This window comes from Papio anubis, chromosome 7, assembly GCF_008728515.1.
Source record: "Papio anubis isolate 15944 chromosome 7, Panubis1.0, whole genome shotgun sequence".
In the NCBI taxonomy this organism is placed as follows: domain Eukaryota; kingdom Metazoa; phylum Chordata; class Mammalia; order Primates; family Cercopithecidae; genus Papio; species Papio anubis.
Genome location: NC_044982.1, coordinates 54,680,814 through 54,824,992, shown reverse-complemented (window position 1 = coordinate 54,824,992; position 144,179 = coordinate 54,680,814). Strand labels below are relative to the sequence as shown.

Genomic DNA, 144,179 nt, shown 5'->3' with positions numbered 1-144,179 from the left:
ATCATGTTTTATGGAAATCATTGGATATAATTGGGCCAGAAAGAAAAAGAATCACTAAAAAAATCTAATGATAAGATGGGGGAATAAATGCTAAGACCTTAAGAGAATGGGAAGAGATGAAGAGTAAGTTCTATGGCCCATTGTATTTCTTCCACCAGACGCCAAGGAGCATCCCTTGGGTAGGACAACGTCAACTGGAAACTATGAAGTGTGCCATATTCTTTTCATCCTCCTTGTCTATCTTCTTGTCCTGGGAATACTAACTACTCCAAGAGTTCATTTTCCACCTTTATACTCTTCCAGGCCCTCTCCACATCTCTGTACTCCCAACCTCCTCAGGGGCCATGCTAATCTCTGTATCATTTCAATTTTAGTATATGTGCTACCAAAGAGAGCACTGCTTACTCTTAATATTGGCAAGTGAATATATTCCAGTCCTGAGATCATATCCTTGAAGTGTAATGGCCTATATGAGCTGTGATCTCAAGATACATGAGGGGTAAAACAAAACAGAAACCAACCAAAACCACACCTTTACTTCATGAAGTTCCGTGTATCTCCACCCCTGCCTGACCACCCATCTAATTTGTTACATAGTCATTATTTTTTTATGCTATTTACTGCTTTGCAGGTTTCTTTACATATATTTGCATTATATTATTCCAATTTTAGGATGGGTTTGAATAGGCAGGCTTTTGTCACATCAAGTAAGGGAAAGAAATCATTCTTTCTCAATGTCTCTATACCTGAAGTATTTGGAGTCTCTATAATTATGTTGCTTATGTCTTACCCCAAAAGATGTATGTTCTACTTGAATGTCCCTCATGAAAATGCTGAGAGAGAATATATACCTTAAAAGGCACTTCAGGGAGGTGTCATGCCCCCATCTGCAGAAATGGCACCCAGCAGATCAAGACTATACAGGATTAACTTTCTATTGGATCTGGAATATGACTCTTTCTATCATCGGAAATGGTATGTGCAAAGGTTGGTAACAGGATGTGGGCTATACATTTTGAGACCTGTTGAAAGAGAAGGCAACTAGAGTCACAAAATACCACTTTATTCATCTGTAAAGGGAATTCAAGTAGTCAGACCAGGCAGAGCTGTACCCCTGAGTCCCAGAACTTGTGTCCTTCCTACTGCTGAGGCTGGATACACTGAACCCACTCCACTTTATTACCCAGGCTCCATGCTGTTGTCTTCAGAGGGTCAGAGAAATTGATATCTTAATTGAAAATTGATAATGCAGCCAGAAGTACGATGGGTTAGTTTCCAGAGGCTAGAGAAAATGTGTTCTCCCAGGGTAAGGTAAGGATTATCCTTTGCCATGCCTGTGCATCACAGTGAGATGCCAGGAGTTCTAGGGGGGTGGGGGTAGTCAAGAATGTGACATCAAGTCTTTAAGCACTTGGTAGCATCTCCTTGGCCTTCTGGCTGGGGGAAAGAATGATCCATTCCACACAAATATAGTCACACTCACCAACTCACACACAGCCAGTAACACACATGGACAAACATTCAGAAATACACAGGCACAGCCATACGTACAATAAGCACGTATATAAATGTATATACAGAGTCACACATACAAATATGCACATGCACACACATATGTGAGACACATGCACATCCTCACATACACATGCATATATGTACACATCTGCTGGGCACTCTGCAGGCCCTTTCCAAGGAACAATCTCTAGTCCCCAGCCCTCTCCCATCACCTCTGTCCTAATGATGCTCTGACCCTGGGATAATACCTAGGTGACCCTGGCTCTCCTAGGCTCAGTCCATTAATTATTTCTATCCCAATAGCTCTAGGATTGAGTATCTGAAATGAATGCTGAAAAGCAGGGAGGCCGCATGTATTAGTTGGGGTCCTCCAGAGAGACAGAGTCAGTAGGATAAATATAGGGAGAGATATGAGAGGGGATTTATTAGGGGAATTGGCTCATGCAATTATGGAGGCGAGGAAGTCCATGACACACCATATGCGAGTTGGAGACTCTGGGATGCTCAGGAATGCTGACCTAGCATGGCTCAGCCCAAGTCCTAAGGCCTCAGAACCAGGGAAGCCAAAGGTGTAATGCTCAGTCTGAGGCCAAAAGACTGAGAACCTGAGGTGAGGATGGGACTGGGGTAAGTTCTCCAGACCAAAGGCTGGCAAGCCTGGAATTGTTGTCCAAGAACAGGAGAGGAAGGGTGTATCCCAGCTCCAGCAGACAGGTCTGCACATTCTTTTCTGTGTTTGTTCTGTCCGGGCCCCCCAGTAGATTGAATGGCGCCTGCCCACACTGAGGGTGGGTCTTCCCCCACTACTCCACTCAGGCCCACATGCTAATCTCCTCTGGAAACACCCTCACAGACACATCCAAAACGGTGCTTTACCAGGTTTCTACGTATTCCTTAAGCCAGCCAAGTTGACCCTTATCACTGGCCATCATGCTGCTGTGGGGGACAGTGGGAGAATGGAAGCAGGGGGTGACTACTCTTTCTTCATCCATGCACATGCAGGATCAGACAACTTCTTCCGTCTCTTCTGACTCACACTATGAAACTATCAATATTTGGTACCTTACGGTGGAAAGTGTATTATTGTGTATCCAGTTTAAAACTGAGGGGGCAAATGGGTATGGTCATGAAGACCAAAAAAAGAATTGGCCCTGTCACTGAGGTGCTAATTCTAATGTTGACTGACAAAGAAATGACCAGGTTCAAGTTTCATATTGTTTTCTTTCTCAAATTTATTTGACCATTTTTCATCATCCAATAATACATGATTGCCATGTGAGTAGTATTTCCGAAATACAGGTAAAGCCAAGGTCTCCCTCCCTCCCCCATATCACTCGCTCCTCAGGGATGATGGCTGGCAGCAGGAAGTGGATGGTCTTCCCGTCTGCACGCTTTGTTGGGCTTTTTGTCCTAACACAGATGGTACTGCACTACATGAATCATCTTAAAACTTGCCATTTCCTCTGCTTAATTATATGTCTAAATGGGCTTTTTATTAAGTGACTTTAAAATGAAACAAGTCGCTGGCCTTCCGGGTGGGGCCCCTTTCCCGGTTTCTGCCGAGTGCCACGCTGTGCTTGCGGTTGCGGTTCCGTCAGAAATCCCTGATTCTGGGTTCCTGCCTTTTCCCATCTCATAGTCACAGCACTCGCTTTGCAGTGTGTCTGGGCTCCTGCCTGTCTGCTGTGGCCACGTGAAGGAAGCGGAGTCGTCTTACTGTAATTATTTGAGGCTCTGGGCAGTTTTCTGTACATCAGATCCAGTAACACAAAACAGAAGAAAACCATTATTCCCCAAACCAGCTATTTACTCTCTCCCACACAGCTTTTTCTGGGAAAAGGAGACTGCGGTGATCTGGGAGAGAGAGCTGTGCAATCCCCAGCTAGGAGCCTATGAGCTGTGATCTGCAGAGAGTGCTCTGGGCACCCAGGACTGCCGACCTAGGCAAAGTGGAATAAAATATGAGAGGCTCGGCTTGGGCTCCTTTGCCAGAGAGAGTACCCTGGTGATAAAAACAACACAGACATAATCAGACTTTTCCTTTAAATCCTGGTTCCATGACCACCAGCTCTAGAATCTGAGGTCAGATACTTATTCGTTTGTACACCTATCCTTATCACCTAGAAAATGCTGTAGTAGTAATTACAACTTTATGGGGTTTTGTGGCGCTTAAGATAATACTTGGAAAGTCCTTAACACAGTGCCTGGCATGAAGTCATTCCCAAGGAAAGATGAAATCCTGAGTGACCTTCCACCTCCCCTTCCTTCTCTCAGGATTTTTCTTGGTGGTTCAACCCCTCGCATCTGCCCAGTCACCCTTTCCCTGTTCAGCTATGCTTGCGGTAGCTGTGAACCTGTCTACTCCCCCTAGCCTGGATCTTCCCTAATGTTCCCCAGGGATTTACCGTCATTCACCTTTTCCTTGTGTTCTCCAGGGATTTACCCTCATTCACCTTTTCCTCCAACCTCAGCAAAGCTTCCTCTCAACCCCCAGCCCAACTGAAGTTTGCCTTCACTCCTTCATACACATTTGTCATTCATTCTTTCAATACACATGTACGTTAGTACACGGGATAGGTGATGGGGAGGAAGAGACAGTCCCTGCTCCAAGGAAGCCTAGCCTATGTATTGGGAATTAGGGATCCATAAAATGGCTACTACAATGCAGGGTGACAAATAAATGCACTGGTGAGAAGGAATGTCCTACATGTTACAAGGAAGGCATGCGCACCAGCCTTGGAGGGCGGCTTCTCTACTTTCTGGGAGATTTTTTCCAACTCTATCTTCCAAACCTCCTATTAAATTTTTTATGTCATCAATTACATTTTTAATTGCAAGTATCCTTTCTTGTTCTCTGATTATTCTTTTTTCACAGTGGTTCTTAAAAGATGTATAGGAATCCGAACTGTACATTTAAACCAGGACAGATTCTAACAACCTGAACAGGAAACCTAGTTATGAATATCCCAGTCTCCCAGGGTCAGGTTCTCTGTAAGATCCAAGAGACAATTGGCCAAACTAATAAATGGAGTAATTCATTCCTCACTGGTTGCATCAATATTATTATTGTCTGTTATGTTCCAAGTTATGGTTTGGAGTGGTGAGGGGCATGGTCTGTGCTTTCAGGAATTCACAGACAAGTGGAAGAGAGCAGTACATGAGCAAACGATGTCTATACCAAAGGGTGAATTCCACAGACATTGGTGTATGGATTGCTCAGGAAATGGTTGAGGAGAACCATCGGGAAGGAGGGAGGGGGCCACAGAGGTGATGTTATTGCTGAGTCTTAAAGGATAAAAGCAAATTCACCAGGCAGAGAAGGGGCAGAGGAAGTGGCAAAGGAGGAGCAACATTCCTGGCAGAGAGAAAGGCATGTGTTCAATCAGAGAGAGATTAAAGAGCTTATAGCATGTTTGAGATGGGATGAGAAGTTCTGTGGCTGGAATTTAATGTTCACTGAGTAGGGGAAGATGGGGGAGAGCCGACTGGCAGGAGATGCGGCTCAAGAGAGGTTGCTTAGTCTGGATTGTGTAGGGCCTCACCTGTCATGTTAAGGATTAGGGTTTTGTGTTTGTGGTTCTTAAACACTTAACATGTACCCTTTTGAAAATGTGATGAACATTATGGATCTTCTCATCCAAAATATGCACATACACACAAAGTTTCAGGGCCTGAAGAGTCTGAAGCCCATTCCTCTACCCTGCTCAGTCAGCAGAGAAAGCACTGAAAGTTTTTAAGCCGGAATGTCATGTTCAGATAGAGGATTGAGCTCTTCTGCATCTGGCTGTATGTGGCTATAGAGTCATCTCTGGTGTGAGCATCACGTGCCTGCAGTCCGCCTCTAGTTTCATCTGCAGTTGTGGTGGACAGTTCTGTACAAGCGCTGACTCGTCCTTCAACTGGCAATCCTACCTCTCTTGACCTAGGCACAGGCTCAGTCCCAGGGCAGCCCTCGACCTATAGACCCATGGGGGAAGGAGGTCAGTAAATAAACACCACAGCCTCCTTTCTCCAGGTCATCATTCCTCCAACCACTCCTATCTTCTAGAAAATTCTCAAATCTCTCATAAGCCGATAACTCCCATCCTACTTTTTTATCCCTTTTTTTAAAAAAACTGTAATCTTTGGTGACTGTCAAACAGAAAAAGAGATAAATGCTTGTATTTGGTTGGTCATTATTAGCTAAACATCTGTTTAATTTTTTTTATTCTACTTAGAATAAAATGTTTAAAATATATTTTAAATAAAAACGATTATTAGAAACCAAAGGAAAAATTGAAGGGGTTAAAAATGGGAGGAGATTAGAACTAGGACTCCTAACATTTCTACAACTGAGTTTAAAGGTCAAAGAATTTTAAAAACCACTTTTAATTGATCAAGTCTAATGCCAGATTCTTAGGGTTCCGTCATAAAATTCTCTACATAAGTCAAAATATTCAGATTATGTGGTATGGTCCTATTTTGTGTAGAAAAGGGAAATAATACTATAACTCTCCGTTTTAAAAAAGTATATCTTCCCCAGGTCCCAGGATTAGAAATTGTTAAACATTCTGCAGGACTTGGAGAACAAAGCATTCCAAGTTGACTCGGGTGTTTGTTTTTTCAGTCGTCAACTGATGGAAAAGAAAATTAGAAAAACAACTGATGGCTATGACTTTGACTTTTCTTTCAACCTATGGTTGTGCCATTGTGTAGACAGAAGCAAAGTTTCCAAATCCCCTGACTTGCTTAAATACAGGCATAAGAGAAATTGGATGTGGGTCTTGCAAGCAGGAGAATGTGCCAGAACAAATACAATTATTGAGAAGAAATCGAGTAATCTTTCTATTGCTTCTTGGCTCTGCGATACAGGAAAACCAGGCTTTGTGGTTTCCAAGCAGGATCTCCAGAGAGTGTCAAGCCAGAAATCTCTTTGGAGAGAGGAAAAATGGAGAGGAGGAGCAGAAAGGAAAACACAAATGGGAAATATAAAGAAATTTCTTAACTTAAATTTCCTTAGAGTATTGTAGGGTCTTATCTTACCAGAACTTCCCATAGAAATTCAGAGTTCTTCCTAGTAGAAAGGATTCTGGCACTAAGGAGAGTGGCTGTATAAACATCATCTAATCAGTTTGAGGTAGGGATTCTGTTTCTTCTTCTATGGCTCTTGAACACATTGAAATAACCAGGGCTGCTTTAAAAAAGAGTGATGCATGGATCCCACCTCTAGAGATTCTGATTTATTTAGTCTGGGGTGTAACCTGAACATTAAAATTTTGAAGATCTTCCTAAAGTACAGTCAAGATTGAGAATCACTGTTTTTTCTCATTTCCTCTTAGACTTTACTGTGTCCACAAATCACCCAAGGATCTTACTAAGACACAGATTTGAATTCAGTAGGACTAGGGTAGTGCACAAGAGTCTGCATTTCTAACAAGCTTCCAGGTGATACACATGCTATTAGTCTGGGGCTCACACTTGGATAAGCACAGGACTAGAGATCTCTAAGGTCCTTTTGAGCTGTTAATACTGTCATACTACCAACTTGCTGGATTTTGTGCCTTTATATGTCACTTTATCAAACAACTCCAAGCATTATGCCGTGAGTAGCTGATGGGCTATTATGTAGCCATGAAACGTTGTGCTAATGAAGATTATATAGTGATAATGGGGGAATGCTTATGTCATGATATAAAATGAAAAAACAGTGACAGAAAAATGTCATATGATCACAAATATGTCAAACAAAAACTGCATAGAGAAAACCAGGAAGAATTATATCACATGTTAATAGTAATCTTGAGGTGATCTTTTTCTTCTATTTATTTTTATAGTTTTCTATTATTCCATAATGAACACCAATTATTTTCATAACAAAATATTTTCAGAAGAAATGCCTAAACATCTGCAAATTGAAATAATATAGTGCACTTAATCCTTTCATATATCTAATTTTATGTTTATATCCATCCTTATTTTATATTAACAATAAATACAGGTAATTTAAATCTCTCCATTTAGTCAACTCTAGATGAGACTAGAGTAACTAGTAATTCACAGAGCAAAGGATAAAACCAGGCTCATTATCATAATATGGTTCTTTCTATGGAAACACTTCATCTATTTGTATACAATACATCATCGTTGCTTCTGCTGAATAACTCAGGGAATGCTGCAAATTGTAAACAGCAATGTGAGACAAGGGAAAGATGCCTAGGCCAACTATAAGAAGACCTGAATTCTAATTTTATCTTGCCATGTAACCAGCTACATGACCTTGGGCCTAAATTGCTTACATTCACTGAGGCCTCATTTTTCACTTCTGTAAAATGGGTATTAGTAGAAATGCCTACTTCAAAGATCATTATGAAGATGAAATGAGATAGCAGGCACTCACTAAGTGATGACTCAACCTCTGTAGGTCTCAATTTGCTCATCATGGAATGAGAGGGCAGACTAGAAGACCTCTAAGGAGCCTTTAGTCTCTAACTTATAAAGTTGGAGAACTGTACTTTTGAAAGATCTGCACAAACAAGACTACTTGGAATTTCTCTGGATATTAAATAAACTCCTACCAGTTCTCAGCACTAGGCAGCAAGGACAAAAAGTCACAGTCAAATAAATTCAATATAACATGATAGATATGTGCCATAATGGGGATAGAGTGCTGTGAGAGTCCAAAAGTAGTTATAGTTGAGCTAGTGATAATGTGGGGTTTGAAAGCAAAGGAGAGGAAAAGGAATTCAGGCAAAGGGACACACAGGTGCAATGGCTTGGAGGCATGAAAGAAAACCATGGTGTGGCCGGAATGTATATGGGAAGGAGAGTGGAGACGAAACCAGAATTGAGACAGTTTATGGAGGACTTTTTGGCCAAAATGAGGAGTTTCTAATTTAATCTTTGAACCAGAGAGTAATATGATCAGATTCACGATTTTAAACTGAACTGTAACAGCTGTGAGAAAGACAATGTGGAGAAAGAGAGGCAAGTTAGGAGGTTATGACAATAATCTAGGCAATGGTGACAAAGAAACACAAACAGGTATATTCAAGAGACTGATGGGTCTTAATGATTGTTTGCATGTGTGGGTGTGGTGAGGGAATAAGGAGAGGAGGAATTCAAAGATGCCTGTGACCCAGATAGAAAATGCAAGAGATGGAGCAGTATTGGGGTAAGAGGTGCTAATATGTTCAATTTGTAGGCGAAGAATCCAAGAAGACAGATTGAGCAGATTTGGGGATATGTGTACTTCTAAATCAGGGGGGAGAGATGTTATGGAGTCTGTGTGAGTGGTAAAGTAATGAATGGGTCAATGTGTATCTGAAAACACCAGCAATGTTAGAGGTTTCCCAGGCAGCACAACTCCAAATGTAATCCAAGGACAGTTTTGCCAGCATCACAGCTCCCCGGCACTGGGCTTGATTCAAGGCCCACTGAGACAACATATGCAGCCTGAAAGATGAGCATTCACATCTTAACAAGTCCCTCTTTGCTCTAAGAAAAAGGGCCCTTTGAAAAACTGATGGAAGCCGTAGACCCAGTACCATCCAAGAGAAATATAATGTGAGCTACATACGTAATTTTAGTTTTTTTAGTAGCCATATTTTTTAAAGTAAAAATATATAGATGAAATTAATATTAACAATATATTTTATTTTAGCCAAATACAAATATTATTTCAATATTAATCAATACAATAATTATTAATGAGATATTTTATATACTTTTTATCACTATAGCTCAAAATCCAGTGTGAATATCACATGTACCGCACACCTCAATTGAAGCTACCACATATCAAACACTCAATAGCCACATGCAGTAGTGATCATTACATAGGACAGTGCAGCTACAGGCACTTCCCACTCTTCTGCCCTGAAAAAATACACATGCACACAAAATGTTCAAGAATTCTGGGGATTCTCATACCTCATGAAGCACATCTGCGCTTGGTTAAGAACTCTTTTTTTCTAGGAACTTTGGGTTGGTTGTTTTTTTGTTTTTTTGGTTTGTTTTGTTTTGTTGCCTGATTCTGGAAATAGGTGACTTTTCTTCAATGTTGCAAGGCTTAAATATTCTAGTCACATAGAATACAGGGTAACATACACTGTAGAATGAGAATTCAATCTTACAAAAAAAAAAAAAGATTATCTTTTTGTTTCATAATTCTACAGTGGACTGTCTACTCTAAAAGATAGATTCTTACATTTTCACCGGTCACACTATTGGTTGCAGATTTGGTTTATTAACTCTGTGGTTATTGTTTCTAGGCTAAACAGAAACAGAGAGTTATATGCAATATTTTCTGGGTGGATAATTTTAAACAGGATTTTCAATTCAGTGAATTTTTAATTGGTTTTTGTGGTCTCTTTTCCTCATGTATTGGTTATATACACATTTCAGATAAATGTCCTGAGGCACTACCACCTTCAAACTCCCATGTATGATTCCTTTAAAGCAGCACCCTCTTAAAGAATGCTTTTTTCTGGATCTCAGGCAGAATTATTTTTAGAAGCAGCATCATGTTGTAGTTGAAAGAATGACCCTTCCTGTAATTGGACTGCTGGGATGATTTGGTTGTGGTCTCACGTAATTATAGACCTGTGACAACAATCTAAAACCATCAGCATATTTCCAATGCCTCTAAATCAAGGGTCTGTGGTTAATTGCTCACAGGTGTTTTCTTGTGCTTATGAATACATGCAGTCTATGAGTTTTACAAAACTTGGCAGAAAGAGAGGCCATAAGGTTGAGGAGTTTCTTAGATTTACTCAGTTAATTAATCAGGCAGAGTAGGGATTTGACTACTCTACAGAAGGGGCTAAGCATTTAGAATATGACTGAGGAGTAACCTGTACTGTACTTTTAAAGGAGAGTTTAAGAGGAAAATAAAGGGAAACAAAAACTTTTAGCAGCTGCTGCCACTAAAAGCTCAGTGTAGTGGCCCAGCCTGTTCTAGCTGCTCTGCAGAGGTAGGTCAGCACTGCCCAGCTGCAAAGAAATGGTATTGGATTCTAAAATAAAGCAGACTGTGTTAGGATATGAATTTTAATTTCTAAAACTGTATGTAAGAGACAAGCCACATTGTTGATTCTTATTTCTTCTGACTATTACTAATCATTATTGTCAGAGCAATGGCCTTAGACATATAGAGATGCTAATGAGAAGATTCATATATTAGACTTGTTTATAAATTCATCCTAAGCAAGTAAACATGACATTATTCTGTGGCATAATATAAAATCCCAAATAATGTCCCAAGAATTGCCCCAGGTAACTTCTATAGCAGTTATCCATGGAAATAAAAGCACAGGGGCCTGCAGAAATGAAAATCACTTACAGCCAGTTAGACCACATCATCCTGCCCAAGAAGCTAGGTGGAAATTGTTTTATATTCACTTCGACAAGCATATGGTGAGCCAGGTACTGCTGTAACAAAGGTGAAAATGACATGGTTCCTGCCCTCAAGGAGCTGATGTTTGAAAGGAGAGGAGGGGAAAATCAAAGGAAGAACCTCACTTGAAAATAATGTACACGAGGGTCATGATCCACCCAGTGAATTCTAGAAACATTTCATGGAGGATGTAGCAACTGAGTCAAGTTATAAAAGATTAGTTCAGCTAAGAAGGCGTAGTATTCCAGGGAGAATATAACCAGAGTGCAAGGAATTAAGTGGGAAGTAGTTACATGTGGAACTAGAGACACAGGTAGAGGTGATGAGTTCCAAAAATACCTTTCTAAAGATTCAGGAGACTTAAGCTTGCTTATAATCTGAAAGGAAAGATCCAGTTGAAAGGAAGAGATTAGAGATAAAAGCAAGTCCTGGAAGATCTTGGAAGATATGGGTATAAAGGCCATAGTTTGAAGTGTTATCCTGAAATAGAAAGAGGGACATAGCAACCGCTAAGACTGAGGGAAGGACAGCAGGTTGAGGGTGGATGTAGAAAGGCGGATGAGAGGATAGGAAGTTGAGATGTCTGTACTTTACAGCCTTCCATTTTCTGATGAAGTGGAAGGTGATGTCATTAGCTTAAAGTAATGGCTGTAATCCTCGGCTGTACACTTACCGGGGTTATCTAGGGAGCTTTTAAAAAGTACTGATGCTTGGATCCAGTGCCAGTGAATACCATTTAAGTGTTCTAAAATGCAGCCTAGGCACTGGGATTTTTAACAGATCCTGGAGTGACTGTAATGGGTTGCCCAGATTGAGAACTACTGGCTTAGACTAGATTAAAGGGTTTGGGACAGTTGTGGAGGGGAATGGTAAAGGGAGCTGAGGATAAGCCACATAGCTGTGAGGCTGTCTTCAAGATCAGGTGAGTCTGAAGATCATAAACGTCTGAGAGTCCCAATCTGCAAGGGCTGCTCCTGTTTTCCTCCTCAGCAGCACTGTTATGCTGGTGAAGGAAGTTGGTTGTGGGGCTGATCCTAAGGTGGGGTTTACTGGGCTGGGGTGGTGAAGAACACAGGCTCAAGGGAACTGATGCATGAGAGGAGGTTCCAGTCACTTTTAGGCATTCTAGGCTGAGCCTGGAAGAAAACAAGACAGGAAGAAGCCCATCCAGTTCCACCATAGTCCTGTATTTCTGCTAATGGAAGTTCTAATGAACAGGAATATGAGCCAAAAAACAAACAAGTAAACAAGCCACTTGGAGAAGCAAAGGAGCCAGATATTCTACCACCTATGTAATTAGCTGAGTAACCTAGAGGTGACTTTGTGTGCATGCTTACTATGAATATGTGTGACATTACATGTCAAGAACTGCATTTTATACACTTCCCTTTTTGAAACTCACCTCATATGCTCATGAAACAAAAAGCCAGTATATGGTTTATGATGGGTATGGCTTTCCCAATTGTCATACGAAGCTTCTATAAAGCATCAGGAGTGCCATGTGGTAGTCCCCTTGTTTTCCATAGGGACAGGCAGTGTTGCTCTTGCTAAGGCAGTGACCTATTATTGAACCGTTTTGCATGTAACACAGTGAGTCATTGTTCTGGCAGAATTCCCTGCTCTCTACACACATTTTTACCTACCTTTGGAATGTGGGAACACTGACCTTGTATATGATAGCCTGGCAAAAAAAGTAGCTCTGTCAGAGATTTTACTACTAAACAGCAGGGAGTAGGGGGAAGAGAAGAAAAGGTGAGAGAGAAGGCAGAGAGAGCAAAAGGGCTGGAGAAGTAGAGGGAAGACAGGGAATGATGACCAAGAGGAACCAGAAATCATTCTTCCAGATGCAGTGTTGCTCATAATGGAAAACCTGGTTGAGAAAAGCTCAGTATGTTAGAATTGCTTGTCAGTGAGATAATGAACATGAATGTGGGTCTATTATGCAACATATATTTAATATGATATATTGCTGTGCATATATGTTTGAGACCTTGGGCAAGTTACCTAACTGGTTTGTACCTCCATTTCCTTATCTGTAAGAAAAGGATGATTATAATGCTACCTACCTCGTAGGGTTGTTGAAGGGATTAAATGAGTTAATGTTATTGGAACACTCTTGGCATATAATAAGAGAACAATAAATTTTAATCATTATAATAATTATTATTTTCTATGAATTAGGCAGCTCTGAACTCAAGGACCTTAAACCACCTTTCCTAACTTATTTTTCTTCTTTAAACCTGTTTCACTGTCTGTAGAAGGGGGATAAAATCATCTGGTCAATATGTGCATGAATTTAGGGGTATTAGAACACTAATGCACTTTAAAATAAAACATGCAATATACAAATGCATGGCAATAATGATCCATTTACTCACAAGTATTTAAAGAAAATTTATTATATGCCTGCACTGAGCCAGCACATATGTGATATCTGCCCTCAGGGAGCTTACAGTCTATGAGTGAAGTTAGGCATTATATATATGGAATTATATATCATATATACTAATGCAGATTGCAGTGAGGGTTTTGAAAGAGAAGAACCAGGTGTTATCTGTGAGAATAACAATTACATTCTCCGGGTACACTGCATTACTTGCATTGGTCTGAGTGTAAAACTTTTCTGAGGATTGACATTTTGTTAAGACCCAAGGATGAAAAGAAACTAGTCAGTGTCTAGGGCAGGGTTCAGAGGAGGGAGAGGAAGGAAATGTTTCAGATCATTTTCAATACCAAAAGAAGTCTAAGGCAACTAGAGTATAGGGAGCCAACAGAAAAGCTGCAAGAGACCTAGAATTATGTGAAGGAAGTTGGAGACAAGAGCACAGCTTGCTCATATTATTTAAAAGGTCATTCTGGTTGCTTTGAGCAGAACAGACTGGAGAGAAACAAGTATGGCAGAAGCGAGACCTGTTGCGAGACTACTGATGAGTGGTTCAGCAAAGAAATGATGGTGGCTTGGGAAGCCTGGAGTAAACGGAGATAGGAGGGAAATAGGCAGAGTCAAAATATATTTTTGAAGTGAAATAACAGGATTTGGTGATAGGTTGAATGTGAAGGCTGAGGGCTGAGAGGTATCAACAGTGACTCCCAGTTTTCTAGGCTCAGTTGTTGGGTAGATGGAGTAGCCCCTGGCTAAAATGAGGAATCTATAGGAGAAACAGGTTTGGGTACGAAAATGATTACTTGTGATTTGCTTTCAGAATCATTCAATTGAAATAGAAATTATTTTAATCCCTTGCATTCAGTAAATTATTATAATACAATTATAAATGTATTTCTATGAAGAATTGACAGTTTCATCTGATGGTGAATATATATTATTATATATATCTCATATATAATATATAATTACATATATTATAGATGTAATAATAAAGAAGTTCAGATGATTCTTGGTTTCCATATGTTTAAAGAATTTCAAATAATTTGTTGTAAGACAAAAAGTATAATCAATCATTGGGTGATTTAGAATTCCCTCAACTGTGTTTTTGGCAGTATTTCAAAATTACTGCTCTGCACATAACAGAAGTTTTATACAAAAATGTCCTGGTCTTGATTCAGTAAAGCGCAAGTCTTCTTGTATTTACATGAAAACATGAATATACATAGTATCTATACAGAAGCTGAACAATATGAAGAAACACTTATTTTTAATACATGTGCAGGAGGCCAGAGTTCAACAAGTGCCCAGTGGGTACAGTATCACACAAAGACTTCTGTGGATGTCTGTTTATTAAGTTAAATAGCATAGCTGGGCTTTAAGGTATGAAAGAGGAGGAGGATAAAGGGAAAAAAAAGAGGAAAGGAAAAGAAGAAAGGTCTTGGCTTTCACCTCTAACAGATCCGAGGTCAGCACGTAAACAAATAGTTACCCTTTGGAAGAATTGTCATAAATATGACCAAAAAGATTTCTTCCCAAATACCTAAAACAAACCTTCCTACACCACCACCTCACAGAACCTTCCCCGATGACTCTGAAAGTACCAGAGACAGATGAGAAACCGTAGACTACTCCACACTAAGAACATAAAGGCTTTTTGCTAGTGGACAGTGTATGACTGGAACCTAGGACCAGCTCAATCCAGATGTTTAGGGAGTTTTGTGCCTTCTAGCAGCTGGTCCATGGTACCTATCAAAATGAGGTCAGCTACTTTGTATGCCCTTTGGAATATCGGAAATATCTCAACAGCTGGATTCCATGTGTTTTCTTTAGGGGTATAATATTACTCCATGAGAAAAAAAAAAGTGAGAAGTTGAAAAGAAAAATGAACTTGAGAATAACAGACAAGGCCCTTCCTTATGACAGCTGTGTTCAAGGTGTCGCAGAAGGCAACTGGGTAATTCCCCTGTAGTCTACAGAGCCACCCATACCTTTTTACTTTCAGAGGTGACCAGCAAATAGCTGTGAGATAGGACAAGTTAATTCACCTTTATAAACCCCAAGTGCCTTGTTTGTAAAATGAGGTGACTAAACTAAAGGTCTACGTGAGATTTCTTCCAGGTCTGTCCTTCTACTACTTTGACTTACCACCCTGGGAAATGCTGTGCTTAAGTGCCATGGGAATTGGCTTGACTTGCTCTGTGGAGGTCATCCAAACCTGATTTCCACTTAGCTTGGTCTGTGAATTCTACTTTTAAATTGGCCTGGGAATGTCTCCTCTAGAATTTACAACTGGATGAAATAAATCCATCAAGGGCAGCTAATTAGCACAAATACAGCGGCCAGCAGTAACTCATGAAGGAAGTTCTGTGGGGATGAAGGGAAAAGATTCCCCAGAACCACAAGGAAAATTCCACCGATTTGGTGCATGGCTGGGGATTGGGCACCAGAATGAAGGAGAGAGGGGTGATGACTGAGTCCTCACCGAGAAAGGTATGATTCCAAAGTGGAAAAGGATAAATGGACCCCTGTGTCCTTTTATGTAGAACAAAGTTAGACTACACCAGTCAGACATTTGCTTGGGCCCATTACCACAGTGCTTCTAGAGCTAGCAGCCAAAAACTACCATCTCTTGACCCCTAGGAACATCACCTTTCCCAAGAAGTCTTGCCCACTCCACCAGCCTTTCTCTGGAGGGATGTCTTTGGCTTGGTGAGCAGTGGCAGTCCAGCCCTGGCAGGACCTGGTAAGACATGGCGATGCACAGACCCAAACCACTGACACTCCTATGGGCCTCGGCTGTTTCCAAGGGCTCTCTCCCTGCAAGCTGCTATGGGCCAAGGTCCCCAAGCCATGCTGCAGACATATCATTGGTTGCAAGCTGGCACCAGCCTTAGAGTGCCAGGCAGTGCACCACAGCTGTCTTCAAGTTCTGATGTTCCCAGAGACCGTTCTCAAGTAGGAAGTAGTGAATTCAGGGAGAAGCATCCAGGCCAGCTGATTTGCCAGAGTTTGCTGATAGAATCAACTTTGTTTGCTGCAATGGGGCTTTCACATCACCACATTCCAGGACTGATGTATAATTACCTTAAACACAGAGTGGCATTTAACCACGCCACTGTTTATGTGCCCAAAGCAGCACTCAGAGGAAGCTGCCTTTTAAACTTTAATTTTTTTATGATGAACTCGACATTGCATGTGACTTTGGCAGGGAAAATAAGCCTGGTTGTTTGTGCTTGATGTTATAACTCAAAGGCTCAGAAGTGGTGGAGTTGGATCCAGCAGCCAACCCACAATAGAGCTGTCTTGACATCCTCACCGGTCTAGCCATGCAAACCAGCTTCTCATGGGGTGGAGCTTTTCTGCTTAGCTTTTCTGCCTTTCTCTTATAGTGATGAACTGACACAGTGTGACCACCAAGGGCAAGTTATTGCCCAGATACACTTCCTTAGCTCCACCATCACATTCAGATGCAATCAGCAACCCAAGGACAGGTAGCCAGAAGATCTTTTTAACTAGGCCTGAATGTCCTGCTGTTCCACTCTGCAGGTTGTTTGAGAAGATGGGTGGATCTTCATGAAAGCATAACAGAGAGGACTACATTTACTGGATTAGATGGTATTACTTACAGATTCTTGCCTCTCTAAATGACAGGCGCTGTACACACCAATGACTGGTTTTTTAAAAAGTCTAATTTATATGATACCAACACAATACCTTTAAAGAAGACAGAAAAGCACAGCAGAACAGAACATTCTTGCAACCCACTGTAAGTAGGTCAATATGATTATCCCTACTTTAAGATTGAGAAATAGATTCTACCAGACCCAGCTGGGGCAGAAAGCCAGTGAGGGTACTAAAATTATAACTGAAACTCCTCGTCTGGCCCCAGCTTGTGTGGTCACAGAGGGGACCAACATAAATAGGTGACCACATCATTTATCGTGCAAACAGACTGTTTTTAGAAAGGGAATTATTAAAATGTAGACAAGAGCAACAGGCATAACCCAAGACTGTTCTGGCAAACCAGGACTTTTATCCAAGCCATCTTCCTGCAGCCTTAATCAGTGATACCACCTCTGGTTGAACGAGGAAGCTGATGGAGTCTAAGCTTCAGGTTCCTCACTTGCACAGATCCCTGTGAGTGCTAGGAGTGGCTAGGACTTGTAGAATGTTGTCTGTGCAAAACAAAAGCCAGATTACAATAAGGAAGTGTTTCTATGTAAGCATGTCTTGTAAAGATATTTTAGAAGTCCCAAATTTCCAAGCCTTCAGCAACCTGTTGTGATTTCTTTCCTTGCTCTAAATAATTATTCAATTTATATGTAATTTTGCATATATAATTTTTTATTCTTTTTCTTAAAGAGCATCCCCCTCCCCACTCCCTCAACTCCGCCCAAATTGTGTAAGTTTCAGGCTTCACACCTTGTGAAGTAGTCTGGAGAGAGAAGTAGGAATTTACACCAACAGGATGCAAATCAGGCTATTTCTCACCCTCACTACATTTATACCAATGAGATTAGGATAAAATGGTCACTAAAGGTAGCTCCAGAGAAGGAGCTGAGGGTCACAGATAAAAGAAATGGGGCAGAAGCAATCCTGACTCCTAGTCCTTGGTTATAGGAGGAACTAAAGAAGAAAAAGGTTCATTGTATGTTTGTGAGCTTCAAGTTCATTCATAGTACCAACTGGTAGAGTTATTTCCTGCCCTAGAGCTTCACTTGGAGTCAATCCCTAACCAACCCCCAACTCACATACAGAGTGCCTGCTCAAGTCAAATTGCAGAGCATTTACTCTTATTCATAGTATCCTCAACATTCATCCCAAACCAAGCTTTTGGCAGTCCTTCAATCTAATAATTTCTCTGCACTGACTCATTGTGTGGCTTTGTTTTGGTTTTTTAAGACAGGGTCTCACTCTGTCACCCAGGCTAGAGTGCAGTGGCACAGTCTCAGCTCACTGCAGCTTCGATCTTCAGGGCTCAAGTGATCGTCCCACCTCAGATGGGACTCCTAAGTCACTGGGACTACAGGCACGCATCATCATGCTCGGCTAACTTTTTGAAAATTTTTTGTAGAGATGGGGTCTTGCCATGTTTCCCAGACTAGTCTCAAACTCCTAGGCTCAAGGGAGTACAGGCTTGTGCCACCACGCAGTCGTGGCTTTGTTATTTGTCATAAGATCCTCCGTTTTCTTGGATGTACAATAAAAACAAATAATACTTGCTCCTCAAGAAAATAAGAGATCGAATTTTAAAATCAACTGGCTTCTGCACACACTTTAGAGCAACACCTTAGGTATATGGAATGTGAGAAAGGAATAGGTGGTTGTTAAGACAAAATAAAATAAAAATAATCTTGGAATTCTTGATCATATGTGAAGAAATGAAATGAGATTATCACATTGGAGAATCTCCGCCTCAATGAATTATGCATTTTGAACCAGCCTGTCATTATTTTTCCTGACTACTAATCAAAGAAGTGGTCTTTAAAATGGAATCCTGAATGCCACAGATCCAAATGATTAGATTATGAAATCTAGACCTCTGGTTGGTCACTCTGAAAGCTGTAATTCTGCAAATTACTCAACTGTCTTCCAACTCTGTTACCTTTCATATTTTTAAAAAGACACAGATTTTTCTCATGCTTCTATGTGTTTGGACATGCTGTTTCTCCAAGTAGAAAGCCACTTTACATCTCAACCTGGATGGCTCCTCATCATCCTTCAAAGTTTTGCCAGATATCACAGTTTCCTGGAAGATCTTTCTAACCATTGTTGCCCTCCGTCACCATTCACACCTTGTTCCATTAGCATTATTGGTATCACAGCACTCTACCATGTGTTAGTGAGTTTTATTGGCCTGTCTCCCCACACTAAGTTATGAACAATCTGAGTGTAAAGCTTGTGTTTACTATAATTGTAGTAGACATTCAATACATGTTGAATAAATTGAACAAATGAATGAAAGCAAGATGCTGTATGTCAATTATAAGGCAAGAACTGTGGTTTAGTGGTCCTGGAAATAGATTCAAAGAATTTTCTGTGAATGTGGTACATATACATGGAATACTATGCAGCCATAAAAAGGAACAAGATTATGTCCTTTTCAGGGACATGGATGGATCTGGAGGCCATCATCCTTAGCAAACTAATGCAGGAACAGAAAACCAAATACCACATATTCTCACTTATAAGTGGGAGATAAATAATGAGAACACATGGACACACAAAGGGGAACAGCACACTGGGGCCTACCAGAGGGCAGGGGATGGGAGGAGGGAGAGGATCAGTAAAAATAACTAATGGATACTAGGCTTAATACCTGGTTGGTGGAAAAATCTGCAAAATGAACCCCCTTGACAAATGTTTACCTATGTAACAAATCTTCACATCCTGCACATGTACCCCTGAACTTAAAAGTTAAAAGTCAATAAAATTGCAAAGAATTTTATCTGAAACTTACTCTGGTGTTTCCTAGCTTAGACACTGTAGCCCATACTGGGAACATCATGTGAAAAATACTATTCAAAAATTAGATAAAGGAAGATTCCAAGGGTCTGGACGATCCTGAGTGAAATATTAAAAGGGTAAATTGCACTCTCCAATTTCTGAACTTTCCCCTTCTTTTTTTCCTGGCTTTTAATATTGCTGACTTCCTAAAAACAAGATGAATTTGTAGGGCGCATGGTATGAGCGTGTGATCTCATTGTGGAATTTCTGTATCTAGCCCATTGCTATCTTTTATAAAATGGCCTCTGAACGGCTCTGCTTAGCGAGCAGACAGGAGTATGATCTGGAGCGGCTTCGTTCTAGCCCCTGAAGCTCAGAGGGATGTTTTTTCACTTGCCCTTCTAAACTGCAGAGCTGAGATAGCTAAACACCAGCACCAAATTGTTTATGCTCAGCAAGTTAGTAAAATGAGTTTTCTTAAGTCCAAACCGGAGCTGAGAGAGGTTGGAAAAATGTGTCGGGAAGGCTAACTTGACTGCTTAAAACTCACTAAAATAACTGTTCACCCCAATCTTGTACAAATTAAAAACTATGTAATTAAACATCTTGGGAAAATGTCAAGTTGTCCAGGTGGAAGAAAAATTGTCATGATAATGAAAGTTATATTGTATCTAGAAACCATACTTGAAGACTGCACAGTTAACACTCTGTTCCCTGTTATGCTAAAAGGTGGCAAAATTATCATAATTTTAAAACAACATAATTTACTGCCCACTCTGTCTTCAGCATAGTATAAGCCAGAAGGGAGTAAAACAGGGCAGTTTGGGGGCACCTTCATGACCTAAATCTCCATTTTGAATACTTGGCATATTACCTCCAGCAATCTGCATACTTAAAATGGGATGAATGTGTGTGTGTGTTGGAGGTGGTAGTGGTGTTGGAGGGGGTGGTTATATATTTTTCTTACTTAGCAGAAACTAATTCAGAAGAGGTCCAATAATTTCTACTGTTGCATTTTCAGAAAATAGATGAGTGAAACTAAAACAGAACCCAGGAATAAATTCAGATTTCTAAGCCTATGTGTGTCCCATGGCCCTTCTGGGATTCCCCTTATCGTTTTGTTGTTGTTAATGATGGTGAAAAAAACAGACATATTTCTACTCACAGCAGGAAGCAGTACATGGATAACTTTTCCCTGGACCCTGACTGGAACTGATTTTCGTTAGTATCGCAGTGAGCTGCTGGAAGATAAATTGATACAGCCTTCAAATCTTTCTGCTCCCGAGCACAAACCCCATCACTCTATCCAGGTCCTCGTTGTTCCCTGATCCAACACGCTCATTCCAAACTCGAGGTCTTTGTAGAATGTTCTTCCCTCACTTCTCTGCTTATCCAAACCTTGGTCTACCTAGATCTCACATCATTTGAGGAAGCTTTCCCTATTCTCCTCAGCTCATGTTAACTGTGCCCCTCTCTAGATTTCCCTAGCATTTACTGTCTGAATAATTCTTTTTAGAACTTAGTACTCCACCATGTGTTAGGGAGTTTTACTGACCTGTCTGTCTCCCCCGACTAGACTATGAACAATCTAAGTGTAAAGGCTTGTGTTTACTATAGTTGTAGTAGACGTTCAATAAATGTTGAATAAATTGAACAAATAAATGAAAGCAAGAAGATTGTGTATGTCAATTGTAAGGCAAGAACTGTGGTTTAGTGGGCCTGGAAATAGAGTCAAAGAATTTTCTATGAAGGTGTTACATATACACCATAGAATACTATGCAGCCATAAAAAGGAACAAGATCATGTCCTTTGCAGGGACATGGATGGAGCTGGAGGCCATGATCCGTAGCAAACTATTCTATTCTCCTTTTCTCTTACTGAATTTTGAGGTCCAGAAGAACAAGGTCCATGTCTTATTTTGGAGGGGTTGTCATTTCCTAGGTTCCAGCTAGGTATTAAATAGGCAAGATAAATATTTGTTCAAGAAGCTGAAAAGTCATCAAATTCTTGGTGGTACTCCAAGGTTTGATGAAGAGCATGACAACATGAGGGAAAGCACATGGATTTTGAGTCAGACAGAATCTTCTAATTCCCCTTGGTCCCAGATATGTTTGTTTGTTTTCTGCTCTTTTTTCCTGTAAATAGGAATATGAATACCTACTTTGTCAAGTTATCATGGTTAACAATAATAAACATGAAATGCCAAATACAGTGCCTACTATATAGCAGGCTCTCAATAAACAGAAGTTGCTATTTAACTAAGGGTGACTATTTCTGAAGAATATTTATTATCCTGATGTCTAGTTAGACCCATGGAGTAGGGATTGAGGACACTGGGTTTGGAGTCTGAAAGACCTGGGCTTGAATCCTGGTTGTGCTACTTATCAACTGCCACTTTGAACAGAGACCTCTTTACGTCTTTTCTCATCTACAAAATAGATAACTATTATACCTACTTCAGAGTCATTGTGAAGATTAAATAAGGTGTCTGGAACATCACAAGTACTCAATAATTATTAGTTATAATTTGTAAAGTACGATAAGCTTCAGGAAAAAAAGAAACCTATATAATTCTAATGCCAATTATTCAACTGGCAGATAGGCCTGAGAGGGCATTTTCAGTTTTAAGGAGGTTTTAAAACTACTTTCACTTTTAAAATGTACCATATGTCTAATGATCCGATATTTAGTTGATTCACACAATTTCTGATTATTTTTTATATGCCTTTAGAACTGCAACCACCAGTATTACAAATGTATTATATTTATCTGCATGAGATAGTGCGTTCTCCCTCTTTACAATCTTACTCTGAAGTACTGTGACTGGATGAAGTTGAAAGGAAGCATGATTAAAATGTCAAGCACTGTGCTAGCCAAACCTCCCTATTCTTTGAGATCCTAAACCACACTTACTTTCTTCAATAACAAATTGCAAATTGATAATCTCAACTTCTTATGTATGTTTGTGGATGAGACTAGAAGGGCATTTTATAAGTGACTGAAAAGCAATAATTGAAAGATAAGGTTTTCATTGGCTTGAAATGTTGCATATAGGGATTATGCCATGTCAGAAGAAGGACACCCTAGCCAGAGAGGACACCCTGGTATACAGGTGACTGAGGGACCAAGAGATGAAGCAGCACAGCCCAGAGGAGACCAGAAATCAACACAAAACAGGAGTGGGAGAGCACTAGGCAGAGACAGGCTGCTGGGCCAAGAGAGGAAATGGCAGGATGGACATATTGGGTGCTCGTTGTCAAAAGATCAAGCAAAGCAAGCACACTCCATTTCCATTCCTGATGCTTGAGAACAGAAGCAGCTTCTGGCCTGTGATCATCTGCCTGTGCTCTCTCTTTGGTTCTGCTGTTACCCGACCTGCCTCTCCCCTTCACTCACTGCTCCATGCCTTACCCAATTAGAAAGTTGGAGCACTGGGGCTGTTTACCATCAGAGTCACAGGACAGTGAATAATCATCCCTCTGTATCCTCCGGGGATTGGTTCCAGGCTCTCCCCTCCCTCCCGCAACTGCAGATACCAAACTCCACAGGTGCTCAAGTTCCTGATATAAAATGATATAGCATTTACATGTAACCTACACACATCTTCCTCATATACTTTCAATCATCACTAGATTACTTATAATACTTAATAAAACATAAATGTTATGTAAGTAGTTCTTAAACTACATTGTTTAGGAAATAATGACAAGGAAAAAAGTCTACATGTTCAGTATAGATGCAATTTTTTTTCCAAATATTTTTCATCTGCAGTTGGTTGAATCCACAGATGCAGAATCCATGCATATGGAGATCTGACTGTATTGGAGCTAAAAAGTAGATATGTGCCTATTTCTAAGAGTACAATCTATGATATTCTCCAGTCTCTGGATGCTACTTTTTATATGAAGATCATTTTATGAATTATATAACAATAAATATTCTTTAACAACTTCAGATATAATTGACATACTATAAAATTTATCCATCTTAAATGTATAATTTAATGACTTTTTAGTACCCTTTTAGAGTTGTGTAATGATCACCACAATCCAGTTTGAGAACATTTCCAACATTCCCAAAGTAACTCTCATGCCTGTTTTCAATCAATCCCCATTCCAATCCCCAGTCAACCATTAATGTACTTTCTGTCTCTATAGATTTTAAATTTAAATGGCTTGGGTGTGATGGCTCATGTCTATAATCCTGTAATCCCAGCACTTTGTGAGACCAAGGCAGACAGATCACTGGAGGCCAGGAGTTCAAGAGTAGCCTCGCCAACATGGTGAAACGCCATCTCTACTAAAAATACAAGAATTAGCTGGGTGTGGTGGCACACTTGGGTGGCTGAGGCACGAGAATCACTTGAACCCAGGTGGCAGAGGTTGCAGTGAGCCGAGATCATGCCACTCCACTCCAGCCTGGGTGACACAGTGAGACTCTGTTTAAAAAAAAAAAAAGCAACATAATTCCTAAGAGCAAAATTCCTAGGTAATATAGGTCTAACTTTTTAAGAAACTACCAAATTGTCTTCTAAAATAAAGTATATTTTACATTTCTACCAGCAGTGTATGGGGGTTCTAGTTGTTCCACATCCTTGCCGACACTTCTTATTGTCTGTCTCTTTAATTATACTCATTCAATGGGAACATAAGTATTCTACGGTGACTAGAGTCTACTTTTCAATTTGAAACATGCCCTTTGATGTCTGTAGAAGCAGAAAGGGATGCTTAGTTGCTGTTTCTTGTGTTGGTTAAATAATTACAATAAATAAAAAAGAAATCTGGCACTTCATGTGGGCAGGCACACAGGCTCAGTGCTGACTAGCAGTCTTCTTTCAGCCAGCTGGCCAGTTGCTACTAGTTAGTGATATGTAACCTGGTAAAGCCACATAATTGCTTCAAGCCTCAGTTTTTTTTCATCTATAAAATGAGAACATTGGATTAAATTATCTATATGTTTCCTTCCAGCTCTAAAACAAGGAGTCAATTCTGATTATTCTTCTTCCAGAGGCTACTGGCTGTTAAGCTGATGTTGCTGCTTTCTTTTTTCAAATGAGACACAGGGCCTTGCTATGTTGCTTAGGCTGGTCTTGAACTCCTGAGCTCAAACTCCTCCTCTGCTCCAGCATATTGAAGTAGATTCCTTTAGGATAAACCTCTCATGGCCTATGATATTATTTCAAAGAAAACAAGCAAAATCAAGAAAGCCTTTATTCTTTATTTTCTTCTCAAAATGATGGGATTGGGTGGTAAGTTATATATGCAGAGGAAAAGAGAGGAAGGCAAAGAACCCAATATTTGTTAACTGCCCATATACTAGATATGAAGTAGACATTTTCATGTTTTTAATATCTTGAAACTCATAATCCCTGAGATAGTTCTATAATCACCACTTTACAGGTAAAGAAGCACAGGCACAGAGCGTAGGCAAATTGCATAATGTTACACAGATAGTGAGTGAAGCTGGGATTCAAGCCCATGTCATCTAGTTCCAAGTTGGATTTTATTTCATTATGCCAACTGAGAATTAAAAAAACAAAGAAGAAATATTTTAGGCTGAGTGCAGCAGCTCATGCCTGAAATGGCAGCACTTTGGGAAGCCGAAGTCAGGGAACTGCTTGAGGCCAGGCATTTGAGAGCATCCTGGGCAAAAAAGCAAGACCCTGTCTCCAGAAGAAAATTAAAAACTTAGCGAGGCATGGTGGCATGCGCCTGTAGTCCCAGCTACTTGGGAGGCTAAGGTGGGAGGATTGCTTGAGCCCAGGAGGTCAAAGCTGCAGTCAGCCATGACTGCACCACTGCACTCCAGCCTAGGTGCAAAATGAGATCCTGTCTAAAAAATACATAAATAAATAAGCCTTAATGAGCAGGGGGAAGGCGCATGTAAATGTCAACTAATGAGAAAATGTAACAATGGGATTTTACAATGGGCAATTATTACACCTAAATTATACAACCAACAGTTATCTTGTAGTACAAGGCTTCCACTCATTTCCACACTGTGCCGTCATGCTTCAAACCCTGAGGACCAAGAGTCAAATTGGCAGTTTCAGGAGGAATGTAGAGGAGTGGGATTCCTGCTTATTGAAAAGGCATTTTGATTTTCTCCCACTAAGAAAGGATTGCTCATTCTGAGTACTTGCCCAGATAGTGCAGAGAAAATCCACAGAGACAGTTTTGCTACCCAAGGTGAGAAACTGAGAAGTTCCAGAATTAAACTGGTACATTTTTTGAGTAATAGTTCTGCTTCCTTGGGTAAGACGAATCTTTACTGATGTCATTGCCACCCACCACCACCTGGTATCTCTGCATGGTGGAAGCCAGAGCAATATATAGAAGGAATGGAGCACTTACAAGAAGTTACAGGGCACTTGGAGGAATTCTCCCAAACACACACATTCGCAGATTCCACAGTGAATGCCTCCTTAATCTCTGCCTTTAGGAACATTTGATTTATGTGTCTCACACTCCATTTTTTTTCAAAATGTTTATATGGTCATCAAAAGAGGAAAAAGTAATACTTTTTATCTTTAGAATGTCTACTTTCATTAGTTCTGTTCCTTCTAGAATCAAGCTAAGGAAGCTAAGGATTGTTCATGCTTAGGTAAAGAAGGTGGTAAAAGGGACAGGGAATGGGAGGTGCAAATATGAGTAATATGCTGTGAAATCACTTTTTCTCTTTACCATTGTCAACAAAGATTCTGGTAATTGGGGATTATTTGAATTTTTAACAACTCAAATAAGACTCAAGTAAGATTTTTAAGTCTTCAAATTTTAGGGCTTTAAATGAAATCCTAACTCTGGCAGTAGATTTTACTCAGCTTGTATCATGTATTTAATATCACTTACCTTTGAATGGGAATAAAAATACTAGTTAACACTACAGGGTCTAAGAGTGAGAGGGAAAATTAGCAAAAGTGACTACATAGTGTTTTGTCACAACAAATTCTGATTGGTGTCCCTAACAAAAGCAGTAATAATATTAGCATAGATCAATGTTCTTCCCAAACTATGCTCCAAGTGATATGATTTGGCTGTGTCCCCACCCAAATCTCATCTTGAATTGTAGTTCCCATAATCTCCACGTGTGGAGGGAGGGACCTGGTGGGAGGAAATTGAATCACAGAGGTGGTTTCCCTCATGCTATTCTTGTGATAGTGAGTTCTCACGAGATCTGATGGTTTTATACCCCTTTGTTTGGTTCTCATTCTTCTCCTTCCTGCCACCCTGTGAAGAAGGATGTGTTTGCTTCCTCTTCTGCCATGATTCTAAGTTTCCTGAGGCCTCCCCAGCAATGCTGAACTGTGAGTTAATTAAACCTCTTTCCTTTTAAAATTACCCAGTCTTGGGTACATCCTTAGAGCAGCGTGAGAACGAACTAATACACAAGAGATATTAATTCAGGTGATCTGCTTGGGATGGAACACAACTCCATAATCAAATACATTTGGGAAACACTGAGTAAAATTTCTTTGTGGAACTCCAAAGAGTCTTTAATGCAGCATATTCAGTGTGCATGATGAGCCTCCAAAAGGGAGAAGCTGTGTGGTGTACCACTTGAGCTGCTTGAAAAGAAAAACCTAATCTCAGAAATATTTTATAGAACATTTTAGGGAAAGATGGCCCAGAAAACGCATAGTTCCTTTAGAAGGATGGTTTCCTGGCTATCTACAGTTCTCTCCATCTCACACCCATCCTGTCTTTCTAAGATCTCCAAAAAGAATGTGGTCTGACAAATCCATAAAGCATGGAAATATATTGAAAGAAGAATGTCCATGGCCCTTTCTTTCTATATCTGAATTGTCTTCTAGAAGCCTAGAGGGCCAGCCTGATTGAGGCACTGGTTAATGGTAGTTTCAGGTAAAAGGGGAATTCTTTAAAAAACAAAACTAACTTGCACAATAACTAAAGGGAATGCATGGAACTTGTCTGGACCTGAATTCCAACAAGCCAACTGTAAGATGACATTTTGGGGACATGGAAATTTCGAATGCTAAGAAATTATTATTAAATTTGTTAGGTGTGATTATGGTATCCGGTTATATAACAAAATGGCATTTTTAAGAGGCAAACTCATGCATTTCGTGTGAAATATCAAGATGTCTAGAATTTGGTTTAAAATATCTAAAAAAATAGATGTAGCTAATAAAGCAAATGTTAATAACTGTTCAATCTAATGGGATATGTGAGGATTTTTTTAAGAAGTCTTTTTATAGTTTCAAATTTTATATGATGAAAAGTTTTTTTTTTTTTTTGAGACGGAGTCTCGCTGTGTCGCCCAGGCTGGAGTGCTGTGGCCGGATCTCAGCTCACTGCAAGCTCCGCCTCCTGGGTTCACGCCATTCTCCCGCCTCAGCCTCCGAGTAGCTGGGACTACAGGCGCCCGCCACCTCGCCCGGCTAGTTTTTTGTATTTTTAGTAGAGACGGGGTTTCACCATGTTAGCCAGGATGGTCTCAATCTCCTGACCTCGTGATCCACCCGCCTTTCTTAGCCCCAAATCTACCAAATCAAACTCTCTGGAGATTAAGCCTGGGACTTTGTTACTATTTACCTCCTCCTCTCTTGCTTTTTAAAAAAATTATTATTATTTTAAAAATCATATTATCAGGGTTTTTTTTGGCTGGGTGCGGTAGCTCATGCCTGTAGTCCCAGCACTTTGGGAGGCCCAGGTGGGCAAATCTCTTGAGCCCAGGAGTTTAAGACCAGCCTGGGCAGCATGGTGAAACCCTGTCTCTACAAAAAATACAAAAATTAGTTGGGCATGGTGGCTCGTGCCTGTGGTCCCAGCTCTTGAAAGGCTGAGAAAAGAGGATCAGCTGCGCCCAGGAGGCGGAGATTGCAGTGAGCTAAGATCATGCCACCACTGCACTCGAGCTCGAGCAACAAAACAAGACCCTGTCTCAAAAAAAAAAAAAAAAAAGTAAATAATTATTTGTCATAGCTTAAGGTAACCATAAAATTATAATAAAAAGCAATGTTTTGTTTTAGAAACAAGACATTTTAAAGAAAACAATACAAATAATAACTCTAATCAATTTCTAACCTGTATACCCAAATATAAGTTGCTTAGAGTGGAACTGTGTGATTGGCATAATAAAGTTACGTATTATACTTCACATACTAAATTACTATCAACTTTCAGAAGTGACAGTTTGATGTATCTTTTAAATAATGCAGTGATTGACACAGAAATTCAGTACATGCAGAATCCATGTACTATTAATCCATTTCTTCGGTACTTTCAAAAATCCGTTATCATCATATTTTTAAAATGTGATGGCAGAAGGTTTACAAAACATGCCTGTGTATCATGCATGTAGTTCTGACAGTCTGCAAAAAGCAGATCAACAGCAGGACATCAGCTATGTCCTAAGATACAACATCCACAAATATGAATTTGTGAACTATCATTTTTCTACATTGAAATGACTATATAAATACATCTTCATACACTGAAGTGTATCTCATTGTTTTTTTAAGTGCTTGTCTGTTATCACCCCTAAAATCATGTGGCATACAACAAGTAGTACTCTTACTACACGCTGGGAGATATTAACCTAATTTAATACCAGAAAGAATACATCAGATTCTTTCCTAATAGGGAAAAAAGGAAAAAAATATTCCTCAAGGGGAAGAACTTTGCCATAATTATATTTGTATGACCTGTACCTAGCATAGTGTCTAAAATAGGCGTGCAATACATGTCTGTGTGAATTAATGAATGAATGCTTATCATATCTCCGAATTACCTCTATCCCCTATTCCCAAAACCAATTATTTGTCAACGTGAAGGCTTTGATGAAAGCTCTTAGTCCATGAAAATTAAACTGCTGAGTTTGACCCCTGTGTAGGAAATGTAAAATCATGAAATTCAAGTACTCCTGGGAAATCCAAACACATTTTCATTTACCAATGTCTATAAAAAAGGCAAAATAATGGATAAATGTATTAAAATACATAAATGTTAGCTTTTGACATTGTTTAAAACACTGGAAAAGGAAATGGAAAATTCCCTCTCACAAATTTGGAGGCAGCTTAGTTAGTATAACTGCAAGAATACAGTCAGAAAGGCCAGGCTGGAATTCTGGCCCTGCCACTAGTTAGTGATATGTACCCTGGTAAAGCCACATAACTGCTTCAAGTTTCAGTTTTTTTCATCTATAAAATGAAAACATTAAATTATCTATATATATTTTTTCCAGGTCTAAAATAGAGTCAATTTTCTGGTTATTCTTCTACCAGAGGCTGCTGACCAGTGCTTGGTTGTTAAGCTGCTACTTTTTTCTTTTTTTTTTCAAATGAGACAGGGTCTCAGTGTATTGCCCAGGCTGGTCCCGAACTCCTAGACTCCAGTGGTCCTCCTGCCTCAGCCTCCCGAGTAAGGCTTCAACTTCTTTGCCAGTATTAAGCAGGCAGAGACCGGGTACTGTGGTTCACATCTGTAATCCCAGCACTTTGGGAGGTTGAGGTACAGGGGTCACTTGAGGCCAGGAGTTTGAGACCAGCCTGGGCAACACAGTGAGACTCCATCTTCAATTCAATCCAAATAAATAAATAAGCAAGCAAGCTGGGCATATTAGCGTGTGCCTGTGATCCTAGCCACTCTGGAGACTGAGGCAAGAGGATTGTTTGAGCCTAGGAGTTTGAGTCTGCAGTAAGCTGTGATTGTGGCACTGCACTGCACTCCAGCCTGCGTGACAGAGCAAGACCCTATCTTTTGAAAACAAAACAAAACACAGAGTCTAGCTCTGTGCTATTCAGAGACCCAATGCCATTCTGAATTACAGGAGCCCAAGTACTGGCAAACAAAATCTTCAGTATATCAGTAAAAGCCCTTGGTTATCCAATTTTTTTAAAAGTAGATTTAGAAAAAAATTTTAAGTGCTCTCATTTAGTCTAACGTTTCAAGTAAGTTTTACCATAAGGCAGGTTATTTAGCTTTTGAGAACATATTCTCTGCAGTCAGACTGGGTTGAAATCTGGCTTTAGAACTCAGGACAAAGGACTTCTTTGTGTCTCCCATTACCTCATTTTTTAAAAGTGGTAACTAAAATAAATAAATAATGCCATCTGCTTCACGGATTTGTTGGGAGGTAGAATAAAAAATACTTGCAAAGTACTCTCCTAAGTAGGAGAATACCTGACATGTAGTAATCACTCAGTAAAGCAGTTATAATTTCTTTTCCATAGAGGCTTTATGTAGAAAAACACTCTTATTTTCCTGCTAAAGAACACAATAAAACAATCCCATAGTGTATACCTAGCTCTTTACTCCATCCTATTCATGCTCACATTCGCAGCATGAGTGAGTTCTGCAGTGGGCAGGTCTATGCAGACCTACCCCCAAAGTCCCAGAAAGTGGAAGGCAAAGAAAGAGGCTGACACAAAAATTTCTTCTTTCTTAGGAAGAAACATTTAATAGGGACTTAGGAGCAGAAGTTGTGTCTATGCCTTGGGCCTCAGGTGGTGGTGAGAGAAATGGTGGATCCCCACCCCATGACTCCCCAGAGACAGGGTTTACATAGGGAAAGGGTATGCATGATTCAGATGTGATGTGAAGGACAATTGAGGTTTGATAACATCAAGGTTATTTTGACCTGTGGGCAGGATTTATACACATAACAAAAGATAAACTGGAAATCTCAGAGTCCTTCCCAGAAAAGGTTTAGTCCTTAGTCAACATGGCAGATTAGCATCCAAGGGAGTTGCCTTTGTGAGGAAGGCTGGTGGAGATCACTGCCTGACTGTTGGTCCATATTCCTGCCCTGAAGTTCTATTCCTTTCTGCCAATAACTACATTGCTTTGGCTGGGCAGCTGTAGGGAAGGAGCCCTGTGAAATGCTGACTTGTGTTGAAGATAGCTCAGGAAGTCCCTGTACTGCCTAACCTCCTCCTGTTTTTGTGAGGCAAATGAGATAATGCCGGTGGATTCAAAACTATAAAATGCTGTCCGAGTGATAGTTATCATATGAAAGGTTAAATGTGATGATAAGGTTTAGAGGGGAAAAGACCAGAATGTGGGATGTGACCCCTGAAAGGTCTTCTTGTTACAAGGTAAGGTGCTTGTTTCCCGGGGCCACAGAGTTGTTGTTTATAGGTTCCCGTTAAGTACTGTGAGAGGGGTGACAGGAGGGGAGAAGCAGGGAGCTCCTTTCCCAAGAGGGCTAAGAAAGAAAAGTTAAGAGTGAGGCCACTGCAGAGAAAAAAGACCAGATTCATTCTGAAACATCTTCTCACATTAATAAACATTTTAACTAATTCGTAATTGTAGGCTGGGCACAGTGGCTCATGCCTGTAATCCCAGCACTTTGGGAGGTTGAGGTGGAAGGATGGCTTGAGCCCAGGAGTTTGAGACCAGCCTGGGCAACATAGGGAGACCTTGTCTGTACAAATAATAATAATAATAATAATAATAATAGTAATAATAATAAGCTGGGCATGATGGTATACACCTGTGGTTCCAACTACGTGGGAGGCTGAAGTAGGAGGATTGTTTGAGCCCGGGAGGTCAAGGCTGCAGTGAGTTGTAATCCTGCCATTGCACTCCAGCCTGGGTGACAGAGCGTGATCCTGTCTCAAAAAAGAAAAAAAATTGCATTTCACATTTAAAAAATAAATCTTCATTTTTCTTTAAAATAATTGGCAGAAAATTCTACCAAAGGAAAGGAAGAAACATTTTAAATGAAAACCATTACATCAAAATCCTTGAAAAATTGATTTTACTCTGTAATTAATTTATATGCTCCCATATTTAGCATGTAAATGAGGCCAAATATATGTCATTCTTTAATTTTAGGAACACACTGTTGATACAGGCACACACACACACAAACACACACACATATATTTGGAAGTAACAAGCGTGCTACCACTGGCTAGGAATAGTTGGGGGAGGGGGTAGGAAACAGAACTAAAGCAAATGGCATGTTATCAGCACAGATACAATTAGCAACATTTTACTGTATCATACATACTTGCAATGCAGTGTATCTAAAAACAAACTTAAAGGAAATGGAGAACAAGGAAAACATTTTCCCCAGTTAATTCCCATAACAAGTCACAAGAAGGATTTCATTATAAGGTAGGAATTACAAACAGTGGGGGCAAAAAAGTAAGGAATAAAGATTAAATTCACAAAACAAGTTGATATCTTTATGTTTCATGACTGTGATCCATAAATCCAACTAAATCAGTTTTTTCAAATGTATTCCAATTTAACTCATCTTCTCCGGATCCCCCCAAAAGATTTTAATGGCTGGCTTGTCTTGAAACTCAGGGACATTTATTTGTGAGTTCTCCAAGATGCTGAGTAACATGGCAATCTTTAAGAAATAAAGTCTGCCAAGCGCGGTGGCTCACGCCTGTAATACCAGCACTTTGGGAGGCCAAGGTAGAAGGATGGCTTCAGCCCAGGAGTTCGAGACCAGGACCAGCCTGGACAACATAGTGAACCCTTGTTTCTACAAAAATTTGCAAAATTAGCTGAGTGTGGTGGCACGCGCCTGTAGTCGTCACTACTTGGAAGGCTGAGGTGGGAGTATCATCAGTCCAGGAGTTTGAGGTTGCAGAGAGCTATGATCACACCACTGTATTCCAGCCTGGATGACAGAGCAAGACCCTGTCTTTAAAAAAAAAAAAAAAAAGTTTGCCAAATTCTTTCCAGGGGTAATGAGCTGAGTGAGAGAAGACAGCATAGTGCCCAATCCCCAGTGCAAACAGTAACTCTGTCCCTACTACTCCATTGAGACTGGGAGCCTCCAGATGTGGGTGGTTCCGCATTGTTTGCATTCCTCCTGGAGACACTTACTGCCGGGCTACTGCTCCGGGAGCCACAGCTGACAGATGAGCCTCTTGTCCGTGCTAGATTTTACAACCTGGCTCCAGCAATGATAGGGACTGAAGGCAAAGGTGATTCCAGGGGACTGCCAGTCAGCTCCCCATTTGTGACCTGGATTGTCCAACTTTCTCCTTTATAGTGTGTGTATGGCTCAAATGAAGCAATGAGAAACTCGAAGGACAAAAGCTGAGTTGCAGATGGAATACAGAGGGGTGTAGCAACCTATCTGAGAACTTCAATCATTCTTCCTTTAGTCTGATCAATTTAAGACACAGTCGAGCTTACACTGTTGGAATGGAGGAGGTGTCATCCAACACTGCCCTATTGACTCTTCTTGCCAAATGACCTCACATAATTCCTTATAACTATTTTTAAATGTTCTACCCACTAGAAATGGGCTGAGAATTTTGTTCCCAGCCCTTCCTATTCCATATACATATCTAAGTTTGAATCAGTTTGAGCAGGGACATATCTTGGGTTCTCTCCTGGTTTTCTGATACACAGTTTGCTATCTGAAAATCAGCCCTTCTCTGCTGAGAAACTGGACACTTCAAGTTTCAGGATTTTTTTTTTTTTTTTAAATTAAAACTAGGTGTTTCCATTTTTCTTCCACGGGACTTTTCTTTTCCTTTGTTTCTTTAAAAAATTATTTATATACTTCTCTGCTGAGTTCACACACAAAAATAATTACTACGAACTCCACTATTAATAAGCTACTAACTTTGGGTAATTTGTCTGTTTCCTGGTTTCATTATTTGTAAAACAGGAATTATGATGGTACCTATTTCATGAGGTTGCTGTTATGACTAAATTAGATAATAAACTTGGCATGCATCTAAAACACACAGTAAACAATAAATGATCAGCTGTCATTATTTTAAATGATTATTTCAAATGCATTGCATTCCTGGAAACCACCCTTTTGAACTTGTCATTCATAGAATAAAACAGTATCTATCAATGCAACTTCGTATTTATCTATGAGGCATCAGCTTCCAAAGCCCTGAGCAGGTCAGTACAGTGGAGATGAAATATGTCCCTATATATACATAAAATATAGAGATGTCCATAAGGCAGCATCAAAAGAGCAAGCTACGAATGAGAAGGAGTAGAGATTGGGATGCCTGTATACCCTGTTCAGTCTGTATTCCATTTTCTCCGAGCTGCTCTTCAGCGTATTTATGGAAATGTTAATTAAGAATATGATTCCTTTATACATTATTAGATTGATGTAGAAGTTTCTGGGGACTAGATGCAATTATGTCATTCACTAAGACTGGTCGGTTCCAGTGCTTTCTTTAGTTGAATGACTTCTTATTGACCAAATTAATAATTACAGTTTTAGTTATTCCATTAACATCCCAGAAAATTAAAAACAGGCAGTCCTTCCCCAGTCTGAATTAGATGCGCTAATGTCAATGTCCTTATTGTGACAAAAAGATTACTAATCACATTTTACCACATTCCTCCCCCCCACATTTTTATTCCTTGGAAGATAGGGGTAGAATTGCAATACCTAAAGCATTTTGGGGCTTCAAATTAAACATTTCAGAAATATTTTAGATCTGGCCTCTTCATTTAAAACTTGTTTTAGTATAAGCATCAACAGGGCAACTACCTATATGTCATGAATGGGTATTAAAATCATTGGGACCTTGTTTCTGATATTTTAATTGGAGATTCCTGGCCCTGTCACCAATTCTTAAATGGTACTGATACATTGCCAAGTTTGGAAACCACTTTCTAAAAGCAATCAGCTAATAAGTCTAAGTGGAAATCAAGCAATATTTGAAAAAGGTGCTTAATGATCCCCTGTTTACAACTATTCTTCTTGGGTTTTGCCTTCATGAGAATTTGAGTATATTTGAATTCGTAATTATATATTCTTTATTGTAAATGCTAGTGATGTGATGAACAATGGAAGTATAAAAATAAGAAAATGGCTTTAATCAATATGAAACTGATCGGTTTGATTTATACAAACAATTCTTGATAGCCCTAATAATCATTTCAATGTTTACTTCTACATATTTGGCAGTAGCTATTTGTTTAAAAAGCTATGGTTTAAAACACACATAGTTCCATCTATTAAATAAATTTCTACTAAACCACTTAAAAATAAAATTTAGCAAATTATTTAAGTTATTATAACTTTCCATGGTAAGAGCTAATATTCACTAACTTGTGGTTAAATTTTGGAGTTTATACTTTATTAACATAGCTTTCCATTTTTTTTTTTCTTTTTTGACAGAGTCTTGCTCTGTCGCCCAGGCTGGAGTACAGTGGCATAATCTCAGCTCACTGCAACCTCCACCTCCCAGGTTCTCCCAAGTAGATGGGATTATAGGATAATATCCTCCCAAGTAGCTGGGATTATAGATGATGCCAACACACCCAGCTAATTTTTTTGCATTTATTTATTTATTTATTTTAGTAGAGAGGGGGTTTTCCTATGTTGGCCAGGCTGGTCTTGAACTCCTGTCCTCAAGTGATCCATTTGCCTCAGCCTCCCAAAGTGCTGGGATTACAGGTGTGAGCCACCATGCCCGGCCTATTCTCCTCCTTTAAGACTTAATTTTTGTTCAATAAATTGATTCTTCACTGCTATTAACTTAAGTGAAAAGCTTGGGTTTCCAACTTTTTTCTTCTGGGTCTTCACAATTGTTTAATTGGGATTAAGATAAATCTGATCCTACCTCTGTTGAGAAAGAGTCTCCTATTTACATTTCCCCTCAAAATCTCCACATACTAAAAAAAAGAGGGTGATCTAGGACGATATAAAATGTGTACTGAACGTCTTGGGGCTATGGGAAGATCCAAATAAAGTGAGGGGAAGGGTGGAGGCAGAAACTGAGTCCAAATATCTCACTCTCTAGGTCCCAAAGACATGATCCTTCACCTCCAACAACTTTTCAATAGATGCTTGGCAGGTTCAGCCAGCACCCCCCAGATACTACCTGCCCTGACTCACAAAGGCACCTCTATGTTCCAGTCAAGTTCACCCTTTTGATCAGTGGCTTTCAAGTCGGGGCAGTAATTCTTTGTTGTGAGATTCTGTCCTGTGTTGTACGATGTTGAGCAGCATCCCTAGCCTCTACCGGCTAGAAGCCTACAGTAGCACTGTCCATCCTCCCCACTTCCCCCATGAAGCTGGGACACCAAAAATACCTCCAGACACTGCCAAATGTTCCCTTAGGGGCAAAATACCCTCGACTCAAGAGCCACTAGAAGTGACAAAATATGGCTTTGAAGGTTCCCTTGTCTCACGATTATCTCCCACCTTACAGATGCTAAAATTTATTAATAAGGCCATGCACCTTTTGTTTCACAATCATAGACTAAAAGGCTTAAACTGTAGGTACTAGTTTGAGGTAATTTTGGTGGGATTTCAGTGAAAGTACAACTAGTCAGTCATTAATGGCAAAGGGTTGGTTTTCAGAACCTTGCTGGGTCTGCTCAGAAGGGAACATAGTGAGAGAGGGTTTTTGACACCTGAAGTGGGCTACTTTTTAGAAAAAGGAGGCCAGAGGTCAGGCATGGTGGCTCACGCTTGTAATCCCAGCACTTTGGGAGGCCAAGGTGGGGGCATCACCTGAGGTCAGGAGTTTGAGACCAGCCTGGCCAACATGGTGAAACGCTGTCTCTACTAATAATACAAAAATTAGCCAGGCGTGGCAGAGCATGCCTGTAATGCCAGCTACTTTGGAGGCTGAAGCAGGAGAATTGCTTGAACCCGGAGGTGGAGGTTGCAGTCAGCTGAGACCTCGCCATTGTCCTCTATCCTGGGGGACAAGAGTGAAACTCCATCTCCTAAACAAATAAATAAAAGGAGGCCAGAGACTAAGAACAAACCTCCAAACCTTGATTACTTTACCTGGAATTATTTGTCCCTCTGTCAAACACGTTCCTGGTGCCTTGTCAGGTGTGGTGTTAGATGTAGTATGAAATATACAGTCACTTCAGCCTTTTTGTAGGAGGAAGAAGGCCTAGGGCATGGTGAGATGTCAAATATTTTAGAGTAATAATTTGAATGTAAAGCTCCAGGACTAGATATTAGGTTTTGTTTACCTTTGTCCCTAAGACCTAGTACACAATAAATACTTAATAAGTATCTGCTAAATGAATCAAGAAATCAATGATGGAGAAAGCTCTAAGAGAGCCAGGGGAGCAGGGGATACAGAGCTTTGGTAGGAGGAGATTAACTGAGAAGATTCAGGAGAGAATGGCCTAGAAGATATGGAAAAATCTGTAGGTGGAAAGGACTGAAGCTCTAGGGAGAAAATACCTGACCAAGTCTGTACCTGAGGCAAGGCAGTTTAGGGACAAAGGGCATGAGCTTAGAGTCAGATTTCCTGGGTTCAGATCCAGGCATCACCACTTATTTTCTTTAAGATCTTGGGCATCTGTAAACCAGGGATAATATTATCTTCCTCAAAGGGCTGTTGTCAAGATTCAACAAGGTAATACATATAAACCTCACAGATCAGTGACCAGCAAGAGTAAGGCTTGGTTGACCATTGAGAGTGGCAAGATTTCAGAGTGGGATGAGGAACCTATGGAGAGCCATAAACACGTGAACAGTCACTGTGTGATGAAAAGGAAAGAGCCAGACAGGGATGAATACAAAGTTGACCCAACAGCTATGAGTGTTTCACTGACCAAACTGTTGTCTTGGTGATGTGACTAATCAACTCATTTATTCAATTTTTTTTAGGCTTCTTTAATGTCTTTAAAGCAAAATGTAAGAAAACGGATGATTGAGTTGATGTGAATTTTGGGATTGTTAAGAAAGCTGGATTAGAAGGTCAAAGGGATTGGGACACGAGACTACTCAGGGATTAAACCGAAAAAGAAAGAAGTCAAGCCAAAAAACAGCTAATAAACTGAAAGAACAGGGCAGGGTTTGGGGACTGAAAGTCTAGTGGGAGATGGTGGACAAATGGCAGATGTGGTGGATAGAGCAGTTTCCAGTCCAAAGGTTCAGAGGTGGAGCAGCTGCAGGAAACACAAGGCCCAGTTAAACCTTGCATGAAGGTGGTGGAGGCTGAGCAAATGGAGGCAAGGCCACACGTTTTTCCTTGTTCAACTCAAACTATTCTGTTCCCAAGTGTATCTCATCAAAATGTTTTGTGAGCAAAGAATTCAACAATAACCACTCTAGTAAAATCCTGCTAATAAACTTCTTAATATCTTGAAAAGCTGGAGGATGTATAGTTAAGAATAGTTTCTCTTTAGTTGAATGACTTCTTATTGACCAAATTAGTAATTACAGTTTGTTATTCAATCATCATCACAGAACATCAAAAATAGGCAATCCTTCCCAAATTTGAATTAGATGCACTGATATCAATACAGGGGAAGGCTAAAAATAGAAATAAAATATATAATAAGGAACACCAATAGATATAGAATCTTGATTATACCATATATTGACACTTGAAAAAAATAAACATTATGTGAACTGAGTGACGTAAGGCGTCCCATTCAAATCAACCAAGTCTTCGTAAGGGATAGATCATTTCTCATCAATACCTGGGATATCTGGCCAAGAAGCTTCTCAAAAAATGTTAATCCTTTTCTGTTCTCATCTCAGTGCATCTCGCCCTTCACACACACATCCTCTCTCACACACACACACATACACACTCTCTCTCTCACATACACACATACTCTCTCTCTCACACACACACACACTCTCTCCACCGATCTCTATGTGTAATTTATGTGATTCATTCATTCAACAAATATGTGTCAGATACTGTTCTAGACGAATGGGGCCATAGCACTTAGAGAGATTTTAGATCTGTGCTCACATGAAGCTTAAATTCTAAAAGGAGAGACAGTTAACAGATTCACAAATCAGACAGTAAAAACAGTAAAAAATAAGTGATGTGTAATATTTTACATTGATTTGTATATTCTGTATTGTACATAAAACTATCATATATTAATGTGTCTCATTATCCTTTAAATTGGGGTATAAGTGTGACAAAATGATCCAATATGGACTATTTGCAGAATAGAAAATCACTAATAATGCTGATTCTGTTTTTCTGCTCAAGAAATCGCATGGAATGTTTGGCTTAATTATATAGGAATAACAAATATGTAAAAATGTTTTTACAAGAGAGAGTATTTCTCTGCCCCCAGTCTTCCTTTCAAAGCTAAATCTAGTTAAGAATGTTATTGGCCAGTACTTTCTTTTCTCCATACATGTCAAAAGTAAACATCTGAATCTGGGGTCCTTTGAGATGAATCTTCCAATCCATAATTTCTAATTCAATCTCCATGGTCTAATTAGCAGAGTTCTTTCCTTGAAGAACTAAAGTATAAGAAGTCTGTTTAGGCTAATAGAATAATTTATTAGGATACCTTTGAAAAAGAACAATCTAACCACTACCTTGCCTATAGAAAACTTTCTTAAGATTTTCTGGCATTTGGTTTCATAGCCAAGCCAAACCAAAATGAATGCAGATTTTGTTTCTAACCTAGAATCAGGTGAGAGGAGAAACAGAGATCTAATGTCAGGTGTTTCAAGGTACTGTCTTCCTTTCATCCAACCAGTTAGTATAGCTAGCACATCAGGACCTTGTTTTATAACCAAATCCCAACCACCATGGACAGGTAGGGTGTCCCCTGGAGGCTGCACCAAGTCCTTTAGCCTCAGTGAACTTCCCATGTAATTCGAGAGCTAGGAAAGCCTTTTTTTTTTTTTTCTTCTTGGACAGTATCTTGCTCTGTCGCTCAGGTTGAGTGCAGTGGTGTGATCACAGCTGACTGCAGCCTTGACCTCCTGGGCTCAAGTGAACCTCTACCTCAGCCTCCTGAGAAGTAGCTGGGACTGCAGGTGCAAGCCACCCCACCCAGCTAATTTATATATATATATATATATATTTTTTTAAAATAGAGATAGGGTTTCACTATGTTATCCAGGCTGGTCTCGAACTCCTGGGCTCAAGCGATCCACCTGCCTTGGCCTCCCAAAGTGCTGAGATTACAGGCATGAGCCACCGCATTCGGCTTAGGATACCTTATTTGTCATGATTCTTTCTTAAGCAATCAAAAACAAGTTCAAAGGCACATTTGTTACGCTTATAACCTACCCAGGGTAACTAAATTAAAACAGAATGGACAGGTTTCATAAATTCTCTTCGCCAGTGGAACTTTTGTTGGTATTCTCAAGAAAGCCAGCATTGGCCAGGCTGTACATGCATATTCTGAAAGACGGATGTTCACCCCTCCCACTGTTCCAGTTCAGTATGTCTTAGGCACATGTTGATAAGATATCACAAAAGACTGAAGAGAGGCCGGGTGCAGTGACTCAACGCCTGTAATCCCAGCACTTTGGGAGGCCCAGGCAGGTGGATCATGAGGTCAGGAGATCGAGACCATCCTGGCTAACACAGTGAAACCCCATCTCTACTAAAAATACAAAAAATTTGCTGGGCGTGGTGGTGGGCGCCTGTAGTCCCAGCTACTCGGGAGGCTGAGGCAGGAGAACCACTTGAACCCAGGAGGCAGAGGTTGCAGTGAACCAAGATCACACCACTGCACTCCAGCCTGGGTGACACAGCGAGACTCCATCTCAAAAAAAAAAAAAAAAAAAAAAGAAAACCCATCACAGAAGAGAACCTCAGTGGCCTAAGATCTCCATAATGTTATCACTAGTGTTTGAAAGGACTCCTCTGAGAATATTATGTCAGATAATCAGAGCGTGCCTGAGGCATAAGTCAAAGAGTAACTAGTCTGTCACCAGACAGATTGCTGCTTCCTTTCTTCTCACGTATCCTAATGGGAGCGGAGGGAATTGTCTCCCAACTCTGGGGTAGGCATTTTTTCCCCCAGGTTTTCAGTGAGTAACCAAAGAATCAGAGCTGCAAAGCTACTCTGGAACCTTTAAGACTCACATAAGGCCGGGCGCGGTGGCTCAAGCCTGTAATCCCAGCACTTTGGGAGGCCGAGACGGGTGGATCACGAGGTCAGGAGATCGAGACCATCCTGGCTAACACGGTGAAACCCCGTCTCTACTAAAATACAAAAAAAACTAGCCGGGCGAGGTGGCGGGCGCCTGTAGTCCCAGCTGCTCGGGAGGCTGAGGCCGGAGAATGGCATGAACCCGGGAGGCGGGGCTTGCAGTGAGCTGAGATCCGGCCACTGCACTCTAGCCTGGGCTACAGAGCCAGACTCCGTCTCAAAAAAAAAAAAAAAAGACTCACATAAATAGAATACATGAGTAAGTGTCATATTGTAGGGAATCCACCCTTTCCTGCCCTTCTGCTCAACATTTTTCTGTACTAGAGCTCTTCTATCCTCAGTCTTCTGTATAAGGTAAAGTCTCATGCATAAGGCAGCAATCCCATGTTTATACATAATTCCTCCACTATATTTTAGTTAGTAGCAGTATCCCTTAACCTAGCACTGCCTTGCCACTATGCCTTTCAACTCCAAGACGCCAGTGCAATTCTCTAAGATGGGCCCTCTCTCCTACATTGTGCAACACCTTCCCAAGAGCAAGGGGCCGGGTCTGGCCCTTCCAGCCTTATCAAACCTTTCTTCTTACATCTGGAGTATTCTAGTACTCAAGCCCTCAAGGAATGGGAATGTGATGTTTGTGGTGAAACTAAAGCCACAACAGAATGGAAACAAAGTAGTTCTTTAAATACATCCCCTGTAAACTGTATTAAAATGAAACTTTGACCCTGGATAATCAAGTTATTCTACTTTTACATATTTTTTTTCCCAAAATTTGATGATCAGGAGAATAGAATTTAATGAATTTAATTTTTTCAACTCTGTATTTCTATAAATTGTATAAAAGTAAATCTTCTTGAGTTAGCTTGCTACATAAAATTAAGCCCCGTGCTATGCTGCCTCTGAAAAATAATTATGCGTATTCCTGGTTAGGGGCTCCTCGTGTATGGTAATTAGACAGCTGGATTAAATGAATGATAATCAATTTTCCTGACTTTTCATAAGCATTAAAGTCTCTTTGGGTACTTTATTTTTACTAGCTAAGAATAATAAAAAGAGCATTTTAAATGTTAGGCAGTGAAAACCAGGACTTTATCACTAAACTATTTAAGTTTCCATGTGAGATTATTTTCTTTCATTAGCTACAGGGACATCTAAAACCTTAAAGTAGGACTTAATTAAATTTGTTTTGTTTGTTTAAAGTACTTTTTGTTTTGCTTTTAAAATGAATCTCAGTAATTACCAAAAAGAAAAATGAACTTAATTTCTTTATTATGACTTTCAGCCAGAATGATGAACGGTATTTAATTCTGGAAAAGTATTCTTTAAAAGCCAGTATGTTAAATTATTGACTTCTCTCTTAGACTAGAAGTTACATATCTGAATCCTGGATAACCCTGAATTATTATTATTATTATTTATTTATTTATTTATTTATTGAGATGGAGTTTTGCTCTTGTTGCCTAGGCTGGAGTGCAAGGGCACGATCTTGGCTCACTGCAATTTTCGTTTCCCAGGTTCAAGCGATTTTCCTGCCTCAGCCTCCTGAGTAGCTGGGATTACAGGCATGCACCACCACGCCTGGCTAATTTTGTATTTTTAGTAGAGATGGGGTTTCTCCATGTTGGTCAGGCTGGTCTCAAACTCCCGACCTCAGGTGATCTGCCCTCCTCCACCTCCCAAAGTGCTGGGATTACAGGCATGAGCCACTGCGCCCAGCCAATAAGCCTGAATTATACAAAAGATAAAAAATAATTATTTTTTTCTTCTAATATGCTAATCTTGTCAACATACTATCCTGGTGTCTAGAAAATACCTGTAAAGGAATGAATTACAGCAGTTCTTATCTCATTTTCTATATTATTGTGTTCTTTACACCAAAATGTAAAATACCACCTACCAATGTTTACACCTCTCAAAATAAGGCTATGGCCATCATGCTTTAAAGGTACGGCTCTGTATGCTTGTTCACTGTGTCCTCTGCCATATGCCTACACTTAAAATAACCTGGGGATATTTAAAACATTCCAAAGCCCAAGCCATACCACAGACCAATTAAATTATATGCCTGAGATACAAGCATCAATAGTTTTTGAAAGTTTCTAGGTAATTCCAATGTGCTTGCAAGTTTGAGAGCACTGTCTCAACCAACTTGTTCTCAGGCAAACTTCTGTTCATCCTTCCCTTCTCAGTTCACAGGGGATGTCTGATGCTCTCCCTCCCTAGGCCTTCTCATTATTCCTCCTGTGTATCTCTACCATGGCATGCACTATGTTGTAACTGTTAACTCACATGTCTGTTCCCCAATCTACTATAAGATTAAAGAGTATTTTTATTTTTGAATCTCCGAATCTAACCCTTTGCCTGGTGCATGGCAGTACCCAATAAATTCATAGAGTGAATAACCTTTTCCTAAGAAAAACAAAAGCAAAAATGTAGAGTTGTGTTAATATTTAAATGCCATGGGGAAAGTAATTGTTTAGGATGTGTTTACAATAATGTTTCCCTGGTAGGTAATGTCCCATATTTAGAAAAACACCATATCAGTGAAAATAAAACATCCCAACATTAAGAACAAAAATATAACTTTGAATTATTACCCACAAAGTTGCATTTATTGTAATAAGCACAGAAAAATGTTTCCTGTGATAAGAAATATCCAAAACAACACATGCTTTCTCAGCTCCCCTTCCATCTTTACTAGATTATGTTATTACTTTCCAAATCAGTCCTTTCAGAATTCGATGATGTTACAGGAGTTTACATACCTGATTTTGAGTTTAAAATACTTAGTTTACAAAATATTTTGAGTCTCTGTTTAAAATGGTATTTGTACTGTTAATATCATCATTATGATTCAGAAAATATTCACATAGTGAATTTTCCTACAATCTAATTCTGGACAATAAGCTGGTCTTGAACTCCTGGCCTCAAACAATCCTGTCACCTCAGCCTCCCAGAGTGCTGGGGTACAACTAATTTAAACATACTTTTTTTTTGAAACTGTTCAAAATATTTTGCTCTTTGTTTTACCTAATTATATTTGCAGCAATGTTTCACAGCCTACCAATACGTTGTTGTTTATCTGTTAGATTTTGATTCATGAAACCTGAAAATAAATCAGATTTAGGAACTGTTTTCCAAGATAGTGATATATTATTATCTAACGTATCTTTACACACGAAATGCTGGATTATCTCAGTAGATATCAAATTAATTTAAGACCTTACCAAGTAGTACTCAATATGCACTCATTCTGATGCATATAAAAGACAAAAATGAGTAAAAAGTGAAATCCTCTACTTTTAAATGCCTACACTGTCCTCAACTATTGTTATCCAATTTTAAATTTTAGTACACTAAGTACAACTCAATTTTTTTTTTCTTTCTTTTTCAGACAGGGTCTCACTCTGTCACCCAGGCTGGAGTTCTGTGGTGTAATCACAGTTCACTGTGGCCTCAACCTCCTAGGCCCAAGCCATCCTCCCACCTCAGCCTCCTGAGTAGCTGGGACTACAGGCATGGGCCACCAGGCCCGGAACATTTATTTATTTTTTATTTTTAGTAGAAACAAGGTCTGGCAGGCTGTCTTGAACTCCTGGCCTCAAACGATCCTGTCACCTCGGCCTCCCAAAGTGCTGGAGTACAACTAATTTAAAAGGCAGTCATTGAAACATATTTCTTGTTCTCTTTTCCATAATGGAGTCATGACTTTAAATCATAAGTACAGTATCCTTAGAAACTGCCCAGCTTTATCAGAAATAAGTTCTGAATGTATTGTCAATTGTGAAAAGACAAAAGATCATAGTTCCTAATATTCAGTTCTAATGGTATGGTTCCCAAAATGTAAAAGTTGTGACTGAGGCAATTATTTCAAGAGAGCTTCAGCTGTAAATGAACATAAAACTGAATTCCTTTGCCATGCAAACAAGAGGCACACTTTCAACCAGTAACAGCTGGCTTCACATATTCATCTTCGGATGAAAAGAGCAGGCCAGTTTTAAAGTTGACTTCTGAGAGCATCAGATTTTGGATAGTGTCCTTTCTTAGGTCCTGTTTTCTTGTCTCCTCATCCCATTTTCAAAGCCAGACAAACAAACCCCCTCACTCCTTTAGCGAAGGGCTCAGTGAGGGCGTTTTTGCCACCCGTGGCCAGGGGTCGCTGGGTCAGCAAAGTCAGAGGAAGCCTTGAAAGGCAGAAGGCCAGGAGATTGACGCCCTGCGGGACTAGGGGCCAGGTGCTGGGTGTCTCTCCTTTCGTCTGCGGTCCCCAGCAGCAGGTCCTGGTGGGCGCAGACTGACTGGAGAAGTGCAGCTCATCCCCTCCTCAGACCCCGAAGTGGCAATGAAACCTCCATCTCCTGGCTTGATTCTTAGTGCTATAAAAAATCTTCCACTGGCCCTTTGCATCTCTAGCCCTCCATCCCCCAAAGCCACTAGCGGGAGGGGACAAAAATAATTTCTGAGGGGCCACGGGCACTAAAACCACAGCAGACAGAGGCTGTGTCTACCTGAGGAACTGGAGAGGTAGAATTAGCGGGGGAGGCTGGGCCTCCTCGGCGGCGCCCCTCCATCCAGCGTGAAACCCACGAGGCGCGGCGTCCCGAGTGGCGGGTGGGCAGGTGGCTGTGGGATTCACGAAGCCTCCTCTGCTGGGGACCGCCTCCTCTCGGAGTGGCCTCCCCTCCGGCGATCCGCTTTAGTAAGAATACGCTCAGGCCAAACAGCCGCCCCCGGCCAGCCCGCCTCGGCTCCGGAGGGAGCGCCCCGAGGGAGCCGAGCCGGCGGCGGAGAGGGCCATTCGGCATAAGGTGGGGAGCCGCCGGGGTCCCCTCGCACCTCCGTCTCCACATCACGGGGAACGGCCCTGATCGTCGTGGTCTACACCACCGCGTCCACCTGAGGCTCGCCTCGCTTGCTGGGTGCCCAGAAGGGTGGCTTACTCCGTTTTCTCCTGCCCCCAAGTGGCCGCACCCCTCCACTGGACGCTTGGTTGGGTCCAGGGCGGGGCGGACGGGCGCTCCCTGTACGGTCGCGAGCTCGGTGCTCAGCTCCCGCGGCTCGGCAGTCTCCGCGGCCAGTTGGGGCGGGCCGGGGGCGGGGTCTCAGGGGGCGGTGCTTCAGGGGGCGGGGCAGGCGGGAGGCGTGGGAGGGGGGCGGGGCGGACGCGGAGTGCTCCTCTGGCTGGCGGGGCCAAGGGGCTGAGAGGAGCGGGACAGGCTCGGCGCCGGCAGGAAGACTCAGGGGGCTGACCACAGAGCCCAACGCCTGGTGCTCAATACTTTCTCCGAGGTACGAACAAGAACCCGGTGTCTGGGCCCTTTCCGCTCTCCCCATCGCCCAGCCGCCGCGCCCCGGACGCCCGCTGTGCCCCCTGCCGGCGGGGCGGCGGCGGGACGGGGTTTCGGGAGGGTTTCTGGAAGTCGCGAGTCCCAGCGAAGGCAGTGGCCCCACTCTCCGCCTCTTTCTTCGTCTTCTTCTCGCTCCCTTAGCTCTTGGTGTCGGGCACCGGCGGGAAGGTCGCTTTTCCGCGAGTCGGAGCTCGCCCACTCCGGGACAGGCGGACGAGGCCCTAGGGCAGCCGAGCCTGGCAGCGGGGGAGGCGTGGAGCTCGGGGCTGCTTCAGCGGCGGGGGCGGGAGGCTGGTCCCGGCTGCGGACTGCGCGCCTGGGCTCCGTGCGCCGCGCCTGGTCCTCTGCATCGCGGAGGTCCCCGGATCACAGAGCTCCCTGGCGGGCCCCGGCGCCCAGGTCAGTGTCGCTGTGGCTGGGCGCCGGGACCAGCACCCGAGTCCCGCGCTCCCGGGGGCTGCGCCGTGCCGCCTGTTGTGCGCGCGCAGAGGCCGGACAGCTCGGCTGCGGGAAGGCACCCGAGCGCAGGGTCTGCCCGGAGTCCCAGGAAGTGCCCAGTCGGCGGAGCCGGAGGTTGAGCTGGGGCAGATCGGCGCCAGACTGGGGCCTGGGTGAGATACGAGTTGGGGGCGCGGCCTGCAGAATTTGGGTTTCTGGAGGAGCTTGCGGTGCGCTGGCGGAGCCCCAGGCGAATGGGACCACCGGATTCGGCTCCGGAAGGGCCAGGCACTGTCAGGTATGGACAGCTGGTGTCCACCCGTGTAAATGTAAAGTCTACAGGGATTACAACAACACCTCGAGTCCTGGGACAGCATAGCCTAATGGTGCGGGCGTTTTCTTAAAAGGCACGAATAGATGGGAAAATGTCAAAATAAGCGTATTTTAAAGTTGAAAGCTGGCAAATTTTTAGGCCGTGCAGTTGTGTAGCTAGTGTCCAAAGAAATATTAGCTCGTTTTCCCCCTTAACACCCTTTTCATTTTTATTTTTTCAGCAAAATCTCTTTTGCCAGTTTTTCCCTCAGGAGCTGTGCATTGCTCACAGCAGGGAAGGAAAACTTCAGCAAGCGTTCTCAGGTTGCTTCTGACTTCCAGCCTGTGCTCTCCAGCATTTCTGAATGTGGAGAAAAAGTATCTCGCTGGACTTTCCGAGTATGATTCCCTTCTGTTCTTCTCTGGGACCGGGCAATGTTTGTTTATGGGTTTTATAAGCATCTATTTAAATTTAGTTTTTGCACGAAATACTCCCTCTTGCCACAGGGTGTAGTTTGGGGTTTAGAAAATGCTGTTGGAGAAAGCTGCTAGTGGCTTCATTTTCCAAGAATGTAAGTCATTTCCTTTCTGTGATTTCAGGGAGTTGATATTTCACAGCATCAAAACTTTGTGGGGAAAATTTTCCGTAATACATCTGTCATTAAAGAGGCTTGTGACTTTTGGGTTTCCTTCTTAGAGCAGTGCAAGAATTTAGGTTCAGCAGTGTTAAAGGATGAGAAGTTGTTTTTTTTTTTTTGTTTGTTTGTTTTTTTTTTTTTTGAATTTAGAGCATTATGAGACTATTGTAGAAATTTTAACAACCAGGACCTACAAATGGCCTGCAGGATGGAGAGTGGGGGAGGGGAGAAGACCAGAAGAGAGGCAGGAAAACAGATGCCTTTGCTGATGTCCTTTGTAGTATAAAACTTAACAGCACCTAATCATTTTCTCAGGTGTGGCTTCGAGAAATAAACGTTTTATGTTAAAAATGAAAATACTTCACAATGTGAGACAGCTGGCATTTGAATACTTTTCCCAGTATGTTTGTAAACATATTGGATTCATATTTCATATTAAAGTGGACATTTAGTAGGATTATTAGATGAAAAGGATCCCCCAGGGGATATCTAATATCATGTTATCTGCAGGACATCTTCTCCAGAAAGCAGACTGACTGTAATATGAACTAATTTTCCCCCCTTTGAGTTGCTTGCAAGAATCTCTGAGATCTGACACTGATGGGCTACAGTAATCAGCAGTTCTTGCAGTACTCAAGACATTTTAAGGGGCAGGAAATCTTTCCTATTTCCAGTATCTCCTTTTTGGGGGCAAGAAGGGTAAGCTGCTAGTTTTAAGTACATAATTTGAATTTACAGATTTATGATGCTCCTGGCTCTACAGGAAAATGCCTGAAAACAGCATGGGCCTGAATGAAGACGCTGCTTTTGAAAGCAAAATGCCAGTGTGCTAGGTAACAGTTTTTAGTTACAAATTCTTAAAAAAATTGTTACTCAACTAGGTTAGCTGAAATGGAGGGGGGGTCTTTTTTCTAGTTTTTGGATTTTGTTTCCACATTTAACTATACTTATAAAGCTTTTGGCTTTCTGAACTTATGATGTAATAGACTGCATAGCTTTTTGTGGCAGATGCTTGGAATGAAAGTTTCAAACAGAATTGTTTTTGACTGAGCTGTCAGGTTCAGAGTTGAGTGTAAATGAGTCCTGTTTCACAACTAACTTTTATGATAAAGAAATTCTTTGTAGTTTTCGATTTGAATGTTGCACATTTTGATTTCTAAAGTTGTGGGTTTTTTTTTTTTTTAAGAAAAATAAAACCTGCAAACAATTATTTTATTACATGAAAGCCAGTACCAAGAAAAGATTAATTCAGTCCAGATGTAAAAATGTATGTGAATTTTAGATTTGGATGATCTCAACAAGTTTTCCCTTTTGTTGATGGGACTGCCTGGATCCCAGATGGCATTCACAAATTATCCCTTAGGTGGTTTTCTGAGTTGAGAACGAAATTTCTTGGGCTTTCCCTAAAGTCGATTTATTACTAAGTCTTCTAAAGGATAGAAAGTTTTTTGCATTTGTACATTTTTCTGTTCATTAATACAAACCTCATAAATGCCCTAGTTTGGTAGATGAAGCGTATTTCTTTCATAAGTGGGAAAACAGGAGATATTCGGTTAGTGTATCCTTATGGGTAGAGCATAAAAGCTTTGGCTTTCATTTTTGCAATTTCAACTTTCTTCTTTTAAAGTAAAAAAAAAAAAAGTTTTAAGGGTGTTTACAATCCTCAATAGAATCCTACTGCAACAGTTTGTGGTTTCAGATATAGCAATCTGTCCTTGTTTGATGATCCCCACCTCCTCCCCACCCCCAACGAGGAACAACAAACACAGTTTGTTTAAAAGTCAGTATATTTTTAAACGTGTACTCCTAGTACTAGAGTTATAAAGGCTGTTTGTTGCACACATTAAAATTATGTATTTTTAGGAAGTCTTTGTATGATTATATCATTACACATTTTGGGAGTGTGTTTATGTCGTGATTGTGTATAAAACAATGGAGAGTTAGGAGAGGGGAATGGGGAAGATTTAGCGAAGGAGTTTTATGAGTAGTGAAATTTCATTTATAATGTATGTTCCCTAAAACCCAAACAGGCAAAATGTTATTGTTGGTCTCTGTGGTTAAACTTTGATACAGAGGGTAGTCGAGAGGGCTTTCTGAATTGCACATTATCCTGAGGAAGAGGCTTTGGGGGCCTTTAAAAATAAGTAGAAACAAGTTAAAGGGATACATTGAGAGGAACGAGGAAGTGGAATACTGGACATTGTATTGCAAGGAAAACTTAAAGTTAGAAGGATAAGTATTTAAAACAAGGCCAAAGTAGAGAGAACTTACTGTTTCGAAGTGTAGATTAAAGAATAAGGTATTTTTAGCCGAGAAAAAAGGATTAGAATGATTAGAATTAAGGTGCCCTATAAAGTCTGTATACAACTTGAAATAGGACTGCTAATTGATAGTTATCCTGGAAACTTTGCCTGTCTTAGTGTTGAATCACTAGTTTGGTGTTAAATAATGTGCAGGGACTGGATGCTTATAACTGTATCCCATACACTCCAAAAGCCACTTCCCATTTCAAAGACCGGAAACGTTTTTTGTTTAAGTACTAATGATTCTACAAATAATTAGTCCCCCAGTAGTTGAGGAAACTACTAATGTCTACCTCCCATGCTGTGGGACCAGAGGGTGCTCTACAGCAGTAATGGCTGAAGTTATTATGAAGTTTTAGGGAAAAACAAGCAATCTGTGCTTCTCATTACCTTATGTGATTTAGTGGTGTAATTCTGATGCAAGTTTGTGTATGATCACTTTTTATATACATCAAATGGAACGGAACAGTCATGCAGTATATATACCATATTGATCAAAGATGAATTACAGAACCCTGTGAAGAGGAAAGAAATCATTGCTTTCTCAGCTGATTGTATTACTTCAAGTCAAGAAGAGAGAAGTGTGCTGAAACAAACTCACAGCTGAACCAAATACAGTCCCAAGGGAAGGCAGTGTTTTCCTGGAGCTTCCTTGGAGTTGTCTGTAGCACAGCATTTTCTTTTCTTGGCTCACTGCAACTTGCACCTCCTGGGTTCAAACGATTCTCCTGCCTCAGCCTCCTGAGTAGCTGGGATTTACAGGTGCCCGCCACCACGCCCATCTAATTTTTGTATTTTTAGTAGAGATGGAGTTTCACCATGTTGGCCAGTCTGGGCTCGAACTCCTGACCTCATGATCTTCCCGGCTTGGCCTCCCGAAGTGCTGAGATTACAGGCTTGAGCCACCGCCCCCGGCCAGCATAGTATTTTCTTGAATGTCTTTCCCCACCTGTATGGCCTTACTTAGCTAAGTTAAATCAATACAGCAAGAAACTAGGTAGAGATTTGGTCATTATCCAGGTCATTGCATCAATGTGCTGATAATTGGAATAATTCTGACCAGAAATATCTATTTAGACTCTCACTATCCCAAATGGATCCTCTTCAGGGGTGTTTTCAGATTTTTTCCAACATTACCTTTGAACTTGTTTTATAAAACTTTGAGCAATAATGTTTCACTGGTATATGAAGGCAGAAAAACAATATTTTGTATTAATTTATAGCCACAGTTTCATGTGAGGGAGGAAATCATTTAAAAAAATTAAGCAATTTCTTGATGCATATTTTAGGAAATATAATGGAGTTTCTCACTTAGCTTTTCAGATGATTTTCTCTCTGATTGGTTTAAATAAAATGTGATGAATTTTCTCCCCACAGGTAGTAGCACTTGTGTGTACAGTTTCAGTAGATGACTTTTATTTTGGTCCCTGTAGCTTTATTTCTTTGAACTTGTTACTGAATTATACACAACCAGACAAATGCACAGATCAGGAGTGTACAGCACAAAATAATCACATCTGGGCAACTAGCATCCAAATCAAGAAACAGAACATTACCAGCCTCTCTTTACAGTCATCATCCTTGTCCCCAGGATAACCATTATTCTGACTTTTATTGTCACGGATTAGTTTTAAGCTGTTCTTGGACTGCATTTAAATGCAATAAAATACACATTTTTTGGTCATCTTTAGCTCAACATAATGTCATGTGATGTATCCAAATTGATGTAGGTAGCAATAGGTCTTTTTTCTGTTATTTCTGTGAACGAATATGCCCAGTTTATCCATTTTGTTAGTGGATATTTGGGTAATTTGAGGACAGTACATGATAGGTGACCTTTTGATGGCTCTAAAAAATGTTGAGCACTTTGGGATTGAAAGCTGAGTATGGTCTTAAGATTGAAAGAAAAAAAGTAACATCAGAAATAAGATGTGAGAGGAAAAAAAACATTCTTAAGAACACTTTAAAGGTTCAACTCAGTCACCGTATCCTAAGGATATAGTTTGGAATATACCAACTAGATATTACCAGATTTCAACTGACAATTGGTAAGAGGAAGGAGGCCTTAGGTGACATCTAGCCAGCCACATCATTTTTCAGAGATGGAGGCACTGCGGCCTCGAGAGGTTGAATGACTATACAAAGTCTCACAGCTAATGACAGCACCAAGAGTACAAGCTGCTCTGACTCTCCATCTTGTCTCCTCTAGTGCCACGTGCTTGTTGGAGAGAGAGAAGGCAAGATCAGGGCTACCAACTGTAGCTGTGCAGGTTTTGCCATGCAAGGTGGGTCTGAAAACCAGCTCCCTACTATGTCGTCCAAGCAGTGAGTCCATTGGGGGGCGCACTGCCTGGAGGGTGGGTGCCCTTCTCTGATTCATGCAAAGGTATTCTATGGCTCTGTTCAGATAGACTCAGATCTGCCCAGAGAAAATGGATCTGTAGCCCAGTGAGGCAGAATTTTTCTTCATTCAGCCTGCTGTACCTCTGCCCTCCATACAGAGCTCTGTTGGGGCTTGCCTTTTCCCTGTTTTCTCTCTCTCCCTCACTTCTAGGGCTTTCTAATGAGACTTTGGGTTATAAGTATCAAGTAGGAGATCTCTCGAGGTCCCTCTTGATTCACTCTTTTGTTGATCCATAAATGATCTAGGATGGACCCTAACTTCAAAGGACTGTTTTGTCAATATTTTTGGAATAATTCATCCTTAAGAAAATGTCTCAAAAATTCATTTTTTGGACTCCTCCTGCCTTTATGCTTCTCCCTCTTTTCTCTCTTTTTGTGTCTTCCTTCCACCCCCATCCAGTTATCGTTTCTTAAAGATCCCTGGAAACATCCAGTCTTTGTCTACTGAGAGCAGCAGTGAAATTCTGACACCAAAATCTGTGGCAGTCTCCAGGAAGTACTTATTGTAAAACATAAGATAATGATTTCACCGAGAGATCTAACAGATAAAACAGCGCTTGCAAAGGAAAAATATTCATGTATACATTTTCTTTTATGTTTCCCTAAAGAATAAAGGGCAGTTTTATTATTTAAGAAAAGACTCAGAGCTTCAGCTTAGGCTCACTAAAAAGGTGAAGAGAAGGTAAAATTAGAGAATTTTGTAAGTATGTAGTATTTATATATCCTACCTGAATAAGATACTGCTTATTGCAGCAAAAATTTAGCATATGTAATGTTAACAAATAAAAAATATGCTGATCATAGGGCCACAGCTCTGACAAGTTGCTCAGTGAAATTACTACAGAACAGAGTAATCCATATTGAAGACAGCATAGAAGAGGGATAGTAAAATATAATGATAGGAATGAGGTCTTTGAGATCAGTCCCCTGTGGCCCAAATCCAGACTCCAGTATTCTCCCATGTGTAACCTTGGGGAAGTTACTTAACTCTCTGCACCTCTTTTTCCTCATCAGTAAAGTGGGAGATAATTATAATAACTATCCCGTAGGATTGTTCTTATTTTTAAGTGAAATGGTACAGGTAAAACAACTGGCGTGGTCTTTGATATATAATAAATGTCTTAAGTGATGTTAGCTATTGCTGCTTAAGACAAAAAGAAGTGATGTATAAAAGGACTTACAGTTTTATGGGAGGTTCCCAAACCTTCATTTATAAGCATTTCATGAGGTTTAACTTTGTTTTTTGACGGCATTAAGCAGGCAACAAAACCTAGTATTTCTCAGTTACAGATACTGGGAAGTCTGTGTTGCTGCAGTAGGAGCAGCTGGCCTGTCGCACTGATTACTAATTGATCGAGTTATTTTTCCTAATTCTCTTCTAATTTCCAGCCATCTCAGTCCTTCAGCTTCTGTCTGCTAGATAATTGTTTCTTTCCATATGCCAAAAAAGCCAGCCTGCAGATTTAAAAAATTCTCTTTACGGTGACTGATGTTGTGCAAAGTTCTTTTAAACTTAAAGAGTACCACTGAGTGGCCCATGTCTTTTGCCCATGTTCCCTGCATGGCTTCATGTGAGTACTTTTGAAAAAAGCCACTGTTATTGATATAAAGCAGTTCTTTATTCCCATCCCCTAATCATTGGCACAGTTTATATAATGTGGGTCAGAACCATTTGTGATTTTCTGTTATGAGGGCCAGAGTTTGAGATTTTAAACGATTCATTCAAAGAAACTTAGGAGAGACACAGTTAAGCACCTTAGAAAGATACATTTTCATCTAACTAGCCTAAGTACAAGCTCAGCTAAAAACGGTACAGGATCCTCTAGAAGACTTGCGCTGTATCATTCTGATCTGTTCATTCAAGGGCAGGGGACCTAGTCCGGATAACCCAGTTCCCGTTGTGATTGTGCGTGTAAAATCTTGAGCTTAGTAAACTTAACACTTTAAAAATGTTCACTAAGTCCGTTAAAAACCAGGTTTTATGTCTTTATGAAGTATTCAGGACTGTGCTGAATACTTTGTGCAATTTCTGCCAATGTGTTTCATGTCTAGTTGGGGGAACAAAATACATGTGTGTGAAAAGATACTAGATGTTTCCAGATGAGTGTGAAGTTGAGCTTTGGTTTTAGGATCCAAAATCAAGGATGGTCAGACATGGGATGTTCCCAGCCTTCCTGGGGCCACTGGATTTATAATGGATAGTGAAGTCAGGCTGAGATTTTTCTATCCTTCAAGCCCATAGAAAAGGGGCTCTTCTAGGACCAACAGAAATGTACAAGATCTGGTAAAAATCTCAAATATTAAAAGACAACTATGAAATTAAAATTATTAAATGTTTAAATTCATGCATTCAATATAATGTATGCCTAGTATATGCCAGGCACTAGTCTAGGTCTGAGAGATGTCAGTGAATAAAATAAAGGGGGAAAACAACAAAAAAAAACAAACCAAAAAAACTCTGCCTTCATGGACCTTATATTCTATTAGGAGGCAATCAGCATAACAAAATAAGTGTTATAGTATTTTGGAAGGTAATAAGCCTGATGGGAAAAAGAAAACGTGGAGCAGGCTAAGGGACAGTAGGAGTGCTGGGGAAGGGAGGCAGGGACTTCGCGATTTGGAGGAGTGTAGTCAAGGTAGACCTCACTGAAAAGAGGGCTTGAAGGAGGAAGAGAGCCACGCAGAGCTAGCTGGGGGAAAAGTGTTCCAGCAGAGGGACTAGTGAAGGCATCAGGTGGAAGCATGCCTGGTGTGTTCCAGGAACAGGGAGAAGACCACAGTGGTGGAGCACTGAGAGCAGGGAGAGAAGGAGTAGTAGACAAGGTCAGAGATGTTTGGAGAGCACATGTTTGGCTTGCGTGGACTGTATTCAAGGCTTGACTGTGAGTGGAATGGGGAGCCATCAGAGGGTTTTGTGCAGAGGAGTGAGATGATTTGATCTGCATTTTAATAGAATCACTGGTTGCTGTAGGAATCTGGAATTTAGGGAATAGGTCTAGTTTGGAGATACAAATTTGGAAACTGCCAACAGAATTTGGATGAGATCACTTGGGAATATGTGTAGTCAGAGAAAGAGGCTTATGGACCAAGCCTTGGGGCATATCAGTATTTACAGTTTGTAGAGAAGAGAAGAAATCACACACATAGTACAAGAAAGTGTTTTAAGCACATTTTTCCAACATAGTGAACCCAATTAAGTGTCTCCATTCCTTGAGTAACAATGTTATCACTAGAAGATACTGTTAACTCTGTTGACCTACACAGTGGAAGAATGAACTATGAATTGTTTTTCTAATTGTGATGTTGGTCTTGGGCTAAACCTGGATGCTTCATCTTTTAGAGGTTGTGTTGATAAGGAGGAATCAGTAAAAGAAAATTAAGAAGGAGCAAGCAGAGGATAGGAAGAAAATTAGAAAAATGTTCCTGTAGTCAAAGAAAATATCTCCAGCAGAAGAGTGGATCAGTTAGCTCACATGTTGCTGAGAGGTCAAGTAGGGTGAAGACCGAGAGTTGCTCATTGGATTTAGCAACCTGGGGAGTCATTGGTGGTGATGACAAGAGCTGTGTCACTGGAGGAGTGGGGATGAAAACCTTATTGGAGTGGGTTCAAAGAGAACACAAAATTTCTGAAAGATAACTATTACTTGTAATTCAGTTTTGTATATTACAAATATTTAATATTGGATGTGGGTACATTTTAATATGCCTGATGGGATGTGCAGCGGGACTTTGGAAATGAGAATGTTGGAGGCCATGCGTATCTTCAGCAGCCTTTGTCAGAGTTAGGGAGCCTTTGAGCTTTTCCCTAGTTATTATTGGTAGGGCTCTAGTATATAGATTGTAGTTCATATATTGTGAAATAAAGAAACAGTTCTATGCAGTTTTTTAGTTCTTTATTAAATGTCTTTGGATGAGAACTGTATCTTGAAAATACCCATACTTTGTTTAAAGACTTTCATTTCTAGTAAAGATGTGTTCTTTAATTCAACCTATTGATCCTCGTCTTAGATTGTTTTTGATATTATAATGGAGTACCACACATAGGGTGTTCTGTCCATAAAGAATGGAAGTTTACTATTAACATTCTTTACAGAACTAGAAAAAAAACTATTTAAAAAGTCATATGGGACCTAAAAAAGAGTCTGAATAGCCAAGGCAATCCTAAGCAAAAAGAACAAAGCTGGAGGCATCATGGTACCCAACTTCAAACTATTAGAGCTACAGTGACCAAAACAGCATGATACTGGTACAAAAACAGACACACAGAGCAGTGGAACAGAACAGAGAGCCCAGAAGTAAGGCCACATACCTGCAGATGTCTGATTTGTGACAAACCTGACAAAACAAGCAACGGGGAAAGAATTCCCTATGCGTTGAATGGTGCTGGGATAACTGGCTAGCCATATACAGAAGATTGAAATTGGACCGCCTCCTTATACCATATAAAAAATTAACTCAAAATGGATTAAAAGCTTAAATATAAAGCCCCAAACTGTAAAAACCCTGGAAGACAACCTAGGCAATACCATTCTGGACATAAAAATGGGCAAACATTTAATGATGAAGACACCAAAAACAATTGCCACAAAGGCAAAAATGGACAAATGGGATCTAATTAAAGTAAACAGCAGAGGAAACTGTCAACAGAGTGAACAGACAGCCTACAGAATGGAAGAAAATATTTGCAAACTGTGCATCTGACAAAGGTCTAATATCTGGCATCTATAAGGAACTTAAATTTACAAGAAAAAATCCATTAAAATGTGGGCAAATGACAGGAACAGACACTTTTCAAAAGAAGACATACACGCAGCAAACAATCATGAAAAAAGCTTGTCATTGATATTGGAGAAAGCAAATGAAAACCACAATGAGGTACCGTCTCACACCAGTCAGAGTGGCTACTAAAATGTTAAAAAAAAATAACAGATGCTAGCTAGATTGTGGAGGAAAAGGGGATACTTATACACTGTTTGTGGGAGTGTAAATTAGTTCAACCATTGTGGAAGACAGTGTGGTGATTCCTCAAAGACCTAAAAACAGAAATACAATTAGACTCAGCAATCCCATTACTGGGTATATACCCAAAGGAATGTAAATCATTCTGTTATAAAGACACATGCATGCCTGCATATGTTCATTGCAGGAATATTCACAATAGCAAAGACATAGAATCAAGCTAAATGCCTATCAGTGGTAGACTGGATAAAGAAAATGTGGTACATATATGCCATGGAATACTATGCAGCGATAAAAAAAAGAATGCAATCATGTCCTTTGCAGTAACATGGATGGAGCTGGAGGCCATTATCCTCAGCAAACTAATGCAGAAACAGAAAACCAAATACTGCATGTTCTCACTTATAAGCGGGAGCTTAATGATGAGAACACATGGACACATAGAGGGGACACACACTGGGGCTTACCAGAGGATGGAGGTTGGGAGGAGGGAGAGGATCAGGAAAAATAACTAATGGGTACTAGGCTTAATACCTGGGTGACAAAATAATCTGTACAGCAAACCCCATGACACAAGTTTGTCTATGTGACAAACCTGTACTCATATCCTTGAATTTAAAATAAAAGTTACACTTTAAAAAAAGGAAGTTCATTCAGCTTATGGTTCGGGGGCCCTGAAGTCTAAGAGCACGGCACCAGCATCTGGCCCAGGTCATGCCATGGTGGAATGCAAAAGCAAGGGCAAGACAGAAAGCACAAGGGGCCGGACTGGTTTTTATAACAACCTGCTCTTGTGATAAGTACATTAATCCACTCATGAGGACTTGACCCTCATGACTCAGTCACCTGTTGTTAGACCCCACCTCCCAGTGCTATTGCATTGGGGATTAAGTTTCCAACACATGAACTTTTGGGGGGCTCATTCAAACTATAGCAGTCCTTTTTCATGAAAGGTGAGACATGTGCTTTGACTTGGCTTCTTTTTCAGCAATGGTGATAGGTTTGGTCTGACTGGGCCACACAGCATAGTGCCCCACTGGCCTGGAAGCCATCATTCACAGAGTAAATGGCTCAGGTTAGTGAATCCCACGAGCCAGAGCAAATTGAGTAATAGAAAAATTGCCTCTTTAAAATTTTAAATACCTTGTTGATGACTTTCATCATGAAGTATTATTTCAAAGCATGTGATGAAGCAATTTTCATAGTCCTGTATTTTATAATTATACACCAAGAATTTTCTCTTCTGGGAACTACCTTTGAATTTTGCTAACTGTCTGTAATACTGTCATCAAAATGAATCAACAAGTGTCTGATACTAATTATCTTTTCTTTCTCTAAGCTTATTAAAATGCTAACACATAGGCCTTTAATGCATAAGTATTGTTTTTGGATAGTTAAAAGCTTAGAGTGATTGGTAGAATGAAAACTTTGTTACATATATTTTAGTGTCTGGTAATACCAAAGTGTAGTATTAGTCTTTAGAAAGTTGCTAATTTAGAAAACGCTGGAAAGGGCAAAGACTTTCCTTTGCAGTGGATTAGGGCACAAGGTTTTTGAGAAGTGGAGGTCTGGTGATTATATGTGTGTTTCTAGTGGGTTGTGGTATATGCATATAATGTCAACATTCTCTTAGGTACTGGTTTGCCAGCACTGTTTTATTAGTATCATTTTGAATGTTTTTTCAGCTGAAACTTGTAAGTTACTCTACAGTTAGTTAAGTTACAGTACAGTTAGTTAGAATGTAATTGGCTTGTAACCGAAATACACCAGGCCAATGTGAAGTAATTTCCCAGTGCTAAGGCTTTTACATTGTAGATACTGGAGTATGCAGAGGTATAAAACTGAGCAAGTTTTGAAATAAATGTTATGTCACTTGTCAGTGACTACAGAATAAAGTCCAGATCTCTTAGGGTGGAATTCATCATGCCAACCAGTGTTGCAAGCCTGTGGCCCACCAACAAGTTTGGCTGCAGACATGTTTTGGCTTTTAACACAGTTATTTGCCAACATTTAAAAATAGAGAAATTTTACATTTAAAAAATTGAGTTTCATACCTTCTCTAGAAAAATTTGAAGGCCTGGCAAGGTCTGTTGTAGCAACGTAACAGCTTCCCCTTTATACAGGGTGTGTGCTCTGCAGTCTCCCACAGTCCCTGGTGGAGACTCTCTTGTCCCCAACATTGGGGCCAAGACACTGTAGGCATTTTTCATCCTGCAGGCTTCACTTCTTTGCTCCTGCCCTGGTAGGCATGTGAGTTTGCTAACCTTGTGTTTAGATACTTATTTTTTTCTCAAAGTTCCTTAAATATAGCCAAATTGTTCTTCCCATTGACGTGTCTAATGCATACACACTTCGTCTACCTCATGTTTCTGCTTCTGGCTTCTCCTTCCGCTGCATCTGAGCTGCATGTTGCCTGTATCCCATCATTGGAACCTAGCACATTTCTAGCTCCCCAGCTGTACTAGTTTCTTGAAGACAATGATTATTTAATTTACTAACACCTAGCAAATTTATTTTAAATTTTCTAGGTTAACTATTTGCTATGGTTTGGCTGTGTCCCCACCCAAATCTCATCTTGAATTTAACTCCAACAGTTCCCATGTGTTGTGGGAGGAACTTAGTAGGAGGTAATTGAATCATGGCGGTGTGGCTTTCCTGTGCTGTTCTCATGATAATGAATAAGTCTCACAAGATCTAGTGGTTTTAAAAATGGGAGTTTCCCTGCACAAGCTCTCTTCTCTTGTCTGCCGCCATGTGAGTTGTGCCTTGCACTTTCTGCCGTGATTGTGAGGCCTCACCAGCCATGTGGAACTGGAAGTCCAATAAACCTCTTCCTTTTGTAAATTGCCCAGTCTCAGGTATGTCTTTATCAGCAGCGTGAAGATGGACTAATACTCTGTTGTATCTATGATTATAGTGACACTTATAGAAGAAATAGAACGTAATCAAAATCTTATGTGAAATCTACTTCCTCACATAGTGCTTTCTTAATTTACTATGCCATTTCCTTTGTAGCTTTGTAGTAACATTTATATAATCCATTTGAGTATTAATTCACTAAACACCTCATTTATTGCCATTTCCCTAGTTCTGTTACATAGATGGATGATGCTTCCAGATGAATGGCTCATTATTATGTGCCATTTTATTATTTTAGATATGCTTCTTCCTAATGACTAATACTGTTTTAAATGTCCTATCTTTTTATTCATTTGGTGAATAGTATGTCTACTGTGGTACTTTCCCTTTTGAAAATTTCACTTTTTAGCAGGAATGGCAGATTTAAATAATGGAGTACATAATGACTTAATTTCAAAAAGTGTTACTGAGAAGTAGAGGTGCTGTGAGAGTTTAGGGCAGTCTGATCTGGTCTAGGAGTGGGGACTGAAGTGGGGATTGTAACAGGACTGAATTCTGAATTCCTTAACTTTCTCATACATATTCCATGGTGGTTTGTAAAGTAATTGGAATGTGAAAATTTAACCTTACAAACAAATAAAGAGGTAATTTTGTAACAAAATAATAGTTAAAAAGTTTTTTCCCTGAGAACTTAACTTGGCTGTTGTCATTGCATTAGTGATAAACAAAATTATGATTTATAGCTCTAGAATTTATTGTTTGGTACCTGAGTTGAACTCAGTTTAAATAAGTAAACAAAGGACAAATGGGAAATTGGGCTAGAAATTTCAGATATTAGCCTGGCACAGTGGCTCACACCTGTGTTCCCAACACTTTGGGAGGCTGAGGCAAGCACATTGCTGGGGCCCCGAAGTTTGAGACCAGCTTGGGCAACGTGATGAAACTCTATCTCTGCAAACAATACAAAAGTTAGTTGGGTTTGGTGATGCATGCCTGTGGTCCCAGCACTCTGGAGATTGAGGTGGGAGGATTGCTTGAGCCTGGAATGTCATGGTTGCAGTGAGCTGTGATCATGCCATTGCACTCCAGCCTGTCTAGCCTGGGTGACAGAGCAAGATCCTGTCTCAAAAAAAAAAAAAAAAAAAAAAAGATCAGATATGAATAGCTTACAAAACAGCTTTTATTTTATGAAACTATAATTATTTCAAAGGTATTTGTAATCAGGAATTTTCTTATGACTTTCAGAAATAGGATATAAAAAATAAACTTAGTAATCCCCTAATAGTTACTAGTGGATAGCACCTTTATTTAATACTGCAAGTCCATAACTGAAAAATTAATACTTTATCACTTGGAAGAGTGAAGTAACATGGTATCCTGAAAAAAACTCAGCAGTACATTTATTGACATGTGTGACCCAAAATATAGAGTGGAATTTTGTGTGGTTGTGTATGTTTTATCACAACAATCAGAAGTGTTTTATGTATTTTCTTCCAAAGAAAATAGAATTCTATACTTAACCTATCTAAATATAGTGGTAAAGTTAATTTTTTGCATAGTTTAGTGACACACTGAAACAAAGGTCAGCTGCAGTGGTGCCATTTCAGAAATCTCTTTTGAGGAACTCACATTACTTACAATTATAGAAGGAGATTCAGAAAAATTGATATATTTAAGGGTTTTACTTCAAAGAAACCCAAGATTTTCAAGTGTAATATTAAGGATATTTAAGGAAATTAAAATCAGGAACAGTTTTTAATAAATGTTGTCTCATCTAGAATTTAAAATAAATTCTAATTAAATCTTAAAAATAAAATCTTTTAAAACTCAAGTACTCATTTTCTGAGCCCTCATTCATTTTAAATCTGTGGGAGAGGATGTTGAGAGCTAATGATTTGTAATTGACTAAATTATTTGTTTCTACAGGTGCCTAAAAAAAGTAAAGATAAATTTTCTTGAAATATAAGTTGTAGAGTAAAACCTAGTAGGGAAAGCTAATTGAAGTTATCTAACTTGTAAAACAACATTTCCTTTAATTACTGCCTTACATATTCTTGAACTAGGCTCATGTTGCTGATGAGTAAATTTTCAGAAAATTTTTAATCAATGTATTACAAATACAGGGTCTAAATTAATTCACATTGTCAGTCATTTGTTCAGAGCAGCTGTTACCCTGAAAAATCCTCTATTAATTTATAGAACTGGTTAGAAAAGGGAAATGAAAAGAAAGGTGTTTTTTGAAATGATTACACATTATACATTTAAGGGTAAGATACTAAGGACAGTTGCTTGATTTACTCTTTAGAAGTTATTTATTTATTTATTTATTTATTTATTTATTGAGACAGAGTCTTACTCCTTTACCCAGGCTGGAGTGCAGTTGCACAATTTCAGCTCACTGCAACCTCCGCCTCCTGGGTTCAAGTGATTCTCCTGCCTCAGCTTCTGAGTAGCTGGGATTACAGGCATTCACTACCATGCTTGGCTAATTTTTGTATTTTTAGTAGAGACAGGGTTTCATCATGATGGCCAGGCTGGTCTTGAACCCCTGGCCTCAAGTGATCTGCCCGCCTTGGCCTCCCAAAGTGCTAGGATTACAGGCGTGAGCCACCGTGCCCAGCCCAGAACTTAAAATGTTTAAGTTAGAATGCAGAAGGCTGTGAAGCTCGAATGAAATAATGCTGGTGTGTTTTTGTTATTGTTGTTTTTAGACTGAGTCTCCCTGTGTCGCCCAGGCTAGAGTGCAGTGCCACAATCTCGGCTCTCTGCAACCTCCGCCTCCCGGGCTCAAGTGATTCTCTTGCGTCAACCTCCTGAGTAGCTGGGACTACAGGCATGCACCACCACACCCAGCTAATTTTTGTATTTTTTAGCAGACACAGTGTTTCACCATGTTGGCTAGGCTGTTCTCAAACTCCTGACCTCAAGTGATCCACCCACTTCAGCCTCCCAAAGTGCTGGGATTACAGACATAAGCCACCACGCCTGCCCCAAATCAGCTTTTTAAATGATGAATCATATACAATAAAAATCAACAAATTTTAAGTAGATAATTTGATGAATTTTGACAAATGTATATATCATCATGTAATCAGCACTGCGGTCAAGATACAGAGCATTTTTGTCAAGCCAAAAAGTTTTCTACAGCTCCTTTTTAGTCAGTCTCCTTCCCTGCCACTCTAGATGCTTTTGCATCTGGCATGTTTCACTTTAGCATGATGTGTTCATCCATTTTGTTGCACATATCAGTAGTTCGTTTTTATTGTTGGGTGGTATTCAGTTGTCACAATTTGCTTATTCATTTACCTGTTTGTGGATATTTGGATTGTTTCTAGTTTGGAGCTATTATGAATGAAGTTACTATAAGCATTTATGTATTATATAAGTCTTGGGACATAAGTTTTCATTTCTGAGTTGTATGGTAAGTGAATGTTTATAAAAAATTGTCAAATTCGTTTTCAAAGTGGCTGTATCATTTAACATTCTCACCAGCTGCGTCTGAGAGTTCTAGTTGCCCTGAGAGTTCTAGTTGCTCCAGATTCTCACTAAGATTTGGTATTGTCAGTGTTTTTAACTTTAACTGTTCTAGCAGTTGTGTAGTGGTATCTGACTTCATTTTCCTAATGACTAATAATGTTGAGTATCATTTCAAGTGCTTATTTACCATTTGTATATCTTTGGTGAAGTGACTTTAACTTTTTTGGCCGTATTTTTAAGAGTTGCCTTGTTCTTGAGTTGTAGTATTTATATATTTTTCGATTTAAGCCTTTAATCAGATATGGTTTTTATTTTTCCAGATATGTTTTAAAAATGTATTTTCTGTTCTGATGATTTCTTTGTCATTTTTTAAGTGACTTTCAAAGAGCAGAATTAAAAAGCTAAATTTTTGTGGTTCATGTTTTAATGCCCTAAGAACACCAGGGCAACAAGGATCTTCCTTTGTAAGTTTTCTATGACTTTTAGAGTTTTAGCTTTTCAATTTGGACCTGTAATTTCTGTATAAGGGTTGAAGTAGATTGGAATCAGATTGTGGATGTTTACCAAAAAAAAAAAAAAAAAAAAAAAAATCTCTGGGATTTTAAAAAACTTTATTTTGAGGTAATTTAATTTAATTTTAGTTTTTTTAGAGACAGGTCTCACTGTGTTGCCAAGACTAGAGTGCAGTGGCATGATCATGGCTCACTGCAGCCTTGACCTCCTGGGCTCAAGCAGTCCTCTGCCTCAGCCTCCTAAGTAGCTGGGACCACAGGCATGCACTACCGCATATAGCTAATTTTTTATTTTTAATTTTTTTGTGGAGATGGGAGTCTTACTGTGTTGCCCAGGCTGGCCTCAAGTGCTCCTCCCATCTTAGTCTCCCGGAGTGCTGAGATTAAAGGCATGAGCCACCGCACCTGGCCTGAAGTAATTTTAGACTCACAAGAAGTTGCAAAAATAGTATAGAGAGTCTCCCAGTGATAATCAACTGTAGTCTGTTTTCAAAACCAGGAAAGTGACATTGGTACAGTACTATTCACTAGCTTTGGATTTCTTCAGTTTTTATGTGTACTCATGTTTAACACTAATTGAACTTTGGTTATAGTTGCATTGAACATCATATAGATTAGTTATGGGAGAATTGATATCTTAACAATATTGAGTCTTCCTGTTGTACATTTTTATATATTTAGTTAGGGGTTTTTGTTTTTGAGATGGAGTCTCACTCTTCTGCCTAGGCTGGAGTGCAGTGGCGCAATCTCAATTCACTGCAGCCTCCACTTCCTGGGTTCAAGTGAGTTTCCTGCCTCAGCCTCCTGGGTAGCTGGGGTTACAGGCGCACACCACCACGCTCGGCTAATTTTTGTATTTTTAGTAGAGATGGGGTTTCACCACATTGGTCAGGCTGGTCTCTAACTCCTGACCTCATGATCCGCCCGTCTCAGCCTCCCAAAGTGCTGAGATTACAGGCGAGAGCCACCACGCCTGACTAGTTAGGTTTTTTTTTTTTTTAACTTTCTCTAAGAAATATTGTTTTTCATCGTATTGGTCTTACACTTTGTTAAATTTATCACTAAATATTTAATTTTTTTGATGGTGCTATAAATGATATTTTAAATTTCAATTTCCAATCATTGGATAGTATTTAGAAATAAAACTGATGGTTTTTGATGTATTGACCTTCTGTTTTGGACCTTCATAAACTTAATAATAGGTTTTTTAGACATGTCTTAGGATTTTCTACATTGACAATCATGTCTGCAAATACAGATAGTTTTAATTCTTTCTTTCTAGTCTGGATGCCTTTTCTTGCCTTATTGCTCTGGAGAGGAGCTCAATAGCATGTTGAAAATGAATAGTGAAAGCAGACATCTTTGCCCATTTCCAGTCTTAGCAGAGAAAAACTTTCCGTCTTTCACCATTTGTGTAATATTAGCTATAGATTTTTCATACATATGATTTACCAGATGGAGGAAGTTCGCTTCTATTACTGGTTTGCTGAGGGTTTGTGTGTGTTTTTTCGTGGTGTTTTTTTTTTTTTTTTTTTTTGACAGTCTCACTCTGTCACCCAGGCTGGAGTGCATTGGCACCATCTTGGCTCACTGCAACCTCTACCTTTTGGGTTCAAGCAATTCTCCTGCCTCAGCCTCACAAGTAGCTGAGATTACAGGCGCCTGCCACCACTCCCAGGTAATTTTTTGTATTTTTAGTAGAGATGGGGTTTTGTCATGTTGGCCAGGCTGGTCTCCAACTCTTGACCTCAGGTGATCCACCTGCCTTGGCCTCCCAAAGTGGCGGGATTACAGGTGTGAGCCCTTGCGCCCGGCGGTTTGTATGTTTTATCATATGTTAAATTTTATCAGCTGTTTTTCTGCATCTATTGAAATGATCATATAATTTCATTTTTTCATCTGTTATGGTGAGTAACATTGAATTTTGAATATCAAACCAATCTTGCGCTCCTGGGATAAACCCAGCGTGGTCATCATATGTTGTCCTTTTGGTATATATTGCTGAATTCAGTATACCAAATTTTATTAGGAGTCTCGTGTTATGTTTATGAGGGATATTGGTCATTTAAAAAATTTTCTTGTAATGTCACCTAGTTTGGGAAATGATGGCCTCATAGAAAGAGCTGGGAAATATTCCCCTTTCTTTGGTTTTCTGGAAAAGCTTGTGTAGAATTGGTATTAATTTTTTATTTGAATATTCATAGAGTTTACCAGTGATGCCATCTGAGCCTACAATTTTCTTTGTCATAAAATTTTTAACTAAAAATTCAGTTCATTTAATAACTGAGGGATCTTCAGAAAGTTCACAGAAAATGCATATTATGCATGGATTTCAGAATGGTTTTGCACCGAAATAAACTCATACTAACATGTTGTAAGACACCTGAATAGAATCTAGTTTGAGGCACTAAAAAGGGTAAGGCAGCAGTTTGAAAAGAACCCCTCTCAGAGCAACATGAATTCTGCGGAAATTGAGGCAAGGGTAAACATCAAATTTGTGGTGAAGCCTGGGTGGAAGAATAGTGAAATCATTGGTGCTTTACAAAAAGTTTATGGAGACAGTGACCCAAAGAAATCAGCAGTTTACAAGTGGATAACTTACTTGTTTTAAGAAGAGACTAGCAAATGTTAAAGATGAAACCTGCAGGGGCAGACCATTCACACCAATTTGTGAGGAAAAAAATTCATCTTGTTCATGCCCTGATTGAAGAAGACCAATAATTAACAACAGAAACAATAGCCAACACTGTAGAATCTCAGTTGATTCAGCTTACACAATTGTAACTGAAAAATTTAAGTCGAGCAAACTTTCCACTAGATGGGTGGCAAAACCATTGTGCCCAAATCAGCTGCAGACAAGAACAGAACATTCATTGGAAATTTTAAGGAAATGGGATTAAGATCCTGAAGCATTTCTTGAAGGAATTGTAACAAGAGATGAAACAGGGCTTTACCAGTATAATCCTGAAGACAAAGCACTATCAAAGCATTGGCTACCAAGAGGTGGAAGTGGTCCAATCAAAGCAAAGGTCAGGGCAACAGTTTTTTGGGATATTCAAGGCATTTTGCTTGTTGACTGTCTGGGGAGCCAAATAATTGTAACATCTGCTTATTATGAGTCTTTTGAGAAAGTTAGTCGAATCTTTAGCAGAAAAATGCCTGGGAAAACTTCTCTGGAGAGTTTTTCTCCACCACAACAATGCTCCTGCTCAATTCCTCTCTTCACACAAGGACAATTTTGGGAGAGTTTTGATGGGAAATCATTAGGCATTCACACTACAGTCCTGATTTGGCTCCTTCTGATTTCTTTTTGTTTCCTAATCTTAAAAATCTTCAAAGGGCACCCATTTTTCTTCAGTTAATAATGTGAAAAGACTGCATTGACCGGTTAAATTCCCAGGACCCTCAGTTCTTTAGGATGCATGCACTAAGTGGCTGGTATCATTACTTATAAAAATGTCTTGACCTTTTGGAGCTTATGTTGAGAAATAAAGCTTATATTCTTTATTTTTATCTTTTGATTCCATTTTTTCCATGAACTTTATGAAGTCCCCTCATATAGGGCTATTCAGGTTATCTATTTTGTCTTGAATGAGCTTTGGATGTGTGTCTTTTAATAGATTTGTCCATTTTATCTATGTTTTTGAATTTATTGTAAAATTAACCATAATAATATTATTATTGGGTGCTGCATTTTGACAGTTTGGGCTTCATTCTAGAAGGATGAATGAACGCATTCATTGGGTTCCATTTTTCATGAAGGATAAGTGTAGATAAGTTACTTGGGCATTAAAGAGTTTGGACCTTATTCTAGCATGTAAGCAAGTTACGTGGGGTTTAAAAAGTCTGAACTTTATTCACCGTGTGGGTAAGTTACTTGGGCCCAGTTTGATCCTTTTGAGGCTTGCTTCTAACCTTCTTTAGAGTTGGTTCAGGGCAGCCTTCAGACTAAAGCTTTACTTGCCCTACTGAGGTGATGTCTTTCAGACTAACCCGTCTGATGCTGTAGATACTACAGGATTTCTCCTCTTGGTAGTGGAAATGAGAACTATGCCCAGCTCTGTGTGAGCTTTAGGAATTGTTTGACCTATTGCTTGTGGAAGATTCTTTCCTCTGCCTTGTGGAGTTTTTTTTCCACGTAAGCAGAGATCAATAGTTAGCCAATGTATCGAGGGAACCTCTCTGAAGATCTTTGGACCTCTCTCTGGGTTCCCCTACTTCCTCTTTGGGATTCTGTGCTGGCCCAAATTCTAGCTGCCTCTGCCTCCCAAACTTTCCTCTTTATCTTCTCAATTCAGGGAACCTTCTCAGTTCTGTTTGGATTCCTTTCCTCACTGTGGACCAAAACTGCCTCCAGTCATTAAGTTTGGGGAATCATTAGGCTTACCTAGTTTGTTTTCCTTCAGTGTCTAAAAACCATTTGATCTGTTTTATCCACTTTTCTAGTTGTTTATGGCAGAGGACAATTCCTGCAGCAATTCATATTTAATGGCCAAGAACTGAAAGTTCCTGGATGTAACAGGTTATTTTTAAAAACTCCCCCAAACTGGAAGAAATGCTTTGAAAAATGTGGAGGGGAAAAAAAGTACAGAGGTGTTTTTTTGCATAATTATATGTGGAATATGGTGCTTTTTATACTCATTCTGAGGAATGGTCCCTGAAAGTAATCACTTGCCAGTGAAGGTTTGTAGGTTGTCCAGAGTTTGTGGTGCATTAAGAGTCTGAAAGGAAGTATTTTTTTTTATTATCAGAATCTTTGCTTTTAATGACTTTATTCACTAAAGTGTATAACTTAGACCTCAGCTACGGTTTTCATTTATTATACATGGAAGCTTAGAAAATATCATGATGATTTTTACTTTTGGAGAAAATAATTTCCAAATCCTGGACAGACGACTTTCAATTGGAAGATGCTTTTGAAAGAAAGACTCATTAGAGGGAGTTTCAGGATTTTGTCTCCTGGTTGTTGAAACTTGTACTGAAGGTAAAAAGCCAATAGATAATTTACAACTTTGCAAATCTTATATCTGAAAAAAAGAATCCAACTTTTCCTAGAAAGCCCACTATAAGGAGCAACACCATGTTTTCTTAATTCATTCTTCCAAACGTGAAAATCATGAAGGAATATAGGCACTCCTCTCAATGAGTACTGTTTAAATATTTGAAGATTTTGCCTGTGGGCCAGAGAGAAGGTGATTCCAAGGCAGTTAATTGTAGGCAATAGATAGTCTTTTCTAGGGTAGGATTGAGGGAGTAAGAGGTAACGATGAGCCGTTGGTGTTGAGCAGTGGTCCTGCCATGCCTGTTGACTTGTAATAGTCTGCTCCTTGGGTTTCTCCAGGACAGATGTTTATGGGTCAGTCTCAGTACTTCTGCCTTTCCAGTATGTTTACAGCCATATGAAAAAGCAGTGCTGAGCAGAGGTAGGGTGGTTTCTGGTTTTTGTTTGTTTGATTGGTTTGGGGTTTTCTTTTTTAACTCTAACCTTCAAGGTTGAGGTATGGTTCCATTTTTCATGGAAGATTAACCCTATTTGTGTAGGGTAAGGTGTAATTCTGGTTTCCTTCCCCCACACCCTTTAGAAAGCATACTTTAAGTCTCTCTCAAAGCATCAGAGGATGATTACTGTAAGAAGGAATGTTCTCTTTTGGTAATATGGAGGGGGACGCACACCGAACAACCAGATGATCCAGTGAATAGGTAGGTCAAATGGAGGTGACTGGACTGAGCTCTTCAGTGACTCACTCCTGCTTTTTGTTAACTTCACACACCAGAGAGACCAGAGGTTCACTGTTAAGTGGCTTTATTTCTATTTCTTTTAGAATAGATGGGTAATAATTGAATTGACCTTGGTTTGTATCTTATTTCAAAACTCTAGTTGAGAAGAGTTACAGAAATAAGGCCTGTGAATTGGCATATGGGAAACAGAGTGTTACTAGATAGGTAAGTACCACTGAAAATGAGATTTCACACTCAACTGGCAAATTAATGGTAGTTATTTTCTAGAAGTAAGCTAGGAGAATGAAACACTGGGTGACAGTAGAAGAGGCCAGCTTCTGATTGAAGATTCCTCTGGGAGAAGCATAAAGGATACAGCCATCCCTAGCTCCCAGTTATGTTCCCAACAGCTACCTTAGCAGTCTTGGATCCATGTTTCTCTAGAATAACAGAAGGCACCTTGGTCTCCTTAGAGCACATTGGCTAAAGATTTGATGACTCCCCAGGGGAACTGTAGATCTTTGATTAATGGAAGGCCTTGTTAGGATAGAAGTGTCTTTTAATGTGTTGGAGACAGAATCTGTACATGCAAATGACAATGGTAAATATGTTGTGAAACTATAATAAAGCCATATATAAAAGAAACATTTTTATCATTTCTCTTAAGGGCTTTTAAAATTGTATAATGTTTTGTCTTTATAAGTTTATTTAGCAACTTGTCTCCAACTTGTGTAATCACTGCAAAACTCCTCAAGGGGGTGTTAAATAAGGACTTCTGTAGCAGTAGAAAGTCTTGCTAGATTGTCCAGAGAAATCTTTTACTTTGAAGTCTGTAGATTGTGCTTTTGATCTTCTTTACTTTAAAGAGTACCTGGCCTTGGAGCCTCACTTTGCATCATTCTGCACACGTACTCTCTGTGTGTGTGTGTGTGTGTGTGTGTGTGTGTGTGTCTGTGGGTGTCCCCACAGCAAATGCTGCTGCTTTGAGTGTGTCTGGGTAACAACATAATCTTAGCCCCATAATTTATGTAGGGTAAAAATTAAATCTAGAATCTCAAAAACCCTTTTCTGGCTTCATAAAATTTTTCACATGTAATGAAAGATATCAAGGTAAAAGGCAGGTTTTATTAGCATTTGGGTATGTTTAATTTAGTAAATTATTTTAGCATGCTTCTTAACTTTCTATTTAAAAATATAAAATACGAACTTTCTGAAAAGATGCTAGACTAAGCTAAATTGTTTTTTACCCTTGGGAGTTTTGGAATATAACTTAGGAAGAAAAATCCCATTAAGGAAAAGCACACCAGGGTCCTGCAGCTGACTCTCATCTTGGCCAGCACATTCTCTCCAAGTGCCAGTTTCTTAACCTATCAACTTAAAAGGTTGGATGAAGTCGTCTCTAAAATCTGATACAGTGATAAATTTTTCATTTGATTGCCCTTTGTTACATTTGTTTCCAGTTAGGAATAGATAGAAACTCAGAAATTATTTTATACCTGTCACTAGATTATAAAAATTACAAGAATTCATTAACAATTTTAGGAGCTCTAAGGCTTTTCTTAGTTTCAGATCCCTGAAAACAAATCGTGTAGTAAGTGAAATAACATTTTATAAGTACATGGTACATGGTAGTTACATGGTAAACTCTACATAGGATCTGTAATGGATTCATCTTATGTGAAATGTAGCAGGCAGTTACAGCAGCATTTCATACTTGTCCTGCCTTATGTATCTTTTTAAAATTAAATTATCGGAATGTGATTATTCCCAGCATTTTCAACCTCAGTACTTCTGACATGCTTTACAGAGTTGTGAAATGTACACATAGAAGAGTGTTTGTGATGTCTGTACATTTTAAACAATATAGTGATGAAAGAACACCATTGTATTCACTACCAAGTTTGTGAAAAAAATTTCTCTAGAACCTTCGAAGTTCTCTGCTCCTTTCTGAATATATCTCCTCCTACCTCCAGCCTCCCCTGCATTATAATTTTGAAGTTAAACGTACCTTTGCCTTTCTTCACAGTCTTATCACACATATATATGTATCCCTAAATGAATCATTCATTAGTTTTGCTTATTTTTGAACTTTCCTTTTTGGTTTCTTTTTGAACCTGACGTGTGAACATATGAACTTCCTATTCGTAGAAATAGAATCTATCATATGTATTCTTCTGTTACTTTTTTCCTTACTGTTGTTTTTTGAGATTCGCACTTGTTAATGTGTAGCTGTAGTTCATGATTTTTCACTGCTTAATTGTTTTAATGTACCATATTTTATTTAGTCTGTCGTCAGTGGGCTTTTGCGTTTCTAGCTTGTACATTTCCTTGTTGTTAGGAGCCATTTGATGATGTAGAAAATCCTTTTGCAATGTTACCAGAAAGCTAGCAACTTCTCAAATATTTAGTTCAATCTTTGTTGGAGGCATTATGCTCTCTTTGGGAAGAAGTATTTCAGGGGAATATAAGTAAAGTTGATGTTAAGATTCATATATTGCTACTAGATAATGAGAATTTCACAGCAAAGTCATTATCTAGAAAACTGCAGTTCCTGTGTCAGAGGGAATTGAGTGCAAGTCCCATGAATGAGGGAATCAAAGATTTCATTGTGGAAATTAGAAGCAGATGCTTCTAAGTTGGAGGATTTTCCCTGAGAACAGCACTTTTTGTTGGCGATGTCATGCTAGAAATTCATCTTGGTTGAAAGGAATTTTTGTGCCTGGTTGCTAAACCTGATATGACTTTTGAATACAGATGGCTGTGAAAATAGTTTCTGTGGTTAAAATTCATGAATTTTACCATTGCCTTTGTTCTTGTTGGTTGCCTAATATCTCCTGTTATCCCCCAACTTCCCAGAGGTACCCAAGGTTTGGTTTTGATGTCCGTGTACTTCAGGGGAGGTTAACCCATGGCCACATCTAGATGTGGGCCCTAGGTGGCTTAGGTTCATTCAGCTATTTCCTGCGCCTGTCAAGTGCTGAAGGACTTGTGAACTCTCTAATCAGGGAGCATTTCGGTATTCTTGTTTCCTTCCACATTCTGGTTGATGTGGCCACTCTGAGAGATGCCAGCCTTAAGATGAAGCTGATTTCAGGTTGCCAGGCGAAACTAGGTTCTGTGTGACCATGTGAGCCACCATACCAAACCTCTTGTGGGCCCACCCATTTCACTTTAGGCTCCAAGTTACTCTGTTTATAAATTTCCCTTATTTAATTTAACTAGTCCTGTTGTTTACTAATAGTTAACACTTAACTAGTGCTTACCATATGCCTTATAATACCCTGTAAAGTATGTACTGTTATAATTTCCATTTTACAGATATGGAAGCTGAGATAGAGAGGTGAAGAGACTTGTCAAAGGTCATACAGTTAGTGTTAATAAATAGCTGGCTAAGAGTGAGACCCAGGCAGTTTGGCTTCGGAGTCCAGATTTGAGTTGGATATTTTTGGTACTTGCAACTTAGTGCACCCCAACCAGTGTGTCTCCTTGTGTGTTTGCTTTCACTTAAGTTGGCTTAACCTGACACACATGGAGACTTTTGCAGAAACTATTTTGTGGACAGTATTGGAGGATCATATTCTCACATTATGTCCACTAAATGTGGAGACAAGAAAAAATGTACACGTTTCCTCTATAACTAATATGCAGAATATTCAAGAAGCTCTGACCAACACTGACTCCCATTGTAGGGGACAAGTGTGTCATAAAGGAACATAATTTTAATCTTAGTTGCTAGGGATTTATTCACATTTCTGGTAAGTCTAAATCGTGTATTTAACAAGTCCTACTGGATACCTATACAGAACCAGTACTACCCCGGGCATTAGTGACATAAAGATACTGACAGCCTACCCTGGAGGAGACCCCAGTCCTCCATGGGGAGCAGGAGAAAAACCGCTGTGCTGCCTAGCAACGTGGAGGCATGCTTCACAGACCAGCATCTTGAGTTTCCAGGGAGAATGAAGATATTTTGTGATTTCATTTTGTTCTTTTGGAGTGGGTGGGTGGGTGGGATAATATGTAAGGGATAATATTCTAGGCAGAGGGAACAGCGTGGTCAAAAGCATACAAGTATGAGAGCAAGACTTGTTCAGGGATCCATGAGGAAAAGAATTGCAGTAATTCAGAACATGAATTGGAAAATGCTCACACTGAGGAGGAATGGGACCCGATGGTGAAGGATTACTGTGCTTTAGTGTTAGGTGTTGTCCTGTGGATGTGCTGAACTGTTAAAGAATGTGAGCAATGGTGTGATATGTGTGATCAGATATGTAATTTAAAAGGTCACCCTGGCAGCATTGTGGGGGATGGCCTTAAGGAATGAGACAAGACAGAGAACATTTAAAAGTTTAGGTGAGAACACAGGTTGTATAGTAGAGAAGAAGCTGTTAAAAAGACTAGACAAAAGGATATTTTTTCCTTCCTAACATTATATAAAAATATGTGTGTGTGTGTACCTATATGTGTGTGTATATATATACATTTGCTATATATAATGCATATTATATAATATGTATTATGCATATTATATGTAATATGCATATATAATGCATTTATAGCATATATATATAGCACATAATATACAGAGAGTAAATAATTTTCCCAACCTTTCAGTCATTGAGGATCACTTTCATTTACCATTTACCCCATCTTCCTCAGGCCTTATGTTTGGAAAGATTTTCTGTCAAAACAAATGAAGTCATTTGTTTTCATTTTTTTTGCTTTGGCCTGTAAAGCTAAGTGTGCTATCAAAATAAGTGCCTGAAAATAATACTAATATTACTTAAGTGAAAGATCTTGTAATTTCCCTTGGGATATTACTGTGGGAAAAGATGCCATTTCTATCAGGCTTTTTGAGATATTTAAAGATCTCCATCACTTCTTTTATGGACTTCATTGTAATAGTTGATTAACGGAATTATGCTTATTACTGTTCAGTTTAGAAAGGATATACCACACCTGTGCTTTGGAGAAATGTGTTTTTAATCTCTAATGTACAACAAGTGATATTTTCATTTTTCCAAGTACCTATTATCATTAGCCTTTGCTTTGCCTCTGTAATCAAATAAATAACGTGAGTATAGCGGTAGCAGAAAATAATGCCAAAAAAGGGGGAACGGTTGAGTCCGAACAGCACAGGGTGCAAAACTGCAGCTAAAGCTAGAGAAGGCAATTCATTGGTTGAGTTAACAAAGAACAGAACTTTGAAAAACAGTCCATGGTGTACGATACTGTGTGCCATCCGAGCAAATCTTGTTGGAAGCCTCTCGGGATACTGAAGAAAATGCCTTGTATTTCAGGAGAAGGCTCTGTAACCAGGCTTCTCATCCAGTCAGTCTGAGTGTGCTTGGGGCAGCAGCACAGGCCCAGGCCTCTCTACCAGGGCCCTTATCTGTATTATTTCCCACCCTTGCAATTCTTTTCTTCTCCCCCAGAACATACATGCTGTTAACCTCCCTTTGTGGAATCTTTCCTGAATGGCACACTCCTCCCAGTTCTCAGCCTTTTCTCAAATGCCACAGCCTTCATTTTACCACATAGTTTAGTGTTTAATTTAAGATGTAGTTGTATTACTTCCTATTGTTTCTACTCTATTAATTTTGACTCTTGAAAGAGTATAAACTTTCTAAGGGCTAGAATTTAGAAATGGTGTTGAGAGACAAATATGTATGAACTATACTTTAACAAGTGCTGGAGTTGTCAAATACCAGTTGGTTTATACTTGTGCATTGACTAACAGAATTATCATGATCTTTTTCTTGCTTTTATTTTTTTCCTCTTTGATTTAGCAGCATTCTTTATTCCTGCTAGTCCTATTCTAAAATTATATAGTGAAAAGGTAATTTTTGGCTATAGTGGGTATTTGTGATTTAGGGGATGATGTGCTCAATAAACATTTTTTATTATTGATGTTATTTTTTATATACTATAATTTACTAATCTGTTCCTGTCTTTCCCCTATTTATATTTTTCTCATTTTTTACTTTGATAAATAACACTTTAGTGAGTACTTTTGTTCAGAAATGTTGAATGCTTTGTTTGAATTATTTTCTTCTTATACATTCCCTACAAGTGGGATTATTGGGTGAAAAGGTATGAACATCTCTATGACTCTTACTACAAGCAAAGCCAAATTGGTTGCAGTGATTTATAATGCTAACCACAGCTTATGATTCAATTTCACTAATTTTTCTCTTTATTGCAATAGAAAGTTCTTTGCTGGTCTTTTTATATTCTCCCTTTTCTATAGCTGAGGACTAGCCACATAATGTTTTTCATTAGAATATGATGAGCATTACTTGGCACCAATTCAAGTCCACTTTAATTGGAAGGTTCTTTTTTATTCCTAACCCCAAGCTTAACCTCATTGGTTAAATACAGAAGTTAAATAATCTGTTAGCTACCAACAGGAGAAAAACACCATTTATTTAGATTTCAAGATATGATAAAATAGCATAGATAGTGACCACTACATGTTTGCAAACACCAGTGTTTCCACTTGCTTTCCACAATGGGTAGTAAATACAGTAACACATACTGTATGTCAAGCTCTGTTCGAAGTGCTTCACATGTGAGCAACCCATTTAATAATCTTCACACGAATCTCATCAAAGGTGAGCAAAATTGACACAAAGAAGTATGGAGACTTACCCAAGGGTACCCAGGTGGGAAGTATCAGAGCTTGGGTTCAAACCCCAGCTGTTTGGCTCCAGAGTCCAGGCTCTTAATAGCCTATTATACTGCCTACTGCCACACAGTATTTCCTCTTCCAAAACTTAGCCTTTCTGTTGATTCAACAACTAGCCTGCATTTCAAGTGACATACACAGCCACGTACATTTGTTTAGTATAATAATGTTACAGTCAGATTACAGTTTCTTAGATTGCATTTGGTAATTAGCTTAATGATTTTCCCCTTACCACATGTATAAAATATGCTTGAAATTAAAGCTGTTTTTACTAAAATTGCTATGAGTACACTGTTAACTGATCAGTTTTCAAATTACGTATCAACCATGCTTTCCAGTTATTTTGTTTGCAGTAAAAGCATTTTTTTTTACAGCTACTCTAATTTGTTACAAATGTACAATACAATAAAAGCATATTCAGCATGATTCTGTAAAACACATTGTGGTCTTTAATAAGAGGACTATTCACCCACACATTAGTATTCAAGATGAGATATTCCTTTGTTGCTGAAAATTACTGTTATGAATTAATTGCCCAATATGCTTTGTTTCCCTTAAATGAATTTTGCATTATTTCCATGAATTATTTACTGTGTTTGTGATTTATTTTGAATTATTTTCTTCTAATATATTCCCTATAAGTGGGATTATTGGGTGAAATAATAATTTACTATTATTTTAACCCAACCACCTAAATTTTTCAGCTACTCAGATTTTATCCCGCATCTTCTTGGTCTTCTCTGCTTATGGTGAATAGTAACTATTCTCCTGTTTTTGGATTGGAGAGAAACTTTAAAACTTAGAGCGACTTTTTGTTTGTTTGTTTGTTTTTAAGTAAATACCAATGTTGGCATAGCCAGAGGTAGTAAACAGTGAATTAATGAATGAATGTATCAGGCACTCAGTCAGCTTCTTGTTTGGATGGTCTGTATTAGAGAGGACTTACTCAGTTGCAAGTGGCAGAATTGGCTTAAGATAACTTGCTGGCTCACTATATGAGAATTTCTATGGATGGTTTCTGGCTTCAGACAGCTAGATGCAGGAGTTCAAATGATGCGATCAGGATTCTTTCTGAGCTTGTCTTTCCTCTGTGACGATATCCTTCTCAGGAGATTTCTTACCATGTGGCATCAAAGATGATTGCCAGCAACTGCAGGCTCATACTGTTTTCACAAATAGCAATACAAAAAGAAGAGCAGCTCTCTCCTTCCCAGCGTTTATATCACAAATTTCATGGAGGAATTCTGGTTTTGCTTGGGTTACATGTTCACCATGTAGACCAAGCACTGTGGTTGGAGAATGAACCCTGTTTGGCCAGCTCAGAGTTACATCCCTCTCCTACATCACCCCCATCAGCCAGGGTGGGGACAACACATTGTGATCAATAGCCCCACTGGGAAGATGGTGCCAAGCAGACTAAAACAGGTGTCCTCTACCTTCCATTCTTTGGTCAGCCAGCACACATTTCGACCCATACACCCATACGCACTGTCTTTCAGTACATACAATTTCAAAGGAGTAACCACCTAATATAATGCCACTTTCCTATTTACAACCAACACTACGCTTAACTTCTCTACCCAAAAGTAGACTTCCTAAAGTTTAGCTCATTTGCTACATCTGGCTCTGAGGTCTAGATCTCTATATGAGTGTATTTTTGTTAACCAGTTGTAGATATTCCTTCTCATGACCTGGCAACTCATGACTAGTTTTTATTTTTATTTTTTTTTTTTGAGACAGAGCCTTGTTCCTTGCTCTTACGCAGGCTGGAGTGCTGTGTCACAGTCGTTGTTCATTGCAGCCTCGATCTCCTGGGCTCAGGTGATCCTCCTGCCTCAGCCTCCTGAGTAGCTAGGACTACAGGCATGTGCCACCATACTCACCTATTTTTAAAAAAATTTTTTTAGTAGAAACGGGGTCTTGCTGTGTTTCCCAGACTGATGTCAAACTCCTAACCGCAAGAAATTTTCCTGCCTTGGCCTCCCAAGGTGCTGGGATTACAGATGTGAGTCAGTGTCCCTGGCTTTGACTCTTATTTTAATGAACAATCTTTCCCACCCAAATAACCTGATAGCTAATATCCATTATCTAATTTAACCCTTCCAATGATCTTAGGAGGCCAGTACTACAGATTTTACAGATGAAGAATCAGATTTAGAGATCAGGTAACTTACCGAAGGTCACACAGCAGGTGTTGTGGAATCCAGATTAAGATCCAGATTTGACTGATTGAGAAAGGGTTCTTTCACCCTTAAATCTATCTTCTTACTCAGTAGTCTGTTTGTATTGTCTCTAAACATGAGGTTAAGCCATATCAAAGGCGATCTTAGCCTTTCCACAGTGCCTCATTTGTCCACCAGAGCAATGGTTGGAAGTGGGAAAGAGACAGCAACAGAGAATCTGATGTTCTTTCCAGAGTATTTGGCTCCAAATGGTTGATAGATGTCAACTACTTTCTTTATAGGTAAAACAGTAACTGTAAAACAGGCCATGAAGCAGAGAATGTTCAATTTACTTCTCACCTTAAGTGAGAAAAGTAAATCTGTGGCTCGTAAATGTTTTGTTTTGTTTTTTTTTAAACAAATAACTGACCCTTAAAAAAAAAACCCCTCATAATACAGAGTATGCGGGCAAATTAAAAATTAGGTGTCAGTTGTTTCTGGGTAGGTTTTATATTTTCAGGTACTGTTATCAAAATAAAGAACTCTTCAGGAACAAGCAGGTGGGAATTATGAAAGTGTGTTTGTGTGAGAAGTTCGGCTGTATACTGCACTAAATATTTAAGTTTTAAGAAGTTAAACTTCAAAGCTATTCCAAAGCCGGAGGCCACACACATTCAAGAGGTTGAAAATTTTGTCTTTAAAGTTCAAGCCAGATTTCTGAGTTTGGCGCTCAGTTGCTAATCTTTAGTTGGAAAATATGTATTTAGTAAGAATTGTATTATTAAATAAAAAAACAGCTGGGTGGTAAAAAGTAGCCCGTAGTGTCTCTATATGGAAACGTGTAGAGCACTAGTTCGCAACCATGGGTAATTTTGCCCCCAGGGAACATTCGGGAATGTCTGAGGGCATTTGGGAGAGGGGCTCCTGGCAGCTAGTGAGTAGAGGCCAGGGCTGCCGCTGAACATGCTACAATGTGGAGGACAGCCCCCCACTAAAAATAATATTTGGCCCAAAACATCAGTAGTGGCGAGTTTAAAAAACCATTCAGTAGAATCTTCGTGTATAGTAAAACAAACAGCTAACATTTAATGAGCATATACTGTGTGCCTGTCATTGAAGATTGAGCAAAATGTGTGGCTAGTGAAGTGACCCTCCTCTGAGAAGAGCTGAGTAGAGGAGACAGACAACTGAGGAGTACTTACAAGGAGTATTGCACAAATAGATTATCCACAAGGAAAAACTTCTTACTGAGCAGGAGTTAATCTCAGGGCCAGTCCAGATCTGGGGGGAGGGGAAATAAATCCCACCTGTGAGTGGGAAGCATGCAAGTGAGTTCGCAGGTTTCTTTAACATACCATAAGTACTTAACAGTGCCTGGAACGTAGTAAGTTTGTAGTAAATGCTAGCTATCATTAGCACTATTATTTTGCCTCTTCTGAACAATAAGTGAGTCTTGTCATGGAAAACTCTTGCCTAGGATGGATGGATGGATGGATGGATGGATGGATGGATGGATGGATGGATGGATGGATGGACGGACGGAAGGAAATTACATCTCTTTCTTCATTTAGATGTTTCCTTAAATATTGACTCATTAGAGATGCTTCCCTTGATTACCCTACATGAAATAGCATCCACACCACAAACGTATCTCCATCAACTCTATCATCTACTCTGGGCTTATTTTTCTTCATAGTACATATCACCATCTACATCATGTGCTTATTGTCTGTTTCTATTAGAGCAGGATATTTTTGTTAGCGTACTCGGCACATACAGCAACATTTGGCAGACAGTAGGTGTTAAATGAAAGAATGAACAAAAACTACTCATTTTACTAAAGACATTTTGATACTACTTTTGGGATAGGATACTATACATTAAAAATGATACACTGTTTATTCCAGAATGATCTTAGCTACAGTATTCATAGCACAGTATTTGTATACTTAATACTGTTATCCATTATATCTTCCTTTGAGGTTGGCATGAGAGTTGCCCATCAGAGTATGTGTGCTCTTAGAAATCAGGGACAATACTATCATTTTAATCTTCTTGGCAGTGATATGTCCTTAACTAGATGGTGAACTCATAGGTGGAGGGGGAATATGTAATACTTTTGTATTCTGCTTTTCAGCAAATAAATATTACCGTACTGTGTGTGTAACATGAGCTATATGAATGTGTGATGATTAAATTGGAAGATAGGATTCTCTGCAATCCAAGTTTTCTAAGATAAATTTTTGCCTTGTTTTTGTTAGGTGATAAAGATACCATATTGACTGTTGATACATGCCTACTTAGTCATGCTTCGCTTACAGTCATCTTATCAAATTACCAGCTTTTTGCTTTTTTAGAGAGACAGTCCTAGAATTGAGAATCCTGCTTTGCCTACATTCAAAATGAGACTGTATTATGTGGGTAGGAAATTTCTGGTGACCTACTTTTAATTTTAAAATTTTTTAAAAAATTACCATAGTTTTAGATTTAGAAAACAGTTGCAAAGGTGGTATAGAGAGTTTCTGTGTACCACACAGGCACCCAGTTTCCCCTGTTGCTAACATCTTACATGATTATGGTATATTTGTCACAACTAACAAATCAGTATTGATAAATTATAACTAAACTGCATCCTTTTAGGGATAGTGACCCAGTTTTAAAGTTTTTTTCCCAGAATTTGTTAAAAATGACAATCAGTATTGAATGCCCATGGGTGGTGGCTTCCTGATTCTTAAAAGAAACGGAGTAATTTTGTAACCATTGGGACTTATCAGGAAACAAGGAACTTATAATAATGTGCGCTTAAAGTTCCAGGGGGAAATTGTATAGCTTAACATATTGTTTTTGTAAGTTGGGTATTAATAAATAAAGAGGTGGGTGGAATTTGATCATTATTAAAACTGATTTTTTTTTTTTTGTTCCCTGGCAAATATGTTACTACCACATGGTCTACTCTTCATAGATAATTGATCCTAAGATCATTGGGCAGAAAAGGGTTGCTCTGTAGTAGTAGGAAATGTGTCCTCCTGGGACTGAGTTGAGATTTAGTGTAGGACACAGAATAAGTAGCCAATGGCTGCCATGAGGTTGACTTCTAGAATTCAAATTGGTATAAATTTAATCTAATTCTTTTCCCCAGGACTGCCCAATTTTAGATTAAAAGTTTTATATTGGCACATATTAGAGATATGGCCATTTTGCCATTTCAGTGGAGCCTTTTAATCAGCTTTAATGCTGTCTTGGGTAAAGTAAAAACTTAATCTCTCTCTTTAAGCGCTTTTCTAGTTTGCCATCCTCAAAGCAGAAAGAGTAGCAGTGAAGCAGCGCTGCTTCATATAGACTCTGCTTTTATTAAATTTGCTTCAATAATCCTCTTCCAGTCATCTTTTGTGCTGCATATTTGAACCATAAAAGAAGCAAAAATTGTACCCAAATGAAAATTTCAAGTTATTTTAATGAAGCTCTGGAAACATCCCACAGCTCAGAAGATATTTTTTCCTAGTTTATTTTTTAATTCTGGAAAGTAGGTCAGTAGACATACCCTGCTGTAATTGGTTTAATTAGAAGTGAAAAATTATAGGACTAACTCAGTTTGAAGTATAGATTTAAATAAGAAGAATTATACTGGGATGAATATTATTTAAGGGTTTGAATTTAAGGTGCATTTAATCAAAGCTTATAATTTCTTCTTGTAAAGATTTATATTGCAAAAAGGAAGACTACGTATGGAATATATCATTATATGGGGAAAATTTTGCCATGAAATATAATATTTGATAAAATAATTTTAGAATTGTATCTCTCAATGGTATGCCTAAGAATATTGTTCTGTAGGACCTCAATAGATATGCCTTGGGGGAAAAGTATTGTGTGCTTATGTAAGTTTGAGAAATAATGCATTAAATATAAGAAGTTGCCTGCAGGACTTCTCAGAGCCTTTAACACTTTCTGAATTTCTAAGAGAGGACATATATAGGGTACAGTACTTTGCAAACCTACGTATCCCTATACCGTCTGGTAACATTTTTCAGGAAAATGTTTTGAGCACACGAATTTGACCTGTTGTAGGAATTTATACCTTTGACAATGTTGAGGACCTTGTTTTTCCTATTATAATGATGTGATATTCACATATATTACTTTTTCCCAATTCTTTATCCTTAAGATATTTTTCCAATGTATTATATTCAACCCTCTACTCAGTGCCTTCCTTCTGCTAACTAAAGTGGTTTCCATCTGTTCCTACACATCAGAAATACCTGGCCCTTACCCTGGAAATTCTGTATGAATAGAAATGCTGGAATACCTGCTCAGGATTCTGTATTTATTACAAACACCCAGTTGATTCTGATGCAGCCAGTGCTGGTCCTCCAACTGATGCTTTGGAATTGTTGACATAAAAGCATGCATTTTTCCCTAGATGGATGAGTAGATTGGGGCGTAGTTTGTGGTCCTAGAACAACACATGGATTAACCATCCATCCTAGTGAGAACGATAGCACAGGCCTCCGATGACCCCCCACGAGGTGATGTACTGGCTATAACCTAACATGAAACAATTATTCTTTAAGAAAAGCAGAATACTTCTAATTGGGCTTTTAGCCACCTTCCTAATAATGAAGTACCATATATATGATTACCGTTTGTTTTAGTTTCGAGTAATTCATTTCATGTTCAAAACCCTTTATCTCCCATGTGGAATGGAAAATTCCTCCAAGACAGGATCTCTGTTTCTGTGAGGCCTATAGTGCTTAGTACATCCTTGAATGTGTGAGGCTCTCATTGGTTATAAGTTTCATTGTTGACTGTGGATGAAAGCTTTAAAACTTTGTGGGCAAAATACAGAATGAATTTCAGTGAGTTCCCATGTATTAAACAAGGTGGTGCTGGCTGGAGACATGCTGTCTCTGTGCCCACAGGAGTAGTAGTGCTGTGTTCATCTTCCCAACCTGCTTTTCACAGTCTTCACTGCCTTTCTTCAGGAGTCTCCCCTTTGGCTTTTTCACAGCTATGAAACCCACGTAGTCGAACACCATGATGCTTCTCCTGCAGGGCGTGTGATGAGGAGGCGAGCTTGGCTTTGGAGTGCTGGGAACCTGAGGAATTGCCAAGGACCCAGAGCCCAGCCCTGACCACCAGAGAGCCCAAAACACAATGAACAAATTGAATTTCCATAACAACAGAGTCATGCAAGACCGCCGCAGCGTGTGCATTTTCCTTCCCAACGATGAATCTCTGAACATTATCATAAATGTGAGTATATTGAGTTTTAGAAATGTCTGAATATTATGTTTTCACCAGTGACCACATTCAACTTATGACTTGATTAAGGGTGAAATCTTTACAAAATTAGGGCAGTAATAGTGTGGCAGAATTGGGTTTTCAAATAGTCCATACATACATTCACTTAGCTTTCTGGCTTGTGTGCAGGTGCCTTCAACATTCTCTCACCTGGGTTAGAATTAGAGGACTGTGGTTACTATAATGAAAAACAAACATTTGCTCTTTTTAAACTTTTGATCAAAATATAACTTCTATTGAAGTATATGAATTTGTGTCTTAAATGCTTAGAGTTGTCACCCGCACACATGAAATGGTAATCATTGCTGTTAGGTTGGTGCAAAAGTAATTGTGGCTTTCGCCATTGAAAGTGATATCAAAGACTACGGTTACTTTTGTACCAACCTAGATAGGTTTTTTTGAGATAGAGTCTCACTCTGTCACCCAGGCTGGAGTGTGTTGGCGTGATCTCGGTTCACTGCAACCTCCATTTCCTGGGTTCAAGTGATTCTCCCGCCTCAGCCTCCCCAGTAGCTGAGGTTACAGGCACTCACCACCATGCCCGGCTAATTTTTGTAATTTTAGTAGAGACAGGGTTTCACCATGTTGGCCAGGCTGGTCTCGAACTCCTGACCTCAGGTGATCCGCCTCAGCCTCCCAAAGTGCTGGGATTACAGGCGTGAGCCACCATGTCCGGCCTTAGATAGCTTTTTAATATGCATCTTGATTTTATTTTAAGAGTAGCCGAAGTCTAGCCAGTTTCCAGGACTAGGTGCGTAGGCTGAACATTTGAGCACTAAGCTGTTGCTTATGGTTTGTGAGTCATAGTCAACTTGCTTAGATAACCTGAACATTGAGGAATATGATATTTTTTTAACTTAAAAAAATTGAGTTATAATTTACATACTGCAAAGTATAGAAACCTTATGTGTGCAGCTCAATGAATTTTTACAATTGTGTACATCCATGTAACCATCACCTGTTTGAGATATAAAACATTGCCAGCACCCTAGAAAGATCCTTTGTGACCCCTCCTAGTCAATATCCTTCACCTAAAGGGTAAAAACTATTCTGATCTCTGTCACCAAAGTTTTGCTTGTTTCTGAACTTCATGAAGCTGAAGTTATGTGATATATTCACTTCTGAGTTCTTTTACTCAGCATTTGGCCTGTGAAATTTATTCATGTGAATCCATGTGACAATAATTACTACTTTTCCATTGTTGCGTGATATTCCATTGTACGATTAGACCCGATCTATTAATTTGCTGTTGATGGATAGATACTAGATTGTTTTAAGTTTTTGGCTATTGTAAAACTGTTATGAACATGTTATGTGTATGCACATGTAGAAATATTTCTCGGTTTCTACTGAAGAGTATTTGTGAATCATAGGTTACACTATGTTTAGCTTTGGTAGAGACTGCCAAACAATTTTATGGTAATCAATGTCATGCCTAACATTTTTCAACCCCTCTCTGTTATCAACTTTCATACTCTTTCTTTCATAGATTGTATTCTGATGGAATTAGAGGAAAAATTGCCTTAGTGCATGACTTGAATTAGTTTTCTTTCCTATATGTTACTATATTTTTATTTATTTTGATTTTGATTTTGATTTTTTTTTTTGAGACAGAGTCTCTCTCTGTTGTCCAGCCTGCACTGCAGTGGTACGATCTTGGCTCACTGCCGTCTCTGCCTTCCAGGTTCAAGTGATTCTCCTGCCTCAGCCTCCCGAGTAGCTGGGACTACAGGTGCCTGCCACCATGCCTGGCTAATTTTTGTAATTTTAGTAGAGACGGGGTTTCACCATGTTGGCCAGGCTGGTCTCGAACTCTTGACCTCAAGTGATCCATCCGCCTCGGCCTCCCAAAGTGCTAGGATTACAGGCGTGAGCCATTGTGCCTCGCCATGTTACTATATTTTAAATCGAATTGCTATATAAAAGAATATTTGCAGATATTATGCTGAAATGTATATGATATTTAAATAATTTCATTAAAAAGTTTAGCTAAGAAAAGTTTCTGCTTATTACCATAGTCATTTTGGCTTTATTCTGACAATCAACACCATTTCTTAATTTACTGCTATATCCTCATTTTACTTATAGGGGTTGTCTGAGGATCCAACAGGCCTGCCTATTGGATGAACTTTGTCATCTTTTGGGCAGAATTTCCAATGATTAGCTACATTGCTGCTCAGGGTAACTGAAATTGTTTTTGGATGTGTGAAGTGGTGGGCTATTATTCTGACAGCATTTGGTTTTTTAAATTGAATAAATATCGACAATATATCTCTTTTTTCAGTGTGGGCACTAGCAAAATAAGTTATAATCTAATCCTACTTACATATGTGAATATTTTGTTTTACTTTTTATACAGTTATATAAAAGATATCCACTACATTTTTAAAATATACATAATCTAGGACATATAGCATAAGCACTTAAGAAACTTCTCTCACTTTCATTTGTCTTTTCACCTGGTGCAATATGTGTGTGTATGTGCATGTGTGTGTACACACACAAGCAGGTGTGGAACACCTTACTAACCACATTTAATGAAGGGAAGGCTAATCTGACTTAGTGAAGAATACTGAAAGCTGACTATAATTTTCAAAGAAATTAATTTATACTAAAATCTCCTGAGGAAGATAGTTATAGAGAACAAACGGGAAGATAGCCAGTTCATTTGTTCCTATGGATCAGCGGTTTTGAAACTTGAACGTACATCAGAATTATTTGGGGCAGCTAAGTAATATTCAGATTGTGTAGTCTATGGCCATACCACACCGAATGTTGCCTGATCTCATGTGATCTCAAAAGCTAAGCAGAGGCGGGCCTGGTTAGTACTTGGATGAGAGAAATGCTAATGTAGTGAGTCTGAGGTAGGACGCAAGGATCTGCATTTAATAAGATCCCCTAAATAGATGCTATAGATACTCTAAAATTTGAGTGAAACAGGCAAAGATCTACGTGCCAGCATCACCTAGTTTCTTTCACTCTTTGGAATTCTGGTTACTCGACTGTGTTTTTGGCACATGTCCCTGGCCCAGCTCTTAGAACAGTACGTGATACGTAGTAAGTGCAAAGTAAATGTTGGTTGTTGTTAGCAATAATAATATAATTGTCATCGTTGCTAAGAAAAAGACTATTCATATTTTGACTCTGCAGTTCACTAGATTTGTGACCTTTGGACAAGTTGATTAAGCTTACTCACTTTTTTCACTTGTAAAAGCAACTTGCCCAGTACCTGGTATGTAGTGGGTACTGACTTTGTATTAGCTTCATTTCTGTCTTCCCTTTATAGAATAATTGAGGAGTAGTATGAAAGTGAAAACACATGGATATACTTAAAACACACAGACCTGAATTCAAATCTCATATCTGAATGACTTTGGGAAAGTTAATTATACCTCTTTCACCTCAACATTTCACCTTTAAAATAAGAGTAATACTTATGCTGCAGGGTGATTGTGAGAATTTAGGATTAACACTCAGCATAATTTCTGATGCATATGTAATAGCTGCTATTGTAATTTTAATACCTAGGCAGAGATAAATTATACTTTTTCAACTCTCCTCTTTTACAAAGTTAGTATGATAATCTCTCTGAGATGGTTAGGACTGTGATCATGGACTGTGAGGTCATATATCACTATTAAGGTGGGTTTTAGAGTCACAGGGACCTGTGTTGAAATCCCTGCTCCACAACTTTGCAATCTAGGGCAAATTTTCTAGTTGTTTTGTTTTGTTTCTTTGGTTTCCTCATCTGTGAAGTAGGGATAATCTTACCCTATGCACAGGGACATTGCAAGGATTTAAAGATGTCACATGCATGAAGTACTTAGTGAAGCGCCTGGCATGTGTGAATTACTCAGTAAGTGAGCCCTTGAGTATCAATTTACTTGTTTTTATTTCCTGGAACTGTTTTCATTAATGTACCCTGTTAATAAACCAAGATGAAGAGTCTGAATCCCATGTAGGCCTGTAAGAGTTCTTATTTCAGGGCAGGTCTAAGGTAGGACACAGGCATGTAGACTCTTGCTATGCCCAAACTCCTCTCTAGTAAGCGGTTGGACCAAAGAAGGGACTAGATTAAGTAGGATGGAGGCTTCCCCACTACCAAGAAAACATTTCATGGCTGCCTCACTTTTTACAAAGTGTTATCTTTGTGTTCAGAAAATAGCAGTCAATGTGTATAGAGTTTGAGTGTAATACATTAACTGTAGCGAGAACGATTTTATTAACTAATTTTTTTCATAATTTCTCTCTATATATTTTTAGCAATAAAAGTTCGTTCCCTGACAGGTGTGGTTGATAGAAAGTTGCCTTTTTGCATATGGAATGAATTTAGTGTTTTGGTCATTCTGAATTCCCTGTGAGTTGCATTAATAGAAGCTATTTTAAATTATTTTAATCAGGCAAATATGGAAACTTGGGACAATTTTGGAAGTAAAACCATTGTAAATGTAGGAGCCATAAAGATTTGATTGATATGAATTGTGGCCACGAGTTTATATGTCTTCACTAAGACAAAACAATTCTTTTTTTTTTTTTTTTTTTGAGATGGAGTCTCGCTCTGTCGCCCAGGCTGGAGTGCAGTGGTGCAATCTCAGCTCACTGCAAGCTCTGCCTCCTGGGTTCACGCCATTCTCCTGCCTCAGCCTCCAACGTAGCTGGAACTACAGGTGCCCGCCACCATGCCCTACTAATTTTTTTTGTATTTTTAGTAGAGACGTGGTTTCACCATGTTAGCCAGGATGGTCTCAATCTCCTGACCTTGTGATCCACCCCCCTCGGCCTCCCAAAGTGCTGGGATTACAGGCATGAGCCACCGCGCCCAGCCAACAATTCTTTTTTTCTAGAATATATTTTAAACATTCTTGCACAATAACAAACCTTTAACATTTAGGATCACATGCTGTTTTAATTTAAAAGTCCATACAGAGGCTGGGTGAGGTGGCTAACACCTGTAATCCCAGCATTTTGGGAGGATGAGGCAGGAGAATCATTTGAGGTTAGGAGATTGAAACTAGGCTGGACAACATAGTGAGACCCCAGTCTCTACATAAAAGTTAAAAATTGGCCAGGCATGGTGGCACTGCCTGTGGTCCTAGCTACTTGGAAGGCAGAGGTAGCAGGATCCCCTTAGTCTGGGAGATTGAGACTGCAATGTCCCGTGGTCGTGCCACTGCACTCCAGGTTGGGCAACAGAGTGAGACCTTGTCTCAAGGAAAAAAAAAAGTCCATATAGAGTATATTTTTAGAATAAAGCTTTAATTCTTATTCTTAATACCTCATACTATATAGCACTTTTTAACATTCCCATTGCCCCTGAAGATTAAAGAACTTGAGAAATTTCGCAGTCAGCTAAAATGTAGCCTTAAAGACTCATAATATGGAAATACAGAAAACTCAAGCTTGTTTTCACAGCAGGCAAGACTTCAGAGCCATGGCCTTATTTAATTATAGTTTTTGAATAAGAGCATTGCTTACTTGATATTTGTTAAAGAGCTTTACCAGTAGGCTCCAAATACTTGATTTACTAGCAGAAGAATAATAAATGTATGGGCTGCATGGAGGAAATACGTAACGTTATTTGGTCTGCAGTCACACAAGGTTAAAACAGTTTATTTCCTATACATTTAGTTTGTGGTTTGGAATTTTAACTTCTCATTGCATTTTATCTTAGCTGCTTTGTACCTAACATTTTTAAATACAGTCAAACTAAGGATTAAAGGTGCTGTAAACAACATGACATTTTAATTCACAAATTTGTAGTATATAGTTCAACTTCAGAATTTTATGACATTTGATGTGTTCTCCTCTTCTTTGTCATTGCTTAAGCCTATTTGTAAAGCAGAATTATGATGATATGGAACTCAAAATCCAGAGGCCTTTTAAAGTGAATGTTGGAAATGACATAGGACTTCTGTAGGACAGAAATCTAGGATGTCAGATGATTCATGCTAGCTGTACACAGAGAGAATGATAATGATTTCCCATTGGCAAATGTGTTCTCCAGTGGCGTCGGTGCATGGGTTTGCATTTATATAGTTTTCCTAAAATGCCGAGCGGCATATTTATAAAATGGTTTGCTCAGTAATTTGGGGAATGGTCTTGATCTCTACTCATGGAACAGAATGAAGGTGAGGAGGAGCCCACAGGGAATCAGATTCCTGGCTTTCATTCATCAAGCATTTACTGAGTGCCTACTACATATCCTGAATGTGAAATAAGACACTGCCCCTGCATGAGTTCCTGGTACTTCCAAGCAGCTCACTTGATGCTACTTTGGCCTTAAATCTCTTATGCTCTTTCCAGTGGGTAAGATACTTTAGGTTGGTTGCTATTTAATAATGAATGTGGAAAAGAGCAGTAAACCCATTCTTCTTACTACAATTGGAATTATCACCAGTTCTGAATTGTTTGACTTTCAAATTTCAAGGGATCTTGGCATGTCTTTATTTTCCTAATCTGAGTTTCATATTAAGATATGATAAGGAGTCATTAATTCAGAGTTAATTTTTAGAATTTATAACTTAAACCCATTGTCATCATTATTGAAAAAAGGATTTGAGAGCAAATAGTACTAATAAAAGGGGAGATGCCATATGTAATGTGTATAGGTAAAATGATAAACTGTCATGTTACAATATTTTAATACATATATTTAATAATTAAAGTATTTTAATACACAAATAAGCTGTGAGTTGCTGCCTTTGCCACTATTAGTGATATGACTTTAAGCTTTCTGAGTTTTATATTCTGCTCCTATAGAATAAATAAATTGACCTGGGTGGTTTCTTAAAGTCTATCTAAACTCTAATAAACCTTGATAATTCTGAAGTCAACAAGATAGAATCAGCAGAATTACTGTCCCCCATAATACTTCTTTAAACATTTGAGAAAGCATTATTATGAGATAATAATTATTTGTAATAATAATTATTTGATATAATATTGGTATGATTATTATTGATATATAATAATTATATAATTGATATACAATAATTATATAATTATGTTATAATTATTATTTATAATAATATTGTTAAAGAAAATTGTATGTTTTAAAGACTATCAATTAACTTTTGACTTGTCAGAATAACTTACTTCCAGAGTTCCAAATTAATATAGTTTTATGATTGAATTATACTAAGACTCAGAAAAGGAATCTGGTTTAGGCACTAAAAATATATTAGACAATAACAGTGATAAAAGCTAGGCAGGCTGGTCATGGTGTCTCATCCCTGTAATCCCAGCACTTTGGGAGGCCAAGATGGGAGGATTGCTTAAGGTCAGGAGTTTAAGACCAGCCCAGGCAACATAGTGAGAGACCCTGTCTCTACCAAAAAAAAAAAAAAAAAAATTAGTTGGTTGAGACTCTGTCTTTAAAAAAAGAAAAAATGTCTAGACCAACTCATTGTACAGTAGATGAGTTTTTGGGGTAGACTATTAGGAGGAAAGCTTTCCTTGAAAAGATACTTGTTGCCCCGAGTAGACGTTCCTCAAAAGGAGATACACACATGACCAATAGGAATATGAAAAAATGCTCAGTATCACTAAATAGCAGGGAAATGTGACATGGCTGTTAGAATGGCTATTATCAAAAAGACAAAAGATAACAAGTGTTGACAAGGATGTGGAGAAAAGGGAACCCTTGTACTCTGTTGCTGGGAACGTAAATTAGTAAAGTCATTATGGAAAGCACTGTGGGGGTTCCTCAAAATGTTAAACATAGTACTACCATATGATCCAGGAACCCCATTCCGGGGTATGTACCCAAAGGAGATGAAATCATTATGTCAAAGAGACATCTGCACTCCCATGTATATTGCAGTATTATTCATAACAGTCAAGGTACAGAATCAACCTAAGTGTGCACCAGTGGATAAATGGATAAAGAAAATGTGGCACATATACACAATGGGACACAATTCAACCTTTAAAAAGAGGGAAATCATGTCATTTGCAATAACAGATGAACCTGGAGGATGTTAGGTTTAATGAAATAACCCAGGCACAGAAAGACAAACCCTGCATAATCTAAAAAAGTCTGACTCAGGGAAGCAGAAAATAGAATGATGGTTACCTAAGACTGAGGAGGTAGGGGGACTGGGGATATATTAGTAAAAAAATACAGTATTTCAGTTAGGAGGAATAAGTTCGAGAGATTTATGATACAACATGGTGACTGTAGTTGATGATGATGTATACTTGAAAATTGCTAAGAATGAATTTTAAGTGTTCTCACCACAAAAAATGATACATATGTGACATGATACATGTTAGTCTGACTTATTCATTCCACAGTATATACATGTATCAAAACATTATGTTGTGGCCGGGCGCGGTGGCTCAAGCCTGTAATCCCAGCACTTTGGGAGGCCGAGACGGGTGGATCACGAGGTCAGGAGATCGAGACCATCCTGGCTAACACGGTGAAACCCAGTCTCTACTAAAAAATACAAAGAAACTAGCCGGGCGAAGTGGCGGGCGCCTGTAGTCCCAGCTACTCAGGAGGCTGAGGCAGGAGAATGGTGTGAACTCGGGAGGCGGAGCTTGCAGTGAGCTGAGATCTGGCCACTGCACTCCAGCCTGGGCGACAGAGCGAGACTCCGTCTCAAAAAAAAAAAAAAAAAATTATGTTGTGTACTATAAATATATACAGTTTTATTAGTCAAAAACACAAATGAATTAACTTTTTTTTAAAAAGATACTTGCCAAATAAATATTTTTGGTAATGTGAGTAGGCTATGCTGCTTACTTTCTGAAACTCGTTTATCATTTATCATGCACCATGGTTTCAGAGCTTTGTCCATGTATGGTAAGATCTGTGAGTCTTGTATTTTATTACCATGTTGTAAAAACTGGTACTGTGATCATCATTACTGCAACCCAACCCCAGGTGAAAGTGATTTGGATAAAGCAGCAGTTGTTTTCTACTGTCAGCTCGTCCTTTCAAGGAGTATATTTACGATGAGGAGTATATTTACGATGCGTTAAATTGCCTGATTGTGGTTCCCTGGGTGGACTTAGTTGAATTGTTATTTCACGTCATGCCTTTTCCCCCTGCAGGTTAAGATTCTGTGTCACCAGTTGCTGGTCCAGGTTTGTGACCTGCTTCGGCTAAAGGACTGCCACCTCTTTGGACTTAGTGTTATACAAAGTAAGTCTTAGATGGATTTAGCCAACTATCCCTGAGGAAATGACATCTTATAGCTGTAACTTAAATTGGGCATATTGTTATAAAACTGTGGTTGTCAAAATACCCATGGGCTGATCTTCATTTTTAGTGTAGATGTAGTCTTTATGTTTTTAATCTCAATTTCTGTGTATTTTTTTTTTTTTACAATATTTAGGATTTTAGGCATGTATTTGTTACAGTCTGAACTTAAAAATTGATTCCTCTTTAAGAATCTCGATTCCTTCTATGTGTTTGCTCTTCCATGTTTTAATGAAGCAAGCTCGATTTTTGTTTCCTTGCATTCAGGGAGTAGCTGGAACTCTTAGGAAAGTAATTTAATTTGTTTTATAATTTTTGACTTTAAACTGACTTCTCTTTTCATTTTCTCTTGCTATTAACTATATAGTATCACAAAGTAATTATTAATTTAATCTTATTTTGTATTTTTCTCTCTTACCCCTTCTCTTTTTTCCAGTCAGACTATATGACTCGGAAATATCGGGTCAGTTTCTTCTATATTCTTTATGAGGAGAAGATTTTTAAGTAAAGGACTTCATATAAGCTTTCTTCTCTCATAATACCTTAGAGTTAAATTTCTGGGACTTCTCTAAAGCCATTTATTATAAGCTTTCTTCCTTCAAATGATATTTTTAAATTTCTCTAGTTTAGTCTTCTATGTATCTTTGCTCATTTTGTCAAGAAGAATTTTTTTTGGTGCGGTGTATTTAATTCTATCTTATACTTGAATATGGTAAATTTAAAGGCTTAAGATGTCTTGGAAATCTGGTCAATACAATAACATGCTTATACCTGCCAAGTTGGAAAGTATATCAGTATAAAGTTGGTCAGCTGATAAACAAGGCCCCTTTCCCCGAAAATGTAAACTGTTTTCAGTTGCCTTTTTAGGAGAGGCTAAAGAGCATGGAGCAGGCAACACATCAGGACATTGTGAATCAGCCCTTTGCTCTTCAGTTTCTTCCTGTGGTAGTTAAAACAATAAAACACAGTTGCCAAGCTCCATCCTTCCGTTAGTGCATACTTCAGTCATTCTTTCAGGGAAGAGTCTGAGAGCCATAAGAGGCTCTAGAGATTCTAAGTAACTTTTAGTATTCCATGCTCAAGGTTAATTCTTCTTACTACAACTACTGCTAAATCCTTGTTGTTCAACAAATCAGTCCAATAAAACCAGTTTATAGCTTCCTTAGGTTTCAAACTAATTTTTAAGATGTCCTTTTTAAAAAAGAGATAATAGTATGGTGAAAGAACATTGGAACAGGAATCAGTTGACCTGGTTCTAATTCCAGTTCTACCACTAACTAGCAGTGTGGCTTTGGACATGCCACTTGACTTCCCTCAATGTCAGTTTTTTCATGTCAAATGGAAATTACTACTCCACCGGCTTTGCAGGATTAATGTGTGTTGAGAATTCTTAAGGTATAAATCTCTGGTCAAACTGTAGGTGGCAGAGGTATAGTGGCAGTTTAGAAATATATGTATGTACTATTATGGTGAACAGTTTTAATTCTATTCATTATGTTGCTTCTTTAGATGGGAACTCAAGCCAAACACAAATCAGTTTCGACAGGAAGATTGTCTGGTCTTGTCTATTTCATGTTTAATCAGTGATATGAGATGGGAGATAGTGTTAGTTGACCTAATTAACTGGATTTAAGTAGCTATTCCTTTTTTTGTCTCTGGAATCTCTTTCCTAACCCTTTCATTAAAATTGGTTAACTTAATGTCATTTATAACTGAGTAACTTTACCCTTCCTATTTTCTTCTGGCATGTTTCCAGTCAAATCCCAGTATTCAGCTTGGAGTCAAAGTGTAGCAAAGTGTGCACATCTTTGGAGTAGTCAAAGAGACACACTTCCAGAACAGGTACATTTTTATGCAGAGCTTTCCGTGAAGATGTCTCCTTAGTGACAGAATAAAAGGAATCTAGAAAAGACTTAAAACTTTGTACAATATAGGAATGCCAAAGACTTCTTTTGTGAAATATCTTTCTCTTTTAAAAGATTATCTTTGGGACATATGAAAATGTTTGTTTTCTACCAGCTTCTTTTCACGTGTTTAGATCACTTTAACATAGGTTTTAGCAGTCTTATTTTCTGTTCACCTTATGAGCATCATCCGCTGGAAGGGATATTTTGGCATTCATACTTGTTTTTCATAAAATTTTTCTTCTCTTTTCCATGCAACTGATCCCAAAGGCAGTGTGAGTAAGGGCTTATCATTTTGTAATGCTGTGTTTTGCTGTGTGTGGAACACAGACAAGAAATAGTCTTAAAGAGTAGTCTTCACAAAATGTGGGTCAGACTTCTCACTTGAAAATGAACTGATATCATCAGTGTTTTCTAATTTCTTACATGGCAATTAAGACGGTGTTTCTGCCATGCTTTATTATTTTGTACCTATGAGAGCAGTCTTCTTTGAGCTGAACGAAAGCATGTTTTCTTAAGACTAACACCCACAGTGATAGAAGTTAGATTATAAGTCATAATGACCCTAGAAACCAAGTAAAAGCAGAATTTGGCAACTAAGATTTCTTCTAAATATTATATACTTTAATAGTATGTGTTCTGTATTGCAAAAGCAAAATAATTCACAAGTATCTCATTAATGTCTAGTTCACAGGACCTTTTATCTCTTTGGGTTTTCTAATATGTGAATTCAGACTACATTCACACATCTTGAGGCTTTAAAAGAAACTTGTTTCTTTCTATATTTTTTTCTTTTAAAAATCTTTAGCATCTGGTCTTTTTTTTTTTTTTTTTTTTGATGTACAGATAATGAACATGTGTATATGGAGATGTCACAAAAGCTTTACAAATATTGTCCAAAAGAATGGAAGAAAGAGGCCAGCAAGGTACGACAATACGAAGTCACTTGGGTGAGATTACATTTATAAGCAAAATTATTTTGATTTTTTAAAAAAATGTTTATTTTAGCTGTTGTACATTAGAAGAAAACTGTAAGCAATACTTTATATAGTAGAAAATGGGAAAAGAAAATTATAAGTTCTAAAGTGTCACATTAATCAAGTATTAATAGCTTATAGCAAATAATAAATAGAATCTGGATTATCTATTAAATAATGTTGGATAATAACTTTAATAATCTTGGAATAATGCTTTGAAATGAAAAGTATGGCAAAATTATTTGCTCTTCTCTTATGGCTATGCTAGGTGTCAAAATTGCTGTTCTAGAAGTTATTACTAATTTTTAAATCTACTTTTACTGTACTTGCATTTAATGCTTTGTCTATTCATTATGCTGGTGCTTTATTTCACAAACATTAATTTCCTTTACATGAGAGAAATTAATAGAGAATTCACTTCGTGTTTCCAGAACCTCCCTAGTAAGTCAGGAATAGTAATCCTAGGTCCTCTAATTTGTATTTAAGAAGTCTTGGAATAAACTAGAAGGCTACTTCAAAGCCAGCTACAAAGTAAAGAACATGAATGTCTAAATAAACAAACAGCATATTAGAATTTGCTATGTGGAATGTCAGAGGAACAAGAGAACATTTGTAATAAGGAGCAAATGGTCACCACAGGGAACAGAGCTGAGCGAGGAGCTGGATCTCAGCTAGAAATTTCCACTGGCATTTATTTTTATCTTCCCTTATGTTGTCATTGGCATTACAGTGAATGAAAATCAGATAGAGCGTGCCCTGTTTTGCTTCATAACTTCCTAATTTTATATGAACCTGGTATCTATATAGGATGACTGTCTACCTACTACAAGTCCCCACTCATTATAAGTAAATAAAACCTATCAGTGATTAAAAAGTATCTTGCAAATAATAATTGTATTTTGGTTGCTTTTGAAACCCATTTTCAAAGTAACTAGAAATAGCTTGATTTTTGTGTGTGCTTTTGTTTTTAGGGTATCGACCAATTCGGGCCTCCTATGATCATCCACTTCCGTGTGCAGTACTATGTGGAAAATGGCAGATTGATCAGGTAAGAGGACGGGGAGAGATTTCCCACCTTCCCTCCCCAACCCCCCGCCGTATCACTTTTTCTAACATACCAAATAAGTTACTTGTGTTTATTCTTTGTCTACACCTGTTAGGATATAAACTCTGTAGGAGCAGCAATTTCTTTCTTTTTAATCTTTTTGTACACTGGTATATTCTCAGTCCCTAAAAGAGAGATACAATAGGCATTCAGTAAATACTTTTAAATGAATGAATGTTAGACTATTGATGAAAATATTAACAGTGTCATTGGCCCACATTTTCTCCACTCCACGTTTTCATAAACAGATCAGTCTCCAAAAATATGCTTATTTCAAGAAGAAACTAGCACTTTGGTGAAGAGTGAGGAGATTGATTAAAAGATTATGTTCTTTTTCAGTGGTAAGGTGGGAGTGGGTCAGAAGCAGGAACTCTCCTATAAAAGTGGATGGGTGTTTATATATGCTGTTTTCTTTTCATGTGTGGGGTCTTGCTTATATTCTTGGCAGTAGCTTTAAACCAAGATTAAGCCCAGTGAAGCTATCCTATCAGAATCTTAGGTGCAGTTTGACAAGGGCAGGTAATTGATTCTTTTTCTGGAGGTGTGTGCATGAACAGTAGTAGGCTCAGGATAAATTCAGAATTCACCATTTCTGAAGCTCAGTCTGTATAGGAGGATTTAGTGCTAGAAACTTTCAGAGGTGATTTCTTGGCCAATAGAAAATACTAGAAATATGAACTCTGTTTTGCTTATATATTTTTAAACTTTGAGAAGCTCCATGTGAAAGAAAACAAAATACATTTGGCTAGTGAGTTATATGTAAAATTAGCTCTTGATATTTTTATCAATGCCAGATGCAAATTAAAAAGTAAAAAAATTAGCCCATAAGGATTTTTTTTAAAAGACTAAGATACTTTATTAGTTATGTTCTCAGTTTACATACAATTTTTATTTATTTTACCTGGTAAGTGTGGCATGACCTGGAAAGAAGGAATATATATATTTAACAAATAGTTAACCCCCTGGGGCTAAGTTTTGATGTATCCGTATACTTCTGCCCCTTTTTCCCAGGCATGAACCAGTCCGGACCATCTGTGGTTGGCATTATAAAAAGAAGTGCTGTGAAAAGTACTCTGTCCTAAGGGGGGAAAAATTACATAAATGCTTTATTTTTAAGCTCTTTCTACTTAAACATGGTCTTAGTTTAAATAAACCCATATGTGTTTTCTACTAATGATATCAGCTATGAATCTCAGGTAAACATTTAACCTGAAATAATGTAGAGGCAAATGAGCTCATTAAAATATGTACACACACGTTTTTACTTTGATCACAAAAGCATCCTATTTGCTAGTAAATATTTTTTGGAGCTTTTACCATGTTTTCCCCAGTCAACATTTCTTAACGTATTTAATGGTGACTGTATTTATTTCTGATCTCACCAAATTGTAATGAGTGTGCCCTGTTAGTATTTCCTTTTGTGGGGAGTATTATAATGGTCATGACATGTGCCTATAAAAACGTAATGCCAATAACGTAACTTTCACTTAATAAAAAAACCTCAAAAAGAAGATTTAAGGAAAGCATTCATTTCCTCTTGGAGAAGCTTTAAAAAAGGAAAAGAACACCTTTGTTAAGCAAATTTTTTTCCAGAAGAGTATATATGCAAATACTTATAAAGGGCCTTAAAGTATTTGTAGTGTGTTCAGTTAAAAAATAATAAAAAGAACAGCAAAACACTGAAGCAGGATTGCTCCTCAGATTTTTCCTTATTTATGTCACGTGTGCAGCATCATTGTAGCAAAATCAGTACAGATAACACATATCTAGCTTCTATTCTAACACTTGCTCGGTGAAATAGTTACCATTTTAGAGTAGAATGATTCAGAACTTTTTCTTCTCTGAACGAATCAAATGCTGTAAGCCTTAGGAAATGTTATTTTTGTTGTCTGGATAGTGTGACTTGGGGTTCTGACCCCCTGCAACCTCAGTGAGGCAGCTATCAGATGTTAGCTACAACCGCTCCCTTTTCAATGAGGTGGGAGGGAGGAGCAGGAACAGAAGGGCTCCTGTCACCAGATGGAGAGCAGGATTTGGGTTTTGTTTACATGTCATTGGATTGTTCCATGAAAATGTGAGTTCTGTTTTCTCTTATTTTCCTAGTGACAGAGCAGCAAGATACTATTATTACTGGCACCTGAGAAAACAAGTTCTTCATTCTCAGTGTGTGCTCCGAGAAGAGGCCTACTTCCTGCTGGCAGCCTTTGCCCTGCAGGCTGATCTTGGGAACTTCAAAAGGAATAAGCACTATGGAAAATACTTCGAGCCAGAGGCTTACTTCCCATCTTGGGTAAGCACTGTTTTCAAATTTGAAAGAGTGTTTTCCTTCGGCATTTCTAGTTCGTAGTGTTGCTACTCATACTCTTTAAGAAATGGGAACACAGATGTTCTGTGGCTAAATTCTTCGTGTTGCCCAGATATTTAACACTTAAAAACGTGGCGCACATCATGTCTTCATGTACTCAGTCTTTTTGTGGTGAATGGGGAAGAGGATTGCCATCCATCCTGATAATACGGTGGAGCTTGGAATTTGCCAGCCTCCTTTTGGCATTGACATGTCCTTGACCTTCTTGCCTACTCTTACTGAGGCAGAATTTTCTCCCTTTGAAGGCAGAAAAACATAACTCTTTAAAAAGTAAGATTATCCCTCACTTTCCTTTGCTGAGAGAACAAGTATGTCAACTTCCGGCTCCGGCCTTCATGTCCTCCACTCTTGGGAGAGCAACTAACCCCTTCTTTCAGCAAGAAAATGTGGGTTATTCCAACGTGAACTGTCTCAGCTGCCCTTTGTCTACTCTACCCTGTCTGTTTCTCTCCCCATCCTTCCTCCAGGTCTATGCTATATTTTCTCTCTCTTCTGTATCATTAGCCCCTCCCCAAACTAACTCTTCTTCAGTGAGGACATACAAAACATGTTTGGTTCTCACTCACCCATCCTCGAGAAAGAAAGGCGGAGGGAAAGAAGAGCTACTACTCTTGCCTTGCCTTCTCAGTAAAGCGTCTTGAAAAGGTATTGTGTATTTGATTTTTTCAGCTTCTTTGCTTCCCACAAGTGTTCCTCAAGCCATTTCCATCTGCCTTCTTTCCCCATCAGTCCACTCATGGTGTTGCCCGTTAGTTTGTTTTATATCAATATAGTAATGAAGTAAAAAATTAAATGTATACTACTTTTGCTTTATATTGACACCAGTTGCTTTATATTGACATATCCAGTAGACTCTTTTCACTAAATTTTGCTGCTGTACCTGACACTTAACCACTCGCATCTTGGGAGATCTCATCCAGATTAATGCTTTTAACGATCACCTACGTGAAGGCAAGTCCCAAATCTGTTTCTCTTCGCTTTATCCATAAGGTAGCTGTTTACCCATAGGCCCTTCAAACTCAAGATGTCTTAAATCAGATTCATCTTCTTGCCACCTCAGTTCTACGTATTCCTACCTCTGAGTACATGAGAGTCATACGGAACTCTGCGTTATCACCATTCCTTCTCCCTGTCCTGTCCCATCAACTGAAACACCCTGTAATGTATGTGCTTGAGTACCAATCACCCAGCTTAAGAAATGAAATTCTCTTCTATTTTTGTTGCCATTAGCCTTCCTAAATGTCCATTGCCTCCTCTTCCTGTCTTAGTTCCTACTGTTTCTAGGTTCCTGTTCTCAGCAGTACTGTTGCAGAAGCTTGTCCCTGCTTTGGTCTTTACTCCACAGCTTGCAGATGAGATGATTTTGCTTCTGACTTAGACTTTCAGGGCCTCCTCCGTCACCTGTGGCGTGAAGCTCAGGCTCCCATGCATAACCTAGAAACTCTCCAGATTATAGTCCCTGCCAACCATTCCAGCTTCCTTTCTGGTTGTCCTGCATCTTGAACTTTAGGCTGTGGCAACATCCAGCCATTGGTACGTCTCCGTACTTACTGTGGTGTTTCATGCTTCGGGTCTGTCTTCTTGCAGTTCCTTTAGCCGGTGAAGCCCCTGTCTGTTTCACCTCGCTAACTCCTACTTATCCTCCGAGACTCTGCTCCTTCTGGGCAGACCATGTGGGTGCCCAGTGCTCAAGAAGAACCTGGGTATAGTGTTTTACATCTTATTTTAAAATGATTTATTTCTTGCTCCCAATAAACTGTTTCTTAGTGTGTTCTGAAAGATGGGCATAACCTTAACCTTTTCAATTTCATCAGCTCTTCATATTGAGGTACTCAGTAATTTTTTGTTGTGTGACTTACAGTCCTTTATTTGTTGGAGAGAAATCACAATGTCTGTCAAACTATTGCTGTCTGTAGCATGTTTGCATTCTCTGGTTGTCATCAGGTGCTCATTGAATATTGATTACTGAAATCCAGTTAGTATGCCAGGGCAACCAGTGTGCTAAGATACCAGTTTCCCCCACCCTTGGGATCGCCAAAACCATCTACTTTAGTGCCCTTACAAATACTATTTTCAGTGTGCTTTTGACCTGAGAAAAAGGTCAACAAATAACTGATTTAACTGATTACCATGTGAAAAGAACCTGGAAAGAAGAATCTGTAACTTGAGTTCTTAGCAGAACTTGACAACTGACTATTAATTCATCATATTTAATTCTTTGTAAAATATTCAATAGGAAGAAACAAAATATCAATATAAAGACATTTTAAAACCAAAAATTCTGTAATTTTAAAATTTTGATTATTTTGAGCATGATTCTTCTGCTCACATTGCATAAGTCCTTCCATCTATTGTATTCCTTATGGAATCAGCTAAGACTTTAATCAACACCTTTCTCTTAGCCTGCAGCTGCTGGATAGTATATATTTGACATCTGAAAGCCCAGAGTACTGTCTGATGAAAATCTAAGTCACAGTGAATCACAATGAATGTTTGAATGAAACGGTTTTCTCATAAATATTCCAACAGTGTTCATATCAGCCTCTTATGCAGGAACCAAAATTAGAGAATTTCTCCCAGTCCCCTGCCTTCTTTTGATTAGCATTTAGAACCTCCCACTCTGTGGCTGTAGTTTTCTTAAGAGTTCGGTAGGATCCAGAACCTGAAGATGTGCCTACTATAGATGTATTTCATGATACCAAGTATAAACTTGCAAGTATAAACAATTACGTGTACAAAATTATGAAAGTTTGTATAATTTTTTTTCTTGGTGACTTTAAAGCAAAGATAACTTATTTTTCCTATTTGTTGTGATTTTTCTTCTTAGGTATTCAGCAGTACAATTAAATTGACTCTATAGCTTCTAGTATTAGCTGATTCAGCCCAGCAACATAACAGATGGTGAAAACAGAATGAAAGTGGGAATTTTCTAATGGAAACCAACCAGTTTACATGGCTATTTTAGATTCTCATTCTTTCATCATTTTGGGGGTGGGGATAGAGCTTACATCTCTCCAACAAATGTTGCATTGCACACCCCTTGTATCCCAACAGGTTGTTTCCAAGAGGGGGAAAGACTACATCCTGAAGCACATTCCAAACATGCACAAAGATCAGTTTGCACTGACGGCTTCCGAAGCTCATCTTAAATATATCAAAGAGGCCGTCCGACTGGATGACGTCGCTGTTCATTACTACAGATTGTATAAGGTACGAAACGGCAACTAAGTCTTCAGCTTCTGAGAAAAAAAAAACATCATCTCCATAGGATTGAGAAGGAAAACCTTAGGATTTCATTTCCATTAAAAATTATTTCATTTTTTACACACTTCTAAAAGAGTTTCATTGAACTGCTTTTTGTTATTGCAGGTCAGTCTTGGAGGCCATGGTGGTTTTCCTCTGGCCTGGAAGCAGGATGGAATATTTTTTAATGGTTCTAATAGTGAGATGACAATTGGCTATAAAATGTTAATCTCACTTTTTCAGTGATTATGGCATTGTTCTTTCTCTCTTCCCCAAATCTGCTTTTCTGCTTTGGGGAATAGCATTTGCAACTTATTTGATAAATAATTTTTAATATTCCTCAAAGTGAAGCTATACCTGCATCGTATCCGTCAATTACAAGAACATTACCACAACAGGTAATGTTTATGGAGTCCTGTGTTTACTGGGCACACTTTATATTTTTTTAATCCTCATAACTTTACATGAAAGGTACTTTAATCTTTATTTTACAGACCGGGAAACTGAGGCCTAACGAGATTAAATGAATCACCTAAGATCACAAAACTAAATGGCAAAGCCAAGATTTAGTCAAGGCCTTCTTGATAACACAGGCTGTGTGCTTAAGGAACTGTATTACACATGTTCCTCACTCTTGGAAGTTACTCTCCTTTGTGTCCCGTGTATCTCTAGCCTCGTTTTTCCATTCTGGGGCAGAGGTCACACACCCAAATGACAACTGGGGCCATGCTCTGCAGGGAATCACTCACAGTACTCTATATCATCTTGTCTTCTCTTCCCCTCCTCCTCCTAACCCCTTTCACTATTCCCTAAGTGCCACTTTGCTGGCAAGAACTCCTGAATACCCATTTAAGTATTCAAACGTACATTCTCAAACCAAATGGATGAAGTGGTTAAGAGCACTGTCAGTTGAGCCTAACTGCCTGGGATTGAATCTCAGTTTGACTTCTTACTGTGTGACCTCGGGCAAGTTGCTTACTTAACCTCTGTGTACTTCAGTTTCCCCATAGTTAAAGGGGACAGCAACATACTTGCCTTTTAGGATTGCTGGATACTAAATGAATTGTTGGATGAAAAACTACTTAAAACAGTGCCCAGCACATGTTAAGCATGATGTTAAGTTTGCCGTTGTTACCATTGCCATTGTTAGTGTTATGCTTGTTATCTCTACTATGCCTTTTGTGGCAGGATTAGCATAGCTAAACCATTGGAAACTGGACTTTAGTTTGGATGTATTGCTCAGTAATCTTCTTAGCTGGTTCAGAAAACTTAAGGGACCAACTGATGTTTTTTCTATCTCTCTTCTGTGCCTAAGAGATGCATTATTAATGCCCCATCATCCTTGAAAGGCATAATTGAGTTCCATAAGATCTCTTTGGCTAAATTCCTAAAGGACTGAGTTGTCATTTTGTTTTTAGCCTTAAGAGATTTCATTTGTGACACCTCAGTTGACACGAGAAGATGCAAATAAATGACAGTTTTGATAATTAGTTTATATTTTAAAATGTATTAGAAGTATGAATTGGAAAGAGTAAGAATGTGGCTTTGGAATCAGATGTCAATTAGAAACCCTATGTCAGTACTTGCTATAGCTGGCATCCTAGGCAACTATAATCCTGAGCTGTCTATTAAGTGGGGATGATACAATATGCTTCACAAGGTTGGGAGGCTTCGGTGAGATAATGAATCTGAAATAATGAGGTGGAATACCTGGCACATTAGTGAGTGCTCAATAACCATTAATTGCTTTTTGCCTTATTTGCTGGGGAAGCTTGCTATTTTAAAGAATCCTATTAAGAAATAAGAATCTTTTATTGAAGTAGATATCCTCAATTTATCTTCTGTGTAAAACTTAATTTTCAAGTTTACTTAAAGTATGGAGCTTCTAAATTGCATAGAAAATGACTCTTATCTGCTGAAAACAAGATTTTTAATAAAAAGGTAACAGAATGAAGTGGGGAAAAAGATATTGGCTGATGCACAGTTTTTATTCTTTAGAGCAATTCAGTGGCAGCCGTTAAATCTGCTTCATTTAGGGGCTGCTCATAAACTGGAAATAAGGTAGACAAAGGACAAGGGAACATTCTGGGGAAAAAAAAAAACCATTTTGTGTCCCTGTTCCACCAGTATATACCTTATACTTGAAAACCAGCATTTTTACGAGCATAGCCTTATTCCAGAAAGCAGTCAGTACAGCCTTGAAAGCGAAATTGACCAAAACTCATATAATGATGGATTAGTTTCTCCTCTTAAAGCTTATACTATATGTGTCTTTGTTGATGTAAAAATATACTAGTTGGAAAGAAACAGCCTAAATAGTAGAAATGGGCTGTGTCTTACAGTTATAATGCCAGTGAGGATACATTTTGTAAAAATATTTCATCCCATGTTCCTGGGGAAACTGGCACTAAGCTTAAAAAGATCTGCATATTCATTGTGTTTGTTGAGAAATCTCATAATGAGAATATTTACTTAGTAATTTCATTTCTCTTCTATTTTGAACTTTATACACTATATATACTTATTACAGTTGAACACTTAAAGGATGTGGCTGAATTTTAAAGTACATTTTTAATTGTGGAGTTTCTTTTTCCCTTATGCTTGTTGTAGTTTATTTTCTACAGTTTATGGTTTAGCTGGTAGACTGTGTATCATATTGGCGAGTGATCATTGAACTTCTTAAAAATAAGTATTTCCAAACTAACTGAATACAAAGCTTGTACAACTTTATTATCCTCATGAGAGAGCCTTAAATATTTGGTCACTTGCCCCTAATTTTGACTTAAGAGCTGGAAGATGTGCCCAGTTTTAAACACACACAGTCTTATGCATCTCAGAGTATAACTATTACATTAGATTTAAGATTCTAACATCTGAGAACAGAGTAATTATGAGATAGAAGATTAAAAAAATCAAATGATGCAAAAGCAGCAAAAATAGCCTTGTTTACTGGAGTTTTCAATAACAAGTGTTTAGAATATTGTCAGATACAAAAGTGTATGTAATATAGTAAAAACACTAAACCTTTGAAATCTCAGAAATTTAAAAAGTAGAATATACCATTCTTGATTTAATATGTGCCCATGGTTTTCTTAATTCTTGTAGGAAACTAGGTATGTGGAAAGCCTTGAGCAAAGTTATTTTAAGTTCAAAACTTTTCAGTCCTGAATTTCAATCCTGAAATGTTTCTTTGGTGCTAAATTGTCCACTGTAGAAAAAATATATAGAAACATTTAATTTTCTATAAAATTCTATTCCTACAGGATAAAAGGGAAATTGAAGCTTCACTGACTCTTGGATTGACCATGCGGGGAATACAGATTTTTCAGGTTAGTAAATGAGAATTAAGTGTCAAATGCTGTCGGCCATGTCTTATGTTTACAGCATGCCTCTGTGGTCCTGCCATAGCTTCAGTAGTTCATTTTGGGCCACTGGCTGGTCATTTCCTATTTGTCTAGCACAGATGTGGATGATGTAGGATGGATGAAGTGACTCAGCCCTATTGTTGACAGTAATAAGTCCTCTATAACAGAAAACAGTAAGCCAAAGATTAGCCCAGGTTCATCACTAACAGATCATTAATATCCAAACATTTCTGTTTGTCTTTGTTTCTAGATATTCTTTTATCCTTTGGAGCATTTGTAAGTGGAAAGAAAAGCAACATTTTGATACTGTACCTGACCAGACATTTTAATTTCCGTTACACTTTTGTGATAAAACTTACCCCTTAAATAAGTAGTAACTTTAGCAGGTGGGACAGTGTTATCCTGCAGCCATCAAAAAGGGAGACAGATACCTCTCTCTGCAAGACACAGGAAAGTAAAAGCATGTCTTATCTTTGGCGTAGGCAAAATATCCAATTATGAAAGTCTGAGCACCTTACTGCATCTCTTGAATGCCTGGGTCCTTTGGACTTTTTATTTAAATTTAGGCATACGCCAGAAGGGAAAAGATTGCCTTAAAAGGGTTAGTTAATACAGTCACACAGGAACCAAAAGCCACAGAATCGTTATCACGAAATCTCTTAATTACTGTCTGTGTTTCTCCAAAGAGATATGGGGGCTTTTTTCAGATTTTAATTACTGTGTTTTGGTTTTCAGGGAAAGAAGTTAGAGCCAGTTTACAGTATCATTTTTCCCATTATCCATATGCATATTCTTTTCACAGAATTTAGATGAAGAGAAACAATTACTTTATGATTTCCCCTGGACAAATGTTGGAAAATTGGTGTTTGTGGTAAGTTTAAAATAACTGGCTTAAAAGAAAAGTCCCATTAATTACTTATTTTTGTGGTTTTTAATTTTTTTGTTTTTAAACAATATTGTCTTAGGCACAAAAGCTGCAATTTTTAAGAAGTTGACACTGAAGATAATTGGCTTTCTTGTATTTTAATGCATGTGCTATATATTCCGTTGTCACGCATATCAGTGGTGAAATTAAAATCAAAGAATCTTATAGTGAATAATCTTATAGCAAAAGAAGTTAGTAATTTTAATTTGTGTTTGGTCCCTAGCACATGTCCCTAAGTTATTCTAGTTGCAGAAGATATTTCATGTAGAGGTTAGCCAGTTCTTTTGAAAGTTACCTCTTTTGAACAAAGAATAAAGAATTATATAAAAAGAGGTTTATATTAATATTTGACTATTTAAAACTCATTATTTTAAAGAGAGGTCTACAGTTCTTAACGGGAAAGATACTCTTACAATATTGAGAATGATACATTTTCTTTTGTTAGAGCAACGCCTTGATTTTTCCCAAATATTTCTCTCTTTGCCAGTTATATCTATTTTTTTGGTAGGTTTCAAAGAATTAGAAATGTGTATATTTGGTCATAAAAAGTCATAGTTCTGGCTGGGCACAGTGGCTCAATCCTGTAATCCCAGCACTTTGGGAGGTCAAGGTGAGCAGATCACCAGAGGTCAGGAGTTCGAGACCAGCTTGGCCAACATGGTGAAATCCTGTCTCTACTAAAAATACAAAAATTATTTGGGCATGGTGGTGGGCACTTGTAATCCCAGCTACCCGGGAGACTGAGGCATGAGAATCGCTCAAACCTGAGAGGCGAAGGTTGCAGTGAGCCGAGACCACACCATTGCACTCCAGCCTGGGCAACAAGAGCACAACTCCGTCTCAAAAAAAAAAAAAAAAAAAAAAATTCATAATTCTGCTTTGTTCAGAAATTACTGAAAAAAATACGTGAAGAAAGGAAGATAAGGGTTTGTAGACATGGGCTTCTCTCCTGTAAGAAAGATGGCCTATGTAAATAAAGGGCTATATTGCAAATAGAATGTGGGCATTGACTCCACACTGCCCTGTAAGTCAAAAGATTTGTTTCTGACTTCACATTACTTTAATTACTTGGGCACAATTCAATCTGATTTCACTTTACTTATACTTACACGGGGCCTAACCTGTCTCCTCCTAACTGGCTCTTTTTTGTTTCAAGCTAATTGTGAAAGGATCTGAGCTGTTTGAAAATGAGCGAATTAAGACCCACTTGCCCCTTTCATGTCCCAAATTAAGTTATAATAAAGTACATTTATGAAATTGAGGGTTTTTTAGGGTCTTGGACTTGGTGCTTACTGAATCTATTTGTGTATTGCCCTTATCCGAGGACCTTTTTTGCCTCATCCTCCTCCTCTGGGAGATTTTTGACTCAGGGGGTGTGGAGTAGAGATGAGGAATCTATTTTGACAAGTTTCTCAGATGATGCTTCGTGCAGCCAACTCAGCCCTGTCTAGCTGTATGACCTTGAGCAAGTTACATAAACTCTGTGCCTTGCTTTCATTCTAAAATGTGGATAATTAACTCTCTCCCTTGACTTGCTGTGAGGATCAAATGAGTGGATACATGCTTAGTGCTCAAAAAATGTCAGTTGTTACTATTTCAGTATTGGGATCCACTGGTAGTTCCTTTAAAATGAGGGAAAGCTGGCCGGGCGCGGTGGCTCACGCCTGTAATCCCAGCACTTTGGGAGGCCGAGGCGGGCGGATCACAAGGTCAGGAGATCGAGACCACGGTGAAACCCCGTCTCTACTAAAAATACAAAAAATTAGCCGGGCGCGGTTGTGGGCGCCTGTAGTCCCAGCTACTCGGGAGGCTGAGGCAGGAGAATGGCGTGAACCCGGGAGGCGGAGCTTGCAGTGAGCCGAGATCGCGCCACTGCACTCCAGCCTGGGCCACAGAGCGAGACTCTGTCTCAAAAAAAAAAAAAAAAAAAAAAAAATGAGGGAAAGCTCAGAGATTTAAAAAAAACAAAACACCTCCACCTTATCCCTATCTGGGCTACACAAGCCCATACTGCTCCGTACAGACTTTCAGTGTGTAGTTAGAATATGCTCCGTCCTTGCTTTACCTCCTCCCTCTGGCTGAGAATCATTATATCTGAATTACTCTTTTTTGTATTTCAGCTGCCCCATTCATTATTAGGAAAGTTGAAAGAGTTCATAATATCCCATAACTGTAAGAAACTTTGTCAAAGCCTTGCCCTCAACTTAGGACTTTATCTTAGTGATCACGAACTTGAAGAAGGAGATTCCTTGTATCTCTACTGATAGCTGTTCTTGTTCTTTCCCATCTCATCCCTCCAACTACCAGCTCTCTCTATGTCCAGCTAGGGAAGTTTTCCATTTCTTCTAAACCCTAAATAGGTATCCTGTATTGTTCACTATATAACTCCTTATTTATTTATTTCCAAGAATTTATCATAAACTGTAATTATTTTGTGTGTTTCTTTCTCCTGCTGGGATATGTAGCTCCGTGAGGGTGGGAACCTTGTCTGTCATATTCACTGCCTATTTGGTTTTTTTTGTCAGTGCCTAGGAAGGTGTTTGGTCCATATTAAGTATTCAATAAATATTTGAATACATTAGTCTTTTTTAGAATTGGTCGCCTTGTTGCTGCGTTAGGGTGTTGGGATTACATTTGATGGTTCTTTTATGATGGACCCTTCTCTTCTCCATTATACAAATAACCTGACCAGCCAGAGAAACCAAAGACACTCCTCAGCTGTTTGGGATAGTGAGTGTTTACTGACAGACCCTTGTGGCCAGATGCTTTCCTGAATTTCTGGTCATCCCCTGTCCTATGACATTTTTGAAAGGGAAAACAATAATTTATCCCACAAGGAATTTTAAATGAAACTTTATACATTTCAGAATCTATAATCTTCCTTACTAAATAGAAAACAAAGAGGATTTTGGCAAATCAGAGATTTTTTTTCCTGAATTTGATTCATGGTTTCCTTCCAAAGGGTAAGAAATTTGAGATTTTGCCAGATGGCTTGCCTTCAGCCCGGAAGCTCATATACTACACAGGGTGCCCCATGCGCTCCAGACACCTCCTGCAACTTCTGAGCAACAGCCACCGCCTCTATATGAATCTGCAGCCTGTCCTGCGCCATATCCGGAAGCTGGAGGAAAACGAAGGTATCCCAGGGTCTGGGGCGTGGAAGCACATTGTACCTTTGCCACCCATGGCCTCTTACTCTGAATGGGGGTTTTGAACTCCTACAGAATTGGATTTTGGGACTGGGACTCTCCAGATTGAGAGCAGCATTACTATTTACATCTCAGTATTTCCAGAAGGCAAAGGGTTAGGCTTGAGCCCCACCTACCGTAGCACCTATTCAGAATATCTGAGGTGACTCCATTTAGCTATCTCTCAAGTACAGTCTCTAAGGTTTTCCCATGCCTGACTTGAAAATCCTTGCAAAAAGCCACCTATAAAGGCACAGGGCAAGGGTTTATCTGCAACTCCGATTTTATCTGCATTTTAGAGCTTTGTATGTACACTGACCCACCTTAGTGCTATTATCCACAGGTGGTCTGGAATTCTTTCCAATGTGATTCTTTCTTAGGGTTAGAGTGATAATAAAGGTGGGTCACAGATGTGTCTCCAGCCTCCGATTGACAACTGGGAGGCCCCCAGGTCTGGTCTAGCAAGAATGCCAAACAAAGGAGAGGGAAGTCAGCTAGTCCTTTGGGGGCTTTGCTGAGATGCAGATGAAATAAAGCAGTCTATCTGGGGCCTCAGAGTACTGGGCCCTGAAAAGGGGAGCAAGTCAGGGTGGGAAAGAAGGCAGTGTTAAGGGTCTGTAACATCTAGCTTCAACTTTACAACATTAATCTGATAGCCTTTTATCTTGAGTTGTGGCACCCTGGATTTCCTCCATTTAACACACCCCAACCCTAATCCTCAAAACTACTGCATTACGTATTTGGATTTTTGGTTTTTGTTCTTTTGTTATTTTTTTTTTAAATGCTTTGGGGTTTTGTTTATGCTTTCAAAGATTTTTTTTGCAAAAATTAGTTTTACAAATTGTAGTAATATCTAACAGTAATTTGATTAGATTGGATTCGGTGTTTTTGTGTGAATATCAGGGTGAAGATTCATATTTTAGGTTCATGTCTGAGACAAGTTTTGACACCTCAGACCTCATCTTTCCTGTAGAAACAAGACAAATACCCATCCTTTCTTAAATAAACAAAAGACCTTATAGAAGTTTGTGCTTCTAATTGATTTCACTCAAAAATTCTCTCTCAATCCCAATGAGACCCAGTTTGGCAATTCTCTTGTAATTTAGTAGCGATTAGAACATGAATCATTCCTCACTGTCTGCCACAGACTGCATGTGTCTTCAGAGAGAATTGGTATAACTGTCAGGTGTATTGGCTTCCGCTGCTGCTAGACTGCCAGTTCTTCCCCACCATAACTCATCAGTGTAACAGATCTCTCTCTCCTATGCTGACATGAATATTAAAAGGAATTCAGATGGGGGCAGGAAGAGGATGAAGAAGCAGGAGAACCTGTGAGAATAGGTGACATAATTAGGTGCAGAGCCCATAATTTGCCAAGTCAGCTTCATTCCTCAACGTCTAACATGACACCTTGAGAAGGTGATTTGTTCTATTAGCTTTCTTCTGCCTGCAGCATTTTAGTATATTTTTTGTTCAGATGACCTTAAGAGATCCCTTTAGAGCCTAAAAGAATTAATGGCCTTCATCTATAGGTTCTAAGGTAAAAATTACAAAGAATTTTGAGTTTTCAAAGAGAGCTTTGTTCATTGCCAACCATAGTACCAAGTATATTTGGAGGCTGAAGTGAGTAGGTGTCTTAGTTTGTTTTGTGCTGCTGTAACAAAAGACCACAGACTAGGTAAGTTCTAAAGAACAGAAGTTTATTTCCTCACAGTTCTAGAGGCTGGGAAGTCCAGGATTGAGGAGCCAGCATCTACCGAGGGCCTTCTTGTTACTTCATCCCATGGTGGAAGGTGGAAGGGCAAAGAGAGGGTGAGAAAGAGTAAAAGGGGGCCAAGCTCCCCCTCTCATAATGAACCCACTGCTGCAATAATGGCACTAACCCATTCACAAAAGCAGATCTCTCATGATCTAATCATCTCTTTAAACTCCCACATCTTACTACTATGATATATGATGCATATGATTTATGATAGCAATTAGATTTCAACCTGAGTTTAGGAGGGAACAGATATTCAAACCATAGCAGTAGAGGAATGAAGGAATGACACATACTTAGTTTCTTCTACTTAGAGGTTTTTCAGGTCTGAAAACGGCCTGAAATTAAGTTTCTCTGGGTCAGCTTTGGCCTGAATCCAATGATCTCACCCCCATTTAAGGGCTCTGTCATTTTAACATGAAAAGCCCTTTTTTGGGCATTAGTTTAGCAAAAAACAGTATAAAAAGAGTCTGTGTTTTTCTTAATTTTATTTAGTGTCACTTTGTCTGAAACACTATGTTAGCATTTTAGTAGAAAATGATCACAAGGATTTTTCTATAGGGTTTAGAAGAGAAAGAAAAACATGCCTCGCATCATTAAAAAAAATGTTTAAGCCTAACTTTATTCAAGAGCTGGAGCTTATTCTTAGGAATAAGTAGTCACATTTACTGCATTATTTTCTAAAATAGTGTATGAAAAACCTCATTGTCTCTGATCTTTTACAACAGAGGGAGTAAAAAGAGCACAGGCATATTGATGATCTGTACTGTTGACACCAGTGATTATTAGGTGGATGAGAGGCTGCATTTTACATTTCTTAGACAACATTTCAGAATTATTTAATGTTTCTCTCAGTTTGTAACTGAACGGTGTGAAGCTTCTTAAATGTCTAGAAAGGGTGTGATACAGCACTAGGGAGGGAACAGAAGCCAGCCATGTGGAACACCCAAGCCATGCTAACATGTAGTCAGGAATAGTTAGAAAACAGGCTGGCAAGTACTTGTATACTCATTAGTATACTAGCGAGTATAGAGGAACCATACTGACCTCTATCAGGAAGTTGGGAGTAAAAAGGCTATATGTAAAGATGCAGAAAAGCTTTTAAATTATTAGGTCCACAGTTCCTAATTATTTTAGAACAATGGAACTCCAACAACTTACAGACTTTTACTTTTTTCTCTTCACTTACCACTCATCCAAGGGCCACATGGCTATTACTGTGAAACCACAGTGAATAGGAACTACGGTAATTTTTGCAAACTGCTTTGGCTGTGCACCTTCATCTCACACCTGCTGATTCAGAAGATGGGGATTGTTAGGCCCCAGTCTGCTCCCTGAATGACAAGTTGTCCCTGGATGCATTTTTGTTGTGATGATGTGTGTGTGGAGCTCTGGTGTCTGGTTTCAGCCTGCTTTCTGTGTAGCAGCACATACTCATCTTTGTGTTTCAGCCAGTTCCTTAGAAAGATGTGAATGGGCTGGAACCTGGAAATGTGCACATAGCCTTCTCCAAGCATTTTTTTGCGTTTTGCATCCTAGAAGGCGCATCTTTTCTTTCTCCTGCTGCCCATTTTCTCTCTGGGGACCCTGTGATGATTATACTTCTGAGCTGGATTCAGACATCAGGCATGCAAGTATTTTCACTTAACCAAGAAACAAGACAATTCAAATCCATTAACAGGCCCCTGAGAACCCAATTAGTCTACTAGTTAGCAGTTTCTAAAATTAGATCAACTTAACAGTCCCCAAGTACACTCTCCCTTTTTGACATTGTTGTATTGTATTATTTCTCACCAGTATTAAAAAGGCAAGGAATCTAAACTTCTTCCTTGTTTTACATTTCTGACCTAAAAGACAAAAATAATATTTTTGTGTCAGTCAAGTTGTAACTGGCAGCTGGGTTGTAACTTTGTGCCTTAATGGAATGGTTAGTTTAGTATGTAATAAAAGAGACTTTACAGTGTTGTGTTTTTGATTGCGTTCAAGAACAGCACTGACATGTTAAATCAAAGAACAGCTTTACCAGTCAGAGTTGGAAATCATCAAACCAGTAGTGATTACTGGTATTTTCTAAGTAGATGATAAAACCTCACTAATTCAGCCTAAGTGGAGAAAATCAATCTTATATTAATGAAAATCCAAATTTTAGAATCTTCACAAGAAATTCTCAGAAGAATAGTTTTATATTAAATTGTATTCAACAGCTAGAGCTAAGCTAACAATGGAACAAATTGAACAGATGAACAAATAAAATGAATGGCAATTAGCATAATTATATTTATTAAGTAGTCTTCTAGAGCAGTGCTTCTGAAATTATCTGCAGAAAAGGGCCAGATTTTTAAAACATTTAATATGCTGTGGATACTTTTGCAAAATACAAAATCACATTGGTGGCTGTCATGGCAATGTCACAAAGCTCTGGAAGTTTCTAAATGTTCATATCACTCACTGAACTTATTTCACTGTGGACCAATAAATTTGCAGACAAGAAGTGGTCTGTAACTACGCTTTAAATACCGCTCTTCTTATACTGCTTGAATCTTTTAAAAAACTGAGTAATTTAAATATCCCCCTCAAATCTGTTGCACTGGTTTTTAGTCATTTTTCAGTCTTCTGAAGTCAAATTCCTATCTAAATTATTACTACTTTCCAGTCACTAGATTCTGAACTTCAAGTTATCCTTGTTCTTGGCCTGATGAGTCACTTAAGCTCACCAGCCGTTCCTTCTGTCTTGGTTGATGTAATAATGAGCTGTGTTCCCCACCACACAGAGAAGAAGCAGTACCGGGAATCTTACATCAGTGACAACCTGGACCTCGACATGGACCAGCTGGAAAAACGATCGCGGGCCAGCGGGAGCAGCGCGGGCAGCATGAAGCACAAGCGCCTGTCCCGTCATTCCACCACCAGCCACAGCAGTTCCCACACCTCGGGCATTGAGGCAGACACCAAGCCCCGGGACACGGGGCCAGAAGACAGCTACTCCAGCAGTGCCATCCACCGCAAGCTGAAAACCTGCAGCTCAATGACCAGTCATGGCAGCTCCCACACCTCAGGGGTGGAGAGTGGCGGCAAAGACCGGCTGGAAGAGGACTCGCAGGACGATGGTAACAGTACTGTCCTCACTGGCTCTCTGTTTAGTCTCCCAGTTTTTTCAAGCATTGGTTCTACAGAGCTGGTGTCTGGAGAGCAACGTTAGGCAGTAGTAATACGGTGGAAGAGGTGTCTTGTCTTCCCCAGTGACTTGGTTGAACTGCTTGTGTTTGGCTGTGAACAAAACATCCCTCTAGTTGTGATCCTTTGCGGCCACAAGATTGGATGGTTGTGGACTCAAAGTCTTAGCTGTTTCTATGAAGTAGATTGGAGATTAGTCCTGCAGCCATTGTGTCTGTATTTCTAATTCCCAGATTAAATAAAACAGTAGTTAGGACGACACAGTGAAGTGCAGTGATGGTGACAGAAACATCTTGAACTTCTGGACCTCCCCCACAAAATAAAAATTGGAGTCCACACCATTGAGTTACTTAGTAATGTTTTTCTTAAGCGCCTCCCATGTAACCAGAACTATAGAGAGGATAAAAGAAATATAGCACCTGGCTGATAGGAACTTACTGTGTGTTAAGGAGATAAGATGAATCCTATGGCTTATCTCAGCCAAATTTAACATTTGTGGCCCTCTTTTATATTATTTTCCCCTCTCAAATAAGTGCTGTAGCATTCAGGCTTAAGGGAAACGATAGACTCAGTTGAAGAAAAGTGCAGACCGTCTGTTTGGTTTCTGTAGAATTTGTGTGGATCTCAAGTCACTGAGTGCCCTTGAGAGTAGGCAGCTATGGACATGGGGGCTTTGTGAACTGCTCATCTGCCTGTGTCAGTGAGCCTTGCTTTGGCATCAGGCAAAGGGCCCATCAGTTTCGGTTTGCCCTTTGTCATTGCAGCAAGGTAGTGTAGTTTTTCTTCTTAAAAAAATACAGAATAATTGGCAAATTATAGTATTAGAAAATATGTAGGTGATGCAGCAGTCCTGTAAGAAAGAACAAGTAGGCTGGGCGCGGTGGCTCACGCTTGTAATCCCAGCACTTTGGGAGGCCGAGGCAGGCGGATCACGAAGTCAAGAGATCAAGACCATTCTGGCCAACATGGTGAAACCTCATCTCTGCTAGAAATACAAAAATTAGCTGGGCATGGTGGCATGTGCCTGTAATCGCAGCTACTTGGGAGGCTAAGGCAGGAGAATCGCTTGAATCCAGGAGGTGGAGGTTGCAGTGAGTGGAGATCACACCACTGCACTCCAGCCTGGTGACAGAGTGAGACTTCGTCTCAGAAAGAGAGAGAGAGTAGCACCTGTTGAAAATGGTCTCTGGAGTTTCCTATTGGAGTCTCATTAGCAAATTTATTTTCAAATATGAATAATTACATAGCCACCCTCAAAATATGGTCGTATATTATGATGGTCATTTCCCTTTTTGTTATTAACTGTCGTTTCCTTCTTCTGTGTCAGAAATAGAGATGTTGGTTGATGACCCCCGGGATCTGGAGCAGATGAATGAAGAGCCTCTGGAAGTCAGCCCAGACATGTGCATCTACATCACGGAGGACATGCTCATGTCACGGAAGCTGAACGGACACTCGGGTGAGCTCTTACAGGAAGTTATTCTTCCTTGGCAGCGGGTTATCCAGGACTGAAAAACACGTGCCTCAGAAAATAGAAAGGGTGAGCTGGGGGCTCTCGATCAGAGACTGGACTGCACTAAGAGGCTCTTCAGGTCAGTATTGTAAACTGCAGGATCCTGTGCCTTCTGTGGAAGGAAGGGAAGAGGAGAAACACCCAGGATTGGGAATTAACGTTTTCTGCCCCATGCTTTGGACAAAAGGTAGTTGTGCAATAGGGTTCTCTTTATGTTATGCTGTGTCGAGAATCATGTAATGTATCTGGAAGGCCTTGTAGACCCCTTCAGTCTGGCCTCCTTTTTACAGATGAGTTAACCTATAGTTCAAAGAGGACAAATCCTGCATGGCTAGAAACAGAAGCAGGCCTCCAGGTCTTTGTTTGTTGTTGTTGTTTCCCCACTGTGTTATACTGGTAGAGGAGTCTGGGAGGACAAATGTCAAAACAGGTTGATCTAAAAAGACACTCTTAAATTCCGTATTTGTATGAATTCTTCTAGAAAACATGCATTCACTCTAATCCTATTATAGTTATATAATACACAGTATATATTTCTGTCACATGTAAGATACTATCTTTAAAAAATGGCAGCAGTATGAGTTTTGTTTATAGACATCAGTCACATCTAACTGCTTTTGTCACACATCATGAATCAGTCCGTTCTTTAGAGAAATATGCCTCAGGAACGAGCACTATTGAAATGGCCCCTTCCAGCTTTCATTGAATGAAGGGCCTGACTGGGGTAGCCTGTCCCTGCTCTGGCAGATCCATACCTCCTGATGTTCATTGAGTCTCTTCCTCCAGGTGCCAGGCATTGGAAATCAGAGAGGAACCAGAGCAATACACAGTCACTACCATCCTGGCACTTAGTCTTCAAGAGCAGGAGACATCTTTTATTTCAGGATTCTGTTTGCTAACCCGACAGAACCCTGGCTTCCCAGACCTGCCTGTGGCTGCAGAGAATCATCTCTCTGACCAGCGCTGACTCATTAGGCTGCTTACTCTAAACATGCTTAGAGTTCATATACCAAACTTTGCCCCTTTTTGCCCATTTACTTTATGATATTGAATTTTCTCTTTACAATTACATTTTAATTTAAATTAAATCTAAATTCACAATTATATGCACATTATAGGTCCATGTATATAGCTCTATGTATATATGTTTGTGGAAAGGAAATGGTCTAAAAACAGTGTATGCCACAGTGTCTCTGGGAAGGGAGGTATGAGGGAAGCTGACCTGGACTTTGCATTTATATATTTCTGCATTTAATTTTTATAAGACTGTTAATTTTAAATAGAGATAAAATATAAGTAAAAAGTCTGGCTGTTTAAGAAAATTTATATATCAAAAATGTTTATTGAAATGTTATACAAATAATGAAAGAATGAGTGGTAAGGCCAGGTGCGGTGGCTCAACGCCTATAATCCCAGCCTTTGGGAGGCTGAGGTGGGTAGATCACCTGAGGTCAGGAATTGGAGACCAGCCTGGCCAACATGTTGAAACCCCATCTCTATTAAGATACAAAAAAAAAAAAAAAAATCAGCCGCAGGCCTGTAATCCCAGCTGCAAGGGTGACTGGGGCAGGAGAATCACTTGAACCCAGGAGGCAGAGGTTGCAGTGAGCCAAGACCACGTCACTGTACTCCATCCTGGGCAACAGAGTGAGACTCTGTCAAAAAAAAAAAAAACAAGTGGTTAAATTATACCATATTCATTATTCATATGGTATATAACCATTAAATTTGAGATTTTTCAAACAAAATAACATAAGAAGGATAGTTATGGTAAACAGTAAAAATTATATAAAATGTGATCTAATTAAAAACAAGCATATTTATCTGTGTATTTAAAAAACATAAAACTGTTAATAGCCTTTTCTTTGGATGTTAGGTTTATAGATATAGATGATTTTATTTTCTTTCTTATGTCATCTTAGTTTTCTAAATTCTCTATAATCTGAGCAGTTAAACATTGCTTATAAAACATTCAGCTAAGTACTCGCCCTGGCAGCACATACACTAAAGTTGCAGTGATACAGAGAAGATTAGCATGGCCCCTCTGCAAGGATGACATGCAAATTTGTGAAGCGTTCCATATCTTTCCAAAAGAAAAAAGAACACTCAGCTAAGATTGAGTAGTGATGAAGTATACCACTCTGTCTTTCATTCTTATAGAGTGTGATAGGAGTTGGTTAAGTGTTTTGAGCACCAGCTTGGTACTTACTTTTTCAGTGGTGGATCTGGATTTGGAGAAGACTCTTTACAGGCATGATAGCCATGGGCACATTTACCAGGAAATTCAAAAGGAACCATGCCATTTGCCAACCAGTGCACAAGTCCACATGTCTCTATGATGATTTGTTTAAAGGTTTAATGCTCTTTAGAAGATAAAGATCATTCTAGATCCTCTCCTAAAGCAATTTGTACTAAACCCTAAAACATGAGTATCCCCTGAGTTTTTAAAGTGTCTACTTGTAAACCAGGAATGTCTTCATATTTCATGTTTCAATTGAACTAATTATTGAATGCTTAATATATTTATGGCATATGCTAGACCCTGAGTCATTATGAGATGTTTCTAAAGAGTTAAGGGATAGAACACAAGTCATTCTGTAGACTACTAGCAGTAGTTGAATAAGAATCACATTACTTAAGGGTTTTTGTTTTTGTTTTTGTTTTTTTAAGAAGCCATTTGGCTTTATGGATCTAGGGTTTGACCTGTAGTACACTTGCTTCATTCATTGGCAAGAAAAATTTCAGCGGTGTTCACTTATACTTCTAGTTCTTATTGGTAATTTTAACTTCTGAGACATGTTTCTACTCAATGCTTCACTCATATGCCGGTCACGTAGGGAAATGTCAGCCCTGGATTTCTGCTTCTGAAATTTTTGTGGGTTTCCACTGAGTGCTCAGGTGGTTAGGTTAGGGGCTCTGTTGTTCTTAAAGACCCAGTACTGAATTTTCACTATGGCCTCCCAGTTTGTCTCCTACCGGGGGGATCTGCTGCAGGAGGTATGTGCCAAGTATCCCATCACCCAAAAAGAGCTGCCGTGAACTGAGTGTATCCATGTATAGTCTCTGTACCTTACCCTTTTATGCATTCACTGTGTAATTGTCATTAAAACTAGCGGGCAGGTGCTGTTATTGGCCCGATTTTATACGAGAAGGAGATTGAGACACTGGGAGGCTAAGTAACTGGCCAGGATACATGGCTAATTAGTTGTCTGGGCCAGGATCCAGCCAGATCTGTCTGACTTCAGAGGCCAGAGCCCCTACAATTCACCAGTATACATCCAAGCCGAACCAAATCTGGAAGGTGTGCGTTCAGTAAGGGTTAAGTTTAATGTTGCTGCTATATAGAAAGGGGAGGAGGGGAAGCTTTATGAGATGCAGTAAAGAGGCGGCTTTACACCAATAGTCTTTGCTTCTTGTCTGTAACGTCATTATAAATAGCTTAATTAGAAGTTTTAGAAAATTCAGACTCTAAACATCTTCCTACACTCTAACTCTACATTGACTCATTAATCTCTATTTACTGTAAGATGAGAGAGAGTGTGGGCTGTCCTGGTTGTCTGCCACCAAAGAGTCACAGTGAAACTTTTTGGTAATGGTTAATATTTGATTTTTCATTCCTGATGGCAATATGTCAGAATATATGGCAAGAGGCTTGAATAATTTGAAGTATTTATTGTTTCTATCTCTATGTTTTATTTCAGGGTTGATTGTGAAAGAAATTGGGTCTTCCACCTCAAGCTCTTCAGAAACGGTTGTTAAGCTTCGTGGCCAGAGTACTGATTCTCTTCCACAGGTATTAAAGGAATTGAAAAATATCAATTAGGAAAATGAAGTTATAGAAAATTTTAGGTAGTAACTTATACTTACATTTATACAGATGAGCAAAAATTAAAAACCCTGAGGAAATGATCCTTCCTAGATACATACATTCTAGCTTTATTCTGAATTTATTTCCATCTTATTTGCTAGTTCTGCTTATCTTTGAGTTGATTTTTACTTAGGTAATTATATATTTTGCTTCACACTTTGTATGGTTGGGAAGCCTCTGGTCCTCGGGCTTCCGTCGAACCACGTGTGCACGTGCACGTGTCTGTGTGTGTGTTACTTGTCCTCAACCTGGGAGAAGAATATTTTTTGTCAGGGTGTTCTGGCAGACATGTTTCCACACTCTGGTGATTCCATTCAGATTGAATTTTCAAAGTATGCTGAGCCTAGAGCATTTGACAACCTGTGATCATTGGTTAAACTATTAAATGTCCAGCGATATAGATAAAATACCCTGAAATGGTTTCAGCATTTGGATGTAATGTGTGACTAATGGCCCTACTTCCTGAGCACATCCTCCCTCCTGCCTTTCTTTCTTGGGCTCTCTTTGTGTCTTGTTTTTTTCCCTTCTGTGTACGTTTCTCTTTTCTCATTTGCATTCTGGCTGTCCTTGTCCCCTACTTTTCTCCTCCTCTTTCCTCCCTTTTTTTCTCATTTGTCTTTTCTTTCTCTTACTTCCATTGAAGAAACCATAATGTGAAAATGATGTTTATGAAATATTTTTCTGAAAACTCCAATGAGTAATCTACTCTTAAGAGATGTTTCTGGGACACAGCCGATAGTCAGATTCCACACCCACACTGTGGGGAGAACATTGTGTGCCTTCCTTGAGAGTCTGTGGGGATGACCAGATGATTCTATGTGTGAAATCCCATTGGAGCCTGGGAAGACTGCATCGGCACAAGGAGTCACTCAGATGTGACACTTCCTAGTAAAACGTGCTTCTGGAACTTTTGCCTCTAGCAGAAATTGTATCTTATTCTAACAGGGTTGTCCTTTGTGGTGGTAAGCAGCAAAATTTAAAGATATAATGCCTGGTTTCCTTAAATGACCTATTATATGCCTTCCATTCATGTAATTATCGGAATCATTTTTAACCTATTTCTAATACCACCTCTTGGGTTAATAAAAAAGTCTGCCCCCCGCTGTGTACAGCATTTGGCAGAACCCCGCCCCCAGCCCCATGTTCGGGAACTTAGTCTTGGTGCCTGCCTCCCAGCCTCTTCAGCACCAAGAACGCCCTGTATCTGACCCAGCACCAAGGACCCTTTATATTCAACCCAAGAATTCTGGGCTTTTAAAGAGCAAAACTGTGTTTCTTGATAATTGGTTTATTTTCCCATTTCTTATTAAAATAATAACAGACCTTGGCCTAAAAGTGTTGCCACATTGAATTGCCATATCCTAGTGGAAAAAAAAAAAACCAAAAACACAAAGAAACCATGTCTTTACCTATACGACCTTATTTCAAGATAATTACTTGATTTCTGAAATGCTAGGGATAGTTGGATTTCTGTTGTATTTGCACCTCTGTGTTTTGGATTATTTATCTGTAAAATGAGGAGAATGATAGTGCCTGCTTCCTAGGACTGTTAGGAAGATTGAATGAGTTAATACATGCCGAGTATTTATGTCAGGGTCTGGAACGTAGTAATTACTCGGTAAATGTTAGCTGCTATTATTACTGGTGGAGGTGGTGGTGATGATATATTTCCTCATAGGGCCCAGAAACCACAGATTGGAAACCACTTTCTAACATGTAAGGATTACTTAACCTTTTGTGGTTCTGTGGCATCTCTCTTTACAAGGCAGATATTCTAACCTTTCCCTTTAGTCTATAAAGTTGTTTCAACCTTCCCTTATCTTGCAGACTATATGTCGGAAACCAAAGACCTCCACCGATCGACACAGCTTGAGCCTTGATGACATCCGACTTTACCAGAAAGACTTCCTGCGCATTGCAGGTCTGTGTCAGGACACTGCTCAGAGTTACACCTTTGGATGTGGCCATGAACTGGATGAGGAAGGCCTCTATTGCAACAGTTGCTTGGCCCAGCAGTGCATCAACATCCAAGATGCTTTTCCAGTCAAAAGAACCAGCAAATACTTTTCTCTGGATCTCACTCATGATGAAGTTCCAGAGTTTGTTGTATAAAGTCCGTCTGTGTGCAGCTGTACAGGCAGCTTACTGTTTGCTAGAGGATGCGAAAGTCATGGGTTCTTTACATATTACTTGTGCCATATCTTCTTCACCCTAAACATAGCTCTTTCTTTATAATATTTGTGATGATGGAAACAAAAGCCTTGGAACAACTGCACTTTAAGTATTACACAGAAGTAAAAGAACTACAGAAAATGTACAGCAAGACAAGTGCCCGGAAGTTCACTGATCCTTATAAGGAAATGCGCTTTACTGATTGCAAAGCCTTCAGAATATTGGAGTGTGGTGTGTTTGCTCATCTGATGCTTTTTAGTTCAGTTACATGTAACATCACATCTTTTTTATCACGTGAATGATGTTAGATTTATTTGTTTGCTTGTAAATTTTTCACCATTCCCTCATAAAATGCTCATGGTTTGGGAGAGGAAAGAGGGAAGATTCTCTCTTCTTTTAACAGAGAGACGGTTGCTCTGTATACCCATTGCTTCCTCCCTGAGGCTGTCCCAGAGTGAACACTGATGGAGTGGTCAAAATCATGAGGTTGTAGCAAGCCAAAGATACATACGTGACAGAAGCACCTGTGCAGTCAAGACATGAATTAAGCAATAAGCAGAAAACCAGAAGTGCGTGCTGTGGTGTCTGTGACTCCTTCACCCCGCTCAGTGCCATGTCCTCTTCTGTGGTCTTCCAGAAAGCTCCAGGATTCAGTGGAGTTCCACATCCAAGTAACAGATGAATTATATTCATGTTGTAATGCATTCTGTGGAGTTTACAAAACCAGTGTCTGTTAAAACTGTGGAAAATGTCTTAGAAAACGTTGGTGCTTGGTGATGCTTTATTTGTTTAATTATCAAGAACAAATTATGGCAATGCTAGTTTCTGCCTAACCAAAATACTCTATGTATATATTATACATATATAAATACATGGGATTGTGTATGTTTATATGTGTTTAAAGCTTACTATGTCTTCATTTTGGCTTCCATGACTATCTTTTATAGATGGAATTCCTTAAGATTGAGAATGTGTCACTGAGTGAGTGATACCTGCAGACATCAGTTGATACATGTAGAGTTCAGAATGACTGTTCCCTCATGTGCCTTTGGCCATGATTCTCAGCACTGATTGTATAACAGAATTTGGCAGGGGAGCTTTTAAGAAATAATGACTGAGTCTCCCACCAGACAGAGTACATCATTCTCTTGTGGCGGGACCCAGGTAGAATTGCCTTTTCCTTTAAAGTTCTCCAGATGGAGCTAATATGCAACAGAGTTGAAAACCACTCATCCTGGGGGTGTCTTTTGTTAATTTTGAAGTAAAAGTGTACAGAAGACGTAGTGTATGAGAAAGGGCCATTTTTAAGACAGTTACCTGCTGTGCTGCTGTTACAATATATAATGAAACCAAGTCAGGGGAGTGAACTTATCTATCTTTTGATGTACAGTAAAAACGTTGCTCACACTTCAGGAGAGAACTTCATAGCACAATGTCTTTCTATAAGATATTTTTAATGATTTAGTATTTTACAACATTTGTTTACCATATTTTGATATACCATTTTTTTCTATCTGCCAGGTTTTATTAAAAAAGCTATATATTATTTTCTAAAGAAACAATCATATTTTTATACAAAATTATGTTTTCAGGTAACGAAATAGATGTAGGGTACAGCGGAACATAAGCAGTGTTACCCATGGCTGGGAGTCAGTATTATTACAACAAAGGGTGAGCTGGAACATGCCCCGCCTGTGCTGCCCCTCCCGTGTTGGGTCGCGGATGTGTAGGCAACATTGCCTCATCACGTTAGGTTCACCTGACACTTTAAAAGGAAAAAAAGTTCCGTAGAGTTCTGTGGTCAAAATTATTTTGCTTTTATCAAATACTTTAATAGAACCAAAGTTGTAGATATTGGAATGTATGGAGGTATCTCAGTCTCTGCATAAAAGGATTAAAGTATGAAAGGATCATTTAATGACTGTTTTACTTACAAGTCATTAAGTAATCCACCATTTCTTATGGATGATGCTTAAGCCTGGTGAGGTTTGTACTCTAAGGAGCCCAGATCATAATGCAGTGCATTTCCTTAGCCCTTGGAGTTTCTTGCAAACATTAAAAAAAAAGACATATTTAAGAAAGAAAGATAAAGAAAAAACATATTTAATTACTGTAAACAGGTACTGCTTTATACTTTATTTTCTTTCTACTTCAACCAAAATCAGATCTTTAAGGTTTTGCTGACATTGTTGGTGGTTTTGCACACGCTCTTTCTAATTGGATTTATGAATAGTCCTATGGGTTTTCAAAGATGAATCATGCTAAGAACACTTTTGCTTTTTGATCCACTGTTTGCAGCAGAATTATATATATGTATATGAAAAATCCACTTTGAATAATCCATATTTTGTATTTGGAAATTGTTTTTAAAAATAAAAAGAAGAAAACTATAAAGCTGTTATTTATTCTGCATTTCTTACACATCTATCGCTTGTCAGTATACCCGTTTGGTGTATATTGCCTCTGCACATCTACATTTGTATTTGCAACAGTGAGCTTTATATCTACATAAACTGTAAATAATCCTTTCTGTGAAAGGATCATCATATCAAGATGATACCAAAAGTATGTAAAAAAAAAAACCCGCATTATTTTGTAATTATTTCTTATAGATGTTTCATGGTAGGTTTAGCAGTCAATAAAGTTACTTTTTTGCCTTTAAATTGCCTTTTTGATTATTAGAGCTCTCCAGCAAGAAGCACTAAGGAGTGACAGTGTTTTCTTCATGTTCTTTGCCATAATGGAGCACAGTGAAGGACAACAAGATTCCATGTGATAGAATTCCAAGCAAAACAGTCCTGGTGGTGATGATGGTAATAGCTGATGCTGAGCACTACCATGTGCCAGACCCAGTTTCACGTGTATTCAGAGTTCATGTGTTCAGTCATTTAATGCTCATATCCCCATAAGGCAGGTACTATTCTTAGTTGCAGACGTGAAGGAATCAAGCTTCCAGGAGGTTGTGGTAGTCAGCCACTGTTGAGTCCAAATTATGGGGCTGAAAAAAACTCTCCTTTAAAAAGAAATATTTTAATTAAAATAATTAACTTAGACCCTGAAAACCGTCATCATTGGACTGTTGGCTTTAATCATAAAATAAACAAATGGTTGCATTTAAAAGCATGCATTCACAAGCCTGAACATGAGGGGCAGTGTGGCATTAAGGAAAGAGCCCAGAGCTGAGAGTCAGTCAAGAGGATTCTGAAAAGCCCCAGCTCTTTCTGGAGGGAAATCCATTACCTTCTCTTTGCTCCACTTTTCTTGGCAACAAAATGGAGATGATAATTCAAAGGACTGTTTGGAAGATCAGATAACGGAATGGTTTAGTATGCCCCTGATGACTAGGTGGGAAAAAGGAGGGCTGTCAAATCTAACATTTAACTTCCGTGAAATAGAGCCATTTGGATTCACACAGTCCAAAACAAGTTTTCTAGTTGAGTGTTACTCATGAATTTTGCAGAGTATCTGGTAAATTGTAAGTGAGTTGGAGTCCAGGAAAGAGAATATCTGGTACCTACTATGTGTCTGATATCACACACACCATGTCTAATCCTCACAACCCTTCGAGGAGCTGTCACCTCTATTTCACAGCTGAGGAAACAAACCTGCCCACGATTCTACAGCTAGTGAATGGTAGAGCAGAGTTTTAAACCCAGACTTTTCTCCAAAAGCCTTGCTTTTTTTTTTTTTTTTAAACTGTATATACCTTGTTACCCACTGCCCTTAAAGAAAGATCAGAACCTAATAGGGAAGACAGACTCCAATTTTGATAGTGTGATAAATGAAATTTATTTGCTAACTTGGTTATGTTTTTTGAGCATCTACTGTGTGCCAGACATAGAGAAGGCTTACACTGGCATTGCTCTGGCCAAGAGGCAGTCAAGACCTGGGAGGTGGGGCATGGGAGGCAGGAAGATCAGAGAAGATTTTACTGGAAAGACAACTTTACTTGCATGGGGACTTACGGCAGGATGGAGTAAGGGGCAAACTATTCAGGCAAAGGCTTAGAAGGTGGCAATAACAGTGGTCAGTCAAGGGCCTGAAAGAACCTCAAGGGGCCTTTTGGCTTGAGTAATCACGCTCCAATCTAGCCATGAAAGCCTTGGACACCCAGATGAGAACACTGAGATTTTTTTCTGGATGGAAGGGAGCTATAAAAGGAAGAGACGTGTGTTTGGGGCTTGAGAGAAATAATGGGAGCAATGCTAACAGAAGGTGGGGAGACAGTTGGAAGGTGATGAGGGTCTGAATTGACAGTGTGGTAGAGAGAAAAGGAAAAGATTGAAAAGCAGAACCAAGGGACTGTGTTACACACAAACAGAAGGTTGTCATCTCCTAAACTAAATACTACTACCAGAGAAACAGGCAATCTTCCCTTACTTGGCAAAGTCCTTGGGAAGACTAAAGTACTGCTTTATAATATGAATTAAAATCCACTCTTGATAAATTTGTTGAATGTTAAAAATTGGCACAATGGCAACAACTGCTGTAGTCTATAGCAGCGGTTCTCAACCCTGACTGGACATTAGAATGACCTAGAGAGTTTAAAACAGTATAACCTGGGTCCCAGCCCAAAGCTTCTGATATATTTGGTCTCAGGGTGGTTCCCCAAGTGATGCTAATGTGCATCAGGGTTGCAACCCATGGGTCTGTAACATGAGCCCGAGCCATACAGACCAGCCAGGCTATCTGCTCCTGAACTGGTATGATCTACAGTTAGGATGGGCTGGGTCTCCAAAGTGTCCAGGTATATTGCATTTTGTTAGAATGACGTTTTCTTTTGCCAATAAAGCTGTCAGAGAGTGGACCAATGTTTGAGTGGGGCAGTCAACTCACCATTTCAGAAAGTCTGAATACACCCACATTCTAGAGATCAGGGTGTTACATATGACTGTTTGGCTGAGTATGAGGGTGGGGATAATGTGAGTACAGTAAAATATTTAAAAATCTCCTCCCTATCATTCTTCTATTTGCCTTGTCATTTCTCTATTGCTTTATACAAGCTGATCCCCACACAGAGGAATAATGAAAATAAGAAAGTTAAATTCCACCCAGCCCTTAGATTTTTAAGACATGTATTTTGAATTAATGGAGAAGCCTGACCTCTGAGAAGTCCTGCTCAGATGCTCAGATGAGCCATTGTAGGGGATAAAGTTATATATTCTCAAGAGATTAATTGAAGGTCTATGAACATGGCGCAGCTATAATTAACCAACTCATTACTTAGGATGGGTGTTTACCCATCTGGTGTCAACTGCAATCCGCTGAGGGCTCCTCAATTTATTACTGTCATTACTGCAAGACAGATTTCATAAGAACAGATAGTTCCCAACTTAGGAAGACTCAGTTCCAAATTTGCTTCTAAATTGCTTGGTTGACATTTAGAACACACGTCCCCAGCCTCCCTAACTAGCCCATAAATGCCTGTACAACCCAGAGATATTATTAGAGATTTTTTTTTTTCTGTGTATTAGTAATCATCTGTCAAAGAGGCAGGCCCACAACATAAATAAGGTAGGTGGAGTGACCCCACAACCAGATGGAGATGATAGCACCCCCTGTAGACCAATAGTTCAATCTTCTGGTTTTACTTCTCATAGTACATTCATGCCCTACTATGGATAACAGTAGAAGAAAGCTTCAGGCAAGCCATGCCAAGATGAAGCAGCTTCATCCACTGTTTTCTCATCCATACCCTCTAGTCCAGAGCTGCTGAAGCTGCTCTGCCATCATGAAAGAGTAAGCTAGAACAGGCCCTTTTCTCCTGACCTGCAGAGGTGGGAGGAAGAGGATAGGTCTAGAAGCTACTCTAAGGAGCAGAGTCCCCAGGGTCTTCTCTAGACCCTTGCTGAATTACTAGAGTAAGAAGAACATGCTTTAAGAGAGAAGGTAATGAGCCTGTATTGGGGCCTTTAAATGCAACATCAATAGGAATGTGTAAGACCATAAAGTGCACTGGAGGATTTCAAAGAAGACTGAAATAAATTGATATACCCTATTCCTAAAAGGAAAGAATGATGTAAGTGTCAAGTTGTCCCATCAATTCCAATCAAAATCCCAAATGAAACATTTCAGCCATGATGGAAGGATGGGGATTACTTTTACCCTCCCACCTTAAATAATTAAAAACAGAAAAAATATGAATGAAAAAAATGTTTTTTAGACATTTGACAATAGGTAGAGCAGTAGAGTAGCCCCCAGAGAAGGAAACTAAACAAGGTGAACATGATCAATGCCTCGTCTCACAGCCTGAGAGCTCCCAGGCCACAGCACAGACAGAAGGCAATTAAATGGGTCCCAGCAGTCTCCCTGAATTGAGAAGGCAGAGTTGAGAATTTAGGTAGGCCAAGGTGGCCAGAGTTCACAGGGCAGGGTACCAGAGAAAGAGAGAGCTCTACAGAGTGAAGGGGAAGGCCCCGAAGATCCACAGAAGGTTCCTCTCCAGCCTTCTGCTCAGTGCTGATCTGTAAGTACCTATGAGGAAAGCACCAAGGCAGGGAGTGAACTGGGAGAAAAGAGAAAAACCATCCCTGGAGGTCATGTAGGACCAAGAATAGTTTCAGTCCCCACCAAGTAGAATGAAAAAGCCCTGAATACACGGGACACCTCATAAAGGACTCAAGGGTGTTGCTCGAGGTTGCTCTGGTCCTGCCTAACAAAGCTTAAAAAGCAACCAGCCTTTTTAAATATTGAAAGAAAAGTGCTACCCACTTAGAATTTTATACCTAGCAAAAATCTCTTTCAAAAACAAAGATGAAATAAAAACTTTTTCACATGTACAAAAGCTGAAAGAATTCAACACCAGAGCTGCACAAGGAATGTTAATGAAAGTCTTTGAGGCCAAGAAAAAAAAAAGCCAGATGAAAAAACTACATCCACACAAAGAATGAAGAGCCCCAGAAATGGTAACTTGTGGGCAAATACAAAAGTTAAAAAATATTTTAAATCTCTTTACAAAATAATCGACTATTTAAAGCAAAAATAAAAACAATGCATTGTGGGGTTTATGACATATGTAAAAAGTAAAATGTCTTACCACAATAGCAGAAAGAAAAAAAAATGAAAGTATACTGTTGTAGGTTTCTTATGCTATATTTGAAATGGTATAATATTACTTAAAGATGGACTATGATAGTTTAAAGATGTATACTATAAACTCTAGAACAACCACTAGAAATAAAGAGGCAGCCGGGCACAGTGGCTCACACCTGTAATCCCAGCACTTTGGGAGGCTGAGGTGGGAGGATCGCAAGGTCAGGAAATCAAGACCATCCTGGCTAATACGGTGAAACCCCATCTCTACTAAAAAAAAAAAAAAGAAAAAGAAAAATTAGCCGGGCGTGGTGGCAGGCACCTGTAGTCCCAGCTACTCAGGAGGCTGAGGCAGGAGAATGGGCATGAACCCAGGAGGCAGAGCTTGCAGTGAGCCAAGACTGTGACATTGCACTCCAGCCTGGGCAAATAAACGAGACTCCATCTCAAAATAAATAAATAATAAATAGATAAGTAGAGGCATAAGTGTTAAAATAGAATAAAAAAATTGATAAACTAAAAAGAAGGCACACAAAAAGGGAAAAAGGGTCAAAAACAGATAGGACAAGTAAAAAAATAGAAAACCGGTACGTTTAAACCCAGCCATATCAATAATCAAATTAAATGTAAAATTTACCCCAAAGACATTACAAGGACTAGCCAAGAATATTTTGAAATATAGTCCCAATGAGGAGATATTTACCTTTCCAGATGCAAACACATTATAGGGTTCCTGTTATTAATGATACTAACACAACAATAGCCATTTAGGGAAAGGACTGGCAAAGTTTTCCCATAAGGGACCAAAGAGTAAATATTTTGGACTTTGCCATCATACCGTCTGTGTTGCAACTACTTTAACACTGCCATTGCAGCCTGAAAGCAGACATAGTCAATATGTAAACAAATGAGCATGGCTGTGTTCCAATAAAACTTTATTTACAAAAACAGGCAGCAGGCTGGATTTAGCTCACAGGCTGCGGTTTGCCAATCCCTGATTTAGAGCAATGTAACAGACAAAGAATCCAGGAACGGACTAATCTACAAATGGGAACTAAGTATATGAAACGCACAGCATTTCAAATCATAGAGGGAAAGATAGATTATACAATAGTTAATGCTAGAAAAATTAACTTTCTTTTGAAAAATAAAATTAAACCTCAACATATTAAGAGATTCTGCAAACTCCCAAACAACACAGTAGAAATATTAGAGGGATCTATGAAAGGGCAATTCACAGACAAAGAATTTTAAAACAGTTTATAAATGTGGGAAAAGCTGTTCAACCTTACCAATAACAAGGTAACCAAACATTATATACTGATTTTTTTGTCTATCAAATTGACAAGTTAAAATGATTGATAATATCTAGTGTTTGTAAGAGTGTGAAGAAATAGGTACCTTCATAATTTTTTATCATAGTGTAAATTAATACTGCATTTTTATAGGACAATTTGGTAGTTTCTATCAAAATTTTGAATAAAATTACCTTGCAACTCAGCAATTTGATTTCTAAATATTTATTCTATAGAAATAAACATAAAAATTTAACAGTATTAATTTGAAAAGAGAAACATGTTATACAATCTAAATGTCAAATAAACATTGACACAATCTTATTATGGAGTTAAAAATAATAAATGATTCAGATGTACAAACATTAAAATATCTTCAGTATTTGTTATGTACAAAGAAAGACTAGATGCAGTTCACTAGTGTAGAATGAAAAAATAGAAGATACATAATTATATGTGTATATTTAAATGTAAGAGCCTGAAAAATGACCTTGAAAGACATCCAACGAACTAAACCATTAAAGTAACTCTGAAGAAGGGAGTATTAAAGAAAAGAAGGGAAAGGGAACTTGCCTTTAAAAAAACAAAACAAAACAAAACAAACAAAAAAAACAGAACTCCATCTTCTCAGGAAAAAAAAAAAAAGCACAGATTATGCAGAAAGTAAAAAACTTCTGGAGAAAGCAACCTGATAATAACATTGTCAGAGAGATAGAAGATATTGCACTCAGAAAATTGGAGAGGACTGCTATATAGATAGAATTATGAGCTCTTCAAGATATAATAACCAGAATAAATGTTCCAGTGGTAGAACTGGAAGATAAAGGAAATCTCTCAAAAGGCAGAACAAAAAGACAACAAGATGGACAACAGAAAGGATAGGAAACGAGAGATTCCCAACATCTAGGGGGCAAATGTTACATACATGCATACATAAAGATAGGTAGGCAACTTATGTACATAGAAAAAAATAGAGGAAAAAAAATGTTAACAAGGAAATTCCTCAGAACTGAAAGCCATGCATTTCCAAACTGGAAAAACAAACAAACAAAAACAATGCAAGGAATGCCTAGAAAATGAGGAATAAAGACCAGTCCAGGACACAACATCATACAATGTTAAATACTAAAGATAAAGAAAAGACCATAAAACCTTCCACAGACTTTTTAGAAAAAGAGAGAGAGGTTTTACAGTTCTCTGAAGAAAGAGGGAAAAGTTGCTGATGCCTACATAGAATAACTGAGCGAGCAAAAAGAGGAGGTTATTAACTCTTAGAACAAAATGTTGAAGAAAAACATACAATCATAGTATAATATATGGGTTAACAATGAACAAGACTTGTAAATCATAATGTAAACACTATTATAATGTCAACTTATTAAAAGTTACATTATAACTTTAAAAGTTACAAATTAAATAAATTAAAAGTTACAAATATAACATAAATACGGGAAAAGAAGGGAAATTCTACGTGGATAGTTTGAGAGGAGTAAATGTGTGTAAAAGTGCTATATTGTCATTTTCCATAGTAGGAAGTTGATAATGTCCCAAATTGAAAAAGCATGAAGAAACAGTACACAAATATAAGACTATTACTTAGAAATGTGGAGGTCAATGCATTTCTGCTAAAACCACTTCAAGAGTTGAAAGTGTCAGTGTTTGGGGAAAGAAGGAAGAAAAAGCTGCTTTTTTTGTTGTTTGTTTGAGGCTTTGTAGTATATTTGACTTTTAAGTTGTGTAGACGTGTTGGATAAAAATAAAAAGTTCCTTTTTATAACAAGAAGATAAAAACTATTTTGGTCACTAGCATAGACTCCTGTTAATAACCCCGGGTTCCTGGAAACCATAAAGAGAAAAGCACCAACAAGTGGAAGGAAGTGGGGATGAGTGGGTGTTCGGTCTCTATTTTGAGGAGTGGGCTGTTAAATTTGTCTTGAATGAACAGAGGACGTGGGCACCCAGCCAGGAGATGGAATGGAAGAGGGAGGCTGCTGTTCCTTTGGAGTGGGCTCTTGCTGACAGCCCACTCAGGCTGTTCTGGGAGGTGTTAGGCTATTCATGAGAAGGCTTTGGGGAGCCGTCTGGGAGCTGTTTGTAGTGAAGGCGCCAGAAGGTGAGGCGGATCCTCTTCCCCCCTGCACACGGGGACATGTGGGGTTGACACCCAGTAAGAGTGATCTGACTCCCGTTTCTTTGGAGAGAACAGCCAGCAGATGGGTGTCTGGTAACCCAAAGCCTTTGTTGAAATGACCCAAGTCCATTGCTCCACCTGGCACTGGGGCTGGGGCAGACTCCAGTTTCAGCCACAGGCCTCTAGGGGCTAATGACAAAAAGTGGAGTGAAAGACCAAACCTGAGGCTGGTGTTCAGTGGGAGGGGTTGGAGACACACAGAGTGGGGAGTTTTGGAGTCAGGAAGGGAGGAGAGGCTAACCAGGAGATTGTTGATCAGTCTAGCCCCTAGTTCTAGGGTATATAAACTTAAATGATTCTCGGAAGCTCTAGAGGAGCTTTGCGAAAGTATAGATTTATTTCCAGGCCTTAGCCCGCATCCACTGATCAGAACCTCTGAGGGTAAGGCTGAGGGTTCTGATGCACCCATTCATTCTTTGACCTCCCTTGGGAGCCAGCCGTGCCAGTTCCAGACCACCCTGCCCATTTCCCAAGGCAACCCTCTGCCTATTTGAGCTCTTTCTCTTCATCTCCCTTCATCAGAATTTCAGATGCAAAGAGAACTTTCTGAAACCCAGTGTCTGCGAGAATACTGTTAAAAAGTTGCTTTTTGCTAGGGCGTCGACAGCATCTGCCAGTAATAAATTCATGCTATCAGAGAAGCAGGTGCTTTCCGGGAGGGGTTGTAGCAAAGCTTCACACAGATTGTTGCCATTTTTATTCCCATCATTCATCTTCAGTGAGGACCTCTGAAGGGCAACTCAGAGGTTCAAAGACGAATATTTCTTGCCCCTCCCACAGCCTCCAAGGTGTGGAAGGTGTGTTGTGGGGAACATCAAAGGGCCAAGCTGCTGTGGTTTTGCTCAGCACCAAGAGATGCTACCAAAAATGAAGATACCTGAATGGGCTGAAAATAGAGCTTTGCTTTTGGAACTGAATTTCTTTTCCAGAACACAGAGTACTGGGAGAGTACGAGGAGAATGCTAGAGAGCCGAAAGAAACCTTTCCCCTCCAAAATGGGGGGAAGGTGGTAGATGGATTTTTAAAATTGGAGCCACTAGATGCTGTATTCAGCTGCCTGGGACCTGCATTGCTGGTTTTCCTTTTGGGTTTTGGTATTTGTAGTCACAAAGCCCCCTCCCCACCAAAGCCACCCTAATTCAAAATCCAGAATATATATATTTTTTCTTTTATTTTCTTTTTGAGACAGGGTGGCCCAGGCTGGAGAGCACTGGCGCAATCTAGGCTAACTGAAGATGCAACCTCCTGGGCTTAGGCAATCATCCCACCTCAGCCTCCTGAGTAGCTGGGACCACAGGCATATGTCACCATGCCCAGCTACTTTTTGTACTTTTTGTAGAGATGGGGTTTCACCATGTTGCCCAGGCTGGTCTTGAACTCCTGAGCTCAAGCAATCCGCCAGCCTCAGCCTCCTAAAGTGCTGGGATTACAAGCGTGAGCCGCAGCACCTGGACCAGAATAGATTTTCTATGATGAAGAAGATCCAGACCTTTAGAAATTGAGGGTCGGCAGAGCTTTAGCTTTCATTAAATAACAAATGCACCAGGTTATAAACTTCATGAGGGCAGAAGCCATGTCTCCCTCGTTCTCAGCTTCATCCTGAGGAACTAGCACAATGCTGCACGGAAAGGGTGCCCAATAAATGTAGAATCAAGCAGTGAGTGAAACTTCTGCACCTGTGCTGGGATGCCAGGTGAGCCTCGTGGAAACCCCCAAATAAGTCCTCCTTACCTATATTCTTCATTCTGACCTCAGTTCCATGACCCCTCCCTAGAAAGTTCTTCCATGACCACCCATTCCAAAATTGGTTCTCCAGTGTGTCTGTACCACAGAACCCTGTTTATTTGTTAACACCAGCAATCACAACTCTGATTCACTAATTCATGTATTGATTATTCTTTGCCTGCCTCCTGTACCATAATGTGGACCTGTGAAGGTGAGACCCTTGTCCATCTAGCTTAATCTAGCTTAACATACGCTAGCACTTAGGGCAGGTTCTTGGCACAGCAGGCACTCAATGAATTGAGGTCGAATGAATATAGTAACACTGGATCATTAGAAGAGGAGAGAAAACTTCCTCAATGCTAAAATGCACTTTTTATCTATTCTGGAAGGGGGCTGCATCTTCCATTGGATATGGATATTTAATGTCATATTTCACTCCCACTCCTCTCTGAAAAGTTGCTAGTACAATCATGTGGTAGATTGCGTCTTAGCACCAAGGAAGGACGACAAACAAGGATTATTCTGGGAAGGGAGCTTAGCTGCCTCTAAATCCAGGATGCTTTTTCTGAGCAATAAGGAGGATGGAGGCATATCAAAGGGGACAGAATAAGGAAACCAGTGCTCAGAAATGATGAGAAGGAATGTGGAGTAGGAAGGCATCCGGAGATGGCAGGCCCAGCCTGCAGTGGTCTTCATCCTGCACAGAGCAGTATGAATTTTCCTTCCTCCCACTTGGGAGTGGATGGGGCCAGGAGTAGCTGCCTCACTTCAGGTGTTCCAGCAAGTATGCATTCAATGGCCTACAGGCCTGAGGTAGCAGGGCACGTAGGCCTAATCCCATCTCCTGCTTGAGTCTCGGGTATGGCACAAAACCAAAGTCTGTGCTTAGCGACTGCCCCAGGTTTGAGCAACTGCATAAAGGATCATCTGCTCAAAGTATAGCCCTGCACCACCAAGTCAGAACCTCTCGATAGAGCTTGCGTAAAACGCAGGGGATTGGGCCCAATTCCCAAGCTGCAGAACCAGCCTTCACAAACAAAGCCCAGGAATCTGCTTTTTTTTTTTTTTTTTTTTTTTTTTTTTTGATGCAGTCTCACTCTGTCACCAGGCTAGAGTGCAGTGACGCGATCTCGGCTCACTGCAACTTCCACCTCCCGGGTTCAAGCAATTCTCCTGCCTCAGCCTCCCGAGTAGTTGGGACTACAGGCACGCACTACCACGCCGGCTAATTTTTGTATTTTTAGTAGAGACGGGGTTTCACCATGTTGGCCAGGATGCTCTCGATTTCTTGACCTCGTGATCCGCCCGCCTCGGCCTCCCAAAGTTCTGGGATTACAGGCGTGAGCCACCGCGCCCGGCTGAATCTGCTTTTTAATCAGTTCCCGGCTTCGCGGGATTCTTAGGTGAGTGGTTCTTAAACCTATTAAGTGGAAGTGGGGGATGACTCATTCAGGAAGCTCATTCTCCTCCGCGGCGCCTCCTCCAGCCCTCTTAGATGTCTCTTCATCTTTCTTCTGCACCTTCAGTTTCTCACACTCCAGGCAGCTGCTGGTGTGCCTGCCCGTGTCAATTACAGAGGAGAAAGGAATCCCACAGGCCCCTGCTGGGCGAGCTTGGGTGAGTCTGGGGGATCTCCAGGTGTGCCCCATAGAGCCTGGGAGGAAGTTGGTCGGAGCTCTCCTTTGGGGACCTACTGCCTGTTCCTAACTGCAGCCTGACCTCTGGTGGTCGGAAGGGAGTCGTTTGGTAGGAAGAACCCAGGAAGTTGTCTTTTTGCGATTGGCGGCTTGGGGAAGGAGGAAATTTAATCCTTATAAACTCCATCTCTACTTGCAGAGGTTCCTTTGCTAAGCTTGGGGTTATCTGAGGAGGGGGTGGTGTGCAGTTTATGGCTCTTCCAAGTTCCTTGTTTTGCCTCGGTTGCACACTGACTTGCCAGCTCCCCTGTACCTGAACATTTGTGGGAGCACTTCAGCTGCATTGCTGCATTTCATCTGAGGGTGCAGAGGAGAGAGAGATGGGCAAGGAAGGAGATGTTGGGTCTTTTCATGTTTTTACAGGTGTTTTATTTTGTTTGTTTTGTTTTGTTTTTTAAGGCGGGGTGGCCAAGGTTGAAAAGCATAGCAAGCAGACACAGCTCTAGAAGGTGTGCCTGTGGCCTCCATTATTCATGTCTTGACCTTCCTTCAGCAGCCAAGCGCCCACTCTGGCTCTCACTTGGTTGGGGCACCTGAAACCACTGAGGCCTGAGAGCTCTGGCTCCACAGCTGCAGCAGCCCTTCCTCTGCCCCACCAGGCCCAGGTGTGGCTTTTCTGGCATCCAGATCCTTAACCTGGTCACCATGCTAAAGCTCAGTCACACACAGGATGAAAATGGCCATAAAAACACTTAGAGAAGCCTATCCCGCAATAAATCACCCTCTCCTTTCCTTTTAATTCTTAGGAATTAATTAACTTAATTATTAATTAATTATTAGTTAATTAATCAATTAACTAGCAGAACTAGATCACCTGACTTCCATGATAAACAATAATGTGCTTTTGCATTTCCAGAACCAAAATATAGTGACCAATTCAAGGAAGTGTTACTCTTTAGTAATCACAAATAGTGTAACAATGTTGGTAAACAGAGAAGTTAAGGCTCGACTAAGAAAGGTAGTGCGGTAGAATGGGAAGTGCACAGTCTGGCAGTTGGGAGCTGGAGCTATGGTTGGGTTGACTGTGCAATTCATTTATTCAGTCATTTAAAAAACATGACTGAGAGCCCTTGATGAAGCAGGCATTGCACTGAATGCCAGGAAGACCAAGAAAAGCAAGACATATGACCCCTACCCCCAAATTATTTTCAGTCTTGTGGGAGGCAATTGAAAGACATATTAACTGTTCAGACCATGAATCTGTCTGGCATATTTAGCTCCTCGATTTGCTGCATGGTCTTTATCATTGTCAATCTCCTTCAGAGAATGCATGGAATCTCATTCAGTTCTCGCAATAATCCTCTGAGGGAGGTCTTCTTATCATCCCCATTTTATAGGGAAACTGAGTCCTTAGAAAGATCAGATAGTTTGTCCAAGGCCAAATGGCCGGTAAGTGGTGGAGCTGGCACTGCAATCTAGGTCAGCCTGACTCCAGAGCCGGCGCTGGTGGCCACCAGGCTACACGGTTCTCCAAGGTCTCCCACCTCTAATCTTGTTTCACCTGCTCTCTTGCAGAGTCCACTTCCCGCCCTCTCACTTAACAAAGTCATCCCTGCGCATCCACCCAGCCTGATGGTCTTCCCTCCAGTCTCGGGACAAGGCTCACACCCTCCTGCAAAGCCCATGCACCTCCCCTGTGCCTCCCCCAGCCCTCTTCAGACCACGCCTCTGCATCTTCCTCCTACGCCTTCAATTTATCACACTCTACTCGTTTCTTCCCCCTCAGTCCACAAATGTGTCGAGGGCCCTCCTGTTCTAAACAATCCCATAAACACAACAAAAGAGCTTCCTTTGTCCTGTACCCAGCTGAACCCTGCCCAGTCCCCACCCCACTAGCTCTACCTCAGCAGCCCCACCCCATCACCCACCTCTCTCCTCTTCCCATCCAGCGCCATGCAGAATGTAATTGCTCTCCCCATCTCTCCTTCCTCAGCTTCCGTTCACTCTTCAGTCCATTCCCCTCTGACTTCTGCAGCCTTTTCACTGCCACATCCCATGGAGAGTTTTCAGTCTTCACCTTGCTGGGTCTCTCTGCCGTATTTGAAACTGTGGGCTCCATCCTCTCGAGGGTCTCTAGTCACTTGGTGTCCAGGGCAACACTTTCTGCCTCTCTTTATACCTCTCTGACATTCCTTCTCCCTCTCCTTTATGGACTTCTCTTCCCAACAGCTTCTCTCTGCTGCTCATCCCGTAAATGTTGATGTTCCCAGAGTTCTCTCCTTGACCACCTGCTTTTCCCCCTCTTCACCTGCTTCTGGGGCAATTGCATTCACTCTCCTGGTTTTAACTGCACCCAACCATTGGTGTCTCCCAAATCAACGTCCCAAGCCCAAGCCGTCTCTCAGGCTTCTGCTGTGTATTCTACCTGCCTGCTGGTCACCCCACCTAGAGGTCCTCCGAGCACCTCTGTCTCAGCATACACAAAACCATTTTCATCACCAGGGTTCCCTTCTAAACCAACTCTTCCTTAAAAGTCTCTATTTCAGGTGGTGATGCCATCATCTCCTCAGTTCTTTAAGCTAGAAACTTTGAAGCCACCCTTGACACTTTACATCCAACCAGTTGATGGGGTCCTCCTGAGTGGGCTCCTAAATGCCCCTCTGTATCTTGTCCCGTACCCTGGCTCTGACCCCTTTTGTCTCCTTCCTGCATTACTGCAACGGTGCCCCCAGTGGTTTCCCTACTTCCAGGAACAGCCTTCCGAAATATCTCCTCCACCTTAAGGGTTCAGCAATCTGTTTGAAATATGAACTGTCTTCGTCAAACCCTTGAGCGACCATCCATCACCTAGAGCAGGAGCCCCAGCCATTTGGAATGGTGTACAAGGCACCCTATGACCTATATTGCCTATGGCAAGAGCCTCTCCATTACTGACTCTCCTCCACGCTTCACTCTCTCGCAGGACAGAGCTGCCTGTGGTTGCTTGCTTGCATTTTGTTGTTTCTCACTTCCACCCCTCAGGTACTGCTCTCTGAGGAGAATGTCTTTCCTCACCCCAGCGCCCCCCTCCACCTAAGCCTAGCTAACCCCTGCTCACTTCTGCATTAGGAATCATCACTAACCGACTCTCCCCACCCCCTCAAGAGTTTATATTCTGATTATTCGTCTATGCATCTGTATCACATTTCCTCGAGACCTAATGGGAAAGATGGTGATTCCCAATTTAAGCGTAGAGCTTCTAGTTACTTTAGGTAATCAAAATATTCTTTTGCTTGAAACATGAAGTTTATGAAATCCCCACATTTGGGAGGCTAAGCTGGTGGATCACTTGAGGTTAGAAGTTTGAGACCATCCTGGCCAACATGGTAAAACCCCAACTCTACTAAAAATACAAAAATCAGTCAGGTGTGGTGGCGCACGTCTGTAATCCCAGCACTTTGGGAGGCCGAGGCAGGCAGATCCCCTTAGGTCAGGAGTTTGAAACCAGCCTGGCCAACATGGTGAAACCCCATCTATACAAAAACAAAAAACAAAAAATTTAGCCAGATGTAGTGGTGCATGCCTGCAATCCCAACTACTCGGGAGGCTGAGGAAGGAGAATTGCATGAACCCAGGAGGCGGAGCTTGCAGTGAGCCGAGATCATACTACTGCACTCCAGCCTGGGCGACAGAGCGAGACTCCATCTCAAAAAAAAAAAAAAAAAAATTATGAGCTCCCAAGGAGTTTAAAATGCTTTAGGTGCCACTCTGCCCTTCAGAGGTGTTTACATTCCAGGTGAAAAGGAAGAACTTGGAAAGAAGATGAGAACCTGTCAGCAGAGGGCTACCTGGGGCTGAGGTGCTGAGGGTAGCCAAGACTACTTTAGCTCAGACCTTGGTGTGTCTGAGGTGGGATGGAGATTAAAATCCACTCTGTCTCCTGATATCGGCATAACCACAACAATGAATGATGTCTGAAGTGGACGTGCAGCAGCAGAGAACATGCAGAGACATGTAAAAAACAACAACAAAAAAACCCCGTGCCCTTGATATTATGGGAAAAGAAATAAGGAATACACACACATCTTTATGGAAATAGAGGAATTCATAATTTTAAAGCCTGGTCAAGGATCAGATAGACTCGATCAAGGGCAGAGACCCCTAGGACAGTTCATTTTGGAGTTCTGAGCTCTGGCAAGAATGTGAACAAAGAAGAAAGCAGCAACAAGACCTTGTGCAAATACCAAGAAGGCAAATCCTACAGCTTCCAAGCACCTCTACAGGGTCTGTCTACTCCAGTCTTCCCTTCATCCCTAATCCTCATGCCTTAGCAGTCTCCTTTTGTGTTCTTTGGTTTATGCTTACCATTTGAAGGGTGACAGAGGCAACTTTTAAAAATATATTTTCATCTTAATTGAAACGTGCCGGGTTGCAAAATTCCGCTGCTGCAGATTTCTTTTCTGAAAGAAGAGAGTCGTGTGCTGCCATCTTGTGGTTGAGGGCCGCCACAACAACAATTATGTACTCCCAACATCCCGCCCAGTCCAGTGCGGGGGTGGCGGGGGTGGGGAAGGGTGATGCGGTTTCCAGGTAGAAAGCTCTGGAAAGGGTTCTGCTGCAGGCACAGTAGCAAACAGGGAATGGCCAGTGGAGACACAGGTTTCACACTGGGGACTGACCTGGTAGTAATTAGTAGCACTGGAATAGGGTCCAAAGGGATTTTCCCTGGTCCCTCAACTAGTATGATTACATCTCTAGGTACCATTTCCCCCTAATTAATAGATTCTCATTAGTGATGATTTTTAAAAATGACCTTGTGCAGTGGCAGCAACACCAGACTGAGAGTTAAGACACCTGGTATCTAATTGCCCCTCTGCCACAGACTACCCAGGTAAACCAGCAATAGAGGATAATAGACAAATTATTGACCTGGGACCAGGAGGTTTGAATTCAAGTGTGATCACAATCTGATGTTACCTCAGGAAAGCTGTTTCACTGAGCACCCTCCTGTGCCAGGTACTGTCCTAGGTATTTTACATGGTTTTGTTTGTTTTATCCAGTTTCTTACTCCAGGATAGTGTTCTACAAGTGAGGAAACTGAGGCTCAGCACGATTGAGGGAGCTGTCCAAGGTGTCACGAAGTCATGAGTCAGGATCTGATTCAAGGTCTGACTCTAAAGCATATGTGTTTTATTTATTTATTTATTTAAGACAAAGTCTCACTCTGTTGCCCAAACTGAAGTGTAGATCTTCCTCCGTCTCCCTAGTTCAAGCGATTATCCTGCCTCAGCCTTTGGAGTAGATGGGATTACAGGCATGCACCACTACGCCCGGCTAATTTTTGTATTTTTAGTAGAGATGGAGTTTCATTATGTTGACCAGACTGGTCTTGAACTCCTGACCTCGTGATCTGCCCGCCTCAGCCTCCCAAAGTGCTGGGATTACAGGCATTAGCCACCTTGCTCGGCTGTGGTTTATTTTTTACAATTATTTTCCCTTCATAATTGTGTATCATATGAATATGATACGTATATTCATGTGTGTGTGCAGGGGTTACACATAGGCCAGATGGCTTAAATTTATTGTGTCCCTTGAAGGTAGGGCAAGCCCAGTTTTCACAAGCGCTCAACAAAGCTACAGATGCTTATTCTGTTGCTTTTTAATTTCCTGTGCGTTCTCATTTTTCCCAATCTAACGTTGTTTCTAAAGGCATTTAAGAGATCTAAGGACTGTAGCTTCAAAAGTCATGTTCTTTGATTTCTGAAGATAAAAGGGATGACCTAGAGAGGGAACACCGCCATTCTGCTGAGGGATCAATCAGAAAATTAAGTTCCTTACAGGGAAGACAAGACACTCTTCATGGCATTGATTTAGTGCTTTTTTCGGGGTTGTTGCTACAAGATCTCGCCTGGCATAGCAACCTTGTGAGGTGTGTGTTATTCTCCTCATTTGACCCTTGAGGGAACTCAGGTGCAGAGAGGTGAAAACACTTGAGATTACACAACTGTGACTTGAAGACAGACCTTTATCTTAAACAACTTTATTGAAGTATAATTGACATACAATAGACTGCATGCACATATTTAAAATACAAAATTTGATCTTTGATCAGTTTGACAGTATAAACCCATGAGACCAGCACCGCAATCAAGATAATGAACGTATCCTTTATCCCATCCATTTCCTCATGGCCCTTTGGAATCCCCCAATCTCCACCCCCACGCTGCCATCCCCAGGCAACCATTGATCTGCTTTCACTACAGTTTTCATTTTATACAAATTTTATATAAATGGAAACATACAGTGTATATACATTTTTGTCTGGCTTTATTTGGCATAATTATCATGAGATTCATTCATGTTGTTTTGTGTATTATTCCATTTTATTGTTAGGGAATATGTCTTTACATGGGTATGCCACTATTCATTCTCTTGATGATGGACATTTAGATTATTTCTACTTTGGGGCTATAATGAATAAAGCTTCTATAAACAGTGATGTGAAAATACTTGCAGCAGACCTAAGTTTTCATTTCTTTGGGATAAAAATCTAAAAATTGAATGTCTGCATTATTAGATCAGTGTATGTTTAGATTTTTCACAGCTAAACCGTTTTCCCAAAGTGGTTGTACCAGCATGTATGAGAATTTCAGTTTCTCCACATCCTTGCCAATACTTGGTATGTTTAGTCTGTTCCACTTTGGACACTGTAATAGGTAGTAACATCTCATTGTGATTTTAATTTGCATTTCCATAATGATTAATGATGTTGAACAGATTTTCATGTGCCTACCAGTCATTCAAATATCTTCTTTAGTGAAGTGTCTGTTCAAATCTTTTGCCCATTTAAAAAATTGGGTTGTTTGTTGGCCTATTATTGAGTTTTGTGAATTCCTTATATA

The 144,179-nt window shown here is 39.6% G+C and overlaps 1 protein-coding gene, 1 non-coding gene and 1 pseudogene across 10 annotated transcripts; 2 read left to right on the top strand and 1 right to left on the bottom strand.

Moving 5' to 3' along the window:
* Nucleotides 1-336: 336 nt before the first annotated feature.
* LOC116276047 lies at nt 337-398 on the bottom strand (annotated as a pseudogene).
* A 46,285-nt stretch (nt 399-46,683) lies between these two features.
* Nucleotides 46,684-126,081, top strand: FRMD6 (FERM domain containing 6). 9 transcript variants are annotated; one of them, XM_031668109.1, is made up of 16 exons: nt 46,709-46,823; nt 47,875-48,031; nt 49,009-49,103; nt 84,360-84,604; nt 93,713-93,803; nt 96,611-96,714; nt 97,713-97,789; nt 99,950-100,136; nt 103,266-103,421; nt 106,718-106,783; nt 107,622-107,690; nt 110,707-110,881; nt 115,463-115,798; nt 117,193-117,324; nt 121,080-121,171; nt 123,074-126,081. In XM_031668109.1, exons 4-16 carry the CDS (start codon nt 84,506-84,508, stop codon nt 123,356-123,358), a joined length of 1,869 nt encoding a protein of 622 aa, XP_031523969.1. In that variant the 5' UTR covers nt 46,709-46,823; nt 47,875-48,031; nt 49,009-49,103; nt 84,360-84,505; the 3' UTR covers nt 123,359-126,081. The 9 variants fall into 9 exon arrangements, with proteins under 9 accessions (XP_003901837.1, XP_003901838.1, XP_031523969.1 ...); XM_031668110.1 differs by lacking the exon at nt 49,009-49,103; XM_003901788.2 differs by lacking the exons at nt 47,875-48,031; nt 49,009-49,103 and having other exon boundaries at nt 46,684-46,823; nt 96,611-96,690.
* LOC116275997 lies at nt 119,359-119,465 on the top strand. The gene has a single exon (XR_004185461.1). It is a non-coding gene; the product is annotated as a U6 spliceosomal RNA (small nuclear RNA).
* Nucleotides 126,082-144,179: the final 18,098 nt, after the last annotated feature.

Bases quoted from the DNA above. Each gene is read 5' to 3' on its own strand.
- FRMD6 (XM_003901789.3), top strand. From the start codon at position 84,506: ATGAACAAATTGAATTTCCATAACAACAGAGTCATGCAAGACCGCCGC. The intron at 96,715-97,712 runs GTGAGATTACAT...TTTTGTTTTTAG, and splicing joins GACAATACGAAGTCACTTGG to GGTATCGACCAATTCGGGCC. The intron at 121,172-123,073 runs GTATTAAAGGAA...CTTATCTTGCAG, and splicing joins GTACTGATTCTCTTCCACAG to ACTATATGTCGGAAACCAAA.